At 50.6% G+C, this 144,179-nt stretch overlaps 1 protein-coding gene across 4 annotated transcripts; it reads right to left on the bottom strand.

The window, feature by feature from the left end:
* Positions 1-39,833: 39,833 nt before the first annotated feature.
* Positions 39,834-123,283, bottom strand: LPIN1 (lipin 1). 4 transcript variants are annotated; one of them, XR_005528265.1, is made up of 22 exons: positions 123,033-123,283; positions 90,302-90,502; positions 89,471-89,566; positions 85,074-85,381; positions 82,926-83,051; positions 80,534-80,641; positions 77,169-77,298; positions 75,550-75,862; positions 74,366-74,459; positions 73,600-73,790; positions 71,499-71,592; positions 70,688-70,757; positions 67,047-67,139; positions 63,872-63,951; positions 58,306-58,432; positions 57,201-57,349; positions 56,765-56,851; positions 47,189-47,341; positions 46,126-46,240; positions 45,260-45,363; positions 41,449-42,335; positions 39,834-40,757 (listed from the first exon to the last, which is right to left on the bottom strand). XR_005528265.1 is itself a non-coding variant. In XM_039231030.1 (21 exons), the coding sequence occupies exons 1-21, from the start codon at positions 123,069-123,071 to the stop codon at positions 42,176-42,178; spliced, it is 2,838 nt and encodes a 945-aa protein (XP_039086961.1). In that variant the 5' UTR covers positions 123,072-123,283; the 3' UTR covers positions 39,834-42,175. The 4 variants fall into 4 exon arrangements, 3 of the variants coding, with proteins under 3 accessions (XP_039086961.1, XP_039086962.1, XP_039086963.1); XM_039231030.1 differs by having other exon boundaries at positions 39,834-42,335; XM_039231031.1 differs by having other exon boundaries at positions 39,834-42,335; positions 80,534-80,638.
* Between the last annotated feature and the right edge of the window lie 20,896 nt (positions 123,284-144,179).

Below are 144,179 nucleotides of genomic sequence, written 5' to 3'. Positions count from 1 at the left end.
CTATGAAAATCAATTATAAAAATAAACATTGAAAACAGTAGAGGAAGACACCAATGGGAATTCTCCAAAAGAAGAGAGAGAGAGGGAGGGAGGGAGAGAAATATCTATGACCAAACACAAGAAAATCATTTAACTTTACTATAATGAACGTGTTATAAATTGAAGGAAACTCTTCACATATTCTCTGCTCCAGTCTCTTGCTTCATAGTCTCTATTTTTATGCTTTTGTGAGATGAAAAGAAAGATTTGATGGGGAGAGCTTGGTAATACCTCAAGGTGGCAGAACATGCTAGAAATTGGTTAGAGAGAAGACAAACATGAGGTGGAATAACTAACTGTGCCCCACAGTAAAAAATACAATGGGTACAGGTAGTGCCAGGGGGTTCTGTCAGTTGAGCACCTGACTCTTGATTTTAGCTCAGGTCATGATCTCACAGTTTGTGGGAGCACTAATGGTGCAGAGCCTACATGGGATTCTCCTTTCCTCTCTCTCTCTCTCTCTCTCCCTCTGCCCCTCCCCCTGCTCTCAAAATTAAAAACAAACAAAGACTGAGCTCACAAGACAGAAAGCTCACCATGGACTGAGGTAGTCAAAGCAGACATTTTAGGAAAACTGGACCCTTGAACTTGAGAAAAGAAACAACCAGTATAGTGGACTTGGGTATACTCCTAAGTATACCTCCAGTGGTCAAGATGGCTATGAATTCACAGAAGATAACCAGGCAGTAGGAAATTATTTCAGACTAGATGGCAAGAAAATGTTCTTGTACGTGTTGCTTTATAGCTCAGAAAAGTCTTTTGATGCACTATTTTCATATAGTCAGAGGTATTGGGCAATATAGAGGCCATCCGCTCATTGAAAGAAGAGGAAATCAAGGCCAAGGGAGATGTGTTCATGTACCTGCAGTCGCATGACTAGGTGTTACCAGAGTAGATACTTTAGCGCCACCACATACGGGAACCCTGCCTTCTTCTTTACCCTTGCCATGTGGAGTAAAATCAACCAGCTCCATACTTCTACATCACAGCTGCATGGAGTTCAAAGAGTGGATTCTCATCCAAATTTCAAGTGGTTATACGAGGGAACACCAACTGGTATTGAATATGAAATGTTAGCAGATAAGAATGTTCTTAAAGAATCCAGAGGCTCTTACCACCAAGAAACCTTTCTTGCTATGTCTGAATTGGCTTCTAGAAAGAGTAGGGAAACATTACAGTGAAAGTATGAAAGTAACTCGCATAAGGACACCATAGCTGTAACCGCATAAAGTAGAATACACTTCCTGAGGTCATGTCCCTGACCTAGAAGGAGTTTGCTGTATTAATACTCCTCACGTTGGGCCCCAGTTTCTCCAGCTATAAAACTAAAGGTAAGACGCTCACTAAATTCTCTTTCACCTCTTACCTTCTTAGGCAGCACAGATCGAGTAGGAGATCGGCACACACTCCGAGAAGGATAAACACAGCAAGAGGACTGGAAACCATCTGATGATAAGGAGCGGCCAGAGAAACCAGGGACTGGAAATAAGAAGACACTGGGGGACAAGATGCCCTGTAGTGCTGTCTTAGGAAAGACTATCTCAGCTCAACCCCATGTTATCACAAAGAGGGACATAGAGATTAATGATAAAAGCCCTGGGAGTCAGGGTACATCCGAGTAGAGACATCCAAAGATGAAATACACAGCTTCCAGGGAAGGGAAGGAGAAGGGAGAGCTGTTCCCCAAACAGCTAGTATGCTCCTGTCTTGATCTTTGACATGCATGACCTCTAACCCCTATAACAATTTTAATTCTTGGTCATTATCAACATGCCCCTCCACTTCCGGTTTGGAAAACTGTTAGAAAGAAACCAGTTGATCAACATCAGGGGTAGTGAGCTATTGAATGTCCCATCAGGAGTATGTTCAAACAGAAGATGAAATACCAATTTAAATGGATTTAGGCATCACATGTGACAGGTTGGGGGGAAAAATCGTTATGTCCCTTCCAGCCAGAATCTCATGATTCTATTGGGTTTGGGATCCACTTTCTTATCACAATGAAATATCATGTACCTCAAAATACTGAATGGAAAGAAAAAGCCCCATTGATACTCAGCTGCCACCACCACCACCATGATGCTCACCATCATGATCACCACAACCACCACAATGACCACCACTATGATGACCACCACCACGATGACCACCACCAGACCACTACCACCACCACATTATCATCATTACTAGTAGCAGTATCTATTGTATGCTAGGTACTAGTATAAGCTATAATCATAGATATTGATTGCCATTAAACATAATGACCACCGAGGTCATCTTTGCCATCATTTCATGGATGAGAAAACCAAGGCTTAAGGAGGCAAAATATTTATAAAAGGTCATCAAACAAGTAAATGTCAGAACTCAGACTCAAGGCCAGTCCTGTCTCATTCCAAAGCCGCCGCCATCTTTGGAATGCCCCATTCTCTCCATAATCCCTCCTTCATGCTGCCATGCCAATCGTGCTCCTGAGTGCAGAAGATACCACATTAGGAAGTAGAGGAGGAGGTGTTGGAACGGCGCCTGCTCCCATGGGTTTTTAAAAACTGTGCTCTCCAGCACATAGTTACCACAATAAGCATCGCTTCAGTGGCTACTGCACTCCTTGAGAAACATAAAGAACTTGACAGCATGATAAGAATCCAACTGACTTCTAAGCTCCTTGTGGCTCCAAAAGGTGGCTCTAGGACATAGTAGCATGCTATCTGAAAGCCCTCCCCACACAACCTCGGGAGGCGAGATGCTACCTTGCAGAGTGTAGCTCATTTGAGAGATTCACCGCCCCCCATGCCACCTTCCCCTCTCCGGGGATGCTGACTTGGCCTGCCTTCCTTGTAAGATGCGAAGGCTATCCGTAACTTTCCTCATACTCAGCAATTTTTCCAACTCTCTGGCTCTTTCAGCTGAGGCTGCAATGTTAAACGTGTAGTTTTGTAAATTAATTCTTTGAAGATTCACTCTTGTCAGCTAACTTTTCTCACTGCAATAAGCCAAGGAAGTCGCTTACTCACAACTGAATTTTCTACTTTCATGTACTCCCGAGTCTCTTTAATTTAAGACAGTGCTCCAAAACCCCTATTCAGCAAAACTCACCAGTTATATGCAGGAATCTCAAAAATGTTCACTTAAAATTAATGGGGAAAGTTATTATTTCATCTTGGCCTTAGATACTTTTAAAAAGCGTCTGGGTATATCATCAGGGGAGAAAGGAGGCAGAAGATGAGTAAGTCTTCAGTGAGCATTGGACTCACATCCACCCTGGTTTTTCAGTTTTATTCTCCTCTTCTCAGCTGTCATTTGTACCACAAATAGACTTTGCCAGGCTCTAGAAAAGTGTCCCACAGGTGAGAACTAAGGAGGATTCACAGGTGACTAAGAAAAAGACATACAATCCACCATAGGGCAGAGCAGACAGCCCTCAGGAATGCCGGAGTGTCCTGGGGCAGCTCTGGGCTGGGAGACCTGAGCCCTGGACTTGGGCTCTTCTACACCCCTAAGTTGCTCCATGCATGTGGACAAGTTGCTTCCTCTCTAAACTTACTCTATTAAGACAAACAAACAAAAAAGTAGAACCAGATCATAACTAAGATTCCTTCTACCACTAGCTTTCTAAGAGTTAAGAATAGCAAAATGTTCCAGGAGAAAAACAAATGTTCTAGCAGAAATGAGGAGAGTGGTTCTCCCTGGGTTGATCTGGGAAAGTGCTGGAAAGGCTGCAATCCTGTGCTGGTCTCTGCAGAACACCCAGGATGTGGGTGGATCTGGAGGTGAAGAATGTCGGAGAGACATTCTTGTCAAAGGAAACAGATGACGCTACTGCTGCTGAAGAGGAGGGGAAGGGGAAGTAGGGAGGGAGGGGGCAGGAGGGACAGAAGGGAAAAGAGGAATATAATAATTAATAGTAATAATAATGTCTGCAGAGTCCTTGGCAGTTAACAGAGCGTTTCCATATACATTGGCTCATTGAGCCCTCAGCACAAAGCTGGGAGGAAGGGACAGGCATTTCAGCCCACCTTTATGGACTCGAGTTGACTACACATCTAGTAAGGGGTGGGGCCAAGATTCAAACCGAGGTCTAACTAACAGCAAGCCCCATGTGATCACAGGCTCAGTGTGCTGCCACCACATGATGTAGTATCCAAAGGAGCTCTGCACATGTGCATTCAGCAATGTTTGTGGCTAATATGGTCGGAGGCAATGAAGGAGCGCTCCGACCACCTCAGGACCATGGCTTTCTCTTCTGGGTCCCAGACTTCATAAGGAAAATTGCCCAACTGGAACACTTCAGGGGATGGTGAGAAATTTTATATCCAAGTAATTCTGGGTACAATTGAGGAATTTTGGGTCACTCTCATGGAGAAGGGAAGACATAGTGGGCACCTAGGGTTTCAGAATTATCTTAAGGGCTATTGTATCAGCCAGAGTCCCAACTGCAAATAGATGGCTTTATCAAATTAGGTTAATCAGAAGATTTGTTTACAGTGGGACTATTTGCAATAGCACAGATGTATGGAAGCCAAAAAGATAATGCTGGTAGCAAAGGAGCTATCTCGCCTAGACACAGAGGCTATCGAGAGGAAGAGCCATTGAAGCCTGAAGAAAGTCATGCAGAGAAAAGATGTTCTTGAAGGAAATGGTGACAATCAGTTGAACAGTAAGGGCAAAACCATTCAAAGGCAACCTCACAAGCAGAAGCCTAGGGAATATAGACATTGAAACTCATTCTTCTCTCTCCAGTCAATTTGCTGTTAAGACACCATTGAGGCCAAATCCAACCAGAAGTAAAAGCATGCAGGACCCCACAGATGAAGTTCCAAGTCAGCACCCCATGCCAGAGAATAGAGTGAAGAAGAGTGAAGGCAGTGTCTAGAGGGAAGACATCAGACACAGCTGTCGGAACAGTTAGACATAGTGTGAGACCACTAAGGACCGGGTCGCAGACAGAGAAAAAGAATTGGGATCAAGGGGATGTTACAAGGAAATGAATTTCAGCTAAATTTTAACATAAGAAAGGAAGAAGCTGAGAGCCCAAGAGAACTAGGAAGGAATGTTTCCATAAAGTCTACTGAGCTCCCCAGTACAGAACTTCAAGTCAAGATTAGAAGAGTCAGGAATGCACTAGAGGAAATCCGATGTTAGGTTGAATTCAGTGACTTGTAACATTTCTTCTAACTCTGATATTCCAACATTTTATGGAAAAAAAAGAAGTAAAAGTAATAGAAGGGATTTTTTTAAAATCAATCTAGGACTATTCCCCCAGTTTTCCCCGCCATCTTCTCCCAAGTTAAGTATTTGCATTTATCTATTCGGCAGCTAATAGAAGATGCCTATGGATTACAAATGGCACAAGAGTTAAAGTCCAGATTAAGCAAAATTTTGAAGTCACTTGAGGTTTTTGTTAATAAGCTTCTGCCTTGTGTATCCTGGATGACCTTGACCAGGAGAGGGAATGTACTGTCTAGTCCAAACAACCTCAAAGCACTTTCTTCATCTTCGCAAGGAGTATCACATTTGCTTACAAGATTGGATCCATAATTTCCCACCATCTCTCTAAAGCAGGGAGCAGATTACAATGAGAGAGTGCCTGGCAGATAATTCGACAACGTCAGTAACTTTTTAAGCTTTTTCTCTCTTGTTTTCCAAAGTACAAATTTTGCCCTTCCTAATTACCGAAAGAGTTCAAAGTTAGTTAAAATCTAGATTTGCTGATGCTTCCATTTCCTAAATTTCCAAACCAATGCTTCAGAGAAGTTTAGCAATTGCATAATCACCCATAGTGTATTTTATATACTAGAGGCATCTTGTGGGCTTTGTATTAAGTGAATAAGGGCAATGTTGTCTTGAGTGAATAATAGTTCCGTTAACTCCATTGTTACTAATTTACACTTAGTTAGAAAACCAAGAAGTTCTTTTGGAAATGTATGCATTGGAATCTGCCATTTCTTGGTTACACAATATGCTTTTCATTATTTCCCATTGTCTTGAAGAATGGAACTAATAAAGCTAATATTTCATGGTGTCAGGGGCAGACTAGCAGTTTGATGTAATGTTTCAGCTCATGATCCCTTCTACGCAAAGAACAGATTAATCTATTCAACTGGAGAGAAAGACCACCCAAGGTTCAACTGCACAGGTGAAGTGCAGAAGACTGGCTCACAGCTATTTCCTCCCAGAATGAATGTAACCAGTTGGCATGACTCCAAAGCAAGCATGGGGGAGCTACAGTTTGATAGATTCCATTCCTATTCTAGGAGAACCATGAATTAATTCAGTTATGTTCAATAAGCCAAAATAGTGCAGCTGTTAGGGAATCCTTTAGGAGCAATGGTTTTGATTTCTTTGTTCCTACATAGCCAATAGGTAGGTGGAAGACTTGATCTTGCAGTTGATCCGTGTTACGGCATGTTAGCGAGGAGCTGTTCATGCACAAGCATGCCCCGTAAGGGAGGAAAAATGAATCCCGAGTGCCTGGCAAAATCATCAAAATGCAATTCTCAATGCCAGAATTTCACCCTATCACCAAGAAATCCTTGTCACCTCCATAATCTCACCTACCCTCACCCCAGTTTGAGCTTGTTTGGTCCTCAACTGAATGGGCAAAGCTTACCTCATCTCTGCATTTCTTGAGCAGAATCTGCCTTCATTCACACATTTATTCAGACATCATTTATAGATACTCACAGGCACTCTGCCCACACTGTGCAGGAGGCTTTCACAGACCAGATCTCGTCTCATCCACGTACCGAAACTCATATGTCATTCCTGGTTCTATCAATATTTTCCACATCTTCATTCCCTTCCAGCAATGTTGATCTGCGTGCTTGCTAATGCAGATGGGGAAACAAACTCAGAGCAGATAGTGTACTTGGCCAAATCATCTGCTATCTTTACCTGGTCATGCTGCTATAACAAAAATACCAGAGGCAGAGTAGTTTGTAATCAACAAAAATTTATTTCTTACGTTCCTGGAGGTTGGAAGTCCAACCAAGATCAAGATGCCAGCAGATTCAAAGTCTGGCAAGAATTTGCTTCCTGAATTTTAGAAAACAGCTTTTTTTGCTGGGTCCTCACATGGAAGGGAGGAGGGAGTATCTGGGGCTCTTTTTAGTAGGGCACTAATCCCACTCATGAGGACTCCACCCTCCATAACATAATCACCTCCTAAGGCCACTTCCCCCCCTCTCCCCACCTCTTAATACCATCACCTTGGGAATTAGGTTTCTACATAAAAATTTGAAGACTGGGGGGAAAGGACACAAACTCAAGTCTATCACACTTGGTTAGAAAGTCACAGAGCTGAGGTCAGATTCCAGGTCTGTCTGAATGTAAATTCCATGGTTTTTCTACTGTACCAAATCATTTCACACACTGTAGTGTGTAGTACTGTAGTATTTATTGAGAACTTACTGCATGACAGGCACTGTTCTAAGTGTTTTACAGGTTGTTCACAGTGTCCAATCCTTATGACAATAAGGAGGAAGGTTACTAATATTACACTCATTCAATGGATGAGGAAATGAGGCACCAAGGTGTTAAGTAACTTTCTCAAGGGCACACAGCTAGGAAGTAGGAAAGTCAAAATTTAAATCTAGGTGTATGGTTCCAGAGTCTATGCTTTTTTTTTTTTTTAATGTTTATTTATTTATCTTGAGAGAGAGGGCATAATCAGGGGTGGGGCAGAAAGAGAGGGAGAAAGAGAATCCCAAGCAGGTTTCACACTGTCAATGCAGAGCCTGATGCTGGGCTCGAACTTAGAAGCTGTGAGCCGAAACCAAGAGTCGGAAGCTCAACCAATTGAGTCACCTGGGTGCCCTCAGAGTCTGTGCTTTTTAATCTCCACATGACTCTGTTTTGACAGTTCCTTCAGCAGCATAGAGGCGTTTAGCTATTGACATAGCAACTGCTTACTAAATGACTCCTGTGCACCAGCACTGAGCAGGTCCTAGACACCAAGAGTTAATGAGACAGTGTGGTCCTTTCTGTGCTAGAATTTTAGCGTATTGGGAGAGACAGGTATTAAGCAGAGCTATGAAGGAAAACACTAACTACCGATGATGCCTGGGTGGGAGACAAGATCCTTTTTAGGCTGAGTGGTCGGAAAATGCTTCCCGGCTCTAATTCGCTGAGATTCAGCGCTTCGAAGAGACAGAAGTGACACATGGGAATGATACCGATTCTGTCTTCACAGTTCATTTTCTCAGCCTGACTTGGCATCTCGGCTTGGACCTCTACTAGCTTGGTGGCTTTGAATAAAGTTCTGTCTTTGAGATACCGTCTCCTCGTCTACAAAAGGGAAGTAATACTAAAGCCTTCATAGGTTGCCACGGTCATTAGAAAAACTGTAGACACAGCACCTAGTCAAGTCCTTGCCACACGGTAGATACCGAATGAAGGTTTGTCCTGGCCTTTTCTTCTCCTCATTAGCCAGTGCTGGGGCCATGGTGTGGGAGCAGGTGTCAATACAAGTGTTATAACTCAGCCACTCTGCCACCTGAATCTTTGTGGCCAGGCACGTGACCTGTTCAGCAAGTGTCTGAAATAAAGCAGATCTGAGCGTCAGCTGTGATCACAGCCCTGTGAGGGCTGTGTGGGTAAAAGAACGCCATCTACCCTTCAGTATCTGCTGTCAAGTGGTAGATCAGCCAAAATAAGCTGGGTTTTGCTTCAATAACAGGGAAATCTAATCCCAAATGCCCAGAGACTTAAGACAACAAACGTTTATTATTACCGCCTTTGCTGCATTTCACCAGGACCAGCTGAGAGAGTCCCCTGTATGTCATCCTCGGTAAGGGACCTGGGCCGAGAGACGCCCCATCCGTTTCCAGGACGGGTGAGACCAGCCAGAGCCAAATGGCAAAATGAACGCCAGCTCTGCGCAAACACGACACACATCACCTCAGCCCACATTGTACGGTCCATAAGAAGTCACATGGCCACACCTAATGTCCAGAGTCCAGGGAAGAGTGATCCCACCAAGCGCCCAGAAGAACAAGAGATAAGTCGGTGGACAGCTTGAATGACCCCCACAAGAAGTCTATAAAGACCCTGCGTTTGATGGGACAAGAGCGATCCTACCCACCTCTCTTGGCTGGCGGCGGAGGCGGGGAAAGATTCTCTCCCAGGGGGATTGCTCCCTCCGAGCATCGTCAGCATGGCAGCCCAGCAGGCTCACCTCTGGGAAGCTCCTCCACGTTCCCCAGAGCTTCCCAAGCACTTCCTCCCAAGTAGCCTTACAGGTTGGGAAAGTGGAGCTCACGTCTCCGCGTTTGAGGCCCAAGTCACCACCCACAGCTGTGCAGCTTCCCTGATGCCTGTAATTTCACCCGAGAAGCACATGTGGGTTTTGCATCCTACTCCGTCACACAGCATTGTGTGTTTTAACGTCAAAGCTGATGCTTATCAAAGGTGTGCCATGTTCACTCCCGTGTTCCTGCATCATCACGAACCTGTCACCTCATGCTCCTGGAAAAGCCCAGTAACAGATTCCCGACGATGAGTCTTGGAATTTTCACAAATTGCCCAAATCTCTAAACGATCATCTACTTACTGAGATCGTTTTTCTTCTCCTGAGTAAAAACACTATCTGTCATTTGCGGAGAACCTACTCGATGCCAGCCATTAGCTCATTAACTGATTCCATACATTATCTCCATAATGTCACTCTCTACTACTCAGAACTGTCCTCTGAGGAAGGTCGGCATGACTGAGGTTTCCACTAAGGATAGGAGGTAGAGGCTTAGGAAGGTCAATGGTTTGTCAGAGCCACAGTAAGTGGCAGAACAGGAATGCAAACCCCACTCTGAATGGCTCTGAACCCCCATCTTTTTCCACCGCAACCACTTAGCTCAGATTTCTGTCAACCCAAAAGAGAAGCCGCAACCCCAGTTGTATTTCCTTCCATCCATAGCACGTGATCTTGGCTTGATCTCTTTCAGCAACGAACTTCATCAAAAACCAGCCCAGCGTGACTTTGCGAGGAGCACTAGTGAGACCGAGGCGCCGAACAGCAAGGGCGTCACTCGTCAACCCGTTAAGCAGCTCACTGTCACGCATCCACCTCACAACTACTGGGATTAAAATTCATGGGAAAAACACAAACTCCGATGTATCACGGGCCTTTGAAGTAGCTGGTGACAAGTCCCACTTGGATTATAAAAGACTCCAAGAAGAGATTGACAGTGCTTCCTGGTCAGGTTGGTGGGAGTATAAAAAAGGGTAAGAGGCAAAACAGCGGGTTTAAGCGAGGTGCGGTTTTCCTGATGAGCTACAGCCACACCACCGGGAGACGAAGGGCCTTTGCTCATCATCCCCGTGTCAGTTAAACGGGGACCCTGGAGGCAGTTCACACAGGCTCAGCTAGAGGGGAATTCGGCACGCAGATCAGCTCCACCTGTCAGTTCCACTTTCCAAGACAGACAGCCTTTCTTAACATTGTGCTGCTAGGTGACAAAGCCACTACGTCTTACATTTTTTTAAGGGATGGATCACAAATGACATTGTAAACATAAAAGCAAAGGCTGTTACAGGAAAAGAAAGAAAAATAGATTCAACAATGAAAAATTTTAAATACATCTCTACATGTCAAAAAAAAAATCCCCAAACAAAATGAAAAGGCAGATGACAACCTAAAGGGGAAAATATTTGTAACTTACATGATAATGTGTCAATTACATTAACACAGGGTAATTCATACAAATTGACTTAAAATGAACATTTTTTTTAAGGAAAAGGACATTCAGGGCTGCCTGGGTGGCTCAGTGGATTGAGCTTCCGACTTCGGCTCAGGTCATGATCTCAGGGTTGGTGGGTTCGAGGCTTGCGTAAGGCTCTGTGCTGACAGCTCAGAGCCTGGAGCTGCTTCAGATTCTGTATCTCCCTCTCTCTCTGCCCCTCCCCCACTTGCCTCACTCTCAAAAATAAATGTAAAAATTTCTTTTAATAAAAATTTAAAAATTAAAGAAAGGAAAAAGACATTGACTAAAGAACTCTAAATGGTCAGTATGTATTTCTTAAACGTTTGTGCCTCATGGTAACCAGGAATACAAATTAAAATAAGGTACCTTTTTTTTGCCTAATTCATCTTTTCTCTCTTTTTAAGATAATACTTAGTGCCCTTGAGAGCGCCGTAATAGGAGAAGAATGACCCTACCCCACCCTCTCCCTTTCCCTGTGGAAAGTGCTGTGTGAGAGCAAATTCCAGGAAAGCAATTTAGCAATATGTATCAAAAGCCCAATGAATGTTATCGTCTTTGATCCCGTAATTCACTTCTGGGAAACTGTCTTTGGAAAATCATCAAAATGTGAATAAAGATTTATATTCCGGAATTTCCAATATGTCATTTATAATAACCAAAAACAAAAAAAAAAAAAGTAGAAAGAAGGAAGTGGAAGCAAATGGAAAGAAATGGAGCAAAAATAATTAATGAAAGGTAGGGTAAGGTTAAATAAAAAGATGCCGGGGAGCTGCAATAGAGTATTGAAAGAATTATTTGATGACATGGGGAAACTTTCATAATATAGTATCAGTTAAAAGGCAAGCCTTGTTACAATTCTCCTAAAAGAAAATATTACACAAACATATACATACACAGTCGTACACTCACTCATATGTTCATAAGAGGAGGAAACATACTAAAATGCTGATCATTATCTCCAAATGGAACGTTACAGGTGACTTTTTTCCTTCTTTCAATTTTTCCGTATTTCCCCAATTTTCCATGTTAAGATTATGTACATACACGCATACATATACATTTTATAATAAAAAATGTTTTTTTGTGAACAGAATAGAATAGATGGAAAATTTTGCCACAAATTATTCCCTCCCTGCATCCCTGCCCTTGGGTGGTATCCTACCACTGATTCTGAGCTTAGGCACGTAACATGGCCAGAAAGACATGGGCCCCTGTGTTGTGAACAGAGCTTGCAAAGTACTTACAGCCAGGAGCTTGTCTTAACTTGCTGGTCTTGGGATTTTGTGACAACGACAGCATGAAAGATTCTGAATCAGCCTATTGTGTGATGAAAGACACATGGTCTAGCTACTCCCTCATCACCCCAGCCATAATCCAGCTAGACTCCAGAGTCAGAGCAGCTGACCACACGCATGAGTGAGCACCGCTGGCATCAGCAGAAAACCACTCAGCTGAACCCGGCCCAAATTGCCAGCCCAGAGAATTATCAAATGAATTGTCATTTAATCCATTAAGATTTGGGGTTCTTTGTCATGCAACAGAAACTAACTGATATAGGAAAAGAACATATTCTACTAGTAATGTAGAAAAACCCTGGGCTTCTCCATTGGGTGCATTATTTGAGCTCTCTGGAACTCCATGTTCTAATCTGTAACATGGGAATAATACCACAGGCTTCACAGGGTGGTTGTGAGCACCGAATGAATTAGTGTGCATGAAGGCAGATGACATACCGTAAGGCTAAATAAATATGCAATGGCTCTGAACTGCCATCAATTGTTAGGAACCATTAAGAGGAAAGAAGCACTTAAGAACATGAAGAATAGATGAATCAGGATACATCCATCTCCACAGCTTAGGAGTGGGTTAAAAATATTATTTTACTAGTCAGAAGACTTCATTATTACGAACAATGGATAAAGCCTTGGGCTGGAAGTTGGGAACATGAGTTTTACATCCTAACTCTTGCACTGACTTGGAATACGGCATTGGACGCCTTTTGTATCAATTAATGCAATTAATTCATAAGTGGTGGTCCCTCACATCTGAGCCAGTTCCAGCGGAGTGAGGGAAGAGCTGTGGGCAGGGTGATTCCAGACGTAAAGCTTGGACTTTCACAAACTGGTATTAGCCTATATCTCCTGCCACTCACAGCCCACCCCAACCCATATGCTTAGTCAAATAAAATAGCTCGATGTCCTCAAGACACAGTACATGACTCTTGTCCCTTGCTTATGCTGTTCTTCCACTTAGAATATCTTTTCCTATAGCCAACTCCTAGTCATCCTTCAAGACCCACCCCCAGGAAGGCTCCTCTGAGCTCCCAGACAAGACTATCTGCTTCCCTTATGTTCCTATAGAGCTGTTTGTCTTAGGCCGGGATCTCTAGAAGTAGGAACTAAGATGGGGATGCTGGACTCATGACTTATTCTCAGGAGAACCCTTGAGGAGGAGAGGGGAGCAGGATAGGGCCATGGGAAAAGCTAAATGAAGATGCAGGCTCAGCTGAAGTCTCTGTGGAACATAACTGAAACCACAGAGTTGTCTCACCTTGAAGCAGGAGGTCGCTCTGGTCTTCTGTATTCCATTGGCTAGAAACCATCTTCAGGGACAGGGCATAACCTTCAAAGCATTTCCAGGGCTGCACCCATCATCCAAGGCAATACGCAAGAGGCAGGAGCAGCCACAGCTAAGAACAAACTAGCAACTAAAGGGATCCAGCTGGGCACCAACAATGCCCACCTGAGTCCACTCTGCACCACTCAGATGCCCTTGCCACTCACATCAAGTTCGCTCCATTTAGGCACAGCTTCTTCAGGATTCTGACGGGCCGTAATGCCTGGAGAAGCTTGCAAAGAGAGAGGCTGTTGCACTGGTGCCAAGGTCATGTCTGAAACTCATCACTTCCCTCCTCTACCACCCACGCTAAGTTTCTCTCCCTATTAGCTAACACCTCTGCTGATCTATGTGTATTTTCCTGAAGGAGAGGGAGATGCACATCTTTGCCTTTCTCCTAAGTACTATGCCCTTACTTGCCCACTGTGAAAACTGAGTGTGGGAGTTAGAGACCCCCAGGGGACCACCTAAATGCCACACATATGTCTCCTGGTCCCCATGACGAAGCAGCAGCCCCACTTCCCCATGAGGATCAGAACCAATGACTGCTACCAATATGGCAGCCCCTTTCTTCACCTGATGATGATTGGCACAAAGACCCCAAAATGCCAGTGACAGCTATAGCTTCCGGTTTAGTGGGCTCTTGCTATATTCCCTGGTGGTAACATATCCATCTGGGTCTCAAGACCTCTAGACCTTCAGAACCTAAAGTTGCAGAGCTGACAGTAAGCACAAATTCCTTTAGTGGGTCGCTTGGGGTGATAGTGAGCAGAACGGCTCTCATCTCCTAGCTTCTGGACCGATGCGTCCAATGTATTCTACTGCCTGACTCGTTCCAGAAGCTATGCTTGTATCTGTCGTCCCGTGCCTCCTTGCCCAACGGCTCCTTGAGGGCAAGGTCTATTTTTATTGACCTCTATGCATACAACAACCCACATTACCCAGGGAGAAGAGGAGAAAAGTGCTTTCTCATACCACAGACATGCCTTTCGATGAGATGGTCTGACTCACATTCCGCCAGCACAGTCTCGAGAGTGTGGTCCTAACACCGAATACAGGGACCACGGGTCAGAATGTTAGGCTGGGACTGCCCAGGACACCTGCAAAACAAATGACCATCCAAGTTTGGGGGCAGTCCTGTAAAGAGCTAGCGAAGTTAAAAATACGATGAGCAGCGTATGTGTGGTCTGGAAGAAGGAAGCCGATGCCAAAGGCAAGGGATTCCAAGGGCTCCGACCCTGCAGAAAATCAGACTTGGAAGATGAGCTCCATTTCCCTGCCAGGCAAGGCTCCCTTATGTGGGAATCAGGGCCGAAAGGGGTCACAGCCATGTCAGGTCTCTGTCCCCAGGCCACATCTGTGCTGGCTCTGGCAGTGGAGGCAGGATGGGCGGACGGGTGACTATGGAAATCTCCCTGGCCACAGCCAGCCCCGAATATCCTGCCTCAGCCAAAAGGGACCTGGAGAGGAAGCAGACTCAGAACAATTGGGAAAGGTCTAAAAACCACAGGAGTCTGATGAATAAAGCCAAGAGGCTGCCCAGTGATGCAACTCATGGTAGACAAAAAAGGAAAGAAAAAGAAAATAAGAAAAAAGAACCCTCCAATCCTACCCAGGAGCATTCATCATTCAGCGTGACCTTCCAGGAATCTGCTGACAGACACAAAGTGTTCTGTGTGACTTTCTGCCTGGGTCCTGGAATGACTGGGGCTTGCAGAGAAGGGGCGGAAGACAGGAAAGGGGGCGGAACGCGGGGGAGGTTGGCGGGGGTGGCCTCGGTCCCGGCACAGCGTTGCCGGGCGCCATCTGCTGGCGGTGTGGGGAACCACACCCACCTCCCCGCCTAAACAAAATAAAACCACGTTTCTGAGAGAAGCTATCTGAACCTGAAAGGATCAAAAAACATATTTCCGCCTATGATGAGCCAGAGGCTTCCACGTACCTTTCATCTCCTTTGAATGTTACATTCCTGTTCGATGAGAATTTATGCTAGTTTTAGAAGACGGCCAACCGAGGTTCAGGGAGATGACTGATTTCACCAAGGGCTAGACCTGACCAGTCTCTTCTCCCCGAAGAATCGTTCCTCGTTCTGAACCCGTGAGAGCTCAGCAGTTCCTGGAGTGTAAATGCTCGCTGAGTGAATGACTGCATAAGGCCTGAGCAACTTGTCTTTTTGTAATTTGTCTGTCGGAACCCAACAGAACAGGAGAAAGCAAATACAAAGCTGAGGGTGGCCCAGGTCCTGGCACTCGGGAAGCCCCCGGGGGCATTTCCTGCCCCCATTACCTTCCTCCAGGATCAGAAGCTACTTCAAAGCCAGAGATGGGCCGTACTGCTTGCTGACCTCTGCCTGGCCCTGCGCTGTCCCGGGGAGGCCCCATAAGGAGGGACTGAGGACACTGAGCTGCACAGGTAGGTAGCAGGCCACCACGAGGGTTCTGAAAAGCCTTTCACTATTGTGACAGATTTGCTCCAGACACCCCCTTGCTTCCTGTCCAGACTGGGACCCTCCTTCCTCCCAAATGTGTAGCGATATTCAGGTACATCAAGTCTGTTCATGCTGGGCCCGACCTACCCCTCCATCCGTCTCCTCCTAACCAACCTTACACACACACACACACACACACACACATGCACACTTCTTCCAAACACAGAAACACACCTACGTATCCATACTCCCGTACACAGGCAGAAAGCGCACCAGTCATGGACTTTAGCACAGTAAACCTCAGTATCCCCAAACACACTGGAATCTGTCACATCTTTGAATCTTTACAATACTTCTATTCCTCTCTTTTATTCTCTCTGGCTGGGATGACTGTCCTCAGGCAAATTCCTATTCAACCTTCAAGACCCGACTCCCATATCACCCCCTTGTGAAGCCTACCCATTCACTATTTAGTCATCCCCTCCTCTGAATACGTAGGGATATTTTTTCCGTATTTTGTGACAACACATAAAGCATTGTCTTCATCTGTGCCTGCCCTAGATGGAAGTAGATACCCAGTAAGTGTTCACTGAATGAATAAATGAATGAATGAGTACAGGCTTCTTATAAACTCCCTAAGAAAGAGAAGAGGGCTCAAAGCTGGCTTGAAAAGGATCCTGCATGCCGTCAGCCACGACAATCCCAGATGGGGGGCGCAAGCCACTCTCAACCTTTTGGTCTGGTCTGGAGCCTCTCAACAGGTATGGCTGGGTTTGTTGAAGGGGAAGGGGTGTGGGAGTCCCCTAATTTTGGGAGGAACAATGCACAGCTAGTCACCGTCAGCTGCACAGCACAGCCCCTGGTCTCACTGGGCACTCGGTTCTTGGGCTCAGGCTCCGATCTCTTGATATGAACCCAGGAGAGGTGAGTTCCAGGGTGCCAATGCTAGGAAAACAACATCGTATAACTCTTTCCTAAATGAACAGTTGAAAAATGAGAGGATAAAGAAATGACCAAAACCAATGGTGAATCCGCTGACCTGAGATAGTCATCCCTAACCCAAGACCCAAAGTCCTAGACTGTGATGATCCCCCCAGGAAAGGAGAAGGGCACCAACATTTAGTAGCATCTTCTGTGCTCTAGCCACTTGACCTGCGCAAAGTGGCTTCAAGGTTGATGTCGCCATATTTTTCTGGAAGACAGAGGCTCAGAGACACAGCAAAACTTCCTCAGGGTACCCAGCATGTCAGTGGGGCAGCAGGTCTCAATCCCAAAAGGCTGACTTCCATTCCACCCCCACCCCATCCCACTGCACGAGCTAGCCTCCTACATACATGTATACATCCATAGTGTAGCCCCCCTATGGGGGGCTAGAGACCAAGTAACGGAGACAGCGAGTTTCTTTTGGTGCTTGTCCTCTAAATGACCCCTTTGCAAATCTTTGTCCCACTCAGGGATGATATCAACTCTACAAAGGATTTAAGAGACACCTCTATATGCTAGGAGGGAAACTGAGGCAGGAAGACAGCCCCTGAGGCTCTGGTATTCGCTCAGCGAACACATGCACCACATGCCCATCATGGGCCAGGTGTGGACCAACCAGTGGATGCTGGGCTTACATACCGGGGGTTGTGGCTATCTCACCTACGGCACACAGTGGATCTGCCAAACTGCCCATACCCTGTCGGGAAGCCAGTTCCTCACACTTCGGGAATATAACACGAATTTTGGGTTGCAAATCGGCATGCCACCACTTTTTACTTAAGCTTGGCAAAGGCAGAGAAGCAAGATCAAATTTTGCAGGATGTGAAACGAAGTTTCAGGCTAGCAACTCTTGTTCAGCCTCTCTGTATTGTCACGGAACACGACAGAAGTGCTCGTCGTATATGCCAAAAACTGCCTGGATCCTGGAACACAGAGGCAAGGAAAAACACTGAGATCTGCCTCTTCCGGCGAGAACAAAGACCGTGTCAAAATGGCAGGAGTCTCCCTGGAGGAGAGCAAAGTTCCTGGCAAAGGCAGAGAGAATTGCAGCAGTGTCTCTCATTGTATTCATTTATTAACAAAAACGCATTGTGTGAATCCCAGGTTCTGGGCACTATCCCTGGCCCCAGAGAGGAGGTGTGGACAAGATGGTCAAAATTGCCTGTCTCCATGCAGCTTACATGCCAGTGGAAGAAGACAGAGACAAAGTGGTGAGTGACTCACAGGCGACCTAAGATGACGTGCACTGTAGAAAAGACAACGAAGTAGGTGAGGGGAATGAGTGTTGTGTAAGCTCGGAGAACACCAGGGTCAAGAATGTCCTTCCTGTCCTCTAAGGAGGTACCGAGGAAGGACAGATAAAGGCAGGCTTCCCAGAGGGGTGACCCGTCAGCCACTGTTGGGCCCTGACACTCGGCCAACAGTCAAAGGCCCAGGGACACCCAACCAGGCAGCTGTCCTTGGGGGCGCTGGCCAGCCAGCTGTCTTCGTCAGCTTGGGCCGCTGTAACAAAATTCCACGGATGGGGATGTAACCCACAGAGATTTCTTTTCTCACAGTTCTGGAGGCTGGATGTTCAACATGAAGATGTCGGCAGGTTTGGTTTGTTTGCCTTATGGATGGCCGCTTTCTCCCTCTGTCCCCACAAGGTCTGTTCTCTGTGCACGTGTGGACTTCATGCGTCTGCAGGTGCAAGTCTTCCCTTCTTATAAGGACACCAGCCATACTGGGTTAGCGTCCACCCCGAAGACCTCATTTTAACTAAATCCCTTCTTTAAAGGCCCCGTCTCCAAATACAGTCACCTTCTGAGGCACCAGGGGTTATAACTTCAACGTATGAATTTGGGGAGAACACAAGTCAGCCCATAGCTCTGGCTCCTCAAGAGATGAGCACACTGGTCCCACACTCCTCCGCCGGTAACTCATGGACTCCTGTCCCCAGGCTGGCTCCTCCCAGGGCTGCAGGCAGGGAGCACAGCTACATGCTTCTGCTGTCATCTCTCATTCCGGCACAACCAACACGCCTGGCGACTCCACGCACTTGGACCACAGGGGCGCTCGGGAAGATGCGCCAACCACCTGTTTGTATCACCCACTTCCTCCATCGCAGGACTCTGGGCCAGAAAGGTAGACACTCTGCTTCCTCTTCTGCTCTGGAAGAAATGTTTTCTAGAGCACATCCTCTGAGTTGCCCAGAGCTCCAGGCTTCGTCCTGGACCGAGGAAGGCCTGCCCAGGTCGCTACCGTGGTGCCCTGGATCTGGAGGCTACCAAGGTTGAAAATACAGTGGCTTCATGTTATGAAACTACGATTCCGACTATAACAATAATCACTAACGTCTAGTGATCACTTCTATGCACCAGGTAGAGTGCAAACAGCAATCTCTTATCTTGTTTGAACTTCAAAGGAGCCCTCACGAACTTGGCTTTACAGATGAGAGGAGGGGAAATGACTTGCCCGAGATGACACATCTCATAAGTGACAGGTGGTGGTGACTCTGGCACTCACATGCACCAAGAGCACTGGGGGAGCTCGCGGTGTGAGCTGCCAGACCTGCAGCCCAGTCACCTGACCAGATTGTGCCCCTTGCTCTATGACATCTCGCATTTCTGGAAGTCCCAGGCTCCCAGGCCAGCACCATTCTTGTCCCCCTTCTCTGGGCGTGGGCTTTAGGCTGATGGGACACACTCTCTCTCCTCCCTCCAGCCTGCATCATCCCAGGCACGCCTTCCTGCTGCTGCCCTAGGGGATGACCAGTTGCTACCCCCCGTGCTGGTGTCTGTCCTCACTGGGGACAATCTTTGCCTCCATCAACCCCAACCATTCAGCCTCCAGTGCCTTCTGGGCCATGTGCTTGACAAGGACCACACCCCCCTGGGAACTCTCAACTTCCATTACCCCTAACTGTCCCCTCACTTCCAAACCAGCTGTTTCATGCAGCGATGAGGCTGCCAATCCTGTGACCCCTCCACCCCCCCAGGCCATCTCCTCTTCCCTGTCTTTCTGCCCCTCCTTACCCAGCTTTGCTTTTATGGTCCTCTTTGTAGTCAGCCCATGGCTGCCCAGCCATCAGCCCTCCATTTTTCTGTCCTTGATAGACCCCAAACCCTGTTAAATGCAGCCATTCACCTCCTCGAGGCCTCCACCCAAGTTCCTGAATGTTACCGAAGAAAGTCCATGCAACCAACCTCACTGTTGGTTCCAAGTTCATGACCACAAATCTCAAACATGTTCTCACCACTGCCCAGCCACCTCTTTCCCCTCCCTGAGACTCTGTGTAACTCCTTTTCTCTTCCCCTCCAATTCCCAGCAGGGGAAAGCCACCAGAAAGAAGTCCTTTCATTGGCCCACTTCTCCCCCCATTCAGAGGAAAAGGCCCTCCTCGCTCATCCCCGAGGCAGATCTTTCATCTGTATACTGAAAAATGACACCCTTCACCTTCTCAAGGACTCTGCTTCTCTACAGCCTCCTCTCTCCTCCCCATCACGCTCAACCTTTCTCCGGGGTCACTGCCTCCAATAATCACGCAAGTCCACATACCTCCTGTCTCCAGCAATGGGGAGGGACGGTGCCTGGATGCAGGGCATATGGTCCTTACCTGTTTCATTCTTTCAACTTTTCTTCAACTTTGAATTTTTCAGAATAAAAACTAGAAATAATGAAGAATGAAAAAATGTCAAGAAATGTGTTGAGAGTTTCAGGTTGGGTCCCCTTTGATGTTTGTGAGAAGCTCCAATAAAGATTTAAATTACTGTATTAAAAAAAAAAAAAGACACCTCCTGTTGACCCCACCCATCTATTCACTCTTCTTGCCAGCTGAACCCATCAAAAGGGTCGTCCATGTCCATTGATTCCACTGCCCCACTTCTGTTCCCCTGAAAATGCTTTTGTTGGGATTCTAAAGACTCCCATGGTACCAAGCCCAGTGGACCCACACATCCAACCACCCACTGGGTATCTTAAATTTGACATGTCCAAAACCATGTTCAGTGGGCTCTGCCCTTAGTCTTCCCCAATCCAGCTTACCTGCTACCATCATCTAGTTGAATCCCAAGCCCAAGGGATACCCTTGATTTCTCCTTGTCCTTTAAGACTCACCTCTAAATAGTCAAAAAGTCCCCCCTGGATCTACCTCCAAAATATTTCCTAAATCCACCTATTGCCCCCACTTGGAGCTTGCCGCCATCTTGCTAGCTCCGCCATCTTGCTGATCCCTTCATCCCCTGCTGCCTCCTTGTTACTTATTCTTCCAACACCATCTCCGCCTCCCAAAAATACCTCAGTGGCTGCCCCGTCCCACCTCCTCACGATAGCTGAGGCCCGGAGTAATTTGCCACCAGCCTCCTTGTCCTACGTCTTGTCACATGACTCCCCCCTCCTGCTGTCACACTGGCCGTCCTTCACTCCTCTGCACACAGCTGGCCCTTCCAGCCCCAGGTCTCCACACCTGCCATTCCTTCTGTCTTGAAAGCCTTTTCTCCAGATGAATCTTCTCATCTCAGCACTTCCCTGAAACACAGACCTTACCTGATCACTTAGCTAAAGCAGCCCATCACCTCCCACCAGCCCCCGAAATAATCCTGCCTCACGGCCACATAGCTTCCTTCACAGCATCTTCTCACTCCTCCTATGCCTGTCTATACTTCCAGGTATGGTGGCAATGCCCAGGTGACAGGGACTTGGACGCTGGCACTCCTGCCGTGGGAAGCAGCCACGGGTAGGCAGAGGCATCATGACGAGACATGAATGGAAGCAATGGGACCTAAATGCTCACATAGCACCGTCCTGGACAAATACACAGTCTCAACCCTCGGAACGCTCCAGTCTCACAAAGCTCGGAGCAGCTGTCTCTGGAAGATGTGAGTCCTGGCTGGAGCTCTCTTAGATGTTCCGGAAGCACACCTCCAGCCGCCTCCCTGAAAAGCCTCTCTTCCTCAGCATTTAGGGAACACTCACTGAACCAAAGACCTCTATCTCCACACACACCCCTGCTTCCTGCAAACAGGACAAAATTTTTCATTGTTCAGGGTTGCTTTTCTCCCCGAATCCCTCAGTTGCTCCCTCTCACCTACAGGCCGTCAGATCCAGCCCCAGGTGCCCATTCAGGCCTCACGTTCTACCTCTAGCTCACGGCAAGGACGGCCTGCAGACCCACGTTAGGGCTTAGATTACACTTGCCCCCCAACCCGAATGGCTTGCTTCGCTTCTCCTCGCCTCTCCAGAATTAAGCACTTCTCCCAGGATGGCACTGCATCTTCAAATTTATATTTCCCCTGTGGACTTCTTACATCAAGCCTCTTAGATCAATAGATATCAGTTTACCACCCCCTCCCAGATGGTTGTAAGATCCTAACACTAAGGCTAATGTGTGTTAATAGTGTATGATCTGCCATGTGTCACCACATGTAAAGGTCATGGCCAGGCCAGGACAGCCTAAGACGGATGCTAAGCGAGGAACACACAGAATGCAATTGAAGGTGGTATGGGGGCGGGGGGCGGGAGACAATGGACTGGGAGTCAGGCAGACCAGAGTTCAAGTACCACCTCTGACACTTAACAAGGCAGGCTCAAACCAGACTTGCCTTTACCTCTAAGCAAGATCATGAGCCCGTGTCGTACTTTCATGTGACAATGATGCGAGATCATGTATGTAAACAACTTGGCACTCAATCAGCCATTGTTCACCCCTCCTCACCTCCCCTTCACCCCTACCTCTCTAGAATTCTGCAGAGAACTGACCCAGCTCTTCTCTCCCTAGAGGAATGCATCTTCTTGCCTTTCCTCTGAAGACATCTTGAAGAGCCCACACACTTGTTCCGGAAGAGAAGCCCAGTGTGGCCTCTCTGTTTCCATCTCCTGCTCTTGGCTCTGGTCTGAAACTCTCAGGCTTCTGATAGATGTTCTGTGGGGATAGTGCCGTCCCCGCGTGCCTTAGCCTATGTGCACCATCTGCCTGTTATTCCGAGGAAATAAGGTGTCTCCCTGCTCCAGCTCTGCCTCTCACCTCCCCTGAGGCTGGAGGGCACACGAGACTTCAAATCCCAGACTCCAGTCTCAGGTCCCAGCTCCGCCATGCACGGGTTGTGTGAGCCTAGCCTCATCTCATCAGGAGAATGTGCCTTCACAGGGTAGTATCAACCCACTTACCAGCTGTGGACTGAATGCTCAAGGCTCACGTGGGAATGTGCTTTGTCACCCACAGACCACACACACACACTCACTGTCATCGTCCTAAAATCAGGAATGGCATTTTCTCCACTATTAGTGTACCCATGGAAATTAGAGTACTTGGCCCAAATTAGAGTAGTTTTCCTGTTATATTATATCCCATGATAATCTGTCTGCTGGGGTGTCTCTGCCACTTGACTGAGGGTTTCTTGCAGCCTTATTTCTGTCTTGCACTGCAGAGTCCTTGCCACAGAGGAGGTGCTCAGGATGCCTTTGCTGTTGGTCAATGACTCACGGAATGAATGGCTGTGATGGAGCTAAGTCTCTCCCCGCAACATTGCTGGGCCCATTTCTCCATGCAGGTGGAGACCATAATACCTCATGAACCCAAGGTGGTGAAAGTTCTCTCCCTCAGCTTCTATTACACTTTCTGGAATTCTCCCTGCTGAAAGACGCCCACCTCCTGCCCAAGTGCCAGGGATCCTCCTGCCTGAAGGCATCTCTAGCCAAAGGAAAGCCTACATGATGAACTATAGACTCCTCACACCGCCTTGTAATAATATCAGCGCCTCTGCGAGCATCTCATCGGGTCGTTTCCCTCATGGCTCACCTGCTCAGGAATAGCTACACTATCAAAGAAAGTTAATCACTTGGGATCAGAGGCTGAGCTAAGTAAATTCTGAAAATTGCTGATAATAAATAACAACTCAGACACGATTCCTGACAGGAAGCCGGACTCTTCCATACCCCAGAGGATTATGGCTGGAGACCAGGCTGTGATGTTGTCCACCCAGCCAAACACCTATGGGGAGGGGAGGACAATTCAAGCCTAGCTACTTTCTATCCCTCTGAGCCTCAGTTTCCTCATATCTATAAAAGGCTGCCAACAGCCTTTGGGAGGCATTACTTTGAAAATAAGAAGAGTTAAATACATGGATAGAGTGATGGGCATGGGGGGGAAGAGAAGGGAGGTGATGGGCATGGAGGAGGGCACTTGTGGGGATGAGCACTGGGTGTTATACGGAAACCAAGTTGACAATAAACTATTTAAAATTTTAAAAAATGAAAAATAGATGGAATCAGTGGATAGAATAAGTAGAAGAACAGAATAATTAGAAACAGGAACCCATCATATAATGAGTATATTATTGGCTTCACTGTAAGTACTCAGCAAGGGAAACTAAATTTAGTATCTTGACTCTGGCACTTAGATCTTGTGTGACTTTGGCCAGGATATTTATTCTGCAAACCCTAGATTTTTTGTCTGGAAATTAGAAACAACTCCTACTTAGCAATCCTGAGGTGATCATAATGCAGGGTCATGGACAAGAAACCATCAAACTTGCCATGTACAAAATGTAATTTCCTCTCCTCTCTTCCATCAGACAGGAGCTTGGGAGAGCAGGAGTCTGTTATCACATGCCCCTCCCTATGGCTCCAGGCAGCTATGGAGCTGCCCCAAATTGATTCTGGGATTCCAGGTGAGCCTCAAAGCCATTTTTGAAAATGACCCAATGAACCTCGAGTTGCCATCGGCTGACGTCACCACACCTACTATGCGCGAAGCCCTGAGATCCGTCTTCCTGCCTCAGTCCCAGGCCAGCGCCAGAAAGCAGACCTGTCCGTGGTGAACAGCAAACCTGTCAACGGGATGGGGGAAGGCGTCCCACGGAAACAGATCGGCCCTTCTCGGGGCTACAGGCACCCTTCCAGGGAGCGCCGGGCTCACAGCTGCAGCTGGAGACCCGCCAGGCCGGTGCACACTCGCCCGATTGTGTCAGGAACCAGCGGAGAAACAGTATCTGCTCTGAGATGCACAAAGCTGCTGTCAGCCTCCCTCTCCAGGTGCTGGCCACAGGGAATCCTGTCGGGGCCTCTCGGGGACAGCCAAGAACTGTTCGGGACACATCCACTGCTGGGCATCGAGACCTTCCCACGGGTCTCCTGCCAGCCTTCGCTTCAATAAATGAGCAAATGGAATCCAAGTAACTGTGACCATAGGTGATGTCTCTAAGGGAACGTGTAATAGCGACCTGTTTGAGTTCCATTTTCAGCACGTGAGCCCGCCGTCCCACCCATCGTCATCCCGGGTGTCATTAGTAGCAGCTGTAATCTGTCCTCTTCACAGAGCCCTGGAGACCAGTGGAGCCAGAAGGAAGGCACGTGTCTTTTTTTTTTTTTTTTTTTGGTTATTTTTAGAGAGAGGGACAGACAGAGTGTGCAAGCAGGGCAGAGGAGCAGAGAGAGAGAGAGAGAGAATCCCAAGCAGACACCACACTGAGCATGAGGCAGGGCTCAAACCCACAAACTCATGAGATCAACACCGGAGTCGATGCTTAACCGGCAGAACCACCCAGGCGTCCCCAGAAGGCACGCACTTACAGGTCCTGGGTACTGCTCCAAATGTTCACGAACATTAACTCTTTTAACCTGCACAAAACCTACAGGGACCATCCCTGTTTTAAAGGTGAAAGAGCTGCGGCACAAGCAAGTTAAGTAATTTGCCCAAGGACCCAGTTAAGAAGCACAGGCTGTCTGACTCCAGAGTGAGTGCTTTCCATCACTGCTCACACGCACTGGGTCGCCCTCCGAGGATTCCAGTAAACCCTGCACATGTCACATGAAGGCACTCTGATTTCCTTGCTGGCTGGTCTCTTCAACCACCCCTGCCATCGGCCTACCAGCTCCTTGAAGCCTATGATCTGTTCTTTGTGTGGTCGTTAGCTACGTATTAGCCTGGCGTATACCCAGTGGGACAAGCCTTTAGCAAATGTTGAATACACAGATGCCTGAAGAGATTTCCTGGGAACAAATGCATGCATCACTTTGGAAAAAAAAAAAAAAGAAAGAAAGAAAGAAAAAAACATACAATGGAAAGATACAATATTCACTCAATATTAAATCTTCCTAATATTGACTGAATACATATTCTGTATCTGAAACTGCATGTATATTATCATGTTTGAATATGCAAAGCAGCCCAATGAAGAAATATCAAGCCTTTAAAATAAAGGGACTCATTTAAAAGGGACTCATGTTAAATCACTTGCCCAAAGCTATTATCCGATGATTCCCTAGGGTCAGAAGAAAATTTTGTAAGTCTATGAAATAGGACGAATTGGATTCTTGGGTATTCCTTCTAGAGCATCTTATCAAAAAATCTGCACCTTCTGCACATCTTTGTGCTACTTTACAAACTCTCTATCTGTAGAAAACTGACAGTAATGTAAACAATTCTTGTCCACGGAAATGCACATGAATTTTGGTCCTTGGAGATGACCATTGATTATTGCCCTGTGGACACTGAACCTCCTTGCATCTAACTGCACATTCATTCCAGATGCCTGACTGCCTATATGTGCACGTTCTCCGAATTCTTCACTGGATCCGTTTTTACATTTTACTGGTTTCCTCATTAATTAATGAGCTAAATAAAATCCTTGGCATGTATTCATTATATATTTCCACGAGAGTCATAATTTTACCTTATTTCAGTTTTAGCATCAGTTAGGATTCAAATCCAAGGCTGTTGGTTCTTTCCAATTAATTACACACACACACACACACACACACACACACACACACACCACTGTTCTTCATCGTTAACTTCTCTGTCAAAGGCGAACTGAGCTCTGTTAAAACATAAAAGCAATACAAATTTAAATAGGTCTTTTTAAAATTGTATTTTCCAATAGTGTCTAATCAGAACTGAATCAGTGACGTCTGCCTTGAATAATATGGCAACCCATCCATCAGTGAGAGCCCTGGATTCCTACCATAGCGCATGATTTCCAGTCCTTTTAGTTCCAAATATTCTCTGTGCTTGCTTTGCTCCACCGGATCCAAAGGGCATGAGCCATGTGTTTTCATGTGGCTTTTTCCCCCCAAACTACACTGGCCCAGAGCACCCTGGAGCCTAATCAGAGCCAACTATGACAGGTTGGACTGAACTGCATTGAGCTGAGTTGACCCGAGCTTGGCTTCCTGCATCTATCCATGAATACTTCTGTCTCCCCACAATGCCAGGTCCCGGAGAACAGGCTTCCAGAGACACTCCACTGAGCCTTTTCTATAAACACAAATGCAGCAGGATGCCTTTGCCTTTGAGGAGTTTCGTGCTGATAGTTGCAAATTGGCTGCTCCCTAGAAATGACATAAGAGACACCTGTGTCTTATGGAAAGCTTGAGAAATTGGCAGTGTCCGTATCTTATCTGGGAAAATCCCAGGCTTCTTCTTCTGTAAGGTGATGGGCAGTGTTTCATGGCAGGAAGAATGGCTGGGGCAATCAGCAGACTCGAGCTAATAGTCCTGGTGCCACACACACACACACACACACACACACACACACACATACACACACACTATCGAGATGGCGTGACTCAATGGAAAAAATTTTGGAGTCAGACAGCTCTCAAATCCTACACTAGTCAATACTTCGAGATTAAAGGTTATCATCTGTGCTGGTTAATTTTATGCATCAGTTTGGCGAGGCTGTGGTGCCCGGATGCTTGGTCAAATTTCAGATGTGTAGTCCCCACAACTGTGGAAACCGATTCCTTCATCTCTCCTCCAACTCCAGTAGAAAAAAATTATTAAATGATGATCCAAGGGGTGGACTGTGTGCAGAACTGGGCTTTCTGGGATTTTGTGGAATAACAAATTTACTTTCCGAGTCCCAGCAAGAGGCTGCCTTACCTGGCTAGTGTCCTGTGGATAAATGAAGAGCCAAGGAAATGATAACGTACCTCCTGCCCTTAGCTCTGTATGACCACCTCACTTCCAGTGTCTACATCATTGGCTGAATAAATAGAAAACTCAGTCCAACCATAGAGTGGATATTTGACTGGGATGGGGGGCTGTCAAATCTACAACTCACCTGAAATGTTGCACAACTAAAAATATTAAAGACAATTTATGACAATTTGATGTCTTTTGGGGACATTTTACCAACCCTAGAAAGTGAGTATGCTGTTGGAAGGCATTTGAATGTTTCATGGTGCCAATAGGTCCCCATGTGATGCCATGTGATCAAACACAGACCAGAACCAATAGACTGGCTGGCCTCTGTCGCCGGACACGGAGTGCATTCACCAGGCCTGAGCCAGCTGTACGAGTGTGTCTATGTGTGCAGCTGTCCTCCTGAGGGGGGCCTCACTCCCTGACCCATGAAGCCACTCCCTCAACTCCTACTCCTGCACCAAATGTATCACCAAAGGTTTTGGAATGGGAAAGAACAGAATATTAATTAGATTAACTCCAGAGTCCCATTTCCCTTCTTCTGAAATTCACCCCCACTCTAGCCCATGTTGTAAATAAGTTGGTCCATATTGTCTAATACAGTCCTGGAGAGACTTGTACAGTGAGCCCAAATATATACAAAGGTGTACACACACACATAACAGCTCTCCAACTGGTCTTAATTGTTAACTTGCTTCAAGCTTATGCATTCCTTGCTTGCTTGCCTCAACTTCATGGTTTGTAGCAGAACTCAATACTTCCCTTGAGATCTTGCAGACCACTGGCCTTGAGGAACAAAGGACCAGAAGATAAGGCCTGGCGGCACTCGAAAACAGTCACCACGGACCATGGAATCCTTGATAAGAGATTCCTGGGAGACTTGACTCCTGGTACAGGATCAGGAGTCTGGACTGGGCTGCAGGGGTGCCCTTCATTGAGAGACACCTGGGAGCCTAGATAACTGGCAGAGCAGAGGAATCTGGAAGCCATCGCAAGGACAAATGGTTACTTACTGGACACCAGCTTCTCCTGCATGTAACCTCCTCACCATCTCCTGAGCTTTTCCCTTTAAAGCTTATTTATTTATTTTGAGAGAGAGAGAGTGAGAGCACACACACATGCATGAGAGAGGTGGAGGGAGGGGCTGGGGGTGGGGAGAATCCAAGCAGGCTCTACGCTGTCAGCACAGAGCTTGATGCGAGGCTTGATGTCACAAACCTTGAGAGCATGACCCAAGCTGAAGTCAAGAGTCAGATGCTTAACCCACTGAGCCACCCAGGTGACCCTAACCCTTTCCCTTTCAAATCCTCCTGCTTTACCTGGATGGGGGGATGGGCTTTGAGACATTAGTCTGCTGTCTTCCCAGACTGCTGGCTTCCTGAATAAAGCAACCTTTCCTTTCCCACCAATGCTGGTCTCTTGTGTATTGACTTTCGAGCAGCTGAATTTGAGTTTGGAACCAGTCCTCTGTCTGGCAACATGCGTGTGTGTGTGTGTGTGTGTGTGTGTGTGTGTGTGTGTATACAGATGTATATATACACACACGTATATATGTATGTATATATACATACAAGGCTATATGTATGTGTCTGTATACACCCACATATATGTGCATATGTATGTATACACACGTGCGTATATGTGTGTATACACACACGTGTGTAGGTAGGTATACACACACGTATATTCTTCTGTATCCCAAATATGGACACAGTAAATTATTTCCCAGTTTTTAATCTCAACATGGGAATTAAAGGCCGAAGAAATTAAAGTCTAAAATGATTCTTTCAAATTTCTCGTTTTTACTGTACACCTGAAACTAATATAACACTATAATGAACTATATTGGAGTTAAAATTTTTAATTTAAAAAATTTTTTTTTAATTTTAAACAAAATTTTTCATTCTGCTCAGTGTTCGAAGGAGAGGCTCCTGATGGAATGGATTTCCGATGGCTTTGTCCTGAAGCTGCTGCTTACCAAACTCCTTCCGGTGGAAGGGATGCGATTCTTTTAGCACCTGCAAAGGGACAGAAATCCAATGCTCGTCTCTCACATGTCCCATTTTCCCAAAGATCCTTTAAGAGCCACAAGGTTATCTTAGCGTGACCCGCACACCCGCAGAAGTTAGAAAACCCTAGCAAATTCCAAGCTCTAGAGGATTATGACGGCAGATCCAGTCCCCGTAGAGGGCAGAGCTCAGCCAAACACCAGAACAGACACTGTTTAAATTGCTGGGAGAAGGAAAATAAATGGAAAATATATGAAAAGGTTACATATGAAGTCCTTGGCTTCAGCCTCACCAGAACGCCAGTGTGTCTGGCCGGTTGTTTGACATGGTTTTTTCTATAAACACAAATGCACCAGGACGCCTTCCCCCTTGACGCGTTTCGTCGCTTTGTGGTGATAGTTGCAAATTGACTGCTCCCTCGAAAGTGATATTAGAGACACCTCTGTCTTCCTGAAAACTCGAGAAATTTGCAGTGTCCGTATCTTATTAGAGGCTCTCTTCTGCCTCTCAAAACCTCTCCGCTTCTGTTTCCCCAGATGTTTCTGGCACCCTGATGCTGAAGCCAAGTATCGGATCTGTCTCTTCTCCCTCCTGCTAACGGAGCTGCTGCATTTATTTTTAGCTTCTTGTTTCCTGATAATTCCATTTTCGGGTTTTTTTCCCCTCTGCATTACCCAAGAAGATGGACTATCCCTCAGAAAACAACTCCTTCCCCTGGGTCACAAGGTCTTTATCTTTTTATAGTTAAAACCCACCATCGTGCTGCTGTGGTTGAACCCACAGTCTGGGTCTTTCAAATCGACAACCATCAGGAGTTTCCGAGGCAAGCACTTCCGAGCCAAGCTGACCCCCTGGAGGGTGGAGATTCAGAGCCTCACATTCATTTGGTCTGGGGTGGGACTCAGACATCAGTGAGGTTTTTTTTAATGTTTACTTATTTTAGAGACAGACGGACAGAGTGCGAGCAGCGGAGGGGTGGAAAGAGAGGGAGACACAGAATCGAAAGCAGGCTGCAGGCTCTGAGCTGTCAGCACAGAGCCCGATATGGGGCTCAAACTCACGAACCCCAAGATCTTGACCTGAGCCGAATTTGGATGTTTAACTGACTGGGCCACCCAGGTGCCCCTGGGCATCTGTGATTTTTTAAAAACCCCCTTCAAATTAATTCTAATATACCACCAAGGTTAAGAATCCCTGCTAGGGAGATCTAGAAGGTTCTCTGCTCCTAATAGCCCTCACCAGCATCAGCTACAGCTGCTTTCTCAATGAGAGCACACAGCTGCTGCCTCCCCTCAGGACCAGTGAACTCAAGACCCACAGAAAGAGTCTGTCCTCTCCACCAAGAATCTCCTCTTTATGGAAAACTCACAAGGTTTCTTCTCAAAGACTCCTGGCCAAGATGCACCAAAAATGTATCAATTACCACCACCACCACCCCCATCCATCCCTCAACTGTAATATGAATAAACACGGAGAGCTAACAGGCATGTAGGATGTAGAAGCTGGGGGGCGGGGGGGAATCACAGAAGATGCTAGAATAAAGGAGGGCAAGATGGAGACAGCACATCTGGACCAGAGGCCGACTGAGACGCCCTGTTTCTCCTCAGGAGTGAAGACGCCAAGGCCGCTCATCAGGCTTGGGCTGAGAAGTTGAGAGAGATGAGGACAGAAGCCAGGGGGCCCCACACAGGCCTTCAGGGCTGTGCCCCAGGGGGGCCTCTGAGAGGCTCCAACACTTGCTCAACCCAGCCTGTCCCGGCTCAGGGCAACCTCACTAAGCAGCTCCGCCCTTCCTCTTCTGTGAAAAGGCAGCCAGGCTTCACCGCGGTGCAGGGGAAGGGCGGGAAGGGTGGGAAGGGGCTTTGCGAGAGGAGCCATCTTGGAACTCCCCAGCATGGAACTTCTCAGGCAGGACCTGTGTCTGAATCTCTCCTGACCCCTTCGTTGGAAACAACAAAGTCATGTCCAAACTGGACCCCTTACCTGCCGTTTCCTGCCACCAGGTGGGCGTTTCCCCAGGGCTCAACCACACACCATGTCTCCAGCTGACTCTACAGCTGCCCGGTCTGCGCCCTTGGCTGCTTCTGGACACCTAGGTTCTGTGATGGCTACTTGGTAGGTTCTGTGATGGCTACTTGGGAGTGATGCCGGGTCCCCCCGGGCTCCCCTCCGTTCCTGCTCCTTTGAACCATGGTTCTGCCCAGGCTTGGGCCCTCAGCCTGGCCCATCTGAGCTGCCCCCACAGTCTCCATGAAGCCTCCCTGAGGGCCCGACATTTGTCCCCACTCACTTCCTGAGTGAGCTTTCTAACTCACCGCCCAGCCCGGCGCCCCTCCTGCCCCGGCCTGAACCCACTTACTGCAGCCACCTCCAGGCAGGCCTCAACGGACCCCAGGCCCCTCCACTGACCATTGCCTGCTCATGGCTGCTTCCACATGGCACCTTCCTGCCCCTCCTGGCTCCCCAGCGGAAGAAGTCCAGTCATCACTCCAGATTCCGTCCAGGCACCCCCCCCCAACCCCAGAGAAGGCCTTCCTCTCCCCTGATAACACCCACCGTGTCCCCCCCACCACATGAACGAGACCCTTCCCCCCGGTCTGCCCCCAGGGCAAACTGCTGTGACTGGACCTGCCTTACAGCCCACGATTTCTTTAGATGCCCTTCTGCTGGCTGTGAGCTCCTCGGATCCTCTAATATCTGGCACCTTACTGGTCATAGAGTAGGTCTTCAGTGTGTTTTATCCCTTCAAACGCGGTTTTTGTTTGTTTTCAAAGTACCGGCCCTGAGGTACACGACACTCCTCAGCCACAATGGTGATCATTTCAGACACGCTGGCTCCAGACATATCGCAGCTCATGAATAAACGGATGGGTGCTCTCAAAACTGGCCACTAGATGGAATAAATTGTCCTTGGAGGGATTGACTAGTGGGGAAGGCTTGTCCCACAGAAAATACTAAAAGAGTGGAGAACAGGAGAAGGCAAGGTCCTTGTCTGTGCCTCCTGCTACTTCTTTTCTACCCCTCCTCCTCCCCTACCTTCCCCCTCCTCTTTTCCATTGTTCTTTTGTTCCCTTAAAAAAATTTTTTTTAATGTTTATTCATTTTGAAGAGAGAGAGACACAGAATCTGAAACAGGCTCCAGGCTCTGAGCTGTCAGCGCAGAGCCTCACGCGGGGCTCGAACTCAGGAACGGCGAGATCATGATCTGAGCCGAAGTCGGATGCTCAACCGACTGAGCCCCCCAGGCGAGGCGCCCCCATATAGATTTCTAAATGACATGAATGTGCCGTTGTATGTTGGTTAATCAAATGTAGATACTACGTATGACTTCCGGGAGAAGATTTTATCATCCATGTACCCTCTTTTCCCATCCCCCAAACTTGTAATCACACATTTTTAATTTCTGTAACATTTGACTTCTCCTGGGGCTGATGGTGGCTCCACTGTTTCAATTGCACATCATCTTTTCAAAGTATTGCTAACTCCTCCCCCGCCCCCCAAAAATAGTGCGCAAGAAGAAAGCTTCCCCAAAGTATCTGGCATGTGGTCAATGTCAAATGTGTATCTCCTTTTTTCCCCTCCTTTTAAAAACAGGGGGGAAAATACCCTGTAAAACTGAGGCTGAAGCACACTGACCCTCACCGTCACCAGCCCCCTCTCTGAGGCCGCTTGGCCGCCATGTCCCTCTCCCCTGAGGAATCTCCTCCCCCTGCCCCCTCGCCCTGGCGGACCGGGTGCGCACGCTAGGCGCTGTCACCAGAAGCCTCTGAATCTTCGAGGTTATCACCATGGAAACACATTTCTCACCCACAACGTCTATTTCAGTTTCGGGCATCCTAGCTGCCACATAGTGGTTCAGGGACCCAGGTTCCTTTGATCTGGTAGCTCTGCCCTACAGACCTTTGCTTCCAGTTGATGGAGAGAGACGGGAATGTAAAAAGGGCGCACCTACTTTTTTTTAAAACTGCTTTGGCCCAGAGGCAATCACCTCCCCATCACCAGGCTGTAGTGTGGCATGATCCCCACCTACATGGGGGGCCGGAGGCCAGGAAGCTTAGTCCCTGGGAGGGAGTCACTTTTCCACCACAGCTCCATAGGAAAGCAGGGCTCTGTAGAGGGGCAGCTGGCCACCTCTGCTGCACTCCTAAGGCTCAGGGACTCCACACTCCCTGTCCCTGCCCCATTTTCCTGGGAGGCCCCAAACCAAGTAACATTTCCACCACGATATCATACACCAAAAATTCAGCAATCGCATGAGTGTTATCTTCCTTTGCGTTGTCACACACCAGAGGCAAACAATGAACAGAATACCACTCCTTTAGTCCTGTGCCCCAAACACTATTGCATCCGCTCACACGTCAGCTGACGGGTCCGATCGGTAGGTTCCAGGTCCTCTGGGAAATCTTCCCACTCAGCTGGGAGAGGGTGCCCCTCACAAGAGCTCCGTTCCGTTTGTTCCGTCTCCCGACCCAAGCATCACACGTCCTTGATGCTAATTCTGAGTTGAAAGGCCAAGCTCTGTTTGGTGAGGGGAACGGGGTCTGGTTTCCATTTGTTTCTGGTCAAAACAGGAAGTGCTTACCCTCATCTTATGATATGTGTTAGCTTTTTTTAAAAGCACACGCAAATGCACCGTGGCACACACAGTGGTTCAACCCGGAGTAACACGTGGAAGCTGCCTGAAGTCTCTCTACGACCCGTTCCCCGCTCTTGCCCTCTTGTTACCATCAGCTCAGCCACAAGGGATGCTGGAGTCTCTCTTGCGTGGAGGGTCCCTGAGGCTGGCTCGTGTGACGGGCACACAGTGTGACAACTGCCCTGATCCACGAAGTTCAGTTTTCTCAATACAATGGAGTGCGTGATGGTAAAAAGTGGTCTAAAACAGCAACGATTAATAAAACTCAGAGTTGTGCCGGATTGTCAGTGGCGAGAGCACACCCCCCCATTATTTTATGCCATTATTTGCTTTGTCGCAACCCCGGACGACCAGGAGGAAAGACGGCCATCTCCCACTTCACAGATGAGAAAAGTGATTCCCAGGGAGGACACGATGGCCGTGAGGAGAGACTGCAAACAGAACAGGGGACGGTCCAGACGGTCTCAAACCAACCCTCTGGGAACGTACAAGGTGTCAGGCACTGTGCCAGTTGCTTTGCAAAGAAATATAAGAGCGTGTCCTTATGTGAGGCTCAGGGTGGACCGAGGATGATGCGGGACAGTCCCCATTCCCTGGCCGGGCCAGGCCTAGCTCCGCAAGTTTGGATGATCTGAATGAGGCCACGGCCCTTCAGAGAGCTACGTGTGGGCCAGTTTGGGGGAGAATCTGGGAAGGTGAGGCAAGGCCTAAGCGGTGCTTGAGACGTGCAGCGAGGAGGGAGGCCAGCCAGTCGCTAGACAACGTTCGGTCCTCCGTAACCGGAACGAGAGGCTTCAGGGCTGTTAGTGTAAGTATAGCCCACAGGCACGCCGGTGGGAAGCTCCTTCAGGACTTGCTTCACTGCACATATGAACAAGCTTCTCAACTGTTTATAAGCAAACTGCCTCCAAACAGCCAGGCTTTACTCACCTGCTGGGATGAGACACTCCCTCAGACACAGAGGACAAGCTCTGTCGACGTTTGCCCTTCTGGCTCCTGTCTTCATCTGTTGGCCACCGACCTTCCCAAGCTATGCCTTGTGTCTGGTTTCCATTTTATACATTGGCTGAAGACTGCCATGAGATGATGCCGATCACCCCACTGTCCCCTCCTCCTCCTCCATGGCAATGTCAAGGGTACCTGAGAAAGCCCCAGGTCTGGGTGCTGCAGGGGTGGGTTGGGGTGGCAGCTCAGGTGGGACAGAAGAGACCAAGGTCCCACTTATCTCAGAGTGTTGGGTGAGACCCCTCCCCCACCTTTTCTCTGGGTGCTGAGTGGATTGGAACAGACCTTGGGACATGGGCGTGGGGGCACGGGTCCCCCGCTGCAGCTTCTGCAAGAGGCGGGGACTGGAGAAGTGCCAGGCCACTATCCCCAGTCCCCAGAGAAAGCCACCGCCCATCCCAGGGTCCCCCTAACTCCATGCAAAGGTTCTCACCTGACCATCCCAACTTGCTCCCGAAGCAAACAAAACCGAATCTCCAAGTTTCAAAATAGCCTCGGCTCTCTAGGAGCAGAACCGGCCCCCCCTTGAAGGGTGCGGGTGTAGACCACAGGAGGCTCCGCATCACAAGAGTGACCACGCACGAGCAGGTCTGGAAGCAGCTGCCCTGGCGTCTCTGCTCAGCGCCCCTCTCCCCTCCCCACGACGGGGCAGCTCGGGTTGGCGGGATCTCTGAGCCTCTGTCCACACGACCAGAGCGCAGCCCAGCCGTGCCCCGAGGCAGGAAGCTGGCTCTCTCCCTTTCCAAGGTGCCCAGGTCCCAGTGGCTGCTTTTACACCAGGGAAGAGACTCCTTGGGAAGCCCCCCACCTCCGCGGAGCCAGAGAGGGGAGGCATTCTCCAGCTTTGGGGGTGAGATATTTAAAAGCCTCAGTTTAGCTTCAGGCAACTTCAGAACCTTCTATCACTTTGGACAGTAAAGCTGACCCACGGGGGCTCGTGTGAGTCAGTGCGTGCTCCATCAGTCAGAACCTTGGAGAAGAGTGAGGAGCGCCCCACCCCAATCCCCAAGTGCGCTGATGCTTTAAGGACACAAAATGATGGCAGTGATGTCCGCACGGAGCTCTTGAGACACTTCAGGGAGAGAAAACTAGGACCGTGGAGTCTGGGCGATGCAGTCCGCAGCTGAATACGAGAGTCCGAGTTGGTGCCACATTTGTCCTGGGAGAGGATTTACTGAAGCCCCCTGTCCCCCATGCTTGATGACTCTGTAACAGTTCATTGGCAGCCAGTGTAGACAGAAACGTGTGATAAGAACTTTCCAACTGCTGTACTTTGTGAAAGTCAATGTTAACGACGATTGGAATGGTGGCTTACCAGGCTCAATAGTCCAAAGAATCTTAAATATTAAAAAGAAGCCCAAATATCTCTATTATAAACCTGAATTCCACCTCATCCCACTAGGTTCGATTTTCCATGATACAACATTCGTGTTAATCTGAGTTCTGTTACTGCTATAGTTTTAGCTGTACTCCCTTTTCAATGCATTTTGGTGTTACTATTGCATACGGGCTATGGTTTTATGTCTGTGCCTATTTACATAAACTTATATAAAAATAATGTAGTATATATAATTAATGTAGTCATGTTGAAGATGACCGTATGTATTATCTGGAGGGAAAAAAAAGTACTGCCTAGGGGCCTGTCCACTAGCATCACCTCCAGTCCCTAAGAAATGCATCTATTCAGATACCATAAACTGAGTTCTATGCAAAATGAGACGAGGCCGATGTTACCGTGGAAGACATGACCTCTCCTCGCATCATCTTCTGTCCACCGCGTGAACGCAAGAACACAAACTCTGGTCCAGAACTAAGTCTCTCTCGATAAATCAGAGGTTAACCACCTCACTGAGTCAGCAAGCGCTGTTTATTTTTAGGCTCTCCCTGAACTATGAATCAAGAAGACAAAGAACAAAAACACAACTCTCAAGCCGCTCTGGAAGGAAACATTCGAAGTTCCCAAAGTGAACGTGTGACTTGCCAGCCATATAAACCGTGTCTTCTGGGCTTGGCTCCGTCATCCGTCTCGGAAAAGGATGTTTTTACAATCAGAGCAGAACTATGACTGGCCCTCCTCCATTTACATTTCTTTGTTGCAAAATGAATGTAATGTGTTCAGATTCCAGCGGCGGGAGAAAGCGGCAGAAGTAAGTGGTGGTTACTTTCCAAAGTGAAACTTAAAACCACAATCTCCGGGGGCACAAAAGGCGGAGTGAGTCACCGGAAGAAGCCACTTGCTTGCAAAACTCATTAAAGGCAATGCTGGGCTGAATGGACTTCCTGCGCCAGTGAAAAGAGGGCTGGCATGGGGACAGGCCCCCCAGGCTCCCACAATTTGGGGGAGGAAGGGAGCCATCAGAAATCTGGGCACAGCCCCGGTCTGCCGTTCGCACAAGAGTCCCCTGCTGGCCGCGACCAGCCCACAGAGATGCCGGGGAAGGTGGCTGGGGCCGGCGGCTGTGCCTCAAAGGGTTACCGCAACGCCCGGTGACTCAGTCAAGCCCCCATATTGGGTTTCCAGGGCCTCTCCCCTGCAGGTGGTCCTTTGTCACTCTGGCCAGGCCAGGTTGGTGCAGTACAGAAGCGGCCCTCTGGGAAAGGATCTGGGCCTCAGCTGTGTCCTCTGGAACTTGAGCATGCATCAGAATCCTGGGGCCGATTTACTAGCCCGGGATGTGGGACCCAGGCCCCTGGTGTGGTCAGTGGGTCTAAGCAGGGCGGGGGGGTGCCGAGAACATGCATTTCTAACAAGCCTCCTGGTGCCAGAGCTTCTTTGGACTTTAAAAACCACAGACCTACTGGTTCTCAGACGGAACAAAGAGCCACAAACTGCTCCCTCCCTCGAGCTGGTTAGTAATGTCTGACCTTGGGCTGTGCGGATTGGAGGCACCTGGGTGCCCGAACATTCCCCGGAGGGCACTCCTGCCCCTCCCCACAAGCCATCAACACCCCTGGCTGGTCTCCAAGACAAGCACCAGCCGGAGAGGCCTTTGTCAAACCTCAAACCGGCGGGATCAAGTTTTGAAAGGCTGTGCTTCCAAACCAAACCTGATTGTGCCCCCAGGTGGCCATCTAGGGCCTGCTGGCTTCCGCGATCCCTTCTACCAAGTCACGTTCAGGTTTCCCGCAGACACCGAGCCTTCCCACCAGAGCACGGATGCCTCACCACCAATTCGGGTTGTAGCAGGAGTGTGAAAAGGGGTCTGGAGCAGGAGGGAGATGCTAATGGTGTTTCAAGCACTTCCGTTCAGGGCAGAGACCCCCAGGCCCACGGAAGCGGCCAGTCCTGCTCCCACTCAGCGCCCGCCGGGCCACAGATGTCCAGAGGGAGGAAGACGGGCGTGTGCTTGGTGACAGGACCCAGTTCATGCTTATTTTTATTCTACAAGATAAAAGGGCCTATACAGTCTGAAATCAGAGGTGGAATCAATCAATCGGTGACGTTCAAGTGCACGAGAGGGCTTGCTTTGTTTTTAACGGACACAAGCATTAACTCTAAGACGCCCGGCTGGCCCGCTTGGCTCTGGCTTCACGAGCTGCTCAGCCTGTGGCCCCGGGTTTGTTTTGTTTTTTTTAACCCATTTAGGGACCAATCCTCTTAAATATTTATCCCCAGACACTCAGGCTGATGCAGGGAAATCAGCAGGATGTCTCATGCAGGCCAGCGATGCACAAAACCCAACACGAGGTACATCACCTTTCAAGTGATCGGGGGAACGAGTCCAGGCTCGGACTGGTTCGTTCTAAATGAAAAACCAATCAGGCGGCTCACAGAGGAGAGTCCAAACTGAGGACAGTGAATGCAGACAAGGGAAGCTGTACGGTTTATACATTTATTTTCTGTATAATTATTATAGTGTTTTGAGGTGGGGAGAGACTCCCCAGAGGTGGCAAGGGGCCCAGGCAGAGTATGTGACACGGAAACTAGCACATCCAGGGCCCGACCTCCTCTACCTGGTCTCTGCACCCAGAAGGCAATACTCTTCACCTTAACTCTCCCAGGCCTAGGCCCCAGACCACCAGGGACCACCCCCTACGGTTCAGAGGCCGCTAACATTATTCAAACCACCCAGTGCTAAGCGTGCACCCTGCCCCGCTCCGCCCTGCTTTGGGAAACACCAGGCTCTGGCCTAGGCTCTCCCTGACCCCTGCCACTTGGCCTCCAGACCACCCTGCTGCTGCCCACGTGGCACTGCCTGCGCGGCAGGAAGTGCCTCCCACGTCAAGGACTTCAAGGGTAACAAACTTCATTTTCCTGGGCCTCCCCTGGGTCTCCTCTTGTGGCTGCACCTGACGGACCGTCTCATTCAAGAGCACAGAATAGAATCTGCTTGTGTTGAACGAATGTCAGTTAAGGGCCACGCCCTGATACATAACCTTGAAGGAGCCCACCCTGCCCTCCAGTCACTTCCGCCAGGGTAGGACGAGACCCAGCCACGGCCCCCTCCTCTCTACCTTCACCTCTCCCTCCCTCCCTCCCAAGTGCACAATAAGGGTCAGTATTGCACCAAAGGCATCAGAAAAGACTGGCTCTTTTATTCCAAACATTGAACAGTTCATCGCCTTAAGGATTGTTTTTTTTTTGAGTAGAGAATAAAATATGCTTGATATCACACACTATAAAAGTCAGCAACGTAATAACTTACCAAAAAACTCTTTAAAATCCACATGCCTGATGTTCAGAGAAGTCTCATTTATTACAACGTTTTCTAGCTCCGCATCCAGCACAGCACAGTGGGGCGTTACAGCGATTTTATCATGACCAGCATATACAAATACAGACCAGGTGTTGTAAATAAAATATACCGAGGGTGGGGATCTAAGCCTGAAATTGAAAACGGAGTTCCCTCTGAAGGTGAGATCATGTCTCCGTGCACCAGGTATATAGTTTTCTACACACCAGGTATATATATTTTCCCTCATCACGGGGGACCATCTGACGACATCACTAGGCGGGGATTCATTTCCACAGGGTAACCTTGGCATGTGTGGTCCAAACGCAGCGTTCTAGCCACGTGACTACAGGGGTGCCCCGGGACGGCTGGTTGTGTGAATATGGATACGCAACTTAGACACGCATGCGTGCAGCCATATACAAATCCCATTTTCCGAAGCCACAGGGCAGGGGTGGACGGTGCAGCCTCTCCGGGGGCCCCGCCCTGAACTTGACACACGTCCGGGCGTGCGACCTTCTGGAGGGCATGCTCCGCTCGGGAGTACGGCGGGGTGGACGTGTAAGGTGCATCAACACCAGGGCTGCGGAGCTGCGTGAGCCACCGGAGCGAGTCGTCCTGACGAAGGGTGCACGGGACGACGTGGGGTACGTGACGTCTCCTCAAAGCCCAACGCTTCCCGGCGCAAGGGGCAAACCATACTTCAAGTTCACCCCGAGACACCCTCACGACGGAAGTACGCTTCTACAGGTCACTGGTGAGCGAGCCTGAAGTAGTTAAGGCAGAACTATTTTTAATTATTCTTAACGCCTCCAAAAGGGGGTCTGCGCATGCACGTTCACGGTTGCAGGCACACGGGCTCGACAACACGCCGGTTTGCCCGTGTGCGCGCGGCGGCCCCGAGAACCCCTGCGGGCGGCCCTTGCGGACGGAGCCCACCGGTCACGGCCAAGGCCACGCCTCTGGGGTTTCTTTCACAGAAAGAGTAAAAAAAAAAAAGTCATTCAAACGGTCGCCTTTTCTGCCTCCTGTGACTCTAACAATGCGATTTAAATAGGAAAGCACTTCAGTCGCTGGAGTAAAGACACTCTTTAAAAAAAAAGACTTCAAAAAGTAAAGCAAAATCTTTTACAAAAATAATTCTTTCACTTTCCAAATTGTTCTCTCCACGAGCCAAGGTCACAAACAAGTCAAGGAATCCCTTTCCGCCGGATTAAAGAAGGTCACCCAAGCGCCCCTCGCCCTTCATTCGGGGGGGAAGGGGAAGGAAAACCCAAGTATTACTCGGAAACGCCAAAAAGAAGGTCAGCGTTGTGAGATATACAGAGTAAGGCTCTTGGGACGGCCTAACATCTCTATCTTTTTAATGCATTAACGACAGTTATAATAGGAAGAATACAGCTAAAATGCTCATGACAATAACCCAATCAGAGTAAAGTAATAAAGAATAGTACCTACAAAGAACGGAACTTCGTGAAACTATTTCCGTAAAACCGGCTAGGGACTTTTGGGAGCTCCCAGCTGCCGTTGGGCAGGAGCTCGGTTCCGCTCCCGTCTACACCACCTGGCTGCCCGCAGGGAGTGGAGCTGATGCGAAGCGCTACCCGAGTCGTGTCTACGCAGTCTGAGCTCGAGGCGCTGCGAAGGCGCGAACCGTCTGCCGCAGAGGCATTAAGGCGTCAGTGTTCCAGCCTCGGGCCACGAAACGGGGTGGGGGGCGGGCGGCAAACACAGCGGACTCCGCAGCTAACGGTCGGGCCTGCGGGCAGACACTGCGGGGACACGCCCGCTGCCCCCCTCCCCCGCGCAGCGGAAGGCGTGGCACGTGCATGCGCGGCCGGGGAGCTGCGGCCCCCCCCCCCCCCCCCGCGGAGCTGGCGCCGGCGCTGAGGTTTCGGCGGCCCGCGTGGCATGTGATGGGGGGGGGGCCGGGCAGCGCGGCCACGACCACCGCACGCCTCCCACGCCGTCCCGGCACCTGCGTCCCCGCCGATAAAGTACGCGCTTCGCCCAGCAGCGTCGGCCCGGGGCTCGGGGAGGGGAGAGGCACGCCCCGCCGCCTCCTCTGCTCTTAGCGAATGACCGCATCAGGCTCCTGGGCTCCTGCTCCAAGGCTCCCAAAACCTAGCCTTTAATCGGGGGGCGCCCGGGCTTCACATGACGTCAGGAGGCTGCTGGCGACACTTTAGGCGGAGGCAGAATGAACATCCTGGTTTTCAAAAGGAGGCGGCGGCTCTCTCCAGAAGGTGAAGTTGCTGAAAGTATCTGAGCAGGGGAAGTCCGAAGAATGGCTCCTTTTCAGCAGCGGGAACACGTGGTCAACCACTTCGCAGAGTCGCACATACCTGGCAGGAAAACGGACAACGTCACTGGCCCTGAGGGACACGGGCCGCGGGGACACCCGCCGGGCGCCCTGCACGGCGCCTGGAGTTAGGAGAAATGCACGACCCCGGGGACGCACCACCTGCTGACACAGTGCTGGCTGTTCCGGAACAATTCCTCACCAACTAACACGAAATCAACAAGTATGGCACGCAGGCGTCCAGAAGGCTGGCCGGGCGAGGCGGGTGGACCCTGACGGGGCACAAAGGACCGACGAAGGGGGACAAGCGGGAATCAGTGTGGAGCTCACCGACCAGCGCAGGGACAAGAATCACAGAGAAAGCACATCCCTGGAGCATCAAACAGAGGCTCCTTTACTGTGCAAGAAAAGGAGCCTGGGCCTTGGGTGAAGGGGACACAGACTTGACCTTCAGCTCTGCCATTTACCAGCCGAGTGAAATTGGGCAAATGGCGTCATCCTTCTAAGCCACAACTTCCTCAGCCACAAAGGAAAGGAAAAGAAAACTCCCTGAGTGTTCACAGGAGAATTAAATAACGTAACATATGTGACGATAAAATAATGTATATTCAGCGCTCGATGAATTTATTCAACATACATTATTAACGTTAGGAAATAATCAGCCCTCACTAATTATTAGCCTTAGGGGAAAAGCCTTAGCTGGTGACGGACAAGAGACCTGCAATCTCCTCCCACCTTATTTGCTATGTAAGTTTAGGCAAGTGTCTCGCCCTCTCTGGGCCTCAGGCCCTTCCTCTTTACAGAAGATGGAGTTGGGGCTAGATCAGTGTTTCTCAACATTCCCTGCAATATTCTCCCAACGATGTAAGCGTGATTCTCAAAAAGGAAGTCACTACATTGATTATGCATTTTCAGACCTCCAGGCACCTCCAACCAGAAAGTCTGACAGGCCCGGACCTCTCTGCGCATCCCCAGAGTCCTCCCTGATAGTCACTGGGTCCCACTCTGGTTCCAATCCTCTAAAACTCAAAATGGGCTGTCAAAACAAACTCCAGGAATTAGCAAGTTCTAAGGCAGCAAATAACTTATTCCATAAGGACAAGAGTGTGTTATTTAATAAAGGACCCCCAAAGGGCTTATGAGGAACCTCATGCTTGCACAGAACGGGAAAAAAATCTCCCCTAATGAGTAAGAATTATGCCTTTCCTGGGTATTAAAACGGATTTTTAAAACACCTCACGGCTTTAAGACCCACTTGCGCTCTGCAGCTGTGGGAGGCACCCCCCCCCGCCACCCCCTTCCCCCGTGGGAGCAGCCCCTCTGTGGCAGGCCCCAGATCCGGATGCAGGCACCCTACAGAGCAACACGGCCCCATCGGAAGGCGGTTCCGAGATTTCTCAGGGACACTGAACCAGGATCCGAGGTGACAGCCCCAAGTTCAGTGCCAGACACAGGAAGGAGGGGCGCTCCCCCCACAAGAAGGGTTGCGGTCCCCACCCAGCGTGGGATGAGCAAGGATGAGGTTCCTCCCACGCAGCCGTCCACCCTGGGCCATGAGCCTCAGCGAACGTGACCACCTCACAGGCTTCCAGGGCGAACACTCACGGGGGCCGGGACCCCTTCCACACCCCCTGTGGCAGGACCTGCCGTGTGCAGCATCTCATCAGTTCGAGTTCTTTCTGACCCTGAAAAGAGCTCTCTTAGACCTTCTCCAGACCAGGAAGCCCTTTCGTATGGAGGGTGCTGCGCTGGGGAACATGGGAGAGAGAGGCCAGTGGGTGCCGTCGGGGCTACTCCGGGTGCGGGCGGAGAGACAGGAGTGTGGCGGGCAGAGAGACACGGCATGGCTGGGGAGGGGGAGTGGGGGGGGGGGAGAAGAGTCCATTCCCACTGTTGTCCCATCAGTCAGGAGGCAGCCCCACGTTCTGAGGACGGAGGAGGCTCCTGGCTCCGTCCTCCTCTCTCCCCACCTGGCTTGCGAACTGCCTAGAAGCAGGCATGACCGGGAGAGGCAGGTGAGGGGGGCGCAGGGCTCCCTCCAGCCTGAAACGGCCCCCGTTTGGGCTCCGTAAAGCCTGAGCAGGTATGAGGATCGCCTTGGAAGTAAAACTGTGCTCTGGGAGGCGCCTGTATCCCTCATCTACCTAAAACTGCTGGACGCATCTGGAGAAGACCAATTTCCTAGTTCCCCTCCTCCCCGTGGGGAGGGTCGCCAGGCGGCTAGGGGTCACTCAGGCCCAAGGCTCTTTTCTAGGTCTGCGCAGACAGTGCAGCCTCTGAAACCGGCCAAGCGGGAGGGTAACCGTGGGCCCGGTGTCGCCCGGTGGCAAAGCTCCCCAGCACGTGGGATGAGGCAGCGCCTTCCACTCTGAGGAGCTCGGAACCCAGGGCACCAAAGTCCAGAGAGACCCTGCAGCCAGCCAGGATGCCCCGGCTCAAGCAGGAGCCCAAGTCAGCCCCCTGCCTCGGGGGGACAGGGGGACGGGGGGACAGGGTAATGGGGCTCTGGCCATGAGGACGAGAAGAGTTCTTAAAACTTCTGGTGAACGCGTCATCTCAGGTCAGTGCGTGAAAGGACCTGAAGTGCCTGCCTGTAAATACGGCTTTACGGGACGTTTCGGTCTGGTTACGTTTCCAGTTTGCCTGCTAGGCTTTCAAGCCTAACTTGGCAAATCTAAACCACTAGTTCTGAAGTCCACTCAGTTCCACTCGGTGGCAGAACCTCTCCACAAAGTCCAGACTGTGGGGACCCAGAGGGGATCTGAGTTCACGAAGACTGTCCAAAAGTGAGGTTTTGGACGAAACATGAGGAGTTAAGATATATTTTTTTTGTAGGAACTGAAGATTAAAACATAGGAAACAGAGGACAAAAAGGCATCCTGTGAACCATAAGACATCATTCTAAGATGGAGACCATCGTGACAACGTAGTGACCCGAGAACCGCACACAGTGGGCGCGATACTCACGAGGAGATGTTGGTCTTTGCGTGCTCCTGTACAAGCTCTCCTTTGGGATTGACGGTAAATATTCTGTTCAGAGACACTCCTACTTGCTTATACGAATACACATCCTATATTTGGTGAAGTATAAGTGAGAGGGGGAAAAAAAAAAGAGTTCACTGTAAATACGAATACGTGATATTCCAGATTTGATGCAGTGTTATGAAACTCTCATTAACCAGATCTATACTTCCAGGGAGTGTAGAGAAAGAATATCTCTGGATGTGAAATTATTAAATCAGATTTCCCCTCGGGGCCTCGGTTCACTCATCCATGCAAGAACTGAGTTAATGAGTAAACAGCCTACTATATCCCCTGCAATTCTAACCCCCCTTAAGGCTATTCTCTGACCCATTTTCTCAGGCAGGAGTTTCAAAAGGGGAATTCTCTTCCTGGGAAGTCAGTACCCAATTGTATTATCCAGAACGCTAAACTCTCCGGCAGATGTGCGTAGTGCACATAAAATCTTTTCCCGTATGCAACAGCGCTCTTCAGACCTGCGATGCCACATTCATGGTTGTGTTATGGCTTGGCTTTGTGGTACCCTTCTGGTAGGAAGGGGCCAAGCCTATTTGATGGTCTTGTTTTACTAACTTAGCAAGTAATTGGGAATTTGAAGTTTCTAGTCCGACATTTCAAACTTCAGATTGAAATCCACTAGCCAATCGTCAGAGAAAACTAGAGGCCATGAAATAATGTACAGTCTCTGCACAACTATTTCTGATGGGACCGGATGCTGGTGCCCCATGTCACCCACGCCCACCATTCAGGTGACTGCTGTCAAAAAAGACAGTAAATTTCAAGGACTCTTATAGAGCCAATCTTCTACTTACAGCCGGTCGGTTTCCAAAAGCAGCATAAAAGGGTTCTGTATTTGGAAAAAACAGATTTTTGATGTCTGTCAAACACTGGACTTTAAACTTCTCTGGCTTCTTTTCAATCACTTCTCTGTGAAAACAAATAAATAATGGGTCAGCTTGAGAGAAGAGGCTTCATGAGTATCCAACTATTTTTAAATGTCAAAGATGCTGTGACCCTAAGAACAATTTCGTATCTTCAAAAGTCAGTGCGGCAGTCCCCGAAAAGCGCAAGACAGAAGGTGAAGAGTCTGTTACTTTCAAGTCCTCGCACAGAGAAAATGCTAAGTGATTTTACTAAAGGCCTCCACCAGGCATCCAAGTCAAAAAGAATTCCAGACACAGAAGAAGAGAGAACATCTCCAAACTCATTTTATGAGGCTGACGTACCCTCAAACATAAGACTTAAAGAAGAAAAATAAGAGCAGAGTATGGTCCAACCTCACTCATGTCAGTCAGTGCAAACGTCCCAAATAAGTATGGATGTGGGAACTGACTGCACAGTTTTTTCCAGGAACACAAGAGTAATTCAATACTTTAAACCAAGTAATGCAGGAGAACACAGTAGCAGATTAAAGGAGGAGAAAACATACCATGTCAATAGACACAGGGCATTTGATACAATTTGATATCTACCCAAGATGAAAAATCTTAAACCAGGAATAGCAGAGAGTGCTCCAAACCCACAGCAAATGCCCTGTTAACGGTGAAACAACAGGTGGTGCCCTTATGGCCATTTCACCTCAACAACATGTTGTGGGTCCTCATTGGCACGGTGGTGTAAGGGAAACATAAAAATTATCAGAATTGGGAAGGAGAGAAAAAACCTATCAGTCTATTCACACACAGACACCAAAAAAAACTACATTAAAAAATAATCTACAGGTGAATTATCACAGTTAATAATTGATAAGATGGCTGGCTGTAAAATTAGTATACAAAAATAAATTAATGTACAAAAATCTTCCAGGGGAGAGGAAGGGGGGGGGCTGAACTGGCTGGCCGATCTGGGGCGGGAGGTGGGTAGCCAGCGCCGTACCTGTGCAAGGCTGAGAAGAGACTGCTTGGGCTCAGCAGCAGGGGCCCCTGAGGCAGCACCGTGCCCCTCTCGTTAACCCAGTGCAAATAGCCCCTCGTCATGTCCGCCATCCCGATGGCACGTGCAGAGCAGTAGAGAAACTTATATCCGTTTCTGCAAGAGAGACAAAGAATTCGGGTGTCATGGCATCGCCTGACAGAACTGTTACGCGCTCACAAAGCCTGATCTGTGCTTCTCGAAGGAAGGCATCGCTGCAAGCTCCCTCGGTGCAGAAGGCCACATCCTATATGACACTATTTTGCACGGAGAAGGAAACCTGAATGCATTTCACTGTCCCTTACCGAGCGCACGTCCCTCACTTGGGATAATCCTCACGGAAACTCCGGTAGGGATTTTCCCTCCGATTTACTGCTGGGGACACTGAGGCCCTGTGCAAACTGGTCAGGCTCCCTGCACCTGCGCTGCTCATCCTGGGGTCCCTGCTCCTGGAAGGGCCACCCAGCCACCGGGACCCTGGGCCCCCGCAGGTGCACCCAGCACAGAGGCCACCCCCCGACACACACCATCAAATCTCCCCTCGGCTGGATGATTCCTGAAAGCATGTAAATACATACCCACCCTCTCTCATCTCCTCCTCAACACGACCACTGCCTCCAAGCCCCCTTGGGCGTTCCGTCTCCGCACCAAACCCCATCTCCCCCCTCCCTGGGCCGCGACACTCCTTCAAAGAGCCATAGGTCTGCACCGACCGCACTTCCCCACTGCGTCAACCCGCTCTAACCCGCCTCGCTGCCCCCCGGGTGCCAGCAATGCCGCAATTCTCGAGGGAACAGACTGCGGCAGCACCTGGCACCCGTGACAGCACCTCAGTCCTCCCTCTTCTGGGCGCCCCCCATCTCCGTCCCTGTCTCCTTCCAGCAACAACGTGGCCCCGTCTCCACGCAGGCTGTAGGTCCTGGGGTCCTCACAGCCTCACTCCCCAGGGGATCACACACACACTCCCCCACGGCCCTGAATGGCACAAACAAACGGAAGCAGTGCATGCTATTTGTGATGCTGTGGTACGGTACAGATGTATATCATCTTCATCCTGGGTCCTAGCACAGAGCTTCTAGAACCTTGGGCTTTCTGAGTGACCAGGCATCTATTACCCAACACAAGCCCCTTCCTCCACACACACCTGAGTTGATGCTGATGAGGCGGTCCATGGTTGCCATGGGAACCAGCCATGCAATCTGAGGGCTGGAACTCTCAGTCCCACCCCCAACGTCCCCCCCCCCCCATACACACAAATTCTGGGAAAGGCAGAGGGGCTGGAGATTGAATTCAATCACCAACGGTCAATGATTTAATCAATCGTGCCTACAGAAAACCCCTAAACAACGGGGGTCAGGGTTGGGAGAGGCTGGTGAGTGCATCCACCTGCTGGGACACACCCCACCCTGTGGAGACGAGACCCTCCCAGACATTGCTCTATGGGCCTCTGTACCCAGCTGTTCATTTGTATCCCTGTAGAACAAACCCGAGCGTTTGCCTGAGTTCTGTGAGCCTTTATAACAAACTATTAAACCCGAGAAGGGGTTCTGGGGACCCCCAATCTGTAGCCAAGTTGGGAAGAAGAGGGGGTTAAACTGGGGACCTCCTATTTGCAGCTGGCATCTGAAGTGGGAGCTCTCCTACGTCGGGGCCCCTGACCTGTGGAGTCTACGCTGCCTCTGGGTAGCTGGTGTCAGAAGTGAACTGAATTGCTGGACACCCAGTTGGTGTCTGTAGAGAATTTCAGGTTTGCTTCGTGCGACAGCCACACGCATTGGACGCCAACCGTGCTAGGGATGAAATACGGATCATAGGATGATTCTCCAACGAAATACAACTTTACTGCTTTAGTAGGACCACATTTCCCTTTTTTTAACCCTTGAAAGCTTAGTGACCAAAACGAGATATGCTGTTAATATAAAATATATGCCACGTTTCAAAGGCTTACTACAAAAACAGAAGCTATATCCCATTCATAATTTTTATATTGATTTTAAACGGTAAGAGTTTCCATATATTGGACTAAATAAGATACACTCAACGTTTTTTAAACATCATCTATACCTGGCTGTCTTCCTTTTTTTGTTTGTTTCTTTTTTACAAATAGTTTATTGTCAAGTTGGTTTCCATATAACACCCAGAGCTCATCCCAAATGCCCTCCTCGATGCCCATCTCCCCCCTCCCCCACAACACCCATCAGTCCTCAGTTTGTTCTCAGCATTCAAGAGTCTCTCATGGTTTGCCTCTCTCCCTCTCCCCCACTATTTTTCCCCTTCTTCTCCCCCATTGTCCTCCTTTAAGTTCCTCCTAATCCTCCTATATGTGCAAACACATGGTATCTGTCCTTCTCTGCCTGACTTATTTCGCTCAGCATAACACCCTCAAGGTCCATCCACGTTGCTACCCGTGGCCAGATTTCATTCTTTCTCATTGCCATGGAGTATTCCATTGTATAGATAAACCACATCTTCTTGATCCATTCGTCTGTTGATGGACACTTAGGCTCTTTCCATGTTTTGGCTATTATTGAGAGTGCTGCTATACCTGGCTGTCTTCCAAAGGTGTACTTCTGGTCCAGAAGCCCCTCTTGAGCTCCGGTCCAATACGTGCGAGCACAAACCACCCCGTTGCTCATGATACACGACGTACCGCCCACGTGGCGGGCCCACAGTCAAGTGTGCGTGGGCGCTCCTGCTGCGTCCTCACTGAGCAAATGGCTCTTGCTGGCCCAGGTGTGAGGCCAAACCTCAGGGCCACCTGGGATTCTACTTCTCATGACCATCAGCCCCAGCCCCACTGCCTCAGCGGGCCCCCTCAACTCCGCCCCAACCAGGACCCCAAACCACCCCCGGGGTCCCCTGCTACTGGGCAAGACCTCTTATCTCTATTCCCACGGCAGCCTCAATCAGCTCCCAGCCCCCCACGCGAAGTCCGCACAATGGAGAGAAAACTCAAAACACATTCACATCATGCTCAGAACCCTCCAGAACCTCTCAGATACAATCCAAATTCTTTGCCGTGACCTACAAGGCCAATGAGACCTGGTCCCCGTCCCTCTCTCCAATCCCATGTGCTCCCTCGCTCCCACTCACCAGACAGCTGCTCCTGCCAGTCTTCCAAGGTGACGTGCTCATTCCTGCACTGGGCACCCGCACATGCTGTTCCTTCCGCCTGGAACACTGTTCCCCACACCGCAGCTGACTCACTCCCTCACCTCACCTAGGTCTCTGCTCAGACATCACCTTCTCAGAGGGCCCTTCCCTCGTCCCCCTATGTAATAAAACACACGCTCCCCTACCCCCACTTCGGCCACAAAACCTTTGCTCTGCTTTACTCTTCCTAACGGCACTCAGCACTAATATTACAGTATAGTCACTGGTTTGACGGTATCTCTCATTAATCCATCAGCCCCCTGAGGGCGGGGACTTTGTCTCATTCCTTGCTTGGCCAAAAACAGTGCTTGGCAAATAGTCACAGACACTCCATAAATATTTGCTGAATGAGAGAATACAAACTACCTCCTTCTCCCTGACTTTCTATTCCACCATGAACATTTCATGCTGCTTAAGGGACGCATCTCCAGGCTTGCTCACTAATAAATACGTCCTTCAAAACCAAAAAACAGGGAAGTTTTAACATGCAGCAAACCCAGAAATACCAGCTTGTGTGGAGTATAGGGATGCATCTTAAAATCAAGCAACTTTTGTACTTAAACATCCTCGTATTTTAGCTCCCTGATTAATGCAGTCTTTAAAACATACCCACTCTTTCTGTATATAGCTCTTCACATCAAAGTCCTAAAAGCGGCCATCTGCAGGGGTTGGGGATGCTGATTTTGTTCAAAACCTGATTTTCAAACACGTTTCATGGTTTGATCAGGCCACCGCCTTGTTCCCACCAGGTAAGGATTCGGCTTCAAAGGCCATTACTAAACTTGGCTGGAAAATCGGCTCCAAGACATCTTGGCGAGTTGGGGGAGTGGGGAATGCTTGTTGACGGTGGAGGCTTTGCCCCCATAAAAGCTGCCTGAGATGCCCAGTGGTCCCATCCAATGCTCAGGTGACACCAAGTCACCAAAGATTACTCTCAAGAGTAACCCTTGGGGGTGTGACTCCTCACTCCTCGCTCAGAAGAGCAGGACGCGCTGCTCCCGTCCACACTTCGGCTGGGCTCTGGGTGCACGCAGGGTGGGCACAGCCCTGCCCTTCAGGAGTGGGCATGTGGGGAGACCTACCCCTCCCTTGAGGGCTCCCCGGGAGGAGGGACGCAGCCTGCCCGCAGAGCGACGTGCGTGCGCGGAGGCACAACCCACATGTGGCTCACGCTTATCCCTCTAAGATCTCAGCAACCGGCACGGGACTGGGGGAGCACCAGAGCCACGGAGAACGGCCCGGCTTCGCACTAATGGCTTCTCCATGTCTCAGCCTCCATATCTCTCTGGAAACACTTGGCCCAGGCAGATATGAAAATAGCTTGGAAAGATTACCTCTGGGGCTATTTGCCAAGATAAGTGTCCAGGCTGGGATTTCTCCACCACGGACATCTTGGCCTGGATACATCGCTGCTGGGGGGCAGGGCAGAGCCCCGACAGCGCCGCACTGCAACCCAGGCCTCCACCCGCTAGGGGTCCATGACACGCCCCAGGCATGGCACTCAGAAACGGGCTCTGGACTCTGCATGGGTCCCCAGGAGCCAAAATCGCCCTCGGTTGAGAGCACTCTTGTAGGAAAAAGGGATCTCTGTGGCCCCGTCTGCAGGCCCAGAGGAAGGATAATCGCTTGTTCCCTTAAGGATGGAGAAGGCTCTAGGGGCCCCTGGGTGGCTCAGTAGGTTAAGCGTCCGACTTCAGCTCAGGTCATGATCTCGCAGTTCGTGGGTTCGAGCCCCGCATCAGACTCTGTGTTGACAGCTCGGAGCCTGGAGCCTGCTTGGGATTCTGTGTCTCCTCTCTCTCTCTGCCCCTCCCCTGCTCACACTCTGTCTCTCTCTCACAAATAAATTAACATTTTTTTAAAAATGGATGCACGGAAGCCTCAAGGCCAAACTCAGGCTTGTTCTCAGCCGGGCCTCCAAGCCCCACTGTCAGGGCCCACCACACAGGGCCCACCACGCTCGCACCGGCCTGGCTCTCAGCCCCACCTCCTCTCGCCCTGCCTCCCCCTGTGATGAGTGCGCATCTCACGACACCCGGCTCACCCAACAAGCCTCAGCTCCAGGGCCTCCTTCTCGCTGAAACCGGCTTGGATTCCTCGCCCCTCCGATCAGAATTAATTGGTCCCTCACTTCCCGTCTGAGAAATCTGCATCTCACTGCTCGTCCCCTCCCTGCGTCCTCACAGGGTCTCTCATCTGCGCCCACGGGACCCCAAGCTCCCTGACGGAGAGGCACCAGCACAGACCCCGGTGTGCAGCGGGTTTGCAGTCAGAGTCGGCTAAGTCCTGGGCTTCTCGTGGAGGCCATGCTCAGCAAAGCGCGCCTAGCCACCCCCCATGGGGAATTGTGACGGCAGCGCCACGACCTGCGGGCACGGCATTTCCGGGCTGGCAGTGACCTGAGGCGCCACCTAGCCAAACTTTCCCCTTTCAGAGATGAGGAAACCAAGGCTGGGAGTGAGGGACGAGGTCTAAGCATCCAGACTGAGTAAAGGGCCATCACCTTCAGATTCCAGTCGCCCCCCTACACCCCATCAGAGGTTCCAACCTTATGTCAGGCTGTAATGAGTGCACTCCTCTAAGGAGACCCGAAGGGGAAAGAAAAACATCGGCTGTGGACAGGAGAAAATAAAGATCCTAATGAGTCTGCTAATGACGCCTTCCCCTTTCAGCATCCTCGCTTCTCATGGCACATTCTCCCCGCCACAGACGAACCTATCCATCCACGAAAACACAGGAGCATTCATTCTCGCTAAGTCCACACACAGAGACTTCTGGCTCCATCGGTATAAAAACAGTGATCAAGGAAGGTGGAAAATCAGAGCAATTATTGTCCAGATTTAGCCCCTAGAAGACCCAACAGGCCAACGATCTAGAGATTTTAGGGAAGAGGCTTTTGCTGTCTATGTGCACGTTGAACATACTTGAATGTGAGGGAAGAGTCTCGCGTCTTCTGTTTCTATTGGCTGCAGTTCTTTTTAATCGACAACCAAGCCAGCTGTTTTAGACCCTCTCTATGAACAAGGTAACGGTCAGCTCCACAGATAATTTGTCACCGCTGACTGTATTCAAAAAAGTAATCACATCTGGTGAAAAAGAAAAGAAAGAGAAAGAAAACTGCCCTCGTTTTCTGTTGTTTTAAGGCAAGTGGCTATCTGCAAGACTGACGTTTCCAATGTATAGATAGTGCAGTGCAGAAAGTTTAAGTACAACCTAAATTCCGCAAAAGCAGAGTGAGGACGGAGTGATCCGTCTCCAAATCCTGAAGTAGATACATTGCCTTCCTGGGACTTTAGAGCATGCCAAGCGTCTGTGTGGGCCTGCAGGTGATCGCAGAAGGACATGGAAAGAATGACCCGGGCTCCTGAGAAGAGGGAGTCCCACCACCCTGACCAGTCCTCGGTCCCCACACTTGTCCCTCTGCAGCTGGCCGGGACCCCAGAGGAGGAAGCATGTGGGGCGCAGCCAGCATCGGGGTTCACGCTAAGCAGCAGTCAGCTACGGGAACGTCATACCACACCCAACCCGCGCAAGGGCTCCGACAAGCCAAGGAAGCAGGTAAGAGCCACACAGAGTCGCCGACTCCACCTGGAAAGGCACTGTGAGGACCACGGCGTCTGAGCCGGGCATGACAAGCAGGAACATGTGGAGACCAAGCTCGGAGGTACAGGCCGGCCGGGCAGAAGCCACGCCTTGAGCGTAGGCGGGGAGACGGGAAAACGAAGCACAGGGGGTGGGATGCGGCCTGGATTAGATCAGGAAGCTCTGGGGAGAAACTTGGAAAATGAAGGCCTGGCAGAAGGCGGGGAGCCCCCCCAGGAGGCACTCCGTGCAGACCCCCGAAGGCCGTGGCCGAGCCGTGTGGGTGTGCAGATTGTTCCGGAAGCCTAACGGTCCGGGAGCCACTGAGGACACACATCAAACTCAGCGAACGAACAGACGTCAAGCCCCTTCCTCTCAGCCCAAACGAAAACATAGGAATCATTCTGTAGTCATTTCAGACAGCACCCACAGACCTCACTCATCCTACCCGTCAGTCTACGGAAACACTGCTCAGGTCTTCTCTGGCAAGCTACCCAACCTGGCTTGCCCAAAAGATCTCTTTTCTGGAGGGGATGGGGGGAGAAATGCAACTATGCTCCTTTTTTTTTTTCCCTCTAATGTACAGTAAGGAAGGGAAATTCATGTCCCAAAGCCCAAAATGATTCAGGCGGCGAGCTTCTCGGTATCCTGACTCGTGAGAGTTTTTTCCAACTAAAATTAGATGCAATTTTCAGTGTCATGCAAGTCAAGGCAGGTCCTCGGTGAATTAATCCTTCTAAGCGAGGGGTGAGCCGAGGTGAGGCTGCGGAGGAAAGGGGGCCCGCACACACACCGTCCGCAAGGCTGCGGCCTCGGCGTACCTTTGCAGAGGGGCCATCTGGCTCTACTGGGCAGATCTGCGAATGTGCTCACCCACCTCCTTACCAGGAATCCCACTCCTGGGAATCCACTCTACATCAGCGCCCCCTCCGTGTGTGGGCCGTCCTTATTTATAGGCCCGTCATACATAATGAGCACTGTATGTTTGAGCACTTAGTGCATCAATGTTGGAAATAGCGAAAAAACTGGAAACTACCTCCTACGTTCATCAACAGAGAGCTAGTGAAATCCGGAATGGCTGACCCGTATTGTATGATGTGTGCAGCCGCGGAGGATGAGGCAAACCTCACAGGAAACGAAGCAGAAAGAATGTATTACTAAATAACGCGCACACGCATGCCTGTCGGGGTCACAGGGAGAGCGGGAATGGATTTTAAGGGCGGCTGGACAGAGCCAAGTCGCTCACGGTGGCTCCACTTCTGGGAAGCGGATTAGGTCGGTGTGAGAGCAGAGAGGAAGGCGACACAAGCTTTGTCCTCTCTGATGTCTCTACTTTTTCTTATTTCTCTTAATTTGTTTTAAAGAACCATGTATTACTTTTGTGACATTGTGGAGATGAAATCTGGAGCAGTAAGGCCAAAGCGATGAGCCGGGCATCTAAGAAATGAGAGTTCTCAGTCCCAACCGGGGTATGAGGGTCTCGTCCCAGCCACCCCACCCCCATTGCAGCATCAGGTCCAGGAGGCCAGAGACCGCGTCCACCTCGTGACCTCCCACGTGCCTGTCACTGGGCTGAGCACACAATACACAATAGGCACTCACTAAATGCTGGATGAACAAAGGAATGAGGGGCAGGAAAGTCTACTCTATTCATCTGTGCTCAGAACACCGGCATAGCTTTGAGTGCCCGTCCCTATACCCCCCGTCATCACCTACGATGGGCCGCGGGTGAGCAGAACAGGCTGGCATCAGGGCCGGTTTTCTGGCCTGACACCCCCTAACTCTGTAGTTCCTCACCTTCCTCGACCATGGAAACGTAGGGCCTAAGGCACCTTCCAGCTCTAAGAGGCTGGGGAACAGGGACACCTGGGTGGCTCAGCCAGCTAAGCGTCCAGCTTCCGCTCTGGTCGTATCTCACAGTTGGAGTTCGAGCCCCACATTGGGCTCTGTGCTGACAGCTCAGAGCCTCATGTCTGCTTCAGATTCTGTATCTCTCTCTCTCTCTCTCTCTCTCTCTCCTCTCTCTCTCTCTCTCTCTCTCTGCCTCTCCCTGTTCATGCTCTGTCTCTGTCTCTCTCTCAAAACTAAACGTTAAAAAAATTTTTTAAGAGGCTGGAGAACAGAAAGCTTTGGAGGGAGAGGTTTCACCGATGAGGGAGACTTTAGTCCACAGAAAGATGGAGAAAGCGACGAGCTGGTGTGGGGAGGGAGAGACCCCGACGAGCCCTGACCCTGGAGACAGACCAGAGCAGACACCAGGGCTGTGGGGCGGAGCAGACCAGGCCCGAAGGTGCCGCACCTCCTGTCGGCGGCCAGGGGCCTGTGGACAAACCACTTCAACCCTCCGAGTTTCCCTCTCAGGGAATTAATATCAATTCTTCCAGTACTGAAAGGCTAATAGTAAGGCGACGCATGCCCGACACAGGACAGCGGGTTAAGATCCCCTCTCCCACCTGGACAAACGAGGCGCGGCCCAGGCATGTACCAGAGTCCCATGACGTCCCCTCCCCTGAGGGAGCTCAGCAGGAACTGAATCTCGGTCCCTCCTCTAACGCGAGCACTCCCCTTCCGCCAGCAACTTTCGAGCCTCCCGCCACTTCCTTTCTCGTCTTGTGGTACCGAACTCACACTTGGGAGTCAAGGATCAGGACTCACCGTGTACTCGGAATCCTGCACCCGCCCCCACGGGCCCTGCCTGCCCGAGCCGCACCCCTCTTTACAGCGCCCCTCACAGTCAGGGCCTGAGCGTGGGTGCCGCGCACGCCATTGGGATGCCAGGGAGGGGGCCGAGGGCCCGGCACTTACTGGCTCACTTTATGGTACAGCTTAGCAATGCCCTGGTGGGTCCAGTCCTTCCCGAGGGTGGGCAGAATGTGGCCAAGGGTGTCTGATCTAAACAGGGAAATGAGAAAAAGGAAATCAAAAAGGGCACGATGAACAGGAAGAAAGCCCACCCCAAGCCACTGAACCAGAAACACCTCGTAAGACCCGAGAACAAGACGCGTGCCTTACTTTCCGGAGAGCAAAGCCCAAAACTAAAGGAATCAGACGAGAACGTGGGGGGAGGGGAGGATGCGTTAATACACGAAAGGGCACCTCCCATGGATCATGGGTCAAGTCCATGACTCGCTGCGTCAGAAACCGAATCGCGTACCTTCCCCCCCCCCCCCCCCCCCCCCGCCCCCGTCCAGTGCCACGGTCCCAGAGCAGAAACGCAGGCTCCAGGCCCCCGGGGCCCTACCTGGTGATGGTCCCGTCGATGTCGGAAATGATGACTTTGTCATCCCAGTCCCACAGGTAGATGGTGCCCTCGCAGCGGCATGTGCCTTGGTACTGCGTGGTCACGCTGAAGACCACGTCGTTGGGGCCGTTCTTCAACTTCAAGCTTTTCTGAAACACATGAACCACGGAACCACCTTGAGCGCAATGGCCCGTCCTTTCCAGCGTGTGGGCATCCTGAAGCCCACGTGTCCCCACAGGCCCTCTGCAGGGGCGGGGAGTGACAGGCAGGAAGTCTTACTCTAATAATTCCAACTTCAGAAGAGGACACACTCACTACTTCGTGAGTAAATACGAAAGGGAAGACAAAGCCAAGCATGGAAGTGTTTTCCTGAATCACTGCGGACCCTGGGACTTCACAGCAGACTCAGGAAGCACCGTCAGCCTTCACCGGGTTTCCATCTGGGTGCTGGGTGCTGGGTGCTCCGGCGCGTGCCACTGGCTGTCAGACCCCAGGTCCCCCCGGCATCGCTGGCCTGAGCCAGGTGCCATGCAGCGGCAGGGCAAGCGGGTGGCATTAAGGGGGGGGGGTGTCTGCGCCTGACCTTTTCCCATGAAGCACCATCACGGCTAAGCCTGCTTCCCGCTAACTCTTAGGATAAAAGCAAAAGAGTGGGGGGTGCTCGCTCCCTGACTGTTCACGAGAAACAGGGGCAAGGAAGGAAGGGTCTGATGAAAACTGAAGAAGACACTGTGACCACGATGGCCCCCTGCCACCTGAAACTCTCTAGACCCCCTCGCAAGTGCTTGATTGCCCCCAGTTTGGGAGATGCACTTGAGGTAACGAACAACTCTCTAAAAGCGGAAGAGCCTGGGAGGGTCGAGTCTATCAGTCATTGAAACCTGAGGATAAATTAGCTCCGTCAGGCTGCCCTCCTCCAACTCTTGAAAACAGGAGCCCCCAGGGCTACACCAGGGAAGACAAAGTGCAAGTGATGGGGGAGGGGGGCAGCCAGGACAGGTGCTGACCTTGGGCCAGGGCGTGGGAGGGGCCCCCGCCCCCCGCCGCTGCGTCTGGGCGCCCTCGGTGGCTGTACGGGAACAGGAGGAGGGGCGGACACACTCACCAGCTGCTCCGACGTGAGCCGGAGGGTCTTCCTGTAGCTGACGCTGGACAACAGGGGACGGTGGCCCGTGCTGGGTGGCTTGGCAGCTGCGTGCTCCTCGTCGCTGGAGGACGATTCATGCTTCATTCTGGAACACACCGTGATGTAATCACCAATTAGGAACTGCATCTGGGTAGCCATTAGAAACGCATTAGGCTGAAATCAATGACAGAGTCGATCGGGTCTCTCCCCGGTGCCGTCTCCCGGGCGGTCCTTTACCATATGCCGGCGCATTTCTCAATGGACGCTCGCCAGCCCCCCCATTCATGCGCCTCGTGTGTTATTCGTCTGGGGCGGCCGCTCCTCATTCACTCACCGGTGGACTCGCGATCGTCACTCCAGCTTAAGCCAAGATGCGCCTCTTCCTGAGAAACAGGGTTAAGCTCCCTCCTTGCCCAGGAGGAGGATGCTCGCAAACACCCTCTCGTCTTCCCTAAGGCCGCGGACCAAGCACGAGAAGTCCGACTCTCCACACACCCTGACTGATCAGTTCCATGTTCACACCGCTCCAAACATGCATTTCTTTTTTTTTTTTAATGTTTATTTTTGAGGGGGAGAGAGCATGCGAGAGCATGAGTGGGGAGGGGTGGAGAGAGAGGGAGACACAGAATCTGAAGACAGGCTCCAGGCTCTGAGCTGTCAGCACAGAGCCCAACACGGGGCTCGAACCCACGAACTGTGAGATCGCGACCTGAGCAGGAGTTGGATGCTTAACCGACTGAGCCACCCAGGCGCCCCCCAAACACACATTTCCAAATAAGCCAACAGGTGCTGGTGAAGACAAGGAAGACACCCTTCTTCTCCGGAATCCCTGAGCCGGCTCTGTCCTTCACACCTCGTCGGTCCGCGCGGAACCCACAGGCCAGCACCCCTGACTCTTGCAGACATCTCCGTCTGGTGAAAGGCTGGGAGGTGCAGGTGGGAGGCAGGCTCCTTTTCTTTAAACAGCTCATATAAAACCTATCAGTTATTACCTGTTCCCTGGATTAAAGTCCCACCACAGCATTAATCCCCAGCCCAGCAGCTTCCGGCTTCCGGCTTCCTGCTTCCGGGGACCATAATCTTCACAAACATCCTAACGCTCTACAAAGTTAATAAATGTTGGTTAAGGCTGAGTGGAAACGGCTGAGTGGCCCCAAGCAGGCAGGCCCCATCCTCACGCCTGCCTGCAAAGCTTCCTGCTCGGGACATTCCTTTATGCAAGACTGACACACGTGGGATCTTATCTTTTCATCTCCGTGGGCTCTGACCTCGCAATGCTAATGTCCCCGTGTCCCCCGGCCTCCCGCTTTCCCCGCCTGCCTTCCCACTCCTGCATGGCCGGTTGCTTTCTCACCCCGCGTGTGCATTCCACAGCAGTCCCCACCACCCACGACTGCCCCCAACTAGGGAGATGTGCGGGAGGACACCGGACACAGCACCCTCTTCTCTGCTACTTCTACCACCTCTTCGTGGGAACCAGCCTCTTTCTACATCGAGAATGAGCCCCCTTCCATAAGCACCTGCTGTCCTGGCCCCACAAGAGGGTGCCTGAGGGCTGCGGGGCTGGGGGACTGAGCTCATCCAACCAACGCTCACAACCACTGTCACCACAGCACACGGCCTGGCCCCTGCGCTCCAAGGCTTTTTGTCTGAACAATCACAATTCTGCAGGATAAGTGTTATGATCAGAAAGGCGAGTTGGTCATCGCCAGGACACAGGGACTGTGGGGACTAAGCCATGGGAACAGGTCACTGTGTCCACAGAGAAGGACAGAGCATGAGGGCACCTGGGTGGCTCAGTCAGTTAAGCGACTTCAGCTCAGGTCACGATCTCACAGTTCATGAGTTTGAGCCCCAGGTCAGGCTCTGTGCTGACAGCTTGGAGCCTAGAACCTGCTTGGGATTCTGTGTCTCCCTCTCTTCCCCTGTCCCTCCCCTGCTCATGCTCTCTCTCTCTCTCTCAAAAATAAATAAACATTAAAAAAAATTTTAGAAGGACAAAGCATCGAGGCGAGACTTCTGGCTGGTCCACGGCAGAGCTGAGCTATGTGTGCATGACTCTAACCTGTGACATTGTGGGCAGTTTCCAGGTAGAGTACAGACGGCACCGGGGTTAGAACCTGAGAAGTCCGGGTGGGAAGCCCACAGGAATCAGGCTGTTACCTGCACAATCTGCTTCTTTTTCTTTCATTCGAATTTCCTCATCTCCAAATGGAAGAACAAGCAGCATCCCACCCACCAGAACACTCGGATGCAGGCAGATGACAGACAGAAAGAACCGGACCGGGAGACACGTGCCCCAGTGAGGCCTCATGACTGGAGAATCCTCTGGCTCGTCTGGAAAATGACATGTCCCGACAACAGCCCCTTCCCGTCCCGGCCCCCACAGGTCCTGTGAACAATGCTGGGTCTTCTGAACCACAGATTTGCAGGTGGGGCGGGCAGGGTCCCGGGCACCCAGCTGGGAGCCCAGAAAGAGACAAGCTGCATGCCCCCCGCTGGATCAGACACTGGTTATGCTCCAACCAACCAGTCTGGGCTGAAATGAGATCCAAATGTGAACCAAAGCTCGCACGATACCAGACGGATGTGCGCCTCTGCTCGTGGGGTGCAGACACACGAACAAAGCGGAATGGCTGTTAATTTCCATCTGGGGGGCCTGCTGGGGCTGCGAGGGCCCGGGAGCCGGGGCCGCTTTCCAGCACCAGCAAGAGGCTGCACCCCAACACCAAAGGGCTTGGCCGGATAGAAGGTCTGTGGCCGGGGAGCAGCTGTGGACCACGTCCAGGTTAGCGCCCATCACAGCGTGCATTCTGCAAATGGTAATTCAACGACTCATATGGTGACAAGCAGTTTGCTCAACGGGGAGCCTTCGGGGACCGTTCTGTCGATCAAGTCTGTCAATTACGGGAGCGCACAGACGCCTTCTCTGAGTCAGCGGCACGAATCTCATTGGGAGGCTAAGTGTCTAGGAATGCCAGTAAAAATTGAGACCCTCTCCTTTCTCAAAAGAACTTCCTACCTACTTTTCAGAATCTCCGTCCCTTCTCGCAAGAGCTGAGTCTTCACTTTTCAAGGTTAATAAAGAAGCGTGGTGTAACGAACTCAGAGCTGTGCGGCGTCTTACAGAAGTTCTATTTAGCCGCGAACAGCGTTCGTGTCAATATCAGACGGTAAGAAAACCCTCGATGCTTCCGATAAACTGCGCCAGCAGATGCTCAGCCACCCTGGGGTCATGCTGCTCGTGCCCCTTGGTCCCCCGTGGCCCCTGCGCCCCCCTCGGGCCCCCATGGCCCCCCCACGTCCCCCAGCTCCCTCCCCGGTCCTCCATGCGGCCACTGGGAAGGGAAGGGGAACAGTATCGGATGCCCGCATGCCACCCTGCCCGCCATCACGCGCTGTGCCTTGTGACCCTCCTGCCGGGCCCGCCCCAGAGCCACCTCCCGACTGTCCTGCTACAGCTGCACCCCCGCCCCTGTGTGGCCTGTGGGGTTTGCGCTCTGGACCTCCTTCCTCATGAAGGGAAACTGCATGAGCCGATAAGTGGGGGGGTGGCATCATTCTTCTCCCCATTTCCCGGATGGAGGAGGAGATGTGGTGGGGTGGCGATTTCACCAGGGGTCACACACGGCAGGTTCTGCTCTCCGCCCTGCTCACGCTGCCCCTCGTGTTTGGACACCGTGGGCAGAACAGAGAGGTTCGTAGAAAGCGTTCCGGGAGAGCAGGTTTCTAGTGCAGCTAAATGGCCGGTGTAAATGCTCCGCACACGCTGGGCTGGTGTCCCCTGTCACCGTGCGGTCCCCACGGCGGCCTCCCCTGCAGCCCGGGACACGACACCCGCCCCTTTTCTGGGATACGGAGACCAGTCTGCCCGAAGCCCGGACCCCCAACCAGGCCCGCCTGACTCCAAGTCCGCCGTTCCCAGCCCGCGGCCGCCCCGTTGCAGGCGTGAACAGCGACCTGCCGGAAGCCCAGCGGCTTCTGCCCTGGCGGCCGTGCACACCCCCTCAGGGGACAGCACGCTCTCAGCCTGCGCTCCACCTTGAACACACCTGCCTCTCCCTCCGGGCTCACTCACAGCCACACTCAACGCTGCAGGTCAGGACGGTCTCCAAATAATCGTGCAGGGAAGCCCTTCTTCAGAGAATGAGCCAGAGATGGGGGTGACAAATGGCAAAGTCAACCCTGATTCCCTCCCCAGTGCAGACTGGCAGAGGGTCAGGCGGGAAGAGGCAGTGACGGGGCCCCACCCAGGAACACAGCAAGGGTGCCCCCACTAATATTGCGGCTGAGAGCTGGCCAGGCCATTGAGAGAGCCATCTTCAAAAAGGGGCCCATTTTTGTGGCGCCTGGGTGGCTCAGTCGGTTAAGCGTCCGGCTTCGGCTCAGGTCATGATCTCACAGCTTATGGGTTCGAGCCCTGCGTTGGGCTCTCTGTGCTGACGGCTCAGAGCCTGGACCCTTCTTCCGATTCTATGTCTCCCCCTCTTTCTGCCCCTCCCTCGCTTATGCTCTCTCTCTCTCAAAAATAAAATAAACATTTGAAAAAAGAAAAGGTGTACATTCTTCTCCACACAGAACAATGAAGAAACCAGATGTTTTGCTACTTCCACCTACATGGGTTTCTAGTTCCAACAACAGATTCTAGAAATAAAATGGTTCACGGACGCAGAGCTATGGCCAGGAGGCTGAGGACTTGAGATCTAAGCCTGCCTCTCCTGTGAAGCAACAATATATTGGGGAGAACTTATCAATTCAGTAATAGCTCAACAACATTTATGAAATGCCTGCTGTGTGACAGGCATTAGCTTAGCCTCCAAGATACAAAAATGATCAAGATCTGCATCTTGCCTTCCATTAATTTCTTAGCGTTTTCTTCCTGCTAAATAAGAAACGCAATCCTGAGTTTCTTAGACACAGGAATGCGCTAAAGGTAAGGCCATATGTAAACAGTGTTACGCAGGCTCAGTCGGTATCAATATACATCATCAGCATCATAACTCGTGCACGCTGGCTTTGCCCTCAGGTTGGAGGGTCCCTCACATCCCCAACAAACAGATTAACCTGAAGGCAAATGTTCACAGTACTGGTCCGTTGCCAAGTTAATGTGAATCCATATCCATGCTTAGAAAAGTATCGACGTGAGTCCCAGTTAGTATTTAAACTACAGAGAAAAGCAATTTCCTTCAGAAGGAAACCTATCTCCAGGCCCATGGTAATGCTCATTTTGCCAGCGTCACCACCACCACTGTATTCCGCACACCCAGGGCCATCACACCCCGAGACCATGAGAAGCGCTCAAGTTACGGGACCTCCCTGGAGCCTCGCGTTTACCCCGCAAGGTAGGTATTTAAAGGCACAACTGCCCCCACTGGATTCCCGGGGAACCTAGTTCATTGTTCCCGTTCGTCCAGGGGCTGCAAGCCAGGTCCGCCTGGGTCCAAGGCCCGTATACTCGGTAAACCCCAGCAGCACCCACAGGACCCGTGTCACACCCCTGGATGCAGAAAGGGGCTGCGCTGACGCACGCGGACCGGTCCCGTACCTGGTGGCCATGCCAAGCTGTGACGGCTGCTCCCCGGGGCTGTGGCTCTTGCCGGCCAAGCACTGCTCTGGCTTGCTTTCCTGGAGGAGACGAGAGAGAGTCAAGGGGGTACCAGCGAGAAGGGCCAGGGTGCTGTGAGGGGCTCCCCGGAGCCCAGGGCAGAGCCCAGAATGCCGTCCCCAGGGCTACACGCCCCACGCACAGCAGGTCCTGGTTAGTGCCTTGCTGGATGCGCTGAACGAAGCTGAGAAAAATTGTTTGACAGAAACGAGTCTGTTTTCCATAAGTGTTGGTGGCACCAAACCAAACTTCATAATCACTGGAGCTTATGCAAATGCTTTATCAAGGGCTGCTTGGATACCCGAATATTTTCAAAATATTTTCTTATAATTGCTGATAGAAATGCTTGAAAATAGTTTCACACCATATTTTGCTTAGGAAAATGCTTCTCTCCTTCTCAACACCACACGCTCTTAATAGAAAACGCTCCTTCAATGCACCAGAAAGAGGTCTGGAACCCTAAGAGATCTGGGCTCAGTTTCGCTTCTCCTGCTTGGGACGCTTGGGCAAGTCATGGAACCTTCCAGGGCTCCTCCCCGGTAAAGGGGGCGTGGGGTGGTGATAACATCCGTGTCCTACAGTGGCTGTGAGGACCGCAGAGACGCTGTGTGCACTCAGAGCCTGGCTTGCAGCGGGCAAGAGATGAGAAGCCCCACACGCTTCAGGGGAAGTCGTCAGAAGGAAATACCCAGGGCAAAGGCTGTATAGTCAAATCCCACTATCTGTGATCATTTGCTCAGGAGGTTAATAGTAATATTAACATTAATTCAATATTAATGATTATTCAATATTCAATGGTTAATATTAATTCAATATTAAGAAGAAAATGAGCAAAATAAATAATATATCAGGGTGACCATCTTAACTTTGGATGAGTACAAACTACATCCGAATATTCCTCAGCTTTTTATGAGCACACAAATTGATGTGATAACATGCCCAGTCATTTTTCATCTATTTATTGAGGTAACATAGCCCCCACTGTCAACAATTCTTTATTAGACTAGTTCACAAATACGTATCTAGCTGAAATAAACGTATTTCGGGTTTTTTGAACAATTCCATAACTGTTTCTTCATGCTGTCATTCCCCTCAATTCAAATTGGTGCCAATGGGAATACTCTGCAATAAACAGGACTTCGACATAGCAAATAGCCCTCTGCCTAAATTCTAGAACATTCTACTCTCTAGGAAGGAAACTTAGAGAGGCCCTTTATGTTTTAAGTCACCTAAAGTAAAGCATATGTTTGCTCTAATTTGTTTATACCTTTGGAGATAATGGAAGAATCAGTAAAACTCAGGTATGCTGAAGGAAAATGTCAAAGAACAATTTCCTCTTGATAAAACCCTTCCACCAGACTTTTTCAAGTTGAACTTCTGGAATAAACGAATTGAGATCACTGGGGTTTCTGTTAGTATTATAACAACCAACCTGACCGCTGGCCTTAGGGTTTCACTACACAAGATCCCAAAAGTAATCAGCCTTCCCTCAAATATTTCCCAGACCCCTGCTCTGAGTACAACAGGGGCATCCAGGGTATCCATGGATCAGAGCCATACAGGGTCTCTGCCTTCACGGGAGGTTAGGATTTGGAGGAGAAAGAGATGTCAATTAAATAGTCACACTAATAGGACTACAAACTCTGACAAAATTTACAAAGGCAAAGTTTCACAGGCAGGACTATGAGCGCAGAGAACAGCAGCCCAGAACAACCTGCCAAGAAAGGGCCTTTGGAGACGCTAGTTGATTAAGTGAAGGGGGGTGAGGGGGTCCCAGGAACACCAGGCAGAGTACATGGCATATGCAAAAGCCCCGGGGTAGAGTGTATGTTCAGCCAGGGGGCTAAAGCAGAGAAGACAGCGGGAGAATGGCAAAGAAGTTTAAAGAGAGAGGCCGGGGCTAGGATACATGTAAGCCATGCTAAGAATATTGGTCTTAACTACAGAGAGCCCTGGGATCCCAGAAGGCTTTACGCAAGGAATAAGATAAATTGGACCGGTCTCCTTAGTCGACCATTGCAGCTATGGGATAGAGGATGTAGAAGAGAGGGCGAGAAGAGACCAGTGGACCACTGGAAGCAATCCTGGAAGAGATGGTGCTAGCCTACGTTTGGGAGGGGGGAGGGAGGGAAGGGCGGAACTGAAGAGGGGCGGGCACATGTGAGAAACAGTTAAGATGGTAAACTGATAGGACTTGACGATGAATTGAATGTGACAGGTGAGGAAAAAGGGAGGGTCTAGCCTGTGGAGGGACACTGGCGCCATTTTCTGACCATGGTCCGGTGAAGGAAGAATTCACGAGACACCATCGTTCGGTCTTAGAAATGACTAGTTGTGAAGTGTCTTGAAACATTCACTTGGACTATGCACACAGTTGGCTCCTTGATAAGTGAACATGGAATACAAAACAATGTCTGGTTTGCAAACAAAAGTGGAGTCATCGCATGGGCATGGGTGGGGATGCCAGGGGGAAAGGAGAACCTAGGAACCTAAGACAGCCCTCGATGATGGCCCCTCTTATGGGGGTGGAGCCAGAGTGGGGACGGCCTTGGAAGGAAGCAAGCCAGGTGGACACAGGGGCATGGAAGTCAAGCCAAGAAGTTGCTTCCAGAAATAGGTTGAGAGGTTGACAGAGATCTGGAAAAAATCATAGGCATCTATAGAAGTGGAAACCAAAGCCATGTATATTTAGACAAGCTATTTAAGGGAAATGACTAATGAGAATTAGTCTACCACCAGAAGTGTTACCTCATTCCAACTATACTCACAAGCAACAGAGAGATACTTAACTTTGAAAAGAAAAGTAAGTTCTCAGACTGAATCCCTTCTTTTCACAGATGAAGAAGTTCCAGAGGGGAAGTGACTTGACCACAGCCCCCCCACCCCACCCCTGCAGGTAACGGGGGTCAGGAGGTGAATGCGGCTCTCTAGCCATGCCTCCCCACCTTCCTCCATACCTCCCCCTCACCCTGGGAGGCCTTTCCCTCCCAGAGCCCCTAGAAACTGAGTGTTGGGCCTTAGGCTTATTTCTCTGACACATGAGCACCAACACACACTCCACAAGCCCAAAGTTGGCTGAGCTAGATGGAAACACCCCTTCGTTTCCCGTGCTTACCTCTTTGATGGTGGGGTTTCTTCCCCTCCACGAAAACCACCATCTTCCACTCTTTCTTGGCATCTTATCCCTCATGATAGATTCCACAGTGGCCTGTTTTAAATGGATGGCAACATAAATAATGGAACCAAAAAAGGATCAACTTAGCACATTCAAACCGAAAGACACACACATGCAAATTAAAGTAAGATTAAAGAAAAAAAAAAAAGAAAGAAAGAATCAGAGAAAACTCAACATACTATTTGTGGATTAAAAATTTTCGAGAAGCAAAACCTAATGGCGTCCAAAATTACATGAAGATAACTTAAGCATGAAGACTTAAGAAGATGGTGAAGGAATAAACAAGCAACAAATAAGATACAACATGACAACAACAGAAAAAAAGAAAGCATTGAAAATCATTAGTGATTAGTAAGACCGGAAGTTTGCAAAATAAAGTGATCTACTGGTTAAAATACCATTACTCTCAACATGATGATTATAAAATTAAAAAATGAAATGACTAACATGGCATATAGGGTAAAATAGTTTTAAACAAACAAAAAACAATAATAAAATGCACGGGATCTTTTTAGTAAATGTAAACTGCCGAATTATGACCCACTGAACCTCAGAAGATGCATTTGGGTTAAAACCTCAAGTATTAAAAAGAAAATTCATACTCTTGCCCTAAAGAAATGAGAGTTTAATGGGGGCAAGATTAAATAATAATTCACAATTTTCTAAGTTATTTCCAAAGAAGAAAATATCGATCGTGAAGTAAATTCCAGGAAAATGGTTCACAAAACCAATAAAGAACCGACAGACCCCGCTAGTAATGGAAAAACAGGCTATGTCTTCCAGCCAAACGGACTGCAGGTAAGCAGAAAGATAAATAATTCGCATATTTTGCCTGAAGTGTGCTTCTTTCAGTCATTTAAAAAACCCTACCTGATACAAAATAAACTCCTAATATACCAAAAACCAAATCATTCATAACCTATTCACAAAAAGGATAGTTCATACAGATGTTGATTACCCCATTCCTCCTAAATTCATCCATAAATGTAACAAAACCCCGATTTAAAAAAAAAAAAACTACCAGGGTTATTTTCATACCTACACCAAGTGATTCTAAAGTTCATTTATAAAACAAAAATAGCCCAGAAAATTCATAATCAAGAGAGTATTAAGTAGGCACAAGCCTTATGAGATATTAAAATGTATTTAAAAGCTACGGTAGTTAAAAGAACGCATGTTGGTACATGACTAAACATATATATGGAACAGAAGACACAGTCCAGAAATGAATCCAAATCCATAAAGAAATGGAGTATATGTTGTAGCTGTAAGTGCCCAGCAGTGGGAGAAAGAGCTACGTAACAAAAGGTGCTGAGATAATTAGGTAGCTATGCCAGACTCGGTTACTTGCCTCCCTGGACACATCAGCCTCTGTCTTTCTTGCCAACAAATCTAAAGCTCTGCTCAAGAACCAGGCAGCAGCATGTTCTGACCTCGGTCAGTCTATGTCATTCACATTCACGCCACTGTTTTGCCCACAGCTGGCTTGGGGGCGATCATGTGACCAAGTGGTGGCCATTGAGAAGGGCAAAATCCATCTCTATCCTTCCTTCCTATTTGGGATGGGGCTGCCTAAGAGGATGATGGAGGGTGTGGGTAGAGGCAGTCAACTTGTGAACATAAAGGGCAAGCCAAGAAAATCGCAGAGAAGCTAAGCCAAATTCATTGAGCCTGAAACTACCAACCTCTGAGATTCTTATTATGTCAGATAAGAAACCCCTATTATTTAAGCTACTTGTAGTCACTCTGTTTCCTACAAGGAAAGCATCCTGATTCCATAACCAGCTGGAAAACAACCAAACAAACGCAAACTGATTTTGGTTCCCGATACCCCTGTCACTCTCAAAATAAAACCCAGACAGGTCAGAGATTTAAGAGAATACTAGGGAAAAAGATGGGCTATGTTCCCAAGTTTTGCACAGGAGGGAGAAGGGCCATTCTAAGGGATACGAACTCCGACACCATCAGTGATGGACGCATTCCACACATAAACCAAATTCTATAGTAATAAACGCCACAGGCAGGGTGGAAGACTGAAAGAAAAGGATTTAGGATGCGTGTCACAAAGACTAAGCTTAGGGACAACATGCACTCCTTCTGTGAGCTAAATCGTTTAAGATAAAGGAAATTTCTATCGCACTGGTCTTTTTTCCTCCTGCCGTATAAGAGCTGAGAAATGTATCCTGGGCCGGGGCACCTGGGTGGTTCAGTCGGTTGAGCCTCTGACTTCAGCTCAGGTCACGACCTCACGGTTCGTGAGTTCGAGCCCCACATTGGGCTCTGTGCTGACAGCTGAGCCTGGAGCCTGCTTCGCATTCTGTGTCTCCTCTCTCTGCCCCTCCCCTGCTCGCGCTGTCTCTGCCTCTCAATAATAAATAAATGTAAAAAATTTTGGGGGCGCATGGGTGGCTTAGTCGGTTAAGCGTCCGACTTCGGCTCAGGTCATGATCTCATAGTTTATGGGTTTGAGCCCCACGTCAGGCTGTGTGCTGACAGCTCAGAGCCTGGAGGCTGCTTCAGATTCTGTGTCTCCCTCTCTCTCTGACCCTCCCCTGCTCATGCTGGCTCGCACGCTCTCTCTCTCTCTCTCTCTCTCTCAGAAATAAATTTAAAAAAAAAAAAAAACTTAAAAAAATTTTTTTTCAAAAGAAAATCCTGGGCCACGGATACCATGAGGAACCAGGCGGGGACAAAACAAAAGCAGCGAGGGAAACATGACCTTAGACAAAGTACCGATGAGGTCACAGTCTCCAAATCCCAAAACGCCTACCCACGCAGGCACACGCGCTTGCACGCATACGCAGGCACACGTGCGGGAAGGGGCGAGCACGGGCTCAACGGGGTCAGGAGACTTTCAAGAACCCCAGGTATCAGAACTATCTGCTCTGCCACAGCACCACACGGCACAAGGCACTTGCTAAGGGGACGAGGTGAGGCACGGTCTTCGCGGCACGGAGAACGTACAATCTAGGAGGAAGACACAGGGTGGAAAACTGAATGATTCCAAGCCCAGCGTCCAGTGGGTCCTCGGGGGAGCACGAGGGACGGTGGGCTACACGGGCCCCCCTGCCCTTATAACCCTGCTTCCTCCTTGCGGCCGTCACAGCCGCCTCGTGCAGCTTAGAAGCTTCCAGATCCTGCCCGCTCCCTGCCTCCTGGCTGAGCGGCACGGACGCTGCCAACATCTGACGCGCCGTCTCCCTGCACCCACACTGCCACCGCTCTAGCCCTTCTCTCTCACCCCTCGTCATCCCTGTGCTCTGACATCCAGCACCCCCTGCGCTGCCCCTGCCTGTGTCCCTAGCACATGGGAGGTGTCGGGAGAGGACCCCGGAGGCAGGATTTGATCTGGCGCCGCCGTGACCAGGAGGTTGCGCCCTGATCAAGCAGGAGGGGGAGGAAGGCCATTCAGGGTGCGAGAGAGGCAGAGCCCAACCTCCCGACGTTTCCCATCATGACCTTCAAAAGAACGTGATGTAATGAACTTTGTGGTTCCTGAGATGACAGTGACATTCCAACCACCAAGATGAGTCTCCCCACCACCTTCAGGGCCACCTCTTCTTCCTCATGGTAAAGCTCACCTTTGGCAGAGGCTTCTGGAAGGCCTGCATCGCCAGGAGCAGAGGGGCCGCCGTCGTCCAGTTATAATACCTGACACGAGAAAATGAAACAGATGTCAAAGATCAAGGCTCAGAATGAAAACTCCTCCAAGCGTCATGAGAAACAGTCATGGAAAGTTCTAGAACTCCAGCTGGGCGTCCCTAACAGGCCAGCACCCTCCCCCTCCCCTACATGCTCCTCCCTGGCGGGGCCCCCTCGCCCTGCTGACTCACAGCAGCCAGTCCCAGGGGCCAAGCACAGACAGGCAGACGTGGCGGCCACTGTGCTGAGCACCACGGCACATTGAGCCACCTGTGTGCTTGTGGCATCTCTTGCCACACTTCACAGAAAAGGCAACCGGGTTCCCCAAGTTAATACCTAAACGCCCTTGACCTCCCGTCAGGGAAGAAAGCTTGCCAACAGGCTACAAAAACACCTGCACATGCCGTGACCTGAGACAGCGAAGCTGGGGTCATACGCCGTCTATTCTGTTCCCGCCCGTGCACGACACAGGTCCGAGGCCCAGGCGCCACGGGCTGAGATCGGGCACCCTCTGTTACAAAATCTAGTACTGACAAACATGAAAACCCACGTCAGCCTACCAACTAGATAACACCACAGGGTTATGCCAATAGTGAGGAGCTAATAATAACTGTGAACAAAGACCTCATTTTATAACTTATCTAAGGGTTATATGTTTCTAAGGTTCATTGTCGCGGTCTCCGCATCTGAAAACAGTAAAAGTCTCACAGTGCCACGTGACGGCCGAAAGGACTTCCCAGAGGAACTTACTTATTCCCGATCTTCACCACAAGATTGGGGTCGTCGATGAGAGCTGGGTTGTCCACAAACTGCTGATAGGACACAGCTTGTTCCAGAAATGCATCTGTGAAGGCAATCGGGGGGAAAGAGGAGCCGACATAAGGGACGTTCCGTTCGGAGGAGTCGGCTCGCTTTCCACTCACTCGCTCACAAGCGTCTTCCAGCTGTATAGACAACTCTCCCAAGGTCCCTGTACAGGGGCTTCGGCTAGCTCTGGGGACGGAGCCTGTGCAGAAGTGAAGTGAGGCCGGCGGCAGCGGGAGGGTGTGGGGAGGCGAGCCCGCAGGGAGTGAGGCAGGGGAAACAGCCGTCTGCACACGCGTCTGCAGAAGCAGCGGAGTGGTAAGCGCGCTCGGAAACCAGCCCACTCAGGTTAAGTCCCATTTATTGGTGTGAGCTTGTAGTGAGCAAGTACTTAACCTCCCCGAGGCTCGGTCCCCTTGTGTGTAACACGTAGCATGGGGCTCAGAACCGCGCCGGCTTCCTCAGGGGTGAATGGAGGGCACAGCGTCCTGAGGGCTCACTCAGGGTCAGGGGCGCGGTGCTGATCCCTGCCCCGCGTTGCAGGTGCAGAAGCTGGCCCCAGACCCTCCCTGCCCACCCAGCCCCAGCACGCTCGGGGAGGCGGGAAGGGCACAGGGTCAGGAGCCCCTGGACCTGAGCCCTGACTCTGGCTTCCGTAACGAGCGCTGACCTAAGGCCCCGGCCTCCCCTGGAGGTGCCCCATTCAGCCGGGCCGTGTCTTGAGCCCTGATGAGGGAAGGCTCTGACCACCTCTCTGATTCGTTCCACCCTTCCCCTAGGGAGGTCCTATATACCCTGCACAAAACCAGGACCGGGGAGGCCCAGGACACTGAGAGTCACCCCGGATCATGATGCCAACTCAGACTGGCCACGACACGTACCTTTGGAATCCTAATTCATACCACTAGGTACTCTCCTCGGGGGCTCCCGGCCATGGGAATCTGGCCTCCTCTGTGCGGACCCCCATGAGATGACAGTGGGTACACATGTACCAGAGAGGGGATACCATCAAACACCAGCCTCCTCATACCCCCCACCCATCCACAGAGTGCTCACCGCCCCCCCTTCAAGGCTTCAGAGAGGCTGGCACCAGAGATTTGGAAACATAATGTGGCTGGTTATTAGTGGGCAGGGGTCTTAGAAAGACTTCCTGTGATGGACTAAACCAGCTGGATCACATTAAGCAACTTCTTTCAGTTCCTCACCAGGGCGATGGATGGGCTGGTTCGGGCACCAGAATCAAGGGCCGCAGCCTTGAAAAGAAATGCACAAAGCCCTGAAGGGACCTGAGGATGGAGACGGGAGTCGCGGACGGCTTCTCAGGGCAGGAAGGGAAGACGGTGGCCCGTGAGCGGCAAGGGGCTGAAATGCACACCCTCCCCCACCCCCTACTGGAAAGACCGATCATTGGTGGGGGAAAGGGGGGTGATGAAAAAGAGAGAACAGTGGCAGTGGGTGGTAGAGGGACACCGGGGCTATTAGGTCCACGCAAGGAATTCGGCAGTTGGTGGCGGCTGGTGCATCCACTGGAGTACTGGAAAACCGTCATTATGAATACGGTAGCTGCTAGGAATTAACTCACCACCTACGCCAAGCCTGAGAGCACCCTTCAGACCCAGCTGGGAAGCGCCCCAGGACTTGCTCAGACTCAGACGTCCCTCCCTCCTCCAAGACCCTACAGCATCCCTGCATGCTTCCAAAGCTCTGTGCTTCCGCACCCACTGACACACCCACTGGGTCCCCAGGACACCTCTGCAGGGCGAGCTCAGGGCAAGGAGACACCTCGTGCTCAGCAGACATGCCTGACCTCAAGTGGCCCTGAAGCCATGCGTGAACAGCAGACTGTTCTCAGGTCAGCCACCTGCGAGCCAGCAACACACGGGCCTTGAGCCACAAGGAGTCATTTGCGCTATCACAGACACAGCCAAGCGGAAAGCGACTTGTGACATGAACTAGAGCCCAAGCTTCCGGACGTTCCAGCCGGTGGCCACAAGAGGGCGCTCGTGGCTTGAGGACGGGCTTCGCGGCCAGAGCGGCCAGGCGTTACCTTTGGTGATCTCCCTGTTGTCGCTGAGGCCCCCGCAGAGGGAGATGGCGATGGACGGCAGGTCCCTCAGGCTGTCCGAGGTGCTCTCCACGCCGCTGTCGATGCCAGAGCTGCCCACGGACTGCGGGGACTGGTTGGCGGACCGGGCGCCGTTGTCGCTGGCGTGCTTCGCGAGCCCGGAAGGATCTCCGCTGGAAGGAGGGAGAGGGGAGACGTTCTGAGGTCGAAGGACATCAGATGACTCCCGCCTCGCGAGAGCCCTCGAGGGAGCGAAGCAGGCCATCTCGGGACCAAAACAAAGGAAACAAGTTCAACGAATAACCTTCGGAGAGAAACGAGCATTGGGTCCCCTCCCAAGCCTGTGTGACATGAACGGAGGAGAAGGCACGGTGTCCAGTGAGGTCACAGGACCTCCCAGGAGCCAGCCCTCCGTGCTGGTCACAGGACTGAACAGGGGCCCCACGGAGGAGCCTCTCCTGGGGCGGGACGGGGCCGGGCAGCTGCCGGCTGCAGCGACACCACCATCATGTCACCGTGGGGGCAGCCGCGTGCCTGCCTTCCTGCTCAGAGGTGGGAAGCCACCGTCCGGAGACAGGGCCACACGCGCGCCTCCGGAGGAAGTCCACTGGGGTTACCGGTCGCTTCTCACAGTAAACTCTGAGCCTCCCGCACCCTTTGCTCACTCGCTTTTCAACCAAGTGCAAGGAAGGAACCAGACCCACACTGACTAACAGAAAATGATCAGAGGAATGAAAGTAAATTTTACTTTTTGGGAAAATACAGGGCAGCGACTTCGGGGTCCATATCCGTGAGGTCATCCAGGTAGACGCCGTCAGCACCCAGGTGCCGGCTTCGTTTGTCTGAAAGAGCACATGGGCCGAGTCAGACACCCATCTTCCAGAAACACAGCTTCTGGGTCGCTCTAGGAAGCATTTAAAGCATGACGTGCAGATGCGCGCAAAAGTGCCCCCACGGGCCCAAGAACACGAGAGTTGGAAGTCCGAGGCGCGACCCCAGAGGCCGACTGACCCAAGTCAGCACGCGACCCCATCACCGCCAATGGGATGACCCTGACCAAGTTATGGGACTTTGAGGAGTCTCTGTCCCCTGTGTGTGAAGGGCGTAAAGCGGTCTAGGCATGCGATATATTGAAGCAACCCCCGTTGTCACCATCATCATCACACGACGAGAGCGGTCATTAAGGAAGCCCTTCTCTGGTCAGCACTCCAGGCGCGGCAGCCCACGCGGCACACGGCAGTCACGGCGCACGGGACTGCAGACTTCCCGCTCACCCCTGCCACAGAGTTCACCCACTGGTTCACACCCATCCAGAAAACTGCACAGAGCTGCGTGGTTAACACATCAGGCTGGACGTCGGTGCCTCCTGATAGGCAGCCAGCTGTGTCTCAGACTAGCAATTATGGAGTGCCTGCTGTGTGCCAACCACTATTCTGCGCGCAGAGGAAACAAAAGGAAACCAGACCGAGAGATTCTTGATCTCACAGAGCACGTATGTTCTAGCAGGCGGGTTCCCGGCAAAAACAGGCAAACGCACAGATGCTCATCTGAAATGAGCCCTCGCAGAAATTAAAACAGGTAATGTGCTGGATGGACTGCAGCTCGGCGCAGGGAGAGAAAGGCCACGATGAGCTCCGTCATCAGCTCCCTACACAGCCCCAAGTGTGTGAAGACCTCATCCCTCTGGATCCCAGCACCCCGCTCTACAACGTGGGGGACTCACCGCACCACCCCCAAGGATTCCTGTCATCTGATTTTCTAGAACTCTATTCTAATAACTTAACACCTTCAGCAACAGGGAGCACCCTGCACACGACGGCTGCCCCAGTTCAGCTCCCACCCTGATGACTTTGGAACCCCTGAGAGAGGGAACCCTAGCGTGCAGGGCACCAAGTTCACACACAAAGAGCTGGCTCCCACCGGCCTTCCCACCTTTTTTCCTTGAAGGAGAATCGGTCTTGCTCGCCGTCGGGGCTGCGCTGGCAGAGGGGGGCTTGGGGTCTTCAATCGTGGGTAAAGGCGGGGCCGCAGCTCCTAAGGCCTCGACATCTTCTTCGTTCACAAACTGCATGTCCGCTGGAGGCTTGCTCGACTCTAAACCGGGCGGCACGGGAGGCCTGGCCAGCGTCGGCGACTGGTCACTGAACGCATCTGAAGATTCACTCTGAATGGTCTGAAAGTGCATCTTATCACAGATTTTTCTACTGTTTAATGGACTGCAGTCTTTCATCTTGTGTGGAGATGACTAGATCGAAGGGGCAGAGAGAGACAGACAGACAGAACGGTCAGCGCGTGGGCAAACAGAAAAACAGAGTTAGTTAGGGAAACACAATTCACCAACTAACGATCTGCAGAACTGACCACCCTCGGGAGTCACCCAACAATTTCCATACCTGCCAAAAGATTCTAGAAAAACCAGCGTGTGCACAGCAAATGCACTCTCATCTATAACATCAAACTTCCAAGGAGAAGTAAGTGAGACTAGTAATGGCCAACAAATAGAAAAAGATGCTCAAATAAATGTCCACCAGTAGAATGGGAAGTATATTCACATGGTGGGTAGTTTGCAGCATTGACAAGCAACGAATTACAACTACACACAACATGATGAATGTTGTCAAACTAACCTCCGCTGGAGGCTGTTTGTCTTTCCGGGGGGTGAATGTGAATGGTAACTACAAAGGGTAGGCTTTGGGTGAAGTGGGTGAAGCCCCGCTTCTCAGTCTGGGTGCAAGTCCCACGGACACCCTCACAGTGTGAACATGTTATTTCCTGCACGCTTATGCTCTGGGCATAAGCATGTCACAGTTTAATGAAGTTTACCCCCAAAATGTGAGTGAGTTAGTAAAGAACTGGCGATCGGTTCACAGGAGTGGGAAATTAACATTTGAGCCTACTTCTCCGAGGAGTTTCTAGCTCTGGAAAAGATTTATCCACATGAAAACCCAAAATGCAATGTATGGGTTAGGGCGAGAAGGGGGGGTATTCATTTGTGTATCCGATCTCACAGCTTCTAGTGCAAACGAACGCAACGCTGTAGCACGTCTGTGGTCGGAAGCGTTCTGCCAGAAGCGATGGGTTAGCACTTTCACGCCGTTTCTCCGGCAGCAAATGACATGAGTTTGTAAAGACAGCTGGCTGGGTCAGCACTACTGCTTGTGGGCAGAGAAATCAGCATTTTTCATGAAAGCGAACTATAACCCAGAGAAGGAAAGAATCCACAGCTCTACCTCGATAGGCCTTCCCTCCTAAGAGCTGCTTGTGTGGATTCTTCCTAGGAGTGCTTTCAACGTTCGCTCCTTCATTAGTTCCTTCGTTCATTCATATTACAAATATTTACTGGGGACACAAGAAGCTATAGTGTGTTCTAAAGGCCTTACAATATTTTTTTAAAAATTTATAGGAATATACCCAAGATGTCTTTTAGTAGACTGGAATATGAAACAAACTTTCTAGAGAGAAAAGAGTACGCCCATTTCAAGATTTTTGGAAACCATCCTCGGTGTACGGCAGAACTGAGGTGGGATGGGGGGCGGGGAGGGGGGGCTTACCTTTGCAGCCTGGGGCAATTCTCCCCAAAGCCAGAGCATTTCCAGATTATTCTTCTGCACCGTCCTCTCCGTGGCCTTACTGACCAATTCTGAATCACTTTTCGGTGTTGAAGGTCGGGAGCCTGAAGGGCTTAACGGAACACAAATTCGTGATTAAACGGGGAAGGGAAACTTTTTGAGATGTTTTTGGCCCAGAAGTCTATGGTTCAAACAGCCCAGAGAATGAACACAGGCTTCACGACATTCCCCCCTGTGGCCACCAGGGGGCCACAGAACGCGCGACAGGGGGAAGGAGCTACCAATTTGGGCAACCTGTGGGCCCTGCCTCCAAACCCCAAGGTGAGAGAAGGCATTTAGAAAGGAAAGTTGCGGGAAAGACAGATGAAAATAGAAAGGGGGAAAAATAGAGTCTGCTCTCATCTCGGAACCACCCACCTTTCCCCACCTCGCCCTGAGCTCCCCTCCCCTGCGTTCTCAGCTTCCAACCCGAGTCTGTCAGCTCTCAGCGGCGAAGGGGCCCCCCTCTCTCAGCCACGCCCCCATCAAATTCCACATTTAACACATGAATCCGCACTGGCTTTGAAAACAGGGAACTGGTTCACATGCCAACTTTGCACAAATGCCGAAGGCCAAAGATAAACTCACTAGCGTGGCAGGAGCCTCTACGTTGAGATTTTACAAAATATTAGATCTTCCAGGAATCCTTCAAAGATCCACCTGTTTGCTAAGGCTCGTTCTGTGGCAACATACCATGAGGCTTAATGCTCAGGCCAGCTTTTAAGGGGCTGGAATTTGTGTTCTCCTCTCTATTTTCCATAGGTCTACTTTTTGGACCGGAACGAAGCCTTCCCTCTCTGTCCAGCCAAGAGTACATCCTATCTCACTTCTCACAGTAACCTCAACAACACCCGGATGAGAAAAAATACCCCTGTGATCACTCCCTGCCTTTATTCTCCCACATCATTTCCACCAGTTACACGCCGGTACCGCATGAAGCTGGGACTAACCCTCTTCCCCAGCCCCATGCCCCACCAGCCCCCAGGCTTGGCCTCACGGACCCGAGTTAGATTTCAACTCCAGCCGAATACACCTTCCTGTCAGGACGAGCAGTCGCAGATAAAACCCAACTTGTATCAAACCGACAGGAGCCCGCAATGGCCAAATCGGTCCCCAGATCTCTGTCCATTGGGCCATTTGGACCGGACTAGCCACTCTCTCTCTCTCTCTCTCTCTCCCGCCTCCATGTCACACCGAGGTGCTCACAGGCTGGTTCATCGACAGCCCACGGTGCCCACTGCCCGCCTAACCATCTGGGCGGTACGTTGCTGCGGTGTGGCCCTCGCGCGCTCCTTCACCAGCGTGTGGACTAGAAGTGTGCGCGCCACGGGGCACGCCTCCGGACACCCCCTCTCCTACCCCCTGGGAAGTGGTCCCACGAGAGGAAGTGAGCGCTCCGTTCATCTGAGTGGTAACACGCCCGTCACCTTCTCACCTCTCTTGCTCCCTCTAGTCCAGTAATTATGCTTCTCTCCAAAGGGCCAACGCTCTCCGGGCACTGTGTGCCCACGATTACACAGTCACTGCAGGTGGAATGGGCAGAGGGGGTGTCGTGCCCTCCCACGTGCCTACGACCGCCTGCACGGAAACACTGCACCCCGACTGGCCCCCTGTCCTCATCAGCACTGCACCCCGAGCTCAAGTCGCTTCACACGCTCCTGCTGCTCTATTTATCACATAAAATACTTATATGTTGTTATAAGTTCTGTGGAAGAAGAAACTGTCTCACCCACTGCACGAAATTAAGTAAAGCCCTTGAGACTGAACTTGCTCTGGAGGAGGAGGGGCCAGCAGATTTCATGTGTGAAAGGCCAGAGCGGACAGCTCAAGCTTCGTGGGTTCCGCGATCTCTGTCAGAACCGCACGGTCCGGCCATCGTAGCACCGACGCGGCCACAGATGACACGGAAACAAACTGGCCGCGCTCCCGCAGCACCCCGAGAAGAGGTGGAGGGCCGCCTGTGGCCCCGTCGGCTCTCGCCGGCCAACCGCTGCTCGAGAAGAAGGCAAATGCTGAACACAGTTCTCCTGCGGCACCAACTCCAGATTCCCTGATACTCTGATCCTTTGATGGACGCCACAAGCCATCGGTTTCCAGAGAGGTATTCAGGGCCGCAAATTCACATTCACAGAGAACCAAGCCCGGTGTGGAAGCCGGAAGCTAGGAGTCCCATCTCTCCCGCTCAACACGCCACGTAAATGGTGACACGTGGGCACTACCAGCCTTTGTCCAAAGCCTTCTGTACACAAATACATGCGCACGCTCTGTGGAATCTGGATTCACGGACGGTGTTCCGGGAGAAGACTCCCAACGCTGAGTGTGACGGAATGGAAGAATGGGGGGTTCCAAAGCTTCCCACCATCAAATAATAGACTTTTAAGATCAAGGGTTGTTCAAAAAAGTAAGTTTACAAGGTCAATGGCTGATTTTCACAAGTAATGCATTTAGTAACACTGTTAACGGCCTTCAGGATTTTGCCAGCCCCAGGGAGGCAAGTTAACTGTTCACCATGTCATGGACCTCCTTCTAAAATCACCTTTCCTGGGCACATGAAACCTCCAAATGAAGCACCTCCTGAGAACTGGTTCTTTAATCCCAAAGGAAAACAGTTTCCCACGTAGAAATTAGTCATAGCTTCAATGTTAACCTTTATAAAGGAAGCCATGTAAATCCACCGTGTAGCTTAGAGTTAAGGCAGCTCAGAAGGGGTGAAGGCAGAAATCTCAGACTATGGCATCCGATGAAAATACAAACCTATGCAATCTTAAACCTTAAGAACCCCCCCCCCCCATGCTAGTCTCAAAAATTCCATATTCTCGAAATGCTGGGGAAACACGATTGCATTACTCAGGAAGTCTCAAAAGCTATCGAAAGGAATTATAATAACTCCCCTCACATGAAAGGTCTTATAAACTTCTTTGCTGAACAACCCTCGAGACAAAACAAAGATCGTATTCCCAATTTTTATGTCATTATTGTTTTGCCAAGCACTCCACAAAATTAGGAAGGGCTCTCTGCTTAATCATTAGTTTGCAGAGAAACCAAATTTAGTAGTGGGAAAAAAAAATCTAATAATCTACAGATGCTTAAAAACACCAAAGGAAAATAATCATCTCTGTGTCTCCTCTTCAGAAGTAATTTGGTTAGTCAAACAGATTTGTAAGAGTTAGATCCAAATTTTCGCTTATATCATCTCTGTGTGTTTTCTGCGTAAGTAATTTGGTCAATGGTAAACAGGCGTTTAAGTAAGGGTTAGAGCAGAGGTTTTATTAGGGAAGACATCCAAGTGGGTAAAAAGGCCCCTCTACCTTTCCGGAGCATAGCAGTGAGAAGGCTGCGGAGGGCAAGAGCTAGAAAGGCCTCCCTCGGCCACAACTACCAGGTGGGGGCCAGTCCTCTGGCAATCTAGCGGGCTACTGGATACCACGTGATGGACATTAAAAGAAAGAAAAATCATAGGTCAATTAAATTAAATTTCACATCAATTCTCTGCCTAACTCTGCACAATCACATCTGTAAGAAAAGGAACGCACTGCGGCATCTGACGAGGGCAGGGGACCGTCTGTTGAAATCGCTAGGAAATCAACATCAATTTTTTGAACCACGAGAACAGGAAACTGCCCAAAAGACTCATTTCACTTTCTCTTTCATCCTGATGCCCGTAAATGATGGTTTTTCTCGGGTCAGAATTTGGTGCTTAATCAAGCTGTATACTCCAAAGATTTATTTGGTCAACTCTGCTGCTGCCAGTTATCTCTTTAAAGAAAATACATCATTTCAAATATGGAAATGGATCTATTTATCCTAATTTGTAATTGCACCGGACCACACGATCCGACATGGTCGTTGTTCCGGATTCAGACAGGAACACATGAAAGAGAAACATATCCGGAGGTGTGTTTACAACATTTATTTGGGGGCACCTTGGTGGCTCAGGCTGTTGAGCGACCGACTTTGGCTCAGGTCATGATCTCATGGTTTTGTGAGTTCAAGCCCCCGCATCGGGCTCGCTGCTGTCAGCACAGAGCCTGCTTCAGATCCTCTGTCTCCCTCTCTCTAACCCTCTCCTGCTCGCTCACTCTCTCAAAAATAAACAAAATGTAAAAATAAAATAAAACATTTATTTTGAATTCTTAAAACTAATGTAGGGCATTTGAACAGATTTTTTTTTAAACCCCTTCGTGGTTTCTAAGTATTCCACATAATTTTCTTCTAAAAGTGCCGTGTTTTTCCCTTAGGGTTCATCTCCACAGACCTAGGGAGACAATGGAGGAGACAATGGACAACATCCGCACTGTCCATCACAACAGCTACGAGCCACACATGGCTGCCATGTTCTCGAAGTAGGACACATCCAAACTGAGAGGGTCCGTACATGTGAAATTCACAATGATCATACACACTGCGAAATCTTTCACTAATAACTTTCTGAAAGCTAGCTATTTGATGATATTTTGGATATGCTGGGTCAAAGGAAATATATAAAAATGAACTCCATCAGTTTCTTTTAACCTCTTAAGGATGGCTCCTAGATTATTATAAAGGACATATGCAGCGAGCAATATGCATCTACTGCATGGGGCTGGTCTGCAGACAGACCTCCAGGAGACCTCCCGGGGCCCCAGCCCCCACTCTGGCTGGCTAACACTCGCTGTCACGGTCCTGGCTGGAAACAGGCATGGGACGTATCTATTTTTCTGTGACTTCGACTCCAGCGCATGCTGCTGACTTTGCTGTCTCATTAGCGAGGTCACTTGAGAGAAACCTGAACGAGGAATGTGTCTGGTGGACTCTAGCTTTTGGCACGAAGCAGGGCCTCCTATACTTCCACATAAACTCCCAGTACATCTAACACATTAGGAGCAAGAATGACCCAGGGATGTCACTGTCCCGGGGACAGTGATCAGTGTTACCACACCTCTGAACATTCGAGACTTTTTCCCCCAGTGGCCCTCCCTCCACTGTGAACTTTTAATACCACGGACAGACTGTGTATCTGCTTATGTGCTGTGACCCCTCCAGAGGCCACAAGCCATTATAACATCTAAGAACCTTTGCTGCCCAGGAACCAACTATTTGGTCCCGATGGGGGTGACACCGTCCCTGCTGAGGGCACACGGTCTCCATCTGCCCCCTCCCCAGTTCTTCTGAAAAGTGCTCAGAGGGGCTCACGTACTCTCAGAGTTATCACTGACAGAAGTTTCCGGAGCCTTCGGGATGGTACCCTGCACGCTGAGCGGTTCTGGTTCTCCACATTTATACCGGATTTTAGGGGACTTCAGACTTCTTGTCAGGAAAATAAATACCCTTGAACTCGGCAGAAGGGATTACGCATGGGGAGAGGGCATCGTTCTAACAGCCCAGAGCCACCTCGGTGGTGCCTAGGGCAGCGGCTTGTTCCCGAACCTTATTTGAGAGCTAAGTGTCAAGAAAGGCTCAGTCACCTGTTTTCTCCCACTGACACTTAGCACTGAGTAACTTCAGTGTCACGTGCGGGGAGCCCAGAGCCGTATTTGCAGGTTGACTGGGGTATCACATAGATGTTGATGGTCTGCCCGTGTCCTTTTCAATCCTGCTCTAAACTACATTTTTTCACTCTTTACTTATATTTCACCATTTCATTAAACGCACTTCCTATAAGTGACTTCAAATCCTCTGGACGAGGGTGCATGAATGCACACGCTTCCCCCAGCAACCTACCTTGCACTGGGCGACCACTCTCTATCAGAATTAGGATATGATGCTGACTGAGGGTAAGTCATGACGGGGGAAGGGCTTTCCTCAGCAACATCTTGTTGGAATGCAGGTATGTCATTAGGAAGAGTTCTGGAGGGGAAAAAAAAAAAAGACTAAAGTCAAGGAATTATTAGCGATAGATCCATAATAAAGGGAAGTTTCCATTTTATCCTGATTATCTGTAAATTGTTTATGGAGTAACACGATCTCCTTCTAACACCCAGGCGTAGTCCAAGCAGTGGAGAGGGAGAAAGCGAGGCAGACACACATACAAACATGTTTTGTGCGTTGGCTGAACAGTAAATGTAAAGTGACTGTATTCGAGCGCCTGGACTGAGAGACGTGCGTGATGGCTACACAGGCTGCTATTTACACTACGGCACCGAAACCGGACCCGGGAGGCTGTAAAGGTCTCGCTGTTCACGGACGGAGGTGTCCGTGATAATACTTCATCCGGCAGAACAAATAAGTGATATAAACCAAAGGAATCTTATAATTATAAAATGATTGCAGATCCACCTTGTTTCAGGTAGGATGCATTCACTAAATATTAGGATGTGCGGGGAGCCTGGGTGGCCCAGGTGGTTGAGCGTCCAACTTCAGCTCAGGTCATGATCTTGAGGTTCGGGAGTTCAAGCCCCACACGGGGCTCTGTGCTGACAGCTCGGAGCCTGGAGCCTGCTTTGGATTTTGTGTCTCCCTCTCTCTCCACCCCTCCCCTGCTTGTTCTCTTTCTCTCTCTCTCAAGAATAAATAAACATTAAAAAAAATTTAAATAGGATGCACTATTTCACTCACACAGAGGCCATCTGTCCATATTTTTGGTGTTCCCTGAGACATCTACCACTAACTTCTGGAATTAAAAGCCACACAGGCATGACAACTATAATAAGACCAACCACCAGTTTCTGAGTCTATAGCAGACTAGAGGCTATAGTTAGGAAAAGGGCCATTGTGAATCTGCCTGTATTTTTAGCCAAGGGAAAAAAAAATCCTATTCTGAATAATGAAGCAGAGGGATACTCCCAATGTCCCTTATCCCTTCTTTATGCTAACAAGATACAAAAATAGTTGTCAAAAATGATACTGAGCTACATAAAAATCTGAAACATCAAGCATGCTTTACAAATGAGTTTTTCTCTTTTAAAACTCGCAGTGACAACATCGTAATACGCAGAAGCAGAATGTCACCGTACTGCTAAAAGCAAAGCAAAGTCGAACAAGATGACCATTAAACCTTGGGCCTAATCAAAACTGAAAAAGGGAAAGTTTGGAGGGAAAATTGGTGACGTTCTACACGTACTTGTAACCTGAAGTCTATCACAGATCAGTCCCTACTGTAAGTCAGCCCAACTGCCGGGGACACGGCTGGTGCCCAGAGAAGAGGAGGCAGGTTCCGGGGCACGTGGGTGGCTCAGTTGGTTAAGTGTCTGACTCTTGTTTTCAGCTCAGGTCACGATCTCACAGATCAAGCCCTGCATCGGGCTCTGTGAGAACACTGCAAAGCCTGCTTGGGATTCTCTCTCTCCCTTTCTCTCAGCCTCTCTCTCTCTTTCTTTCAAAATAAATTTAAAAAATTAAAAAATAAAGAGTACCCAGGTTCTGAAACTATGGTTTGGTGCATGAAGCGTCAGTTTGCACAGTTCTCTGGTCCTTGGCTCTGTCCTGGATGTCGAAGTTACCAGGAGGTCTGTTACTACCAGCTGCCTCAAATCTCGTTGCTACTTTAAGGCTGGGTCCACACAATTCTAAAACTCCATCTAAAATGGGGCGCCTGGGTGGCTCAGTCGGTTAAGCGGCAGACTTCGGCTCAGGTCATGATCTCACGGTTCATGAGTTCAAGCCCCCGCATCCAGCTCTGCACCGACAGCTCAGAGCCTGGGGCCTGCTTCCAATTCTGCGTCTCCCTCTCTCTCTGCCTCTCCCCTGCTCATGCTCTCTCTCTCAAATATAAATTTAAAAACATTACAAAAAACCTTTTTTTTAACTCCACCTAAAATCCATTACCATGAGAACAAGGAATTCTGGGGGAAAAGAAGAGTTTGCAAGAATCACCTTAACGGGTCAATGCACCCAATTGGGACACAGGTCCCGCCTCTCGAATGCACTTACCTACTGCCGTCCGGCGGGTCGGCCTCCTCGTCCGAGCTCATCTCTATGGGAAACATGTCTTCATCCTCAGAGGTGTTCACGTTGTCGTCTCTTTTCAGGCTGTCCAGCTGCGACTTTCTCCTCCTTTTTCTTCTCTTCTTCACTAACGAGCTGCTTGAAGAGGCCTCGCTGGGAGGGGAGGCCTGGGCTGCCGGGTTGGGGTCCAGGCTTCGGCTCCAATCTACAGAGTTCCTCTTCAGCTGGAACTCCACGCGGGCGGCTCCCTCAGACAGGATGGGCGAGGTGGCCAGGTACATGGGGATCACTTCCTACAGGACAAGACAGTTTTCAGAGTCTCATCACTTTGAGTTTAATGAGGAGGGTGCTGCTAACGGCCAGCCGGGGTTACCCGAGCACCCTGGGGGAAGGCCTTGCAGGGCAGGCCGGCCAGTCGCCACCACCACAGCAGTGCGGCAGCCGGACCAGATAGCCAACCACAAAGTCAACGGTGCACTCAATGTCATTTGTACTGAATCCTGCGTTTTCATAATTGTAACAAAGCAAGATAACTAGTGATTTCAGGCCACCAAGAGTCAGCTGTGTTTCAAGTACCCAAAAAAAGAGGAGAGACATGGACTTTGAGTCATCATATTACCCTAGTAACTGGACTCAGTTTTGCATTTCAGTGTGGGTGTGTGTGCATAAAAGAGAGAAGGAATGTGTATGTATTTTTTTTAATTTTTTTTAACGTTTATTCATTGTTTGTGAGAGAGAGAGAGCCAGAGCGTGAGTGGGGGAGAGGCAGAGAGAGAGGGAGACACAGAACTGGAAGCAGGCTCCAGGCTGAGCTGTCACTACAGAGCCCCGATGCGGGGCTTGAACTCATGAACCACGAGATCATGACCTGAGCCGAAGTCGGACGCTTAACCGACTGAGCCACCCAGGCGCCCCTGAATTTTCTATTATGCACTGAATTAAGATGATAGTAATTTAAAAAACATAAACCCAGCTGACAACCCCCATCCCCAAACCCACCAACAAGGGAGCAGACACCCAGGTAACGGCTGTTGATTAGATGCTGACTCTCTTCTTAAAAACAAAAGGAAAAAACACAAGCCTGTCAATTTAACAGTTTAAAAATGATTTAGCAGTTTTTAAAAAACCATAACGATCACCGTATTAATGGATGACTTATTTAGTATGCCATACTCGGTAACAAGAAGTCAAGAATATATACAGGGGCGCCTGGGTGGCCCAGTCAGTTAAGCATCAGACTTGATCTCACAGCTTATGAGCTAGAGCCCCTCAGCCAGCTCTGAGCTGACAGCTTGGAGCTGCTTCAGATTCGGGGGCTCCCTCTCTCTCTGCCCCTCCCCTGCTTGTGCTCTGTCTCTCTCCCTCTCTCTCTCTCTCAAAGAAAACATGGGGCTGACTCTTAGAGAACACGCGATGTGCTGCACTTATAAAATGAATATCTGAGAGATGAAGCCTTAGGCCGGAGAGGGGGAAGGGAGAGGTCATATCACCCAGCCGCTCAGAGGGCCAAAGAAGAAATGTAGACGGCCTTGACACGGGGTTAAGAGCAAAGAACGGTCCACAGCTTGGACAGGGGAGAAGCAGATCCCACAGGTGGAGGGGAGACCGTACCCTGGAACAATCCTGAGATGAGGGACACAGGCTTCCTAGCTTCCGGTGGCCTTCGAGGGGTCGCCAGAGGTGCGAGTGAGGGGAGGAACGCACTGTGATCTGCGAAGCCCCGTCCCACCCATGGGCACTGTCAAGGCCAGCACAGCAGGCCCACAGGTCTATGGCGTCCACCACAGCCTCGCCCGAAGTGCTTCTTCAGCCCTCACAGGGTAAATCTGTCCAGAGCTAAGGGGCAGCAGAAGTTTAAAATGCAAGTATCCATGTGAGATGGAAAGAATCAGTAATTATGACTTAACGCTTCTCAGAGCCTTCCCTTTGAATAGGAAGGCAAAGGTGGGCAGGGACTCCCCCACCCCCACCCCCCACCGGCCATGGGTTATTACAGAAGATGGAGGGAGGATGGAAGATGCTGGTCCTCTGATGGGGACACGGAAAGGAAGCAGAGCCTGGGACAGTTGTATTCTGAAACTAAAACTACGGGCATGTGTTGTAGAACCCGGAGCTGTTGAGATCGGCTCCTTTCCAGAAAGCTGCTGTCTTCCCGTAAAGGAACTCATCTAAGAGGATTCTACAAAGGAATCACAACCCAGGATCCCTTCAATGTGGCTTTCTCAATGAAAGATAGAGCTAAAAAGCGGTTTGTCTTAGACGAAAACATAGCGGTGAATCGTCATTATTCTTAGCTAGGACGCCGAAAGGAGGCACAAGGAAAGAAAACAAAAAGATATAAAATGGATTCCATCAAAATTTAAGTTTTGTGCTTCAAAGGACACCATCAAGAAAGCTAACAGACATATCTAAGGACCTCTTAACAACTCAATAATAAAAAGACCAAAACCCAATTTTAAAAAAGATCTGAAGATCTTTTCTCTAAACATTTCTCTAAAGAAGATACACAGGGGCGCCTGGCTGGCTCAGTCAGTTAAGCGTCCGACTCTTGGTTTCGGCTCAGGTCATGATCTCACGGTTTTGTGGATTCGAGCCCCACATCGGGCTCTGCGCTGACAGTGCAGAGCCTGCCTGAGATTCTCTCTCTCTCCCTCTCTGCCCCTCCCCTGCGTGCGCTGTCTCTCTCCAAATAAATAAACTTTAAAAATATATACTAAAGAAGACACACAAATGTATCCAATAAGAACATGAGAAGAGGCTCAGCATCGTTAGTCATCAGGGAGACGCAAACTAACCCACGATGAGCTGCCCCTTCGCCCCCAGGATGGCTGGAATCAATCAGACAGCGAGGGTTGATGAGGATGTGGACAAATCAAAACTCTCTCATGCACTTCAGGTGGGAACATCAAATGGTGCCCAGCTTTGGACCACGGTCTGGGAGGCCCTCAAACACTGAACACAGAGTGGCCACGTGACACAGCAATTGTACTCCTAGGTACACGCCCGAGAGAAACGAAAATGCGCGTCCACACGAAAGCGCGACATTATTCATCATGGCCAGAAGGCAGAAACATCCCAAATGTCCAGGGGCACATGAAGGGATGAACAAAATGGGGTGCGTGGAAACCATGGGCTGTTATCCTGCCAGCACAGGCTAAGGAACAGATGGACCCACAACACATGCAAAGTGGGAGAAACCAGGCACAGACGACAACACACTGTAAGATGGCGTTCGTATGGACGTTCAGAAGAGGGAAATGTATACGAACAGGAAGAAGAGGGGCTGCTTAGGGCTCAGGAAGGAATGGGGGCTTGCGGGCAGGTAGGTGACAGATGAAGGGTGCAAGGTTTCTATCTGGGGTGATGACAATGTCCTAAAATTCCTGGTGATGGTTGCACATGTCTTATGAGAGAGAATACTGAAAAACACCGAATCGTCTGCTAGAAATGGATAAATCACATGGTGCCCGAATTAATAAAACTATTAATCTTTTAAAAAATAAAAAATAAACCAAGGGACACAGGAGTGCTGATGCATAGGGGCACATGCACCCAATGTTCATAGCAGCACTCTCCAAATCATGGAAAGAACCTAAGTGTCCATCAACTGACAAATGGGTCAAGAAGATGTGGTTCATCTATACGATGGAATACTACATGGCAATGAGAAAGAATGAACTCTGGCCACGTGTAGCAACATGGATGGACCTTGAGGGTGTTATGCTGAGCGAAATAAGTCAGGCAGAGAAAGACAGATATGATATGTTTTCACTTATAAGTGGATTAGGAGGAACTTAACAGAGGACCATGGGGGAGGAGAAGGGGAAAAATAGTTGGGGAGAGGGAGGAGGCAAACCATGAGAGACTCTTGAGTGCTGAGAACAAACTGAGGACTGATGGGCGGGGGAAGGTGGGTGATGGGCATGGAGGAGGGCACTTGTGGGGATGAGCACTGGGTGTTATATGGAAACCAACTTGATAATAAACTATGAAAGAAAAAAAAAGAAAGAAAGAAAAAGAAAAGGGATTTGGCCACTCACGAAACACAACTTAGAACATCCAGCCCTCCAGGATTTGACATACCAGTGTAACCTGTACACTCTGGACGACAGCTTGGATGACATTTGGTTCCGGTTTCCTAGGACGCGGTGAGCACACAGAGGTGGGTCAGGACTGCCAGGCCTTGTGTGGACACAGCACGCACCCACCCTGTCGGGCTCCAACACCCCCGGTCAGGGGAAACAGCCACCCTTCTCTGCCACGACGGGCTACAGGGCCCAGCACAGCATTACTTCTCCACACAAACTTCCGCTGTGTCCTCCAGATAAGCATCGCTCAAAACGCAAAACTAGGAAGTAACGCTGACCACCCAGCCGTCCTACCTGATCATTATCAGTCTCTTGAACAAAAAACGCTTCTCCGTTGTCTCCCAGCTTCATGTGCAAATCCACAGATTCCCCGTTGATTTCTATGTCAACCTGAAAGAAAAACACTCGTCACCACAACAGGAAACCTCCGGGGGGCGAGTCTCGACATACAGGTATTTTACTCACATACATCCCCAAATGATCTCACAATTCCAAATCTCAATCACTCAGGCCCGGCTTAGGTGCTCTTCCCCATCAGAAGTGGAGTCTGTTTGCCTCCATCCCCCACCTTGAGCCCGGGAAGGCTTGCGATTGCCCCCAGCTAGAAGCCCAACAGAAGTGGCCCTATGGAACTTCCAAGTCCAGGTCAGCAGAAGAATGCAGATTCCACATGGCTCCTTTCCTCCGCAGATGCTCACACTATATCCAGTCACCATGTTGTGAGGCCACCCAGGCCATGTGCAGAGGCCACATGTGGGCGTTCTGGCCAACACTCTCAGCCGAGGGCCCCGCCTGGGGCCGGCAGCCATGGGAGTGACCGCATCTTTGGACGGGGTCTGCCAACTGAGACCTCAGAGGGCAGAGAAACACCAGCCCGGCCGCACGTGGTCTGAATTTCTGACCCACCAGACCCAGGAGCTTAAGAAATAGCTGGTTTTTGCCACTACGTTTTGGAGTGATTTAACGCCATGATATGAGTTAATATACTTGTCAGTTCAGGGACCAACTGCTTCCAGTGCAGAGCCACAATCCCAGCGGTCTAAAGCTCAGTCCAAAGACAAGATACGACAAGTTTTCTCTGGAGAGAGAAACTGCACCGCAGGTCACCGGGTCCTAGGCTCTTACCACTTTCTCTCGGGAGCGCAGGACGCCCATCTTCCCAAAGCGCACGTGGAAAGGGGAGCACTGAAGGCTCCCGTTGGGTTGGCGGACGACGATGATGTCAATACATCCGGACAGGGTGGCAGGATTCAGGCCCTTGTAGAGTTCCTTCACGGTGACAAACACCTGGCCGGCCAACTGCCCCACGTAATTCATGGTTTGAGCCTGGAAAACAGAGACACAAACAACCCACATGCGGACACACAATTAACTCAGAGAAGGCCGTCCATCGAGAGCCGGTCCAAATGGGCGCGTTATTGTGTCACACGCATGAATTACACGTGTGACTTGCACACCTTGTTCGCGTCATTTTGTTCCAGGGAATGGGCTCCACCACACCCCCCCCACTGCCCATCTACCCCCCACGCGGTCAGCAAGCCCGCAAACCTCCACCCCGGCAGCCCCAGAAACGCATCTGTTAACACCGGGCTCTTCCCCTCCGGGCCCAGCGATGCCTTGCGGCTCCTGCCAGCTTCGCTCTGTCATCACATGTAGGTTTTACACACGAAATCGTAAAACTTGAAAAAAGAGACTGTATTTGCTACAGTCTTAGTATCTATCGCCCACCATGCCAAGTAGAGTAGATAGTCAATAACATGAGAAGAAAAAAGTGACTATTTTTGCTTGAGAAGGAAAGACAATGACTCCTTTACAACCATTTCCATCCCAGTCACGGTCTGTCTCTCTGACCCTGGCCCACGATTCCCCGAGACATTCATTCCAAACACTCTGGTTTGTCTGCCCAGCTAATCAGCTGAAGTCCGGTCAGCAAACACCCGGGCATTTCCTCCACAAAGGACCTGGTGGTGGGGACACAGAGACACAAGAGACCAAGTCCCTGTCCTCTGAAGGGACTCACAGGCTCATGAAGGAGACAGAAGTAAAACACAAGGAACTAAGTATGGCAGTGTGGCTCTGTCTGTTTCAGGCACACGCTAAGGGCCAGGACTGAGGGGCGGAGGGGCCACACCAGGCGGGCAAGGAGGGAAAAGGTGGGCAGAGCCCCGCAGTGGGCTGTACCCGTGACAGAGAACATGCAGGGAAGGATGCGAGTTTAAGCCACGCCGGGAGGTCCACACGTTTCTAGCTGGCAACGTGAAGCCACCGCAGATCCGGGAATGACAAAATGATGATTCGATCCATGAATTCGAGAAAGTATCATGATAACAATGTGCCGACTGACAAGAAACAGCCAGAAGGTGGAAGACTAAGTGGCGGCTGCCAATGATGGTGCAGACTAGACACCAGCCCGAAAGGGGACCTTGAGGAGGAAGTGGAGGTGAGCGGGCAGGGAGATGCTCGGTACAGAGGACTGGCCAGGAGCTGGCGCCCTGCTCTGGCTCCCACGACCGCCTCAGGGCTGCTCCTCACCTGCCCACCTGGGCAGAGCCCACCCTCCGCTGCCACGGTCTGGCCCTGTCACGTGCCCGATGGGACTCCGACACCTCAGACTGGCCCATGGCCCCCGAGGGCCATCCCTACAGCCCCCCTCCACCACTCACTCCTCCTCGCTCCACCAAGTGGGACTCCAGCTCTCAGAGGCGGCTGTCCCCAGGTGCCCGCCCCCAGGTGCCCGCCCCCAGGTGCCCGCCCTCAGAAGTGGCTGCCCTCAAGGGACCATCCTCAGGGCACCTGCCCCTAGGGGCCCGCCCTCAGGATCAGCTCCGTTGGGGGCTCCCTCCTTGCCAGCCTGCAGGCCCCCTCTTCCCCAGCTTAGCTGACCTCAAGCGTAGGCCCAGTCAAACCTGCACTCCCCTCTCCTCTCTGTGCAGTTTGGTGGCCTCATGAGGCCACGTGGTTTCAGCATCTGAGCATGAAGGGTCTGCACGCCGGACCCCAAGACCTTACCCTCCCTCCCACCCATCATGCACCAGTGATCGCCCACCCTCCGTGGGGGTGCGAGGGACCAGGCTGAGCCCACCCACCTCAGGTCCCTGACAATGATCGCGGCGACCGCCATCTTGCGCATGCACACCTGTCCCTGACCTGTTAGCACAGTTCGGGCCTGTGATCTTTCTTGCGCTGATGTGTCTCGATTTGGCCCTATGGTTTTCCTGTCACTGGGTGAAGCCAGATTGTCCCTGAGGCCAAGGATCAAGCTTTGTCTTTTCAAGTTAAAAAAAAACAAAAACTACCTTTTATAAGCCTCAACTCAACTCCTGTGACATGCGCAGAAGTGATCGTAGCACCCCTCCCCCCCGCTTTACAAATGAGGAAACTGAGGCCCAATGCTGGTCGGTCAAAAGCCCTGCAGGCAGGGGGTAAACACAAACTGTTGATTTAAGGCTAATTTAGAACAGGCCAGAGCCCTAACAGCAACGAACAAAACCTACAGACGAGGTCTGCGCGATGCACCGGCCCCCACTGCTAATGCAAGTCACGTGCACATAAAAATAGAAAATGGCACAATTTCTGCGTGACCGTGCAAGCTAACTGACTTCGTGTGATAGGGGAGAGGAGACCGTTCCTGAAGAGATGAGCAATGCGAAAAAGGCTTCCTTGAAACCCTGATACATCTTGTTTTTGTTTTGGGGTTTAAGGAAGCCTTATGCTCAACGTGGGGCTCAAACTCACGACCCCGAGATCAAGAGTCACATCACAGGCTCTTCCAACCGAGCCAGCCAGGGTGAAGAACCCTGATCCTTCTTCTAGGGAATTATTTTACCAAAAAACAAACAAACAAAAACAAACAAACAAAAAAAACCCAAAACAACAACAACAAAAAACACTGCCTCAATGTTCAATGTAGATTTTAACGTACAGGGCTCCCCAAGGGGGGTAAGCCTCTAACTCTGCAGCCAAGTGGAAGCAGCATGAACATTTTTGTATGATTCTCTCACATGACCAGGTGCTCGAGTAATTCTCCCAACAACGCCGAGGCCTTTCAGACGAGGAAACTTAAGGACCGGCCGCTGCTCATGCACCCCCCACCCTACCCTGCCCCGGCCAGCATGCCATATCCCCAACAGAGAGAAAGTTCACAACCAGACCATTCCCACCTGCCCGCACCCCAGCTTCTTATCTGTAAGATGAGAACATTAGCCTAGACAACTGCAAGGTCCGATGGCTCCAAGATAAAGCCTGAAGGCGCATCTTTAATAATTCAGACTAAAGGGTGCTCTGCTGTCTTGCCCTCAAGAACAAAGCACCCCTCCCGCTTGTCAGCGAGCAAATTGAAGGTTATTGTGCAGAATCTGAAGATTTCGAAGGCGGCAGGGCCCTCGGTTGTTATTCTGATACCTCGTTTGGAAGAAATAAGCCCCGAAATGGAAAGTGACAGGGAGTGCTCCCCGACTCGCAGAGATGGAGCGGGACCCCGAACTTCCTGATTCCTGGTCCTGTGATCTTTCCTTCGTGCCTGGTGTGATTCTCCCACCACAAATAATCAGAAGTTACTTGGTATCTTTAGTTACCCCTTCTACTGAATAATGTATTTGCAGATCTGAAAATATCTCCATTTGGAAAGAAGGGAATCTGTTCCGTAAATTCTTAGCCAATGACAGGATCATAGCCCCACCCAGCAGTAGGCTCCCAGGAACTCTCCTCAGCATCTACAAGGACTGTCTTAACTGATTGCTGAGAAGTTTCTAGAAAGGAGACTACTACATGAATACTATCTGAAACACAGGGAAAAAACCGGGTTGGCAAGGCTGGGAAGAAACTGGAGCCCACGTGCACTGTTGGTGGGAATGCAAAACGGCACGGCGCTGTGTATGGAAAAGTACAGAACACAGTTCCTCAGAAAATTAAAAATAGAATTACCATACGACCCAGCCATTCCACTTCTAGATACAAATCCCAAAAAACCGAAAGCAGGGTCTCAAAGAGATGTTTGCACGCCCGTGTTCACAGAAGCATTATCCCAATGGCCACCAGGTGGAAATGACCCAAGTGACCCTTGATGGATGATGAGTGGACACACCAAAATGTGGACTGTACATCCAATGGGGTGTTAGTCAGCCTTAAAAAGGAAGGAAATTCCAACACATGCTACAACATGGATAAACCTTGAGGACACCACGCCGTGCTAAGTGAAATAGGCCGGTCACAAAAGGTCAAATGCCCTGTGTCTAATTCCACCTGCCGAAAGTCCCTAGAGCACGCCAACCCTAGAAACAGGAAGTAGAACCGCGATCACCGGCGGCTTCGGGGAGGAGGGAAGGGGCGTTTGTAAGAAACAAAGCTGGAGCTGGATGGAGGGACGGACGCACAGACAGGGTGAATGTCCTTATACGAAGTGTTCTGAACTGTACACCTGCAAATGGTTAAGGCAGTCAATTTTATGTGACGGCTATTTTACCACGATTTTAAAGGGGGGTGAGCAAGAACACTGGACTAACCTGAACTCATTTCAGGAAGGTGAATAATATGTGCCGGGGCCCAGGAGGCACGGGACAGCCTTTGCGGGGGCAGTGGGGGGGGTCCCCAGTTCACCCCCAGCATCCGCTTGGCTGAGAGGCGGAGGCACCTATGGCTCTTCTTTCTCCTCTTCCAGGATTTTTCTAAATAAGCGCAGGGCAAATATTGGAGGAACACAAGACCAGCTGGGCGCCAATTTCACTTCCTCCTTTGCGCTCCATTCAAAGTCAAGGGGCTTAGGGAAGAAGGCAACCTGATCTCCCTAAGGTCAAGACGCCAGAGCAGCCAGCCTGAGATGGACTCACCTCCCTACACTGGCTCGTTCATCTCACTACTGTCCTCTCTCCCCATGTTCACTATCACTCAGGATCGGGCGGTGAGGGGAATATTTTGAAGACCAACGCATCTTAATTACCTGACGGGTAACCAAAGCACAACCTGTAAAACACAAAACGAAACGCTTGTGCGTGCAGGGAGATTGCTTGGAGACACAAACACCTGCGTTTTACTCCCCCCCCCCCCCCCCCCCCCCCCCCCCGCCCCGTTCCGAATTCCTTTTAAGTCTAATGATTTTCGTCTCAAAACTCGGCGAGAAATAGCTGCTTCACCTGATAGGGCTTCGTGCATCTCATGAAAGAGGATCGCAGAGCCTATTTCAGTCATCTTTTAAGGAGAGATAACCCAAACGCGCACAAACACTCTCTGGCCAAATGGAGAGTTCTCCAAACCGTACTGTGGGTTTTCAGAGGCTAGGGAACCCATAAAATGTTATGCACATAAATACATATTAAATGTTATATGTATATATGTATTATTTATTTTAACAGGGCATCTTCTAGCTTTCCAGAAGATAGTTTGAGGCTAATTTTCTGAGGCTATGACATCTTACGGGAATACCGTCTTTCCGATAGTCTTCCCTAAGTTAGAAACTACTATGGTACTTGTATTAGAGCCAAACAGATAAAACATTAAATCCAAAAGCACAGGGGCGCCTGGGTGGCTCAGTCAGCTAAGCGTCCGACTTCTGCTTAGCTGATCACGATCTTTTTTTTTTTTTAATTTTTTTTAAATGTTTTTATTTATTTCTAGGAGAGAGAGAGAGAGAGAGAGAGAGACAGCGTGAGCAGGGGAGGGTCAGAGAGAGAGGGAGTCACAGACTGAAACAGGCTCCAGGCTCTGAGCTGGCAGTCAGCACAGAGCCCGACGCGGGGCTCGAACCGCGAGATCATGACCTAAGCGAAAGTCGGACGCTTAACCGACTAAGCCGCCCAGGCGCCCCTAGCTGATCACGATCTTACGGCTCATGGGTTCGAGCCCCGTGAAGGGCTCTCTGCAGTCAGTGCAGAGCCAGCTTCGGACCCCCTGTTCCCCGCTCTCTCTGCCCCTCCCTCCCTCCCTCCCTCCCTCTCTCTCTCGCTCTCAAAAATAAATAAATTTTTTTTAAAGATCCAAAAGCATATTTCCACCTGGGATTCCACTTACAACATTAATAATAAACAGTGTATTCAACTCGAATGGCAACAGGTACTAAATACGAGAGTTCTAACTATTTTAGGCCAAGCCCCTTAACCGTCAACTCGGAAACTGCTTGCTCCACTCATTTGATATGCAAGTGGGTAAGTCATTTTTCATTCCCTTCCCAGTCGTCTCTGGAATATGACCAAAGCCATGTTTCCCGGGAAACAATGGTCTCCCCACTTTAATCCTGTGGGGTGGCTCCTCAGAAATGAAATGGTAGTTTGGGAGGCAACCCGTAAATGAGCGTCTATGCTCCCCTTCCCTGAGAGGCTGACCGACCAGGACCCCCACCTTGACCAAGGTCAAAATGAAGGCAAAATGCCCAAGACTCCAGCCCGCAGAATCCCCATCTCTGTTAAATCTTTCTCACCTCCACTTCTCTTTCTCCGCTCCCTAATCTGCATTTGCACATCAATTCACAGAGCACAGAAAACCATCCCGGGAGTGAGCTCGTGTGATAAAAATCTAAGCAACCCTGTGCAGCGCTCAAAACCAACACCATTGCCACATTTCTGATGCGGAACCCACGTCGGCCAGAGCAGATGCAGATGCTCGGAGTCCACACTCTCCTGGGCTTCGTCCTGCTCACCTCGCTGCATGAAACCAGCATAAATGGGTGAGGCCCGGTTAAAGAAAATAGGCCATGAGGCTTTAGAAAACCAGACGGCAATCATTTAGACCTAAATGTCACGTCATAACCCATGTGGACTGAGTACACAGTGCTGCATAGACGATCACAGATTGTAAATAAAATCGGAATTACAGAGAGGGCCTTCCAGAGCCGGGGGGGCCCAATCCCTGAGACCAAGCTTCTAAGGACACTGACTCATTAGAGGGAGTGAGCTCCCCAGCAACGCTGTTATCACCAAAGAGTCTCAACCACCCTGTGGCAAAAAGGTTGTGGAGGGAATTTAAGAATTTGGCGGGGCTCTGACTTGATGCTTCTGTGCCCTGGTCTATAGCAACAGCAGGAAATCAAGTCTTCAAGCAAGAAACCAAGGGTGGGTGGGGGAAGGGGATTGTTTGGGTTGGTTGGTTTGTTTTCTGTCCCATCACAAAAACATTCCACAGGTGCAGATTGCCTCTGCAATAGCTCGACCACCCCGACCACCCTGGGACTGAGGGGAAAGAGCTAAAATGTAAAAACAAGAAGAATTGGGAATGAGAATTGTTCTCTCCCAGGAACCTAAAGTCCATGAAGGCAAAGCCCTAAACAAAACTCACTGCAGACAGAGTTTAAGGAACAGGCTCCTTAGACATTTCTTGTCCAGAAACAGGCCTTGAAAACACGAAGGAGAAGAGTCTGGAAACCAGGGGCGCGTGAGTGGCTCAACCGGTTGAGCGTTCGATTCCTGATTTTGGCTCAGGTCAGGATCTCCCATGGTTCCTATGATCGAGCCCAAGGAGCACGGAGCCTGCTTGGGGTTCTCTCTCTCCCTCCCGGCCCCTCTCTTGCTCGCATTCTCTCTCTGTCCCTCTCTCTGTGTCTCTCTAAAATTAAAAAAAAAAAATAGGAACTGCACAAAATATAGGATCAGATGGTCAGATGTGATTGTCTTCCTCCAAAATTTGAGAGCTCTGTGCATGGGAGGAGGTATGAACACCACGTCTCTGATGGAACCTCACCACTTGTCGTGAGCATGAACGAGATGATAACTTAGAAAAGCCCTCTGCTTGGGAGCCTGGGTGGCTCAGTCAGTTGCGCCTCTGACTTCAGCTCAGGTCATGATCTCACGGTTCATGGGTTCGAGCCCCGCGTCCGGCTCTGTGCTGACAGCTCAGAGCCTGGAGCCTGCTTCAGATTCTGTGTCTCCTTCTCTCTGACCCTCCCCTGCTCATGCTGTCTGTCTCTCTCGGAAATAAATAAAAACATGAAAAAAAAATTTTTTTAAAGAAAAGAAAACATTAAAAAAAGAAAGAAAGAAAGAAACATGACTCCTTGTCACCACCTCTCTGAGAAAGGCACCAGACCTGTCAGACTCCATGGTTGGGTATTTTCACAAGAACTCACACCGTCTTCTGCTACCCTATCTCAGGGTCTCCTGGGAGGGAAACTCTAGACCTTCCGCACGGACCTCAAGGACTAAAAGGTCAAAACACCCTCCTTTATGTTGGAAGACTGGCGTTTTCAGCCGCAGAAAGAGTCATCATCTCCTGGACCGAGGCTGCCACGGAGCCCTGTGGGTGCACACAGGCAAACTCGCACTGCCGTGGCACATGCTGGAGAAGCCCCTTGGGATCCGGCTTTGCGGTACATCCGCCGCGAGCTTCAAGACTGGGAACCGACCCAGCGCCAGCCTGGGGGGAAGCCTCGGCTCCCGCTCCTGTTAGCAGCGGCAGGATGCAGCCGGATACAGGGCTGCTGCTCTCAAGGGCCAACAGACACTGACCAATTTAATCAGGTCCCAGCCTGCCCGCTACTTTGGTTAAAGGAGCACAGCTGAGAGGCTTCTAAATACTCCGAGCTTACTGGCAACACCAGGCAAAAAAGGTTCGGCAGTGAACCAGCGTCCATTGTCACCTACCATGAAAGCTGGTACACTGTCCAGACGGTGATAACAACAGAGTTTAAACTATTTATCCCTTTATCATCATGGTGCAAAGGACAGAGTCTGTCCATCTCGCAGAGAAGGAAACTGAACTTTGGCGTTTATGGGTGTAAGTTGCTCAGGGTCCCGACGCAGGGAAGGGGCGGAAGCAGCATTCGAATCCGGGATGAGTCTGTATCCAACTTTGTGACAACGCTGCCTACCTCCCGAAACCCTGAACAGTCGTATCTATGTACAGGAAGCACACACAACTTTGGCGGACACACACAGGAAGCAGTAAGGCGCAGTAAATGCAAAGATACCCGCTTCTCCAACGGTGAGGCCCACGCCACCCACCAGAGTCCGTTCTGGAAGATGGACTGCCTCCTCCTAAGCTGCTGTCTGGTTTGGAGACCGGTTTTCTGCTCCACAGATACGCCTGTGCTTTGCCCGGCGGTCCAGGAGCGGCAGGCCAGCCTCCCCCTCTGCTGTGTCCCGGGGAAGGGGTGGCGGGGGGGGTGGGGGTGGGCACAATGGTGAAGCGGGAGCCCAGAAAGGGGCTCCTTCCATCTGAGTTAAAGAAGAAAAAGGGTGAGATTTCACTGGTCAAGTCTGAATACTCATAGATAAAATCCCCCCCTCCTCTTATATCCTGATCTACCTTAAATGTCAGAAAGGGGTCTCTGAGCACAGGTGAGTGACTAACCCCCCGCCCACACACACACACACACAGGGATCATGCCTCCCACCACACAGATGCTTGCCCTGTATCTGGCTCTGGGTTTGACACCAGGTAAGATTAATCCGCGTCCTTGAGAAGCTGGAAGTCTTTTTTTTTTTTTTAAGTTTGTTCTCTGAATGTGAGCATACGTGTGAGCATGGGAGGGGCAGAGAAAGAGAGTCCCAAGCAGGCTCCACGCTGTCCGCACCACAGGGCTCGAACCCGCAAACGGTGAGATGCTGACCTGAGCAGAAACCAAGAGTCGGACGCTTAACCGACTGAGCCACCCAGGCGCCCCGAGAAGCTGGAAGTCTTAGATCTTAACTGGCTCAGTTATTAACCACTGAATAGCGATGCCCATTTATAACTTTCCTGAAAAGTGCAGAATTTGCCTTGGAGAGTGAGCTCCCTGTCAGTAGGAGTATTTAAGTCATGTGGTTTTTAGTTAGGATCGTGGTTCCTCAAAGATACAATCAGATCTGCTTCCCGGGGGCTCTCCCCACAGGTCCTCGAAGCCGGAGATGTGTCGTTTTTCCCTGTCCTGGGGGTCCTGAGGCCATGAGAGGGCAGCTGTCACCACGCCCAGCACCTGACATGCGAGGAAGGTGGCATCAGCTCCCCAGCGGGTCTCGGAGGGGAGTCAGGGGCCTCCACTCACCGCCCGGGCCGTTCTCCGAGCACATTCTGTCCCCGTGTCTGGGATCCAAATCTGGCCGGCTCTTTGTGAAAACACCAACATGTGGCACAACTGGGGTTGCCCAAGAATCACATTCCCCCCGGAGGTTAGGAGGGAAGGGCCGGTTTTCGGCCCGAGCATTAAAAAAAGAAAAAAGAAAAAAGAAGGCAATTTCTAAGAAATCCTAAAAATGGTCTCGTGACTCAGAAGACTTGCAAGAAAATGAAATTGGCTTATAAACAGCGTATCTTCTTCTTGTGATTTCTATTAACCACACTGCAGTCTTTTTTCGGAGCGTGGTGACTGGGTAGGTAGTCAGCAGGAGTGATAAGTTACACATAAATGACAAGAAGGAAGGTGTGACTTCGTGGCAGCAGAGAGGCAGAGAAAAGAACTCCGGCCCGAGAAAGTCGAGATGGGCATGTTTCGCCCCTTCCCGGACACACAGGCGACACTCGGCACGGCCAACCTCCTCCCTCCATGCCGGGTCTGGACCGAGGAAGACCTTGAGCGGCGTCTCCACTCTGCGTGGGGACATGGCACCGAGAGTCAAGTCCCTGAATCAGAGTCAAGTTCTGTGTTTGTCCACACCGATGAAAGTCGAATCCGGGCCCCCACTGGCGGCCCGTCCTCCTTCGGCAAGCACGCCCCTCCACGATGAAAAAATGCGCCAGAAAAGCTGGAGACACTTCTAAAAAGCTTGCAAGTCAGACTGCTACCTGCGGACAAACGTGGTGATGGCCTGAGCATCCCCCCCCAGGGGCCTTTCTGATTGAAGCAGGTGGATGACACGGAGCTGGGAACTCATCAGGGCTCAGCTCCAGCACCAGAGGAGGGGAGAGCGGCTCCCAGTCCCGCAGGAAGGAGGGAGTGGCGGAGGTGTGCCGAGAGTGTCTGGGTTGGGGGGGGGGGGGGCGCTAGTGCCCTGCAAGAAACAGAGCAAAGGCCTGGAGATTCTTCTCCTCCTTCGATGCCCCCCACCACGGCGGGAGCGCCCCACCCTGGGGCTACTCTGGACAATTCCCGGCACAGGAGTCCATGGGCATCAGTCCACCCATCTCACGCGGCTTCACGAGAGCAGCCGTGCTAACACGTGGTCTGTGTGAGGGGAACGCAGGTCTGGGAGCTTCTTGCCCAGTTATTACATCAGGAAGATCGGCTTTTCACCCACAATCTTTCTGTGGACCTCACACCTTTGCCAAGAAGTTACTCTCTTGCAACTTCTCCCCAGATGCAAAACCCTGGCCATACTGTTCATGACCGCCCATCTCTAGAATCTTAATGTCCGTTTAAGGGGGCCTCACGCTAACTAACCATATAGAAAAAAAATGGACAAAACACGGACGGGATTCCCAGAGAAAGAAGTCCGTTTGGTCAATGACACATCAGAAGATGCTCAACCCCATTCATGATTTAAGATATGCAAAGGAGGCCTTTCAGATGGTCTAAATTTCAAGCATTTCGTAAAAACCCAGGGTGGATGAGAAGCAGGGAAAACCAAGTCATCACCCCTGCTAGTGGGTATGTGGCCCCATCTATTATTTTGTGCACATATTTCCAGGCCACCCTATTTCTGGAAGGTCCATGTATAAGACAGTCATGGCCGCGTAAAAGTTAGAAACAGTGTAAAAATCTCTAGGACTCTGGTTAAACAAACCATGGATCAGAAGATCATAAGACTGCTACACACACACACACACACACACACACACACAGGCAGAGGTAGCTCCACTAAATACTAACATAAAAAGGTATAAACTGAGTAAAAGAGTACCAAAATATAACATGAATCTATTTTTTAAGAATTACATTTATACATATTCTGAGATGCACAAAAAAAAAAATTCTGGGGTCGCCTGGGTGGCTCAGTCCGTTAAGCATCCAACTTTGGCTTGGGTCATGGTCTCACAGTCTGTGAGTTCGAGCCCCTGAGCAGGACTCTATGCTGACAGCTCAGAGCCTGGAGCTGCTTCAGATTCTGTGTCTCCGTCGCTCTCTGCCCCTCCCCCGCTCACTCTTTGTCTCTGTCTCTCAAGATAAAATAAAGACATAAAAAAACTTTTTTTTAAAAGTCCTGGACTGATTTACACACCAAATAAGGTTCACGGGCTCACCTCTGGGTGGTGTTTTCTTAAATGCGTATGTATTACTTTAACGTTAATTCTTAAGGACTTCAGAGAACTGGGCAAGGGATGGAAAAGCCTGGTCCACTCAATGTCAGGGTCTCCCAGTCAGTGAACCTCCTGAGACAAGAGGGAGTGGGGGGTGCGGGGCGTCCTGCTTTGGTCAGAAAGCTCAGAGGGTGACCACTCAGCTCCTCCTCCAGAGCCGGGATTTTGCAACGCTTGGATCTTATAATCCCATGTGACAAGTGTTCTCGGGTCCCTGCCAAGGAGCACAAAAGGCCGGGACAGTCGGGGATGGGGACAGCTAAACTACAGGGCAGTCAATGTGCGGGGCCACAGTGCCAGGTTTACACCTTGATCCTCTGGCTCTTAACCATTCGACTCACCAACCAAGCCCAGGGCTCGCAGCCCCCTCCTTACACACCTGCATACGCCCTCTGTCTACATCTGTGCCTTGGTCAAAAAGAATGCTCTGCCTTTGTGACTTCTATTCCCATGTGACCCTCCCCCACACTCCACCCCAGCAGTTCATCAGGGCTAAATATCACCTATTGTTCAAGCGCAGGGTCTACAGCTTGGGGGTGTAGATGGGGGTTGGATAGGATACAGGCTTCCTGGAGGTAGGTGGTTGGTGGCCAATCCCAGCTCTGCCTCTCACTAACCTGTGCCCGGGAGCCAATTACTAACCTCTGCCGGCCTCAGTTTCGTATCTAAAAAATGGGATTCACATTGTCCGCCTCACAGGATTAATGGTACACGTGAAGTACTTTTCAAAGCGCATACACCACATGAAAGCCCGGTGCTAATCCTGTGGCCACAAAGGATTCCCGGGCTCTGGATTAAACTTAAACTGCACCTTCTCAAAAAGATGGGGGCAAAGGATGTTACAGATTAAAATTAATACAGAAATATTAGAAGGGTATTGCTCTAGGGTAGTAATACAGTTCTGTTTGTCCAAAACTCTGAGCACAAAGGCGGCCTCAGGACTGGACAGCATCCTGTGATGGTGCGGAATTCACTGGTAAGAATCATTTGCACAAGCAGTTGCCAAGGAGGACGTCTCCTTGGATGGTTGTGCCCCGTTATCCCGTGACTTTTACTGCCCGCGTCCTGTCTTTTGTAAACCAAAGGGTGTGCCTAGGGAGACCGGTGAGGGCAGACAAAGATTTCACCAAAATGAGAAAGTACACGTAACCAAGGAGACAGAGAGGGACCTTTGGGAACAAGGCACACGGCGTAAATGTGCTCACGGCGTCCCAGAAGCAGCCAGCAAACAGGTGTGTTTCGAGCACGGGCTCTGTGAGCAACGCCGAGTACATCACACTCAGGAGCAAACAGCTGACACAGCGCCACGACCGTTCTAACAGCCTGTTGCTGTTTTCCAGAAAGCCCCAGCGCTCAGGACCGGCAAACGGTTCTAAAGTCGTTGAAAGAGTCACAAAACTTGGTGGGTGGGTTGAGAGGTGGGGCCTTGATCGCGGCAAGAAAAGCTCCCCGCTCCTCTCCAGACAGAGCTGAGCTGCTCACTTCCTCCCCACCTCTCTGCAGGGCAGCTGACACCACAGCTACCCCGGGGGCCAGGAGGAAGCCAGTGCGATGGTGCAGCCCCTCCCCCCAGCCACACCCACCCGGACCCACACCCACACCCATCTTCCCTCTCTCCACTGGACCACACAAACACACACACTCACACACACACACACCCCACAGCTAACACAAGTTCCCCAAAACAATATCTTCTTTTCTGTTCTACTTCATTTTTCTTAAATGTCTGTGGACCAACTGAACTGATTTTTATGACCAATGTGTCACACTCCGCACTGTGACACATACTGGTCTAAGCCCAGACCCAGAGCTCTGGGGAGGCAGAGAAACTCTTTTCCCCACACTCCAGCAGCACACAGCCCAGCCCCAGCCCGTGCTCACTTCTCATTGGTTGAATAAAAGGTGGGGAGAGGGGAGAAGGGAGAGGGAAGAGGAAGAGGTGCACAGGGAAGTGCTGAGGACGCAGGAAGGAGGGGGGCCGGGCCAAGTGCACATCAGGAGGCAAAGGCGCCCTTCAGGGCTCTGGTGGTCTCCTCGTCAAGGGGCCTGGGCCCTGGGGCCCCCTGCACTGGATCCGCTGCCGGGTGCGAACACAGATGCCGGGTCCCTCACTCACCAGACCTGTCCAGTCACAGCTTAGAAAGCTCCCATTTCACGGGATGAGCACTGGGTGTTATAGGGAAACCAACTTGACAATAAACTATGAAAGAAGAAAAAAAAGAAAGAAAGCAAGCTCCATTTCAGAAAAGGCCAGCAAATGGGCCCTTGAAGGCTTCCATAAATTAAGAATTAAGTTAGGTTGGGGCGCCTGGGCGGCTCAGTGGGTTAAGCATCCAACTTAGGCTCAAGTCATGATCTCACAGTTCGTGAGTTCGAGCCCCACACAGGGCTCTGTACTGACTGCACAGAGCCTGGAATCTGCTTTGGAGTCTGTGTCTCCCTCTCTCTCTGCCCCTCCACTACTCGCTCGCTCACTCGCTCACTCTCAAAAATAAACAAACATTTAAAAAAAAAAAAGAATTAAGTTAGGCTTTGCCCGAATTTCTTCACAAATTCCGCTCTGATTTTAAGCGAGTGGGCCTCCCCCATAACAAACTGGGCCAGAGTTCCAGAACACTGCAGAACAGGACTTCAGCCTTCCCGGGCGGCTCGCCCCAGTGCTGAGCGGGCCGCGTATCCACCTCGCCCTCGTGAGCTCCTCAGCAGCTCCAAGCTCCTCTGCCGGGGTCACGCTGAAGGAGCTAAGGTCTCAAGAGGTCACGGCACTTGCCTCAGTGTCTCAGATGGATTGCCGCCTTCTCCGTGTTTCTCAAAAGTGTTCCAAAAGTGGCCCCAGCGCATGCAACCCCCGGCCCCTCTCCCCAGGTCTCCCCTGTAAGAAGCTCTCTACGACCCTCCCCCATCGCCATCTGAATGCCTGCCCAGATCAGTCTGTCCCCAGTAGGTTCCTGAGACCTTGAACCCAGAAGACAGCGGACCCAGAAGCTGCCTCACAATAGGAGAGGGGTGGCAGAGGGGATGGGGGGGTCCCATAGTGACGCTTTGTAGCCCAGAGGCCAGCATCGGGCACAACTGTCTCAACCCTATAAACAGCCCTCCTCACAGGCACCCTGTGCTCCTCCCTTAAAACATCGCTCTCTGGGGCACCTGGGTGGCTTAGTCGGGACTTTCGCTTAGGTCATGATCTCGCAGTTCATGGGTTCGAGCCCCGCGTCGGGCTCTGTGCTGACTGCTAGCTCAGAGCCTGGAGCCTGTTTCAGAGTCTGTGTCTCCCTCTCTCTCTGACCCTCCCTTGCTCACGCTGTCTCTCTCCTAGAAATAAATAAAACATTAAAAAATAAAAATAAAAATAAAAAAAACAAACATCACTCTCTGACCCTGTGTTCCTCCCTTAAAACAACGCTCTCTGCAGTCACCGACCCCCCGCTGGTATATCTCGGGTAATTTGTCCACTAATCTCATGAATAGGTATGATTACCTGTACACTCCATGGATGAGGAAACCAAGGCTCAGAGAATTTACGTCTTTGGGAGCCCAAGTAACTCCAAAGCCAAGTTCTCTGCCCCAGCGCCCCGCCCACCCCCGATGGCCTCTCTGAAATATCTTTCCATCTCCTGCCTTCATCTTCCCTCTGGTCCAAGGATTGGGCCCACAGGCCTTCCTCCGGCCAGGCCGGGCTGGCCATCCCCATCTCAAGCCAGTAGGACTCTCCTCAGCCATTCCTGAGGTCCCCCGGGGACACAGAGACCATTCAGCCGCGCCCCCAACCCCCCCCACCCGTGAACCCTCAAGCTCTCTCCCACACAACTACTTCCAGCAGGTTGTGGCTTGTAGCAAGCCCTCTTCCACAGAGATGAGATTTTGATAAAGGAGACATGAGACACAGAACATACTTGCACGCCCCACCCCCCCCCACCCCCGCCCCGCGAGCTCAGCCAGAGCCAAGTCCAGAGCCCAGGCCTCCAGACCCACGAAGTTCAGGCTTCAGGGCTCCCCAACACCACGCAGCCCTACAAACGCACAGGAATAAAACCTCCAAAACACACATCCCTATGCAAAAAAAATAAATAAATAAAATGCCTGATAGGACACAGATGTTGACAAATAGGAAGAATGATCAAAATACAGAACTGTGAAACAAAGAGATCTTCCCACATTCCTGGGGTTAAAAAAAAATAGTATGTGTGTTTAACTTGTCAATTATTATCCATTCCTCAATCACTTACTTTTATTCCTAAGACCCAAATTATAGAACAAAAGATAAACTGTAACTGTCACATTCATCATGCCATTTCTCTGATACAAAAATAAAAAAATAAATTAAAAAAAAAAAAAAGACTTTTACAAGCTTATCTTTTCCAGAATACTCCTACTATCCTGGGGAAACGATCGGGTTCTAAAAACTCTCCGAGTGAATCTGTTGTTTGAGCTCCAAGTTTCCTGTTTGGCGGTGGGACACTGGGTTGACATCCTTCTCCAGCGACTACTCTGCACATAAATTATGTGCCGCTTACCTCCGCTCCGGCGCTATGGCACTTTGAGTTCGGTCCAAGCCACTACTCTGCATCCTCCGTGTTCCCGGCCTTCCCCCAAAATAAAATTATTTGCAGGGACAGGGGATGGAGCCGCCGGGCCCAGCAGCCACCGGGCTGCAGGAAAGATGCACAGAGGCCCGGCCGAGGAGGAACCAAACTGTAACCCGAGAACCAGATTCCAACCCCGTTCAACCTGCCGCCGAGCAGCTGTGTGACCTTGGGCACGCAGGTCAACTTCCCTGAGCCGGTTTCCTCAACGGCGGGGCAAGAATCCTAAGCCCCAGGGGACATTTTCAGAAAAGTTCCGGGCGCACGGCAGGGGCTGCCCGCTACGCGGATGGGACCCACCCGTCCCGGCTCTAGCGAGGGCTCGCCGTCCCGGGGTCCCGCGGCCGCCCCTGGGTTCCGCCGGGCCGGTCAAGGTCAGCCCTGCGGGCGCCCCGAAAGGGAAGGCCTGAGGGATGCTCGCGAGGCCGCCGGGCGCGTTCCTCCGCCTCCCTCCCGAACCGCGTCCCCCGAGAGGCCCGCGGGGCCCGGGCACGGCCCTCCGGCGCCGGGTCCCCTCCGTCCCCCGGCCGTCGCCGCGCGCTCGCCGTCCCCCGGGCCCCGCCCCGCCGGGCCGCGCCGAGCCTGCGGCCCCTCCCGGGAGCGGCCCGAGCTTCTCCGGGGCGCGGCCCGGGGCTGGGCGAGCGGCGGGCGGCGCGGAGGCGAACACTCACCGGGCCGCCCCGCGCGCGTGGCCTCCTTTGTATGCAAACACTCCGTCCGCCGCGCGCTCGCTGTCACCGCGGACGGCCCGCGGCGGCGGGGGCGGGGCGGGGGGCGGGGCGAGGGGCGGGGGCGGGGCGAGCGGGGCCGCGCCGGGGCAGTCGCGACGCGCGAGCCGCCCGGCAGCTTTCAGCGCCCCTCTGGCCTCAGGGATCCGAGCCTCCTCCCTCGGGAGAAGGGGAAGAAGGCCCGGATCCGCGAGCCTCTCCTTCACCGCCCACCTTAGCTTTCCTGTGGGCAGGGCAGTTTAGGCCACGTTTCTGATTATTCTCCCCAAAGCCACGCTCCTATATTTAATTCACCAGGCTAGGCTGACATTTCCCCCAAAGCCTCAGAATTCAGGGGGCCTCGCAGCATCAGCTCCGAAAAGCCCCACGGCCTGGTGGGCTGCCATCTGGGTCCTCCTCTTCAAGAGCCGTGGGACCTGGGCAAGTCCCCTCCCTGTTCTGACCCAGAGCCTTAGTTTCTACAACCATATCGCGGCAGTCGGCCTTACTGACCATATTGCAATTTACGCTTAGCTTTTCAACAAAAGTTCACCTTCCTTCTCTCTCCGAATGACCCAGCACCCGTGCTGCATCCATTCATTAAGCAGACCTGTCAGGCTCTGTCCCAAACACTGAGAAATGTTGCTCAGAATGAGAGACCGGAACTTCCATTCTCCAACAAGGAGGTGAGGCAAGGAACAAATAATGAAAAGAGAAATAATCCGGTAGCAAGAAGAGGTAGATCAGATGACCACAGGCTGTGTCACTTGAACAGAAATCCTAAACGGCAAGAAACACCGGAGTCCTATGAAGATATGGAGGCAGAGCTTTCTAGAGGGCAGAAAACAGCTAGTGCAAAGGGCCCGAGGCAGCCCTCTGTGAGAGGCCGGAGTCGTGGAGTAGCTAAAGGGATAGCAGAGACCAAACATTTAGGATCTTGTCAGCCAACAAAGAAGTTTAGATATTCCAAGAAGGGGGTTAATCCTGTGAATTATATGATCTAATGTACATTTTTTAAAACCACTTCTCTGCTATGGAAAATGGAGCATTGGGGGCCAGAGTAGAAGCAGGCACATCACTACAGGAAACCAGAGGAGATGATGTGGCTCAGACTGATGTGAGGGGTGGTTGTGAGAAGTGGAAAGACTTCAAATGTGTTCGGGAGGTAAAACTCATGGATCGGCCGATGTACGGGTGGGGTAGTGAGTCAAGGGTGAAATCCCCGTTTGGGTCTTGAACAACTGAGGGATGAAAAACTTCTGCTTTTCACCAAGATGCAGAAGGAAAAAGCAACAGCAGGCTTGGAAGGAAATTCAGAAGTGCACTTTGGCCACTCGAAGTTTGAGATGCTTTTCAGCCATCCCAGAGGCGGCGTCGGGAAGGCATCACTGCGGAAGTCAGGCTGGCCCTAGATAGAAGAAGGGGGTCATGTGCCCCGGGAGCTTTACCCAGGTGATCTGTGTCCTTCCAGCTGGCCACCTGTGGATACATTCGTGCTGGCCTTGGGGAGGGGGGCTCCCATCTAGGCAGCCTGCCCCCAGGAAAGCGGGTGACCGCTTCCCATTGGCATTTGGGGGGAAGGGGTTACAAAGGGAATCATCAATTACAGATGAGATCCTTCCAGAGGGACGTGCCTCAGAGACCAGAGCTGAGAGTGCACCTGTGCGGCAGGCAGACCCCCAGGAGGAAGCGTTCAGTGCACTCCCCACCCTCCCAGGGGGCGTCTGGCCTTGGGGTCCAGAAGCAAGGCTACTTGGAAAGGCTTTCTGGAAGGGAAGTCCAACTTCAAGCCACTTAAGGGAAGACATTGCTTAAAATAAATCTTGAATTATTAGAAATGTGGAGGCTAGAGATCTAAAAACATAAGAAAATTCAGTCCAAAGCACTGATTCTACGAACGATGACCTTGGAGCAGAATGGGGTTGGGGGTCACGTCACCCCAAGTCACCCCAAGTGAGGCATGGCGTTTCCCCTGCTGGCCCCACTACTGCCACAACACCTACACGGGCCAAATGCCTAAGTGGGGAGTTTTTCCAGACAAGCCTCCACAAGAGAAGATTACATTTCACGGTTCACTTTCTGATCCTGCGTGTCTGGAGCCCCCCTGGGAGGGCCCTTGCTGTGCTGTCAGCTACCGGGCTGGTGACCCAGCTGTGACTCAGCCAGGAGAGCTGAGGTGATCCCCTCGGCCAATCCCAGCACCTACCGCCTTTGGCCTAACTCGGAAGATGAGAAGGAACCACGGGGATGAGTAAACTTGCCCCAGCCTCCTGCGGTGGCTGCTGCGGTGGCGGGAAGAAGAAGGGCTGAGTGATGCCAGGGCAAAGCAGCACACACACATCCTTGATTCTAAAGACTCAGTTTCACAATCAGGAAGATGGGAAGCAGATCCACCTTGAGGGTGGAAAAGCCCATCCTGTAAAACTCAAAGCACACTTGCCGACCACCGGAAAGATTCTTAAATTCTGAAACCCCCAGAGTGAAGGAGTGGCGACGCCCTGAGGGGTGTGTTCCACACTCGCCAGCGCCCCTCTGTGATCCAGAGAGAGCACCCAGCTCGCGCTCAGCTCCAGGACTCAGCAGGCTGCTGGGCTCCCTCCTAGACAGGACGGGCAGAGAGAACCAGAGGAGGAGCACAAAGTCCTCAAACGCCGCAGTCTTTCCGAGCGCTCTGCGCGAGGAGACTGACCACAGCAGCCCTGTTCTAGCTGGAAACCGCCCCGTTTTCAGCCAGTGATAATAACTGGATTCTCCCGGGAATTCTGAAGTTGGCCAGAGTTGTTACCCACCCAATGGAAAGGGCTCCACACGGGGGCGGGGGGCGCGGAGGGGTGAACGCCCCTCTTCACGGGACCCCAGGAAACATTGTCACTAGGTGTACAGATGACTGGTCTCCTGACCGTGCTGAGGAGTGACGTCATTCCCAGTTCGCTCTGTGAATGCCCAGGGCAGGGAAGATACTAAAGAAAGAACAATGCATTTCCCCCCCCCCAGAGGGCTGCACTTTGTCTCTGGCAGGGGTGACTTGGACTCTCAGGGAGCGGATCTCCCCAGGATCCACGGCCAGCCCTAGCCTGGGGGTCCCTGACGAGGTAGGGGACGTCCTGGGCTTTCCCTTGTGGGGGCCTCAAGAATCAGGAGGGAATCATGAACTACCCAGTGCCACCTCATCCCCTTAGAGGGCAGGGGACAGAGACCAGTGGGTCCCCTGGGGGCAGGTGGGCGGGCTGATCAAAGCAAGTTTCCTGGGGGGAGAAGCAGACACTAGGCCCCGGGTCCCACAAGGAGAGGAGGAAGAGGAGGGTGGACCAGGAGAGCAGCCCCAGCCCCAACCCGGAGTGAGGGTCACAGATTAGGGCTGAGGCACCCAAGAGAGCAAAAGAAGTCCCAGGGAGATAACGGGGAGAGGCTGACAGTTAGCCACGCCAAGTTCACCGTAACCGGTCCAGGAGCCAGGGAGCATCGTCGTGCATCCTCCCTGGACAGGCGCTGAGCAGTTGAGGACACTCAGGACCCAGGCAGAGGGGGCGCAGCGGCAAGGCAAGGAAAACCTGGGGCTTGGGGCAGAGGGAGATGGCGCTCACACGGGGGGCGGGGGGGGGGGCCCTCTGGTGCCAGCCAGCTCCGCCCGCACCAACTCCCTCTGCAGCAGCCACGCCCACCCTCACTGGGTCACCCACCTGGGCTTCCCTTCAATGCCCCCAGGCAGGCCCTGTGTGGAGTCCCGGGGGGGGGGGGGGCGGGGGGGCAGGCCAGATGTGGCCTCGGTCCTCAGTGTGCGCACGGTTTGGGATAATGGTCCCAGCCAACCGCATGAGTACACGTGAAAAACTGTCACCACGCTCAGGGCTGCCAGGAACTGAGGGACCGTACGTCGCCACGGGGTCTGACCTGCTCGAGCCCCGAGGACGAGGCTTCAGCTGACCTTGGTGACCTGAGCGGGCCCTCGCGTGGGCCACTGTAGGCCACCTGCATGGAGGAGCAGAACTGTGGGCGTGGGAGCCAGGTGAGCAGGACAGGCTGGCCTGCGCAGGGGTGAAGGAAGCTCCCGACTGGCTTCCCTGCATTGGGCAAGGAGACCACAGCAAGTCCCGTGACTGCCCTGGGAGAGCTCCCAGCCTGTGTCCCCTGAGATCAAGAGGGGCTGGGACATCCCTTCCCCTCCAGCCAAATGGGGAAGATGCCTAAGGGGCCGGGCCAGGGCAAGAAAGCCATGTCTGCAGGGACGAGGACCTTGTCCCCTCTTCCCAGTCCACTCGAGGCCTGCAAGACCCAGGTCTTTGTTGCTAAAAAGAAAGCCACCGGCCCCAGACGGAGCCCCTTTGCCCCAGGACGGCAAAGCAAGAGGAGTGGACATTGAAGCCAATAAATCTGGAATTTTCTGGCCAGCACCAAAGAGGTGATCTGTCAGGCAGACCCAATCCATCCCCTAAAGGAAGATGCGGTAATCCACCTACTAAGGGCTCCCTGTGTCCTTCCCCCAAGGGAGGGTGACCTTGCCTGAAATGATCCTTTCTTTTCTTTTGCTAATTTCTTGCCCAACTCCCCTTCCGTTAAATTTTTTTTTAATGTTTTATTTATTTCTAGGAGAGAGAGACAGCGTGAGCAGGGGAGGGTCAGAGAGAGAGGGAATCACAGACTCCGAAATAGGCTCCAGGCTCTGAGCTGGCAGTCAGCACAAACTCCCCTTCCATTAAAACCACATACTTTGTGTAGCCTTGGAACTCCCCTCTCTACCTGCTGGACGGGAATGGCTGAATGAAGCCAATTAGATCTTCAAACGTACTCAGTTGAATTTGGGGTTTTTGAACTCTACAAAGTAGCCCTCCCACCCCCGGAAGTTGTGTCCTGCAGCGTCAACTCCAGATCAGTACGTCTGAGCTGACGTTTAGAGACCTTGTCCTTCCCGGCTCTTCGCCAGCCTCTGCCCGTCGCAGGATAGATCGTCACGCTGTTTGGGACGGCCTGAGCACTTGTCAGTCAGAATGGACACCAGGCCCAGCTGGATTGTGGAGGCGAGGAGGGGAAGGGAGGGGGCAGATGAGCAGCAAGTATAAAACAAGGCCACTCAGGGAACTGGGGACAATGACCAGTCATCAGTATTGCTACGTCTACCATTGTAGCCACTGGCGAGGTCATATTAGTGTATACGAAGCGAATCTACCCTAGAAGAAAACATATTTGGAGTTCAACTGAGAAACACGTTTGCTGTGGACTGAACATTCACCTCCCCCTCCCACAAATTTTTGTGTTGAAGCCCTAATTCCCCGTGCGATGGCATTTGGAGACGGGGAGGTAGTTGGGCTTCGGTGAAGTCCTGAAGGTAGAGCCCTTCCAGAATCCTGCAGAGAAGACCCTATGTAGCCAGTTGCTGGCGAGGTCACGGCCAACCTCAGCGTAATTGCTCACCACTGGGCTCTTCGGTGCACAGAACATTGCTACCACTTAAGATAAAATCTATGATGCTAAGTGATCAGTTCTAAACAAACAATTAGGAAAGCAGAAAAGGACTGGACAGATGATAACATCTGTCAACACGCAGAATTCAAATGCTGCTCGCCTATAGTGGCCCACAATGACACCTGCTTGCTGCCTGGGGCCCAATACAACCTCTTTCATTGTTGACCTAGAACCTGGGGTTGTTTGAGGAAGGTCGCTGTCTACACTCTGACGATTTCAAGTCATCAGTCTCCCCATCCCTTGTCCGTAGAATAAACAAAGTCCTGCTAGCATTGGAGATTCTAACCCACAGCTGATGCTCTGAAGCAGGGTTTCCCACAAAACCTTGTCACGTGTTAGCATCACCTGGGAAACTATTAAATTTCTCAATGCCCTGGGGTGCCTGGGGGGCTCAGTCAGTCAAGTGACTCTTGATTTCAACTCGGGTCATGATCCCCAGGTCCTGGGATTGAGCCCCACACCGGGCTTGCAATTCTCTTTCCCTCTCTCGCCTCTCTCTCTCTTTCTCTCTCAAAATAAATAAGCTTGAAAGAAACTTTTTTGGGGGCATCTGGGTGGCTTAGTCGGTTAAGCATCCGACTTTCGCTTAGGTCATGATCTCGCGGTTCGTGGGTTCGAGCCCCGCGTCGGGCTCTGTGCTGACTGCCAGCTCAGAGCCTGGAGCCTATTTCAGACTCTGTGTCTCCCTCTCTCTCTGACCCTCCCCTGCTCACACTGTGTCTCTCTCTCTCTCTCTCCTAGAAATAAATAAAAATATTAAAAAAAAAAAAGAAACTTTTTTCTGTAAACCCTCTTGATGCCCAGACTACAGTCCACATCCATTAACCACAGTTTCTGACGGTAGGTCCCAGCATGGGTATACTGCAAAGCCCCCATGAGGTTCCAGGGTCCAATCACTTGTAAGAACTCATATTCTAAGAATCTGCTTCCCTTCATCCCCTCTCCTGGCCACTGCCAGGCTCCCTCAAAGCCCATCCTCCCCTCTCCTAGCCCCCCAGGCCAAGGGCCCCCATATCACTTACATTTCCTCTAATTGTCTAGACAGCGGAACCCATACGAGCCAGCCCAAGCAAAGTGAGTGTGTGTGTGTGTGTGTGTGTACATGTGTGAATGCAAGATGACATATTCAAAGGAGCCGCAGATCCAGGACATGGGCCCTGAACTATGGCAGCTTTCTCTCGTTCTCACTCCCTTCCCAGTGGGTTAGCTCTGCCCCCTCCCTCCCGCTTCCTCTGCTGCTCGCCCCCCACCCCAGCTTCTCGTCCCTCATCTGTCCAGTCCCCACAGCTCGTCGTGTGCCTCTCCCCTTCACACACCTGTCCCTTTCAGATCCCCTGCCCCCAACATTCTGAGAGAAAAATCCTAGCAACCCAGGTCTCCGTCTCAACCTGCAGGACACAAGTCTTAGGTCGCTGACGTCTTGGGGATGGCCACCTTCAGGCACGTGCCCCTCCCTGGTCGGGGGCTTCCCAGTTCTGCTCGCTTCCCCTTTTCCTTCACCTGGTGGCCCTAACACGGAGCGAAACATTGTAAGACACAGAGCCATGAGCCCGGCAGTGCGCCTTCCCTCCAGGCCTTCTTCAATCTGCTATCACAGCTATCACAGGCTCACGCGAGCAAGAAGAGGAGCGAGGCGCGATGGAAAAGCAGAGAAGGCAGCGTCCACCTGGGAGCCGATAGGGGGCGCCCGGGGCAGTTTCCCACCTGGGCTCTGACTGCTTCACCTCTTGCTTGCTATTTATTTGATCTAAGAGAAGGCACATCTGACCTCTCTGACCCTCAGTTTCCTTTTCTACTAAACTAGGGCCAAAAATACCTAGTTCTCGAGGCTGTTCGGGGGAATAAATGATCTAATGCACTTAGTGTAATGTCTGATACAATATACGTGGTCCGCTCTGTGAGTTTCGCGGTAATAACAATGATCATTTCTCTCATTTTTGCTTACGACGAGCGCTCAGGAGCCTGCTAGCAAACACAGTATCAGCTTTGGGCCTTCGGGATGGGGAAGACTTTTGTGCAGGAGTCATGTCAGGCTGCCGGAGCCCACACGGGAAGGCGTGCGGGGGGTGCTGAGCTCTGAGTGTCATGTGCTGCAAATGCGGGGTCGCCCCCTCCCAGTTTGAATGTGAGAAGAAACTCGTATTCCTGTTCTCTTTTCCCCAGTGTCCAGCAAGTGCTGGGCCCAGAGGGGGACCTCCAAGGGCGTGCCGAGTGCCTGCTGAACTGATCGGCCGGGTTCAGTGAGCATAGGAAGGAATCACTCAAGAAAGCGAAAGTCAGTTTCCTGGATTAGCTCACATGTTCCTGGACTCAGAATTTAGCTGAACTACATTCTCCTTTCACCCAAAGCAGAACATTCAAATCACACATAAAACAGCATGCACCTGCAAGGAATATCAAAGATGACAGAGCAGTATTCCCTTCCTTCAGCATCCACGGGAACACTTCCTCAGTAGCTTCCCAGCCTCTCTCGCCGGCCCTCATCCCTCCCAAGTTGTGTGAGAGGCACTGTCCAATCGCGGCTCGAATGCTCCTCTCTGGCACAAGGGTCAATTTGAATCAAGAAAATAAATGCAGTCTTCCCTGGTGCACCAAGGGAGAATCATTTCCTTTCCTCCCTTTCCTTCGAGCACTAACTATACAGCACTTATTATCAATTCCTTCTCTGCCCCTTTGAGATGTAAGTAAATCTCCTTAAAAAGGAAATAAGGCTCTGAGCACCATGCAACTCAGAAATGTGTTGAGTCTCTCCCAGGGCTCAAGGGAGGGGGAGCACCTGACTTTGGCAGGTGATGTGCCTCGCTGCAGGGTGCAGACCTAGCTCCGATCACAAAGGATGCCAGAAGTTTCATTCTGCCTTTGGGTAGAGGCAGCGAGCTAACAAGATGGCCGCCCCATTGCCAGGGAAGCTGGGACCAAGCATGGGTGACAAACGGTGCTGTCAATCCTCCTGCTTGACAACCACTTGTCATTTCATGTGAGAACATCGTGCAGCGCGTTGTATTGGCCTGACTGTATACAGGGATGAGATTTCTTCCTGTCACTATACGGGGGTGAGAGTTCTTCCCGTCACTGTAATCTCTTCGCCAGCCGCCTGTGAGATGCATCCTGTTCTGGTTTGATGCTTGTTCAATAAACTTTTTCTTTCCTCTTCTCCCTTCGTGGAGAGGTTTTCTACACTAGGAGGAGATTCGGTTTTTAACAACACATCCCCCAACACCGGCCCAGGTGTCCTCAGAACACAGGCCTACCCTGACCTTCCCTTCCTGAGCCGGGACAGGAAGCTGACAGTATGGAGTAGCTAACGTTAATTCAAGAGGGTGCAGTGCCCATCTGACTACGGTCACAGGTCTAGATGTGATTACGATCTTCCATCCCCCATCCAGTGAATTCTCTCTCAAAGGTACTAGCTAGGAGTCCAAAGGATCCATAGATAGAAAGCACAAAGCCATGAACTTGTTGTGGTAAAAAATTAAATCTTCATTTCACTGACTTCGAACTCAAATGTAGTAGTATCTCCTTGCATTAAGAATGTCTGCAACAAACGCAGTAGTGTTAATAGTGCCTGTGACCAACACCTGGGAAAAACTCACAGATATCTTCATGCCACCTCAGAGTGGTTGCAGATACTGCAAAATATTATATACACTCATTCCCACTCCAAAAGTATGGTCGCTAGTGGATCTGCTGCTCCGGGACAGGAGACCTGAGGAAGTCGGGCGTCTGAGACCCAGAGACAGGCTGCCAGCCTCCATGGAGGTTGAGTCAAAACTACAGGGACTCTACCCCCACCACCCGACACCATGAGGCCAACATGAACCACGGGGCAGCAAGAAGAGCCGGCGAGAGAAAACATAACACGCCAAGGAACCTTCTCTGAAGTTCAGCACAAAGGGAAGTTCTAACGCTGAGGCTCAAGCACGTATCTCTGATAAACCTACCCCCTAAAACACAGTGTTCCAACGGAACTAGGCGGGGTGGGGAGCTGAGCATAAGCAGCGCAGCAGCGCACACCTCCACACCGGAGGCCCACCAGGAGGCGGAGTGGGTCCCTCTCTGGAGATAAAAACAAAACTTGTCTAAGTTTGTACAGTTCTGCCAAGATGCCCAGCTTTCAAGAAAAAAATAATGAGGCAAGTGAAAAGGTAAGGAAAACAACAATAACATGCTCCTAAGAGACAGAAAGAGCCAGACACGGGTGCAACATAGATGTTGGAACTATCTGATGTGGAGTTTTTTTTCTAAAATGAATTAATAGGTGAAGCTCTGTAATGCATAAGGTCAACGGGATGCAGGATCAGATGAGTAATTTCACTAGAGAGATGGAAACTGTAAGAACCCAATGGAAATGCTAGAAATGAAAAAATACTGTAATGAAGATGAAGAACAGGGCGTGAGAGCTTGGGTCGACATCAGGTCTAATCTTCATCTAATGGAATTGCAGGAGAAGAGAGGGAGAGAGCAGGGCAGAAGAAATATTTAAAGAAGTAATGGCCTAGAGCAGCCCCTCTGGAAACAGTGTGGAGGTTCCTCAGGAAACTAACAACAGAACTCCCCTATGACCCAGCAATAGCACTGCTAGGAATTTACCCAAGGGATACAGGAGTGCTGATGCATAGGGGCACATGCACCCCAATGTTCATAGCAGCACTCTCAACAATAGCCAAATCATGGAAAGAGCCTCAGTGTCCATCAACTGACAAATGATTCAAGAAGATGTGGTTAATCTATACCATGGAATACTCCATGGCAATGAGAAAGAATGAAATCTGGCCATGTGTAGCAACGTGGATGGACCTTGAGGGTGTTATGCTGAGCGAAATAAGTCAAGCAGAGAAGGACAGATACCATATGTTTGCACGTATAGGAGGATTAGGAGGAACTTAACAGAGGACCATGGGGGAGAAGAAGGGGGGGGATAGTTGGGGAGAGGGAGGGAGGCAAACCATGAGAGACTCTTGAATGCTGAGAACAAACTGAGGGCTGATGGGGGTGGGGGAGAGGGAAAGGGGGGGATGGGCATGGAGGAGGGCATTTGTGGGGATGAGCACTGGGTGTTATATGGAAACCAACTTGACAATAAATTATTAAAAAAAATAAAAATAAAGCATTGTGAAATAAAGAAAAAAAAAAAAAGAAGTAATGGCCTAGAATTTTCCAGATTGGTGACAGACAGCACACCACAGATCCAAGATCCTCAAAGGACACCAAGCACGCAAGCAAGAGAAGTATCAGCACTAATACACCCATACGCACATACACACATGCATGTGCACAGGAATGTCATACTTGAACTAGTGAAAATAAAAGCAAAGAGAAAATCTCAAAGACAGCCAGAGTAAAGAAAAATTACGCAGAGGAACAAGGTAACAGTTATGGCAGACTTCTCATCGGAAACCACGGAAGAGAGCGAGTAAATACCGTAGACGTTGCGAGTCACCTAGTCTCCGCTGCAACTAAATTCTGCCCTTATAGCACGAAAGCAGTCATGGGCAATATATAAACAAGAGGGAATGATTTTGTCCAATAAAACCTTATTTATAACAACAGGAGGTGGGCCAGATAGAGCCCAGGTGACATTGCGTATCAGCCCTCGGTCTAACGCAAACTCGGTAGCAATGCTCGGTGTGCTGACGTGGTAGTAAAAGCACAGAGTACAGGAGGGAACACTTGAGGACATTCTGCTGCAAGATCCCTGCCCTACATACGAAGTGCTATCGTATCATTTTAAGGTGAAGCGCAATCAAAGATGAAAATTATAAGCATTTCAGAAATCACTAAAAACAGTTAAAAGATACAGTAAATAACAAGTCAATAACAAGATAACATGGAATCACAAAGTCATGTTCAATGAACATAACTGAAGGCAGAAAAGGGAGTGGGGGACAAAGAACAGAGGGCACAACAGAAAACAGCTAGTAAGATGGTGGGTTTAAATCCAGCCACCTCAAAATCACATTATATATACCAGTTGAGGGGCACCTGGGTGGCTCAGTCTGTTAAGCATCTGACTCTTGATTTCAGCTCCGGCTATGATCTTGCAGTGGTGGGATCGCATCAGGCTCCACGTTGATGGCATAGAGCCTGCTTGGGATTCTCTCTCTCTCTCTTTCTCTCTCTCTCTCTCTCTCTCTCTCCCCCTCCCTCTCTCTCTCACTCCCCCACTCGAGCTCTATCTCTCTCAAAATAAACACTTAAAAAGAAAAGAAAGAAATATATGTATATATATATACATACCAGTTAAAAGATAAAATTGTCAAATTAGATACAACAGCACAACCTAGCTACTGTCTACAAGAAATCCAGCAAACAGGGAGGGTACATGACTGTACGCATTGGTCACTACCCTCCGAACTGTCCAATGCAAAGAATACCGCTCTAGGTAAATTTCAAACCTCAAACAGGATATAAGAGTGAAGACAGAATGCAGACGATGACCAGCTGTATTACCAGCAGTATGTGTTTCGATTGGATACCCGAAGGCTAACAACGAAAAGAACTGGATGCCAACAGTGTCCTCCAGTTGATAAATACATTCCTCACAGGGGCATGGATTAACAATTCTGAAACCGCTATATCTGGATATCAGGGTTGAAAATGTAAGTAAATTAAATTGTAGATAAGAGGGGGGAGGTTTCTTGCTGTTGGAGGAAGATGTTATGGTAAAGGGAGGAAATGCTACAGTGTATCTTGTGCTCTGAATTGGAGTCAGATCTAAACCGTTTGTTAGTTGATGGATGGATGGATGGGTGGATGGATGGTTGGTTGGATGGATGGATGGATGGATGGATGGATGGATGGATGGTTGGTTGCATGGATGGATGGATAGATGTATTGATGCATGGACGGATGGATGGATAGATGATAGATAGATCGATCTCTCAACATACATATATTTAAAGATGCGTTACTCTACATGCATATATTTTTATCTCTTTCCACTGAGAGGGACTAGAAACAGCGGCCCTCCTGTAGCAATAAACACATACACACACATCTTGGTTTTTAAACACTGTTCTCCCCAGGGTGCCTCAGTGGCTCAGTTGATTAAACATCCAACTTTGGCTCAGGTCATGACCTCATGGTTTGTGAGTTCGAGCCCCACGTCAGGCTCTGCGCTAACAGCTCAGAGCCTGGAGCCTGTTTCAGATCTTGTATCTCCCTCTCTCTCTGCCCCTTCCCCTGCTCGTACTCTGTTTCTCTCTCTCTCTGTTTCTCTCTCTCTCTCTCTCTCTCCCTCTCTCTCTCTCTCAAAAATAGATAAACATTAGGGGCGCCTGGGTGGCTCAGTCAGTTAAGCATCTGACTTCGGCTCAGGTCATGATCTCACGGTTCGTGGGTTCGAGCCCCGCTCTGGGCTCTGTGCTGACAGCTCAGAGCCTAGAGCCTATTTCAGAGTCTGTGTCTCCCTCTCTCTCTGATCCTCCCCTGCTCACGCTGTCTCTCTTTCACTCTCTCTGTCTCTCTTTCACTCTCTCTCTCTCTAAGAAATAAATAAAACATTTAAAAAAAATTTTAAAAATAGGTAAACATTTAAAAAGTTAAAAAAAAAATACCGTTTTTCTAATCAAAGAAATTAGGGTTCATTGGAGAACTGATTCCAGGGACTGAGCAGGGGAAGTAGCAGAAGCTCCTGGAAGGTCTTGTGGGGCCACAAAGTAATGCAGTTTTGAAAGAAAGAAAGAAAGAAAGAAAGAAAGAAAGAAAGAAAGAAAGAAAGAAAGAAAGGAAGGAAGGAAGGAAGGAAGGAAGGAAGGAAGGAAGGAAGGAAGGAAGGAAGGAAGGAAGGAAGGAAGGAAGGAAGGAAGGAAGGAAGGAAGAAGGAAAGAAGGAAAGAAAGAAAAAGAAAAGGAAAGAAAAAGAAAAAAGATGGGCAAGTGTGTGAGAAGAGTACAGGAACCGACCTGAAAGACCCCCCCCCACCATGACTGAAGTTGGACTTTGTTCCACAAAATAACATTATTAGATTACAACCCAAATAACTCAAAAAAGTTTACAAAATATAAGTAATAACCGAATAAAGACGTGAATGATAAAGCAACTTCTTTTAACTTCCTGAAAGAATTCCAGTTAATAAGTTCAGAAAAACAGAGGAGTGGGAAAATCACCATTATGAAACCACAGGAATAAGTGCCACGGGCGGGGCACCCCAGTGGAAGCTAAGGTTGGTGTGTAAAGGCCAAAGTGGGAAGAGAAGGTCGCCAAGGTTTCAAAACACTTAGTAATCACATAGGGAGGTCAGAGTGCAAAGTTCCAGCCTGCACTGCGTCAACCAGGCCGTGGAGGTGAACATCTCGGCGATGTGTGTGACACCACGCACCCCCCACCCGGTGAGACGCGCTGGGGTGGCACGTAAGCTCTGTTACCTTTTTCTCAATAACATGCCAGCTTCGACATGATCATGGAAAAACATTAGACAAATCCAAATCGAGGGACCTTCTAACAAAGCAACTGATGCAAACTCTTCGAAAGAGTTTGAGCTTGGGAAAGAACGGGGCCTGAGGATTTGTCACAGACTGCTGGAGACCAAGGGGATGTGACGCCTCAATGTCACTGAGGGGCCTAGATTCGATCCTGGAACAGAAAAGGCAATTGGTAGAAAAACTGGTGAAATCTGAATAAATTCTGCGGCTTTGTTTTTAAAAAATGGATCGCTAGTTCGACATTGCCATGTGTTTTTAATATAAAATGATTAGTAAAGACCCAAAGGCCCAAGGAGTCTGGGAGAAAGAGTTAGGGAAACTTGGAGAACTCCCTCAAAATACATTTCGTGTCAGATGCCGGTACATACATCTGAATGGCATTTCCTCTGCATTTCCCATGTTAATAAGATAAAATATTAGAAAAATCATTTTTTTAATATTTTATTTATTTCTAGGAGAGAGAGAGAGAGAGAGAGACAGTGTGAGCAGGGGAGGGTCAGAGAGAGAGGGAGTCACAGACTGAAACAGGCTCCAGGCTCTGAGCTGGAAGTCAGCACAGAGGCTGACGCGGGGCTTGAACCCACGAACCNCTAGGAGAGAGAGAGAGTGTGTGAGCAGGGGAGGGTCAGAGAGAGAGGGAGTCACAGACTGAAACAGGCTCCAGGCTCTGAGCTGGAAGTCAGCACAGAGGCTGACGCGGGGCTTGAACCCACGAACCGTGAGATCATGACCTAAGCGAAAGTTGGACGCTTAACCAACTAAGCCACCCAGGCACCCCTGAAAAATCATTTTTATATGTTAGAATTTTATAATATGGTCATGGTTTATTAGTCTTAAAAAGACTCCATGAAGGACCGCCTGGGTGGTTCAGTCAGTTAAGCATCCGACTTTGGCTCAGGTCATGATCTCGTGGTCCCTGAGTTCAAGCCCCACATCAGGCTCTGTGCTGACAGCTCAGAGCCTGGGACCTGCTTCGGATTCTGTGCCTCCCTCTCTTTCGGCCCCTCCACCACTTGCACTGTGTCTCTCTCTCCCTCTCTCTCTCTCAAAAATAAATAAACATTAAAAAAAAGAATTAAGTTAGTCTTTGCCCAAATTTTTTCACAAATTCCGTTCTGACTTTCAGTGAGTGGGCTTCCCCCATAATAAACTGGGCCAGAGTTCAAGAACATGTAGAATGTGACCTCAGCCTGCTTCGGATTCTGTGTCTCCCTCTCTCTGCCCCTCCCCTGCTCGATCTCTGTCTCTCTCTCTCTCTCTCTCTCAAAAAGAAATAAACATTTTTAAAAAATTGTTTTTTTAAAAGGACTCCATGAGAAGGCATTTACAGACTTGTATAAAAGACCAGAGAAAACCAACTAGCAGAAGGTAGAGTCAAAATGCCAGGGTTTTTTTTGCTATAGGCTTTAGTGTCCCTGAATGTCAGCCCCTGGTTCCATTCGCCAGTGTGTTCTGTGCCTGAAAGGCCAGCATGGGGGAGATTTTGACACACAAGACAGAGAAGCAATTCAAACCTTACTGTGCTCACCCCTCCCTCCCTGCCATTTACCGTAGCTGCTGGAAAAAAGCCTTCTCTTTTGTAGGACATATTGGCAGGATCTCATTCACCGTCGTTAACCTCGCATGAAGGTCCCTGCTCATGGGAGCTTTGGCCTGCTGGTCGACCTTCCTAGTTCTCCAGGTGCCTAGTTCTCAGCTGGCTTGGCCTCCACTTACTGGCCTCCGTTAGAATAGGCATGGCTGGTTCCTCACTGGTCTTGCCCTTCTCTCTCCTCCTTCCTCATCTTGCCCCTGAACTCTCCTCCCTCCTATTTTCTCTTCTTCTTCATCATCCTTTCATTTTCAGGGGCTCTAGGAAAAGCCCATTGTTGGGTGGCCCCATTGTGATGACGCCACTAGAGCTATGACGTCAGTGCTTGGTGGTGGCCGGAGGAGGAGAGGGATAAGACAGGTGAATGAAGACTAAGTAAGGCTGCTGCATAGGGCAGGCTTGAGCCCAGTACTGGATTCAGAGCAGAGCCTGGTCCACAGTGGGGTGGATAGGAAGCTGGGAGCACAACATAACCAAACTTTTTGAATCAGATTTTACAGATTTCTGAATTCACAACAGACTAACTGGAGGGGACTTTCAGGAAAGCAGTCCTCCAACAAACAGGATATTCTGAAGGAGGAAAGGAACTAACCCCTTTTTTTTACCAAGCATGGAAAAATTTGGAGGTATCTTCTACATCTATTAAGAGATTTCTGTAATGGATGTTGTTGCGGGGGGTGGAGGGGGGGGTGGAGGGAATCAGTTCCCAAGAAGTTTAAGGCTATATATGAACTCTAAGTCATATGAAGCCTAAGTCACAGGGGGAAATGATAAATAATTGCAAAATACAATTGTTGAATTATTGTCCAATTAACTAAAGATAGTTTCAAACTGGTGGCAAAAATATAAGGTTATTCTACAGTCAGAATGGAATCCTTTAAAATAAGACAGTTACTTCCACACAAGCATCAAAAGCCTTTGCTCAGATGTGACCCTGGGAGCCCAGAGTTTTAAGGTTAGAAGTGGGGTTCTCTGGGGTGCCTGGATGGCTCAGTCGATGAAGCATGTGATTTCAGCTCAGGTCACAATCTCGCGGTTCACGGGTTCAAGACCTGCCACCGGCTCTGTGCTGACAGCTCAGAGTCTGGAGCCTGCTTTGGGTTCTGTCTCCCTCTCTCTGCCCACACCCCCACTCGCACTCTGTCTCTCTCTCTCTCTCTCAAAATAAATACACATAATTTTTTAAAAAAATTTTTAAAGGAGTGGGGTTCTCTGCTCTTCCTACCAAATGTTACACATCAGTGTAGAAGGTGAAATTTGAAAATACCCATTCATGAACCATTGGCCACCTCATTCTTTGGGAAAAATCCAGAGCGGGAACTGGCCCTCTTAGTCTTCCAGACATATGAAACCTACCCCTCCTTTCCCCTGTCTTCTTTGGATGGTGCTTTTGAATCTCAATGGAAAAGGCACATTTGAAGGATGAGTTCTTACCAAGAAGAGAACTGTTTTCTTTCATCTCCAGCTCTTGGTGCCTTGGATAACTTTCTGGTTACTGCAGAATGTTCTAATGTCCAAAAAAAAAAAAATGTTCTAATGTCAAAGGGGCTGGATGGCAGGTTCTAGTGACCGCCTGGGATTTATGCTTTGTTGACTTGTCCTTATGCAATGCAGCACCTTTTACTAAACCGCGCGCACTCGGCACGTTCAGCTGTCCTGGACAAAAGAATGCAGTGGAAAACGGCAGCACCGAAAATATTTACAAATCCTTTCAACTTAAATATTAGTTTTTCTTTTGTTTTTCGTCATTATATTTTATTTTACTAGCCTTTTCTATCGCTTCTCTGGATCTTGTCAACTCTTCCTTATGAAAATTTGCGGGCTAAAAAATATTCACCCGCTCCTTAAGTTGTGATTCTCGTCTTCAACAACGTACCCCGGGGTGCAGTGTTCTCCGGAGAGCAGAAGCGGGGTGTTACCAAAGCCAGCACGTTCAATGGGCCGCACGATTCCAGCTTGTGTAACCACCTGCCAGCCTCGGGAGAAAAAGATCACATAGCTTTGCGTTTTCCCAACCCCGTGACGCTGGGCTGCACAGATACGTCTGTTGGCATGAAACAAGGAAAATAATTTTTTCTAGTCTTCTCTGCAAGATCAGACCACACACGCAAAGCCACGTCCAGGGCTGGCCATCTGACCTGACGACCATAAGGATGGCATCATGCCTGGTTGTAAGAGAACCATCCAGTGTGGAAGGGGGGGCCAGACCGCTCTCCGAGTGTGATAACCGGAGCTTGTGAGCTGCAGAAAAGCCCAGTGTGGACATGGAGAAATGGAAGCCTCGGATCAAGGGCCGACACACAAGAACAGGATTATGTTTGTAGATTCCAATCTGTGATGGCAGTAAAAAGGACCTAGCGAGAGAAGTCAGACCCGGGCAGACAGTCTGCACTGTGTCTGGAGCCCAGGGGTTCCCAGCCAGACCCCTCATTGGAAAGGGGCCGTGGAAGGTTTTCCAAACGTGAGGCAGCAAACGGAATTGGAATTCTGCCTGCTGCTCCCAGCCCTCACTCAGTGAGTGAGCTCTCTGCTTCTTCCTGTCTTCCTGGGAGGGACTGCAAAACCATTGAGAGAATTCTAGGTTAGCAACAAACACAAAAACACTAATTCAAAGGGATACATGCTCCCTTATGTTAATTGCAGCATTATCTACAATAGCCAAATGATGGAAGTAGCCCAAGTGTCCATCGATGGATGAATGGATAAAGAAGATGTGTGTGTGTGTGTGTGTGTGTGTACACACCATAGAATATTTACTCAGCCATTAAAAGAAATCAAATCTTGCCATTTGCAACGACATGGATTGAGCTACAAAGTATAATGCTAAGTGAAGCAGGTCAATCAGAGAAAGACAAATATCGTATGATTTCATTCGTGTGTGGAATTTAAAAAGACAAAACAGATGAACATATGGGAAGCGGGGGGGCGGGGGGAAGAGGGAAACAAACCAAAAGAGACTCTCAACTGTGGAGAACAAACTGAGGGTTGCTTGATGGAGTGGGGGTGGGGGGCCGGGCTACATAAATGAATGATGGGCACTGAAGAGGCCACTTGTGATGAGCGCTGCGTGTCGTATGCAAGTGTGGAATCACTAAATTCTACTCCACTGTGTGTTAACTAACCCACCAATACCACACTGTATGCTAACTAACTAGAATTTAAACAAAAACTTTAAACACACACACACACACACACACATTGATCCCGAGAATAAGCTGATTTCAAAAGATAGTTTCGGATCTGTCCCTGAGCCAGATTCTACCCATAGAATCCAGAATCTGGGTTCTATCTGTAAGGTAATTCCCTTTTCCCTAAAGAGAAAGTGGCTACCTCGATCTTGACACTGAATTTAACCTGCGCCTCAGCCAAAAACTGTATTTCCCTCCCAGAACAGTGAGGATGTTTTTAAAAAATCCCACAGGTTTTTCTGGAATCTAGGGTATCCTGTGCAGGGTGTGGCTCCAGGGAACCTGGATTCCAGTCTGTGCTCTGTCACTCATGAGAGCCTGCACATGTCACCTCAACACCTCAGTCTCCACATTGGAAAGCGAGGAAATGGGCATGAAGGATCGTCAGCTCTGACCTATCTGCGGCGTGACTCCATTGATACAGTCTCGCGGCACCATCCCTGCCTGCCCATCCCCCGAACACACACAGTGTGACTGTCAGTTGGGGTCTGTGGTGCCCCTGCGCATCTCTAATCACTTCAAAGGATACTGAGATGGTTTCAGAAGAAGAAATTGATCTGTGTTCACTTTAATTTTAAAGCAGATAACATACTGGAGCGTCTGGGTGGCTCAGTGGGTTAAGTGTCTGACTTTGGCTCAGGTCATGAGCTCTTGTTCAGGAGTTCGAGCCCCACGTCGGGCTCTGTGCTGGCAGCTCAGAGTCTGGAGCTGCTTCATATTCTGTGTCTCCCTCTCTCCCTGCCCCTTCCCCCTCACATTCTGTTTCTCTCTCTCCCAAAAGTAAACGTTAAAAAAAAATTTTTGTAATAGATAATTACCAGATACTTTCTCCCCCCCACCAGCCTGTGTAAGTGAAGATGTGGGCATCACTAACCTAATTAGAGGATGCTCTGAGCACCGTAAGCACACTCAAGACAAAAAGTCCATTGGGAGCGTCTTGAATTTCAAATGGGGGGAAGGATGGAGGCAAGGGGTGAGGGTGGGCAGACAAGGATGTACCCCTGTGCCAGCACTAATCAGTTCTATCACATTCTCCTTGGCTAACGTTGAATCCATGCAGTGTGATCTTGCTCAGTCCCTGCTCCGCTAGGCTGCAGGGTCCTCGGGAGATAAGCTAGAGAGCATCAGAATGAGGGCGCATCACCCTAACACACACATACACACATGCGTGCACACACACGCTTCTCCAGTGCCAGCATCAAACATCAAGCGTCACTGCTTCTCTGACTCCATTCAGTCTAAGCTCAAGCCACACTGCATCCTTTCCATTGCTTTATGCTTGTCCTGTTGCCTTCTACCACAGGACCTTTGGACATGCTCTTCCCTCTACATGGAATCTTCTCTCCTCTTCACCTGGTTATCTTCCGCTCATTCTTTAACCTGATTCAACCATCACTAACCTCCCCAACTATATCAATTCTCCCTGCTAGACACTTTTACGGTTCTACATGTCTTTTATTTGAAGTGTTTATTAGAGTTAAAATTTTCCATCTGTGTGTACAATTATTGTAAAATCCCTCTTCAGCAGGTAGACTCTGCAGGAAGGAAAAGACCATTTCTGTTTAAGTATCTAGCACTGTGCCTGGCACACAGTACCTGCTCGATAAATATTTTTTAAGTTTTTATTTAAATTCCAGTTACTGGGGCGCCTGGGTGGCTCCATCGGTTAAGCGTCGACTTCGGCTCAGGTCACGATCTCACAGTTCATGGGTTCGAGCCCCACGTCGGTCTCTGTGCTGACAGCTCACAGCCTGGAGCTGCTTCAGATTCTGTGTCTCCCTCTCTCTCTCTGACCCTCCCCTGCTCACACTGTCTCTCTCTCTCTCCCTCTCAGAAATAAATTAAATAAATAAATAAATAAATTCCAGTTACTTAGGGGCACCTGGATGGCTCAGTCGGTTAAGTGTCCAACTTTCACTCAGATCATGATCTCATGGTTCGTGGGTTCAAGCCCTGCATCGGGCTCTGTGCTGACAGCTCAGAGCATGGAGCCTGCTTCAGATTCTATGTCTCCCTCTCTCTCTGCCCCTCCCCTGCTCAGGCTCTCTCTCTCTCTTTCTTTCTCTTTCTCTCTCAGAAATAAATAAAACATTTTTTAAAAGTTTTAATAAATAAATTCCAGTTACTTAATATACAGCATAATACTAGTTTCAGGTGTACACTATAGTGATTCTTCAATAAATGTTTAAATGTCATATCATGGGTCATAATGCCTGGTTGCAAACATATATTCATCATAGTAAAAATGATTTAAAAAAACAGCTATAATAAAAATATAATCATCCTACTAAAAAGAAATTAAGCACGTACTAGCGTTAAAAATGCCAGCACCCTTATCAAGGGTAAAGCATGAGAGAAGTGCCAAAGAATGCACTCATTTATGCAACAAGCCATCTCCGAGTGCTTCCTATGTGATACGATGTGGGGACAGACCATGAAGATATGCCTCTGTTCTCAGAGGGGTCAAGATCGAGTAGATACACAGTGTCTCCAGCAAGGGAAACCAGGTACACCAAATTCAGAACAAGATGCCCAGTGGGAAGTGAGAAGGGACTGGTAAAAGCGAGGGTTGTGAATATGCACTAAAATGAGACATTCATACAATGTTTCAACTCACGAATGAAAAGGGGATCTGGGGACATCTCTATAAAGTCCAAGAATTCACTGAACAGAAACTGACTGTTCTCTGGAAGATTCTAATTAAATACATTATACCTGCATCTGGCTGTGCTAGTACCTGTCACTAATCCATGCGGGACAAATATTGCAGAGTGGGGTTGTCGTGCTCTGGCTAAAAAAAAAAGCAATTGGCTGTAAGAGACACTGCAGAGCATTTCTAGATAGGAATGCAGTGACTATCACAGAACACCTGCAGAATAGCTCCGTTAGCAGGAAGAGATCTCCGTTAGCCACCAGCCCAGGAGAACCTCCAACAGGGGCGAGCCAGAGCCACATGGTCCCCCGGGGACACGCCCGGCTCCCTGGCTCTTCATTCCAGAGGAATCCCCGCCATTGTTGCTTCCCTGCACCTTTCCTATTCCATCCGTGCTAAATAAAAATAGACAAGCACAAGTCACTAGACGTTTGAGGAAACGCCGCAACATGAAAAAGAATGATAAACAGGCAGGGGGAGAAACTCAACTCCTGAAGAGGTTTAAAGATGATGAAGGGTCAGGGCACCTGGGTGGGTCAGTGCATTGAGCATCCGACTCCAGCTCAGGCCATGATCTCACAGCTCAAGAGTTCGAGCCTCGCGTCGGGCTCTGTGCCTGGAGCCTGTTTTGGATTCTGCGTCTCCCCCTCTCTCTGCCCCTCCCCAGCTCACAAAAAATGAATAAATGTTAAAAAAAATGTTTAAAGATGATGAAGGGTTGGGGCGCCTGGGTGGCTTAGTCGGTTAAGCGTCCGACTTTCGCTTAGGTCATGATCTCGCGGTTCGTGGGTTCGAGCCCCGCGTCGGGCTCTGTGCTGACTGCCAGCTCAGAGCCTGGAGCCTGTTTCAGTCTGTGACTCCCTCTCTCTCTGACCCTCCCCTCCTCACGATGTCTCTCTCTCTCTCTCCTGGAAATAAATTAAATATATATATATATAAAGATGATGAAGGGAACAGAGGAGAGAGTAATGGGAAGAAATTCTCGTATCAGAACCTCAAATCTGGGAAGATACCTCATTCATAAGACAGGGAAACAAAAGTGCTGTGAAAGAGAGAAGAAAAACTTAGAGAACAAAAAGGAATTTTTAGAAGCACAAACACAATAGCCGGAAGTACAAATGACAAAAATAGAAGATGACATTCATGAAGGCTACCAGATTATAAACCAGAGAGCTGGGCTGCAGGAGACAGAAGACAGAGGGGGCCGCGTGGGCCTCAGCCACCCCTCTGTTCACTTTCCTTTTTCCTGTCATCCGCTTAAACATCTCATCTGCCGGCATCTGTTTCATTACAAGTGTACTGTCCTCCAGGAGACCACAATCTGGGCAGAGCACATGACAAACGACCTACTGGAAGGCATATCAGTGTGAAGTTTTTCAGACACAAAGGATTAATAGAAGATCCTAAAAGCTTTCAGATAGAAAATAATAATAATAATAATAAATCACCCAGGAAGGAACAAAAGTCGGACTGGTGTACAGGGAACATTGGTTCTTAGAAGTCAGTGGAATGAGGGGCGCCTGGGGGGCTCAGTCGGTTAAGCATCCGACTTCGGTTCAGGCCGTGATCTCATGGTTCGTGGGTTCGAGCCCCGCATCAGTCTCTGTGCTGACAGCTCAGAGCCTGGAGCTGCTTCGGATTCTGTGTCTCCCTCTCTCTCTGACCCTCCCCTGCTCACATTGTTTCTCTCTCTCTCTCTGAAATAAATTTAAAAAAAATTTTTATGTCTAAAATATGTTAAAATATTTAAAAGAAAATATATTTATTTATATACGTATTTGTATAAGTTTAAAGTTAAATATATATATTACTTTTTATTTAAATTTTAGTTAACCGACAGTGCAACATTGGTTTCAGAAGCAGAATTCAGTGATTCATCGCTTACATACAACACCCAGTGCTCATCCCAACAAGCGCCTTCCATAATGCCCGTCACCCATGTAGCCCCTCCCCCACCCACCTCCCTCCCGCACCCCTCAGTTTGTTCTCTATCATTAAGAATCTCTTGTGGTTTCCCTCTCTTCTCTTTTTTTCCCCTTTCCCATATGTTCGTCTGTTTTATTTCTTAAATTCCACACATGCGTGAAATCTTATGGTATTTGTCTTCCTCTGATTGACTTACGTCACTTAGCATGACACATTCTAGCTTTACGTCATTGCAAATGGCAAGGTTTCGTTCTTCTTCGCAGCTGAGTAATATTTAGGTACATATTAAGTGCACCTTTTAAAGTGTAAAGATATTTTTAAGTAAGTATGGGCTTAAAATAGTGAACGTGATGGCTTCCAAGTGACAGACTCAGGTAAAAGCTTAAGGACAGTACGTGGATGAGAGGGGAGCAGACAGTGGGAAGTATACATTTCTCCTCTTGATGAGGAAAAAGCGTCCAGGAAAAACTCACCTCCTCCAGGAAGCACACACCAGGAGAAAAAAAAAAACAAACAACTCCATATGTAAGAAAGGCAGAGACTGCACACAGAACAAACTAAACCAGGGTAAGATTATACATAAATGGCAGAGTAAGAAAGAAGAATGTGTCTGCACCTGCTGCTCCATGAACATCAGCCGGATTCTTCTCTAGCAGAAGCCTTAGGATAATGTGCAAAGGAGACAGGAAAAGAGACCAAAGGTGGGGGGCCCCTGGGGGCCTCAGGCGGTTAAGTGTCCGACTTCAGCTCAGGTCATGATCTCACGGTTTGTGGGTTCGAGCCCTGCGTTGGACTCTGTGCTGACAGCCAACTCAGAGCCAGGAGCCTGTTTCAGACTCTGTGTCTCCCTCTCTCTCTGCCCCTCCCCAGCTCGTGCTCTGTCTCTCTCTGTCTCAAAAATAAATAAATGTTAAAAAAAAAAAAAAAAGAGAGAGACCAAAGGTGGGACCAGGGGGCTGTGACCGCCTACCGTGGCTGGTATTTGCTACTTGATTTTATAGAAACCAGGCACATGAAGCGCCTTGATAAAAGTTTTCAAAAATAAATTTCAATCTAGACAGAATCACTTCCCACCCCGCCCCTAAAATAGGCTCCTTCCAAAAAGACTACATTTTAAATCTAGTCCCTTTTGCAACTTAAAACAGCAAGAAAGGCAACTTTTCAAACCGAAAGCAGCAAGTTTCAAGTAACCGGACCAGGATAACCCAGGATTCTGAGAATTGCTGCTCTTACAAGAAATGCTGCGATCAAAGCACAGGTTGGCCAAGGGGGAGGTATTTTCAAGTACACAGGACTGGTTATGGACACACCGGGAGCGATGCACCAGGCTGCACGTAACGAGCGGTTCTACAACATTCCCGCCCTTCTCCCCCCAAGCCCGCCCCCCCCCCCAAGCAAGATGGGTTAAGCAGCTTGGGTGAACATTTCATTGCTCAACTGTCCCTCCAGAATTCAAGGCCTTTTATCAGGAAGGAGGGGAGAGGGGTGGGTAGGATGGAGTCAGGTGTTGGTGAGCGTGTATTTCTTTGGGTTTCTGTTTTTCCAGAGCTAAATTATCCAAACCGAGAGCTAGACTTCGTGGGGAAGGCTTCCCCTCAGACGTCCGTCAAGTCCCGAAGAACCAGGCAGTGGCTTCTCTGAACTAATGAACTACACGCAACTCTGTTATGGTCCATTTCACAGAGTGTCACTGTGTCATTTTGTATTCTGCTACCTCTTCTACCAGTTGGAGAGCCCTTGAACAAAAAAGACTACCCATGACGCACTTACTGCCGAGTCCCTGGCCCCATGCACGTTTGCACAGAGAGACAGAGCCAGAGAACGGGACAGGCACACAGAGCCTCCCCTTGGCTGCTTCAGCCACACACAGTTCGGTGTTTCCTGCCCAGATCTTGACCCCAGCTCCAGACCCACCTCTAACCACCGTCTAGACACCTCCAGACGACCCACAGGCCAACAATGAACTCCTAACTGGTCTCCTTACCTCCAAGCCTGCCCTGTGACTTGCCTCTAATGGGGCTGCAGATCTGATGGGGCATCACCTCCTTAAGGAGCCCCCATTATCATTACCTGTAGGGTAACGTTCAAGGTCCTCAGGAAAGCAGACTCGGCCCCCGGCCATTGGCATCTGCTTCCTCCTCTCTTCCATTTTCATCTCCCGCTGCTCCCCCGGCCCCCAGACCCACCGTGCTGCTCCTTACCTCCACGCCTGGCTCACTTTTGGCCCCTTTCAAGACTCTGCATAAGACTCACTTTGTCTTCTAAGCTCTCCGCCCGCCCACACCAAGTTACAAACCCTGCTTCCCTTCGCACGACACCTCGCCATCAACAGCAAGCAAGCCCGTTACGTCCATGACTGAATGAGCCCCCAGTGTGCACATGAGGCGCCGAGGCTCGGAGAAGGCAGCAAATGTGCCCAATGACACGCATTCCCTGTGGCTGAGCCTTAGGTCCGAAGACAGGACTTGAACTCCGAACCCAGTTCCCCTGCCTTAGATGGTCAAGGCTCTCTGTCACATCACCCAGCAGCTTCCTACTTCACACCTGCTGTCTGTGGTTTCCTAGCCTGTTGTTGGATGAGCCTGTGAAGGGCAGCCCGGGCCCACCTGACAGTAGAGGCCCCGTGGATCGCCTCCCCTTGCCTCCCTCTCTTGTATACTGTAGCCACACGCTGCGCATCAGGCCAGAGGCTGGGGCTGGACACCTGGTGGCCACGGGCCCGGCCTCCAGCCCCCGCACTAGAGAATGGGGACTTGGTCCCATGGCCAGGATGGGGAAGCGGCCTCGGACCGCCTCATGACTGCCAGCCTGCCGACAGCGGCAGAGGCTCACTTACCGGGACTTCTTGCCTCTTCTCTCCACCGTGGACGATGGCTCCCCTCCCTCCAGCTCAACTGCCACTAACTGCCCGCAGGTCGAGATTCCCGGCCTCTGATTGGGCCCCGTCCCTGCCAATCCCTTTGGAAACAGAACTGCTCCTCACAGAGTCCGGGGGCAAGGCCTTCTTCATCCATTCAACTGGAGCCTGTGGGCTCATTCCCCAGGAGAACCTCTCACCCTGGCCGATGCTGCGCTGGCCTCCGGAGCCCCCGCAAGTCATCCTGGCCCACATTCTGTTCCCGCATCTCTCTCCAGTCTGGTTGCCCTTGTGCTGTGTCGCCAAGGCTTAGGACCGGCCACAGAGGGGCAAAGGAGTGTTCAGGCTTTACCACTACCGTCCCCCGATCAGGGAACCTCGCCGCCCCCAAACTTATCCCCCCAAGTCTATCCTCCGCGGGAAAAGATCTCAGGCTGAAGACCCCGAGGATACATATGCAGGTCGTGCGATGCTGAAGTTGAAGGTATAGTTCAAGGTCAAGGCGAGAGCACTGTGGGGAAAGAACTGGAGGCCTCGGTGGGGACCACCACAAAGCTTCCCTCCCAGCCGCAGAGGCTCAGCAAGCCCGACCCACGAGGGGTCAGTCTACTGAGCTTCCGTCCAACAGGAAGCGTCCGTGGACACAGTGTGAAGCAAAACACTAAATACAGTCTCAGCGACAATCCGAAGGGCCTGGCCTAAGGCTTGGGGACCAGGCACGGGGCCGAGGGACTGAGCCAGACGACAGAGGAATCAAAGGATGCAGGAGGAAGACGAAGGATGTGCAGAAGGGACTTGAGGGGCCTGGGGGCAGCCGCAAGGGCTTCTCTTAGACACACGTGACCGTCCCCACCGTGAGGACCATCCAGCGAACGCCCATGGGCACCAGTATGACCTTTTCCTGTTGGCACTAGGGAGCCACAGAATGCTTTTTAATCAGAGAGGTGACAAAATCATTTCTGTGCCTACAGGAGGTGGATCCAGGGAGAAGAGGTTAGAAACTAGCCAGAATGGTCTTCGCTCCATCCGGGCATCTCAGCACCTCCGCAGGAGCCGCCGGCCAGCAGCATGAGCACGGGGGGGGGGGGGGGGGGGGGGGGGGGGGGGGGGAGTCTGGGTTGGAGACTCATCCACGCAACACGCCACAGTTTGTCAGAGAGCCTCTCTCATCTCTGAAGGGCCCACTCACAGCAACGTCACTCACGTTAATGTTTGAAGACCACACGTTTCTAATCCATCCAGGGTCTTTCATCATCGGAATCTGAAAAAGAAAAATGTGAGAAATCAATTAATTAAAGGGAACTTCCTGCAAGTGGACAGTGGTACCGAATGCACAACCTTGCGAATACACAAAAACTCACTGGCCCGTGCGGTTATGGTATGTATTTGTATCTCAATAAAAAGAAGCGGCAGTGAGGACGTGGTGAGTTTTCTGTGAACATGTTTACGGAGACTGTGAGGTCTGGGTTACCTAGGGCACATGATGAGGTTGCAAATCTCCCCCCCGACCCCGTTCACCTCACCCCTTCCCCAAGCACACGTGAGGCGACATGGAGAAATGACGGGATTCGGAGTCAGAAGGCGCGCCTTCCAGGGCTGCCTGCATAGTTTTGCGGCTATGCCTGCACAAGGCTTGTTATCTTTTTTCTTTTTTTTTTTTAATGTTTATTTATTTTTGAGAGGGGGGAGGGGCAGAGAGAGAGGGAGACACAGAATCCGAAGCAGGCTCCAGGCTCTGAGCTGTCAGAACAGAGCCCGACGCAGGGCTCGAACTCACGAACCGTGAGATCATGACCTGAGCCGAAGTCGGACGCTTAACCGCCTGAGCCCCCCAGGCGCCCCTAGGCTTGTTTCCTTATTTGTAAAGTGGATGTAACAGTAACCCCAGACCCAACGGGTGTGTTGTGAGCACTGACGGAGTGCATTCGGGAGGAAGGGCACACGAATGAGCTGCTGAGACCCCCGGCGTGGCCCCACCTGAGGAAGCGGGACCTGCACTGTCTGCTTCTCCTACAGAGGCCCCGAATGGAGCCCCCGAGGCCCCACTCCCCTGCTGCGGGACGTGTTGCGCTCAGGTAGGCCTCAAATGACACTCACATGACACTCAGAACCATACATGTTCCAAGTTCAACTGAGGCAGCAAGGAGTCAACAGCCTCGGAAGCCCCTTCTGCCTGTTTCCCTTGTCCGGTCACCCCCGCTGTCACCCTCCCTGCATCCCCTGGGGTGTGTTCAGCTCGTCCCTGTTGCCGACCGGCTGACAGTTCATGACGTTACTCGATATCACTGTTTATTGGGTTTCTCTCGGCCCCGTACTTAGGGCGGCAGTGGGAATGCAGAGTGGACTACACTGTAACCTTGCCCTTGAGTCACTCATAATCTAGCAGGGGCTGGGCCGGAAGGCAGGTAGAAAGTGTGTCACGGCTAAGGCCCAGGGTCCCGTGGGAGCACGGGAGGGAGCCACCGGCTTTCCTGCGGGGAATACGGGGAATCCGGTGCCATCCACCGAAGGCGACGTCTGGGCTGCTTCTGAGGGAGAAGCGGGGCTCCCGGAGAAGCAGCGGAGAGAGCAAGGTCAAAGAACCAAAGGCGTCGTGTGTATATTTGGGGGAAGGCCCCTCAGTAGGTCCACAGTCAGGAGACGCGGGCACAGTGGGGTCACTTTTCTCTTTTTCAGAGAAAAGCCCTCCTCAAACAAAACCCTTTCGGGGGCCATATGTAACCGGACAGATGGGCACTGTTCCGTCCATATCAGGGAAAAGGCCCAGAGTCCTGGTCTTTGCTGCAGAACCCTGAGGCTCCAGAGAACGCAGTTTGAGAAAGGTTGCTGGGAGCTCGGGGGGGGGTGGGGGAGGGGGAAGAGCAGACCTGTGTTTTACAGGATCATTCTGATGTCTCGTATCGGAAGCAGAGGAGCAAATTTAAAGGCTATTCCAGGGGGGCCTGGGTGGCTCAAGCAGTTAAGCGTCCGACTTCAGCTCAGGTCATGATCTCGTGGGTCGTGAGTTCAAGGCCTGCGTCGGGCTCTGTGCTGACAGCTCAGAGCCTGGAGCTGCTTCGGATTCTGTGTCTTCCTCTCTCTCTGTTTCTCCCCTGCTTGTGCTCTGTCTCTCTCTCTCTCTCTCTCTCTCTCTCTCTCTCAAAAGTAAATAAAGATTTAAAAAAATTTTTTTAATAAATAAAATGAAGGCTATTCCAGGGCTCCTGGGGGGCTTAGTCGGTCAACCATCCAACTCTTGGTTTCATGTCAGGTCATGATCTCACAGTTCTTGGGTGAAGAGCCCGCATCGGGCTCTGCACTGACAGCGTGGAGCCTGCTTGGGGTTCTCTCTCTCCCTCTCTCCCTCTCTGTCCCTCCCCGGCTTGTGCTGTCTCTGTCTCTCTCAAAATAAATAAATTAACTTCAAAAAGTATTTTTAAGGCTTTTCCAGCAAAGGATGGCCAGGAGATGAGCCAAGGAGAGAGCAGGGGGGCTGAAGAGGAAGGGGTGGCTGAGAGCCCCTCCTTGGTGTGGGCGTGGTGAGTGATATGGATTGGCCATCGGGGCGAAGAGGGAGCTTCCGAGGGTGATTGAAGTCTCCGGCCTGGGTGCCTAGGTAGATGACAGTATCGTTAACTGAGAAAAACCAGAAGGATAGATTCGGGGAGGAATATTCTAGTATCCTGGAACCAGACTGCGAGCAAGAGGGATGGTGTTTCCTATGACAAGCCCCGGGAAAGGCGCAAGTTAAAGGATTCTCCCCTCCAAGTCTGGATTTTTGGGGGAAAGTGGGGCAAGAAGATAGGGTTTTTCATCTATAAAGTGCTGTATATGGTTCTTAATTCAGTTCTGACTTCAACAGAGACCCTTCTGGGAACCCAGTTACTGCTGCCGTTTCGGCTCCTGTGGAAGACTGCGGCACGCTATGAACAATCATGCAACTTGGACACAGATGCTGTGGCCCATCCAACTCACATTCTTCCTGGAGCACGAGCACTGGCCGGGCACAAAGGCCGTACTCACTTGGGACTCACGAGGCCGGCTCGGAAGGCCAGCAGCAGTTTAAGTCCACAATGCTTGCATTTGATCCCGATTAAAAAACAGTCTCACGTCAAACACCAAATACACATTCTACTGCCCGAGGAACCCTGAACCCTCCAAGAGTCTGGTTTGATCTCAAGAGATAAGCACAAGAACAGAAATGGCGAACTCATATCTTTCAACAGTAATTTCCCTCAAAATGAAGAAGGAAATAAACAATCTCCTCCCACCTCATCACCATCTCTTTGCTGCTTTTACAGATTCTAACATGGAATCGGAAGCCCAGCCTTTGGAGCCTGAGCACCACGCAGGGAACAGTCATGGTGGACACCAAAAACGAACTTGGGTTTGAACCCCAGCCGGCGCACTAGAGCTGTGTGGCCTTCGACATGGAATTCTAGCCTCAGTATTCCTATCTGTAAAGACAGGGAAACGATGAAACAGCTACCTCAGAGGCGATGTAGGAGTCGCGAGACAATGCCGTGCAAAAGAAGAAAGCACCACACAAGTATTAGTTGCAGTTCACAGGTGATGATCATACAGTTAAGACTCCTGGTCAGGAATCGATGGGCCTCTTCCGAAGAGCTGGTTTGTCTTTCCCTTATTGATACGATGAGCTGAATAATTACTCGGGTCCTTCTGTAGGCATGGGTTGCAGATTCACATTTCTGTTCCACCCCTGCTAAGTGAGTCGGACCCCATGCAATGCACGGCTGTGTTAGCCTCATTCACGGCTCTATTTTCTGTCTCTACTTCTTTTTTCCTTTTATTCCTCATTTAACATATGTGTATGTAACTGCCGTGGACTGAGTGCGGGTGTCCACCCCAAGTTCGGACGTTGAGGCCCTAATCCCTAATTCCACGGTTTTGGGGGTGGGGCCATTGGGAGCTAAGAAAGTCAGTAGGGTAGAGCCCTCATGGAGGGGGTAAGAGCCTTGTAAGGAGAGATAGGAGAGATGTCTTACAAGCCAAGAAGGGGTCTCCCCTCAAAGCCCCACCGCTGACACCCCGATCTTGGACACCCAGCCTCCAGAGCTGTGAGAAATGTCTATGGTTGAGGCTCTTCAGTCTATGGTGATTTTCTTGGAGCAGCTGGAGCTGAGTGACTGACAGAAGACCACGTCTTCTGTCCGGGGTCCTACACCGTGAAGGATACAGACACGATTGGCAAATAATAGGTAGATCAATAGATATAGAAAAGGGGGCAAATGCTTGGGAATGAACATAACCAATGCGGATAGATGAACAGACAGAAGATAGGCAGACCCTTCCCCACTGTCTTTTCATTTTCTGCTGTGTTTTGTCTGCTCACTTGAGCACACTGATCAGCACAGGGTAAGGGTTGGTACAGGTTGAAACAGAACCACAAACGCGAATCCTAGCGGGCCAGGGCCTCTGCCACTTAGAAGTGGAATCACATGGGGGCGCCTGGTGGCTCGGCTGGCCGGGTGTCCGACTCCAGCTCAGGTCATGATCTCATGGTTGGTGAGCTCGAGCCCCGCGTCAGGCTCTGTGCTGACAGCTCAGAGCCTGGAGCCAGCTTCGGATTCTATGTCTCCCTCTCTCTCTGCCCCTCCCGCGCTCCCGCTCTTTCTCTCTTTCTCAAAAATAAATAAACATTAAAAAAATAAGTGGAATCATGAGGGACGTTTCCTCTTCTAAGGAGCCGACATGATGCTACCTCCCTTGGTGCTGCTATGAAAGCCAAGTGAGAGGCGTACTTGAAGGTGACCGGCCCGTACCGCGTACTCAGTGATGCTGAATTTGAATCTCAGTTGCATACTTATGAAGATCAAGACCCAGGTCACAGTCCCTTATGTTCCTCATGGGTTCAGGCTCGGTTACACCCCTTTCCCTCCATTTGCCAGAAAGCACATGTATGAGACCCGGATCTAAATTCAAATTCAGCTCTGTGTGGTTCCAAAGACCTTCCTCCTGTTTCACTGACAGACAAACATTTGGACAGCAGGTTCCCACCGGCACGGAAAGGGGAAGGCGGTGTCTCCAGGCAGAAGCGCTTCCAGGTTACCAGCCAGAGTGGGAAGGGCACGGAGTTCTATGTGTAAAGCCTCCTTTTATGGGAAAATTCCTTTGAACTCCATCTGCAGTTTGCAGGAACACACAAGAATGGTGCAGGACACAACGGACGGACCGTTGCTCTGGGGATCCAGCAATTCAGGCTTTCGCTCTGTTTCTCGCTTGCAAGGGGAGAGGGAGGAGGCTTGGGCAAAATACCTCCCTCCCCCGAGTCTCAATTTTCCCACCCGTCAAAAGGTGGAGTTGCATCTTTTAGGGGATTCCCCAGCACCTTCTCTCTCCAAAATTCTGCAAGTCTAAATGTCCACACCCTCCTACAGCATGATCCCAATGGCAAAATCTTTCTTTCCTGTCACTATGACTTGAAATAAAAGAAGATGGTAAGGGGCAGTTTGCTCTGGCCAGGGATGGGGGGGAGGGGGCGGGGGGGCAGGTGGGGAGAAGCAAATGACACTACAGGTGAGGCTGAAATTAGACAAAGTCAGACCCTAACCTGGGTCCCCCAGAGGGTTCCCCAGAACCCCCAGAAATGGAGAGAGCATCATCCGCAGTCAAGGGAATTGGATCTAAGCCCTGGTTACGATATTTAATAATGCCTGGTATTGAGTAGATCACTTCATATCTGAGAAGCTCCTTTTCTTCAATCACAAAATGATGTAAATAATACCTCCTCCGCCTTCGAAGCGAGCAAGGGCAAAATGAGTGCTTCCAAAGTCCCAGCTCTCTGACCCACCGTCTGAGCTCATGGGATTACATTTCGCCCACTTGGATAATCCAGGCTCATCTCCCTATTTTAAGGTCAGTGATGAGTAACCTTAATTCCATATGCATTCATTCTTTTTTTTTTTTTTCTGTGTGTAATTAATAATATTCACAAGTTCCCAGGATTAGGACATGGATATCTTTGAAGGACCACTATTGTGCCTGGCACAGCCTCCTAATGGGATGGCCCACACCCCCACTTCCCATCCTGCAGTTTGGTCTCCATTCTGCAGCCATGGTCATCTTTTTTGACAGTCTGGTCATGCCACCTAAAAATCATTCAAGTAAATATATACAATGTTTACAATGTTTTAACCCCTTCCTTAACTTGGGGGACAAAGTTCCCACCCACCTGGCCAGTCTCATCTCCCACTTGTTCCTTGTGATTCCTCTGACTCAGTCACATTGGCCTTTTAACCCTTGCTATTCAACCTACTTCCTCCAGCCACAGGGCCTTTGCACATACTGTTTCCTCTGCCTGAGACAAATTTCAGCTGATCAGCTACTACTGGTTGCCAGACCAGACCACCACCAAGTGTCACCTCCCCAGAGAGGCTGTCCCTGACTTTCTCAATTTGATCACATCATAACTGCACCCCTCACAACACGCTTACTGCCCCTTGCTAACACTTAACACAGTTTGCAAGGTTATGTTTGTTTGCCTAATAATTTAGTTAATGATAGATTCCTCCGTAAGGGACAGAGAAAGGAAAACAGGGAAACTCCGTTTCCTAAGGGAAAGAGGAAGCTGGTGTTGGTCTTGCGGCTTTCTGGTGGCTTCGTGTCTTAGGCCTTTGTCTGCCCAGCACTGTGGCCCGTAGCCACTAAGGGGAAGTTTCCGCCTGTCCCTGGCATGTCCTCCTGGTCATGCGTGTGAGAGCTGAGCTCGCCCAGGCCTCACCAGCGGTGACCGCCCTGTAGCCATGCCCCACGTTCACCCAGGCCACTGGTCGCATAAGTGCACCTGTCCTCGAGGGGGCTCAGCACATGGGGGCCCGGGCAGAGGAAGCTGCATGGGTTACAGGCCCGCACAGGCAGTCGGGGGGTCAGACGACTCGGGGCTGTGGGGTCCTAGCCATGTGGCCACGAGCATTTGCTCCTTTCCGTTGGCCTCAGTATCCCTGTATGTACACAGAGGGGGCTGGAGTGGACAGGATGTCCCCTTCCCACTCGACAGCCCGTGTTCCCTGGGTATCCATGGGACATTCTGGAAGTCCATGCTGTGCCCACCTGCACAGTGTCGGGGAAGGGACCTCACCTCCCGGGTAGAAACCCCTCCCCATAAAGGAGTGCACCCAGCGCGGGCTCTTCCCCAAGCCTCGTCTTCCAGTGCAGCCGCTGGACAGACGAACCGGGGGTCAGCACACGGCCCGGCTCTGCCGAGGACACGCGGCCCACGCCACTGCCACTGCTTCAGGCCAGACGTGACCCCAGGACCATGCTCAGCACGAGCCTCACGGGGGCATGTGGGCTGTGTGCGTGCAGGCTCCTGGGTGCACTAGATGGCCTCGGGTTCCTCGCGGTCGCTCCGAGCGACAGGTCGAGTCCAACAGCCCTGGCCTCCCATCGGCCTAGCCAGAGTGACCGGTGCGCCCAGTAAGACACAGGGTGGCCCCCGGGGCTGGGTCGGAACACCCAGTGTGCCCCCCGCCACCTCCTGCAGTGCTCTTTCTGGGGGACGTGGCTGCCAGATTAAAGCCTAGCCCACCCTGGGACGCCATGGCTCACAGGCTCTCTCGGCTGCTCGGTGCGCAGGGCCACTGGGCCAGGGCCCTCTGGCCACGTGAGGAAGCCATTGTCTTCCTTCCGGCCAGGCCACCCACCAGTCAGGCTCCACGGGCTCACCTCGGTAACACTCGAGGGGCCAAAGAATCACCCAGCCAAGCCCAGTCCTAATCCACACCCATGACCTCACGAGATCTAATAAAGCAGTTGTCTTGAGCCATTAGGTCTTGAGGCAGCTTGATTCCAGAATAAAGAGGCAGAACGGAGCGCATGGGTGGTGGGTGGTGGGCGGGGGATGGGGGGGTCGGCCATGCGCGTCTTTGTGTGTTTATGTATAAAATTGTGTATCTGTGTATCACGGGGGGTGGGTGATTGTGGCTCCTTTTGTAAGTGTGCCTACGCAGTTTGTACTTCTGTGTGTTTGACAGGGGGCGGGCGCTGTGGGTGTGGACTCCTCTGTATGAGCTCCAAGCCCACTGTGCATGCGCCCCCTTGCTTGCTTATGAAAAGAAGCCACACAGAACGTAAACGTGTGCACAGGCATGTGTGTGTCGATACAAGGATAGAATAGACTGGAAAACAAAAACACGGCTTCTAATCAGAAGGTTCTAATGGGGAAATTTAGTTTAATTTAATTGAAATCAACTGACTACCAGCAATCATTGAGCACCCACTGTTTGCCAGGCACCACGCCAGGAGTGAGGAATCCAGAGAAGCAGAGGAGCCGGTACAGCGCTCTGGGCAGTGCCAGGAGTGCGGGGGAGACCCGGGGGGCGCCAGGGCAATCACACCAGGCCGCCTGGGCACGCGAAGCCCTGGCCTCCAAGCCCGGGATACTGGTCGATCCGAGTGTACCAGCGGGCGGCCCAGAGCCTCACTATCCCCCAAGCAGGGCAGCGGGTCCCAGAGCTTCTTGGGGGGCGGTGGTGCATGTTGCACACCCCCAGCTCCACGCGGGAGACGCAGATTTGGAAACATTCGAGGAAACAGGGATACTCTTTCCCTTCATAGCTTCTCGGTGCCGTTAGGACACCACGGCACATCACCAGCCTCCAAGAGGGAATACAGACCGTAGCTTTGCCCCAAACTGCATCAGCTTGAAACCCCCTTTTCACTGAACACATGGCGGTGCTTGTAAGTCAGGGAACTTAGCTTGGAGAAATGACGCTGCCGAGATAGCAGTTGTGTCCAACCCTGGGGTCGTTCATGCACCCTTCCCACCTCCTCCAACCCTCCCCCACTCCCACCCCAGTGGTGGATACAGTAGTAGCTTCAAGCAACCTATGTCTGGGGGCACCCGGGTGGCCCAGTCCCTTGCGTGTCTGACTCTTGATCTCGGCTCATGGTTTATGGGTTCCAGCCTCATGTCCAGTTCCTCGCTGACAGCACGGAGCCTGCTTGGGATTCTCCCTCTCCCTCTGTCTCTGCCCCTCCCCTGCTCACACTCTATAAATAGATAGATAAATAAATAAATACTTTTAAAAAAGAAAGAAAGAAAGAAGCCAAGTGTGAAGGCAGAGACTCACGGGAGGAGCAAGGTGAGGTAAAATAAACAGCCAAGATGGGAGTAGATGCTTCTGCACGAGGCCAGAGTGAGGGAGGGTGATGCACCCCCCAGCCCCTCTCCCCCAGCACACTCCTCACACGCTTCTTGCTGCAGAGACCCCCAGGCACCCAGCAAGATTCCCTTCTTCGCTAGGCCAGGCCAAGTAAGCCGAGCTCTGTCTTTCTCAAGCAACCCTGTCACTTGGTGGATTAACTGTGTGCTTTATTTTCCGCATGTGGATGCTTAATATTTAGGACTTTGCTGCCTGCTCCCCAGACTAGCCAAGGAGAGAACCCAGGGCCATCCCCACACCACAGAGCACTTACGGTTGTGACTAAAGAGAAATATCAGCGATATTTATTTGTTTTCTTAAGAATAAAAAACTCAGGGC

Source organism: Hyaena hyaena, unplaced genomic scaffold, assembly GCF_003009895.1.
Source record: "Hyaena hyaena isolate Hyena2069 unplaced genomic scaffold, ASM300989v1 scaffold_53, whole genome shotgun sequence".
NCBI classification, from domain to species: domain Eukaryota; kingdom Metazoa; phylum Chordata; class Mammalia; order Carnivora; family Hyaenidae; genus Hyaena; species Hyaena hyaena.
This window is presented reverse-complemented; position numbering and strand designations above follow the sequence as displayed.

Bases quoted from the DNA above. Each gene is read 5' to 3' on its own strand.
- LPIN1 (XM_039231030.1), bottom strand. From the start codon at position 123,071: ATGTCCTACAAAAGAGAAGGCTTTTTTCCAGCAGCTACG. The intron at 58,433-63,871 runs GTACGGGACCGG...GGTGTGTTCCAG, and splicing joins CAGCTTGGCATGGCCACCAG to AATGAAGCATGAATCGTCCT. The intron at 47,342-56,764 runs GTAAGTGCCGGG...TCTCTCTTGCAG, and splicing joins CTGTACCATAAAGTGAGCCA to AAACGGATATAAGTTTCTCT.